This window comes from Benincasa hispida, chromosome 3 (genome assembly GCF_009727055.1).
Source record: "Benincasa hispida cultivar B227 chromosome 3, ASM972705v1, whole genome shotgun sequence".
NCBI lineage: Eukaryota > Viridiplantae > Streptophyta > Magnoliopsida > Cucurbitales > Cucurbitaceae > Benincasa > Benincasa hispida.
In genome coordinates, this window is record NC_052351.1 from 25123203 (window position 1) to 25266965 (window position 143763).

General features: G+C 32.1%; 15 protein-coding genes across 21 annotated transcripts; 4 read left to right on the forward strand and 11 right to left on the reverse strand.

The window, feature by feature from the left end:
- Positions 1–905: 905 nt before the first annotated feature.
- Positions 906–3713, reverse strand: LOC120074561 (inositol-3-phosphate synthase). The gene is made up of 10 exons (XM_039027719.1): positions 3410–3713; positions 3249–3317; positions 2948–3083; positions 2610–2857; positions 2288–2514; positions 2071–2186; positions 1813–1989; positions 1537–1725; positions 1389–1451; positions 906–1296 (listed from the first exon to the last, which is right to left on the reverse strand). The coding sequence occupies exons 1-10, from the start codon at positions 3595–3597 to the stop codon at positions 1177–1179; spliced, it is 1533 nt and encodes a 510-aa protein (XP_038883647.1). The 5' UTR covers positions 3598–3713; the 3' UTR covers positions 906–1176.
- An 8407-nt stretch (positions 3714–12120) lies between these two features.
- Positions 12121–14690, reverse strand: LOC120074063 (protein NEN4). The gene is made up of 5 exons (XM_039027050.1): positions 12965–14690; positions 12824–12870; positions 12681–12744; positions 12420–12602; positions 12121–12339 (listed from the first exon to the last, which is right to left on the reverse strand). Exons 1-5 carry the CDS (start codon positions 13427–13429, stop codon positions 12247–12249), a joined length of 852 nt encoding a protein of 283 aa, XP_038882978.1. The 5' UTR covers positions 13430–14690; the 3' UTR covers positions 12121–12246.
- Positions 14691–14955: 265 nt separating this feature from the next.
- On the reverse strand, positions 14956–16417 carry LOC120074062 (trafficking protein particle complex subunit 12). The gene has a single exon (XM_039027049.1). The coding sequence runs from the start codon at positions 16329–16331 to the stop codon at positions 15174–15176; it is 1158 nt and encodes a 385-aa protein (XP_038882977.1). The 5' UTR covers positions 16332–16417; the 3' UTR covers positions 14956–15173.
- Positions 16418–23984: 7567 nt separating this feature from the next.
- Positions 23985–24759, forward strand: LOC120072723 (uncharacterized protein At1g05835-like). Its single transcript, XM_039025193.1, has 2 exons — positions 23985–24083; positions 24449–24759. The coding sequence occupies exons 1-2, from the start codon at positions 24026–24028 to the stop codon at positions 24757–24759; spliced, it is 369 nt and encodes a 122-aa protein (XP_038881121.1). The 5' UTR covers positions 23985–24025.
- Positions 24760–26568: 1809 nt separating this feature from the next.
- LOC120072722 (L-ascorbate oxidase) lies at positions 26569–28884 on the forward strand. The gene is made up of 4 exons (XM_039025192.1): positions 26569–26925; positions 27019–27111; positions 27201–27602; positions 27686–28884. The coding sequence occupies exons 1-4, from the start codon at positions 26593–26595 to the stop codon at positions 28640–28642; spliced, it is 1785 nt and encodes a 594-aa protein (XP_038881120.1). The 5' UTR covers positions 26569–26592; the 3' UTR covers positions 28643–28884.
- Positions 28885–45343: 16459 nt separating this feature from the next.
- Positions 45344–49016, forward strand: LOC120073819 (photosynthetic NDH subunit of lumenal location 4, chloroplastic). Of its 4 annotated transcripts, none has more exons than XM_039026685.1 (6): positions 45344–45741; positions 46322–46414; positions 47189–47249; positions 47342–47410; positions 47649–47779; positions 48780–49016. In XM_039026685.1, exons 1-5 carry the CDS (start codon positions 45418–45420, stop codon positions 47726–47728), a joined length of 627 nt encoding a protein of 208 aa, XP_038882613.1. In that variant the 5' UTR covers positions 45344–45417; the 3' UTR covers positions 47729–47779; positions 48780–49016. The 4 variants fall into 4 exon arrangements, with proteins under 4 accessions (XP_038882613.1, XP_038882610.1, XP_038882611.1 ...); XM_039026682.1 differs by lacking the exon at positions 48780–49016 and adding an exon at positions 47897–48384; XM_039026683.1 differs by lacking the exon at positions 48780–49016 and adding an exon at positions 47900–48384.
- Positions 48829–49971, reverse strand: LOC120073820 (heavy metal-associated isoprenylated plant protein 23). Its single transcript, XM_039026686.1, has 2 exons — positions 49469–49971; positions 48829–49377 (listed from the first exon to the last, which is right to left on the reverse strand). The coding sequence occupies exons 1-2, from the start codon at positions 49623–49625 to the stop codon at positions 49079–49081; spliced, it is 456 nt and encodes a 151-aa protein (XP_038882614.1). The 5' UTR covers positions 49626–49971; the 3' UTR covers positions 48829–49078.
- A 6330-nt stretch (positions 49972–56301) lies between these two features.
- Positions 56302–60365, reverse strand: LOC120073953 (aspartic proteinase-like protein 1). Of its 2 annotated transcripts, none has more exons than XM_039026879.1 (10): positions 59802–60365; positions 59361–59499; positions 58714–58955; positions 58373–58600; positions 58145–58283; positions 57986–58059; positions 57787–57886; positions 57269–57329; positions 57087–57158; positions 56302–56797 (listed from the first exon to the last, which is right to left on the reverse strand). In XM_039026879.1, exons 1-10 carry the CDS (start codon positions 60101–60103, stop codon positions 56553–56555), a joined length of 1602 nt encoding a protein of 533 aa, XP_038882807.1. In that variant the 5' UTR covers positions 60104–60365; the 3' UTR covers positions 56302–56552. The 2 variants fall into 2 exon arrangements, with proteins under 2 accessions (XP_038882807.1, XP_038882808.1); XM_039026880.1 differs by having other exon boundaries at positions 58714–58998; positions 59802–59952.
- A 2445-nt stretch (positions 60366–62810) lies between these two features.
- On the reverse strand, positions 62811–72236 carry LOC120073044 (protein CELLULOSE SYNTHASE INTERACTIVE 1). Its single transcript, XM_039025625.1, has 8 exons — positions 72038–72236; positions 71294–71454; positions 70888–70961; positions 67261–70315; positions 64594–67138; positions 63891–64345; positions 63376–63492; positions 62811–63288 (listed from the first exon to the last, which is right to left on the reverse strand). Exons 3-8 carry the CDS (start codon positions 70950–70952, stop codon positions 63151–63153), a joined length of 6375 nt encoding a protein of 2124 aa, XP_038881553.1. The 5' UTR covers positions 70953–70961; positions 71294–71454; positions 72038–72236; the 3' UTR covers positions 62811–63150.
- A 2997-nt stretch (positions 72237–75233) lies between these two features.
- LOC120074023 (kinesin-like protein KIF15) lies at positions 75234–82944 on the reverse strand. 3 transcript variants are annotated; one of them, XM_039026996.1, is made up of 12 exons: positions 81971–81993; positions 80919–81657; positions 79502–79639; positions 79246–79398; positions 79064–79141; positions 78832–78924; positions 78632–78751; positions 78120–78197; positions 76736–76915; positions 76088–76189; positions 75742–76007; positions 75234–75629 (listed from the first exon to the last, which is right to left on the reverse strand). In XM_039026996.1, exons 1-11 carry the CDS (start codon positions 81976–81978, stop codon positions 75774–75776), a joined length of 1923 nt encoding a protein of 640 aa, XP_038882924.1. In that variant the 5' UTR covers positions 81979–81993; the 3' UTR covers positions 75234–75629; positions 75742–75773. The 3 variants fall into 3 exon arrangements, with proteins under 3 accessions (XP_038882924.1, XP_038882923.1, XP_038882926.1); XM_039026998.1 differs by lacking the exons at positions 75234–75629; positions 81971–81993 and adding exons at positions 82319–82382; positions 82661–82944 and having other exon boundaries at positions 75774–76007; positions 80919–81644; XM_039026995.1 differs by having other exon boundaries at positions 75351–76007.
- Positions 82945–92871: 9927 nt separating this feature from the next.
- LOC120074723 lies at positions 92872–93851 on the reverse strand. The gene is made up of 3 exons (XM_039027944.1): positions 93371–93851; positions 93148–93251; positions 92872–93056 (listed from the first exon to the last, which is right to left on the reverse strand). Exons 1-3 carry the CDS (start codon positions 93651–93653, stop codon positions 92982–92984), a joined length of 462 nt encoding a protein of 153 aa, XP_038883872.1. The 5' UTR covers positions 93654–93851; the 3' UTR covers positions 92872–92981.
- Positions 93852–94434: 583 nt separating this feature from the next.
- On the reverse strand, positions 94435–97517 carry LOC120072691 (short-chain dehydrogenase RED1-like). Its single transcript, XM_039025142.1, has 3 exons — positions 96994–97517; positions 96413–96572; positions 94435–94953 (listed from the first exon to the last, which is right to left on the reverse strand). The coding sequence occupies exons 1-3, from the start codon at positions 97328–97330 to the stop codon at positions 94599–94601; spliced, it is 852 nt and encodes a 283-aa protein (XP_038881070.1). The 5' UTR covers positions 97331–97517; the 3' UTR covers positions 94435–94598.
- Positions 97518–121115: 23598 nt separating this feature from the next.
- On the forward strand, positions 121116–123745 carry LOC120074510 (E3 ubiquitin-protein ligase RHA2B-like). The gene is made up of 2 exons (XM_039027660.1): positions 121116–121712; positions 123407–123745. The coding sequence occupies exons 1-2, from the start codon at positions 121253–121255 to the stop codon at positions 123442–123444; spliced, it is 498 nt and encodes a 165-aa protein (XP_038883588.1). The 5' UTR covers positions 121116–121252; the 3' UTR covers positions 123445–123745.
- Positions 123746–126113: 2368 nt separating this feature from the next.
- LOC120073972 lies at positions 126114–126775 on the reverse strand. The gene has a single exon (XM_039026908.1). It carries the CDS (start codon positions 126651–126653, stop codon positions 126402–126404), a length of 252 nt encoding a protein of 83 aa, XP_038882836.1. The 5' UTR covers positions 126654–126775; the 3' UTR covers positions 126114–126401.
- Positions 126776–138151: 11376 nt separating this feature from the next.
- On the reverse strand, positions 138152–143726 carry LOC120074641. Its single transcript, XM_039027827.1, has 7 exons — positions 143345–143726; positions 142749–142834; positions 141377–141523; positions 141163–141271; positions 139862–139985; positions 139204–139474; positions 138152–138563 (listed from the first exon to the last, which is right to left on the reverse strand). Exons 1-7 carry the CDS (start codon positions 143469–143471, stop codon positions 138456–138458), a joined length of 972 nt encoding a protein of 323 aa, XP_038883755.1. The 5' UTR covers positions 143472–143726; the 3' UTR covers positions 138152–138455.
- Positions 143727–143763: the final 37 nt, after the last annotated feature.

Genomic DNA, 143763 nt, shown 5'->3' on the forward strand with positions numbered 1-143763 from the left:
TGCTCTAACTCCTATTGTATAAGGGAAATCATTCAAAGAAATAAAAAGTTAAAATACAACAAAGGTGAATATGAATATTTGAACCCGACCTCAAAAAAAGCGTACATGTCAATTACTTTTAAGCAATGCTCAAGTTTAGTCTATTTATGCTATTTATATGCATAATTATTTCCATATATTCTCATTTATATGTGTTATACGCCTTTATATTTGTTAGCTAAAGTTCAATAATCAAACTTTTATTCTATTATTTTCAATACAATTTTTCTATCATCGAATAGTTGCCAACATGAATACAACTCACAAGAATTCATATGTACTTCTTCCCCTTGTATCACACATAAAAAAAGATTATTGAACAGTTATTTAATGTGGTGCAAAATGGCCGATCATGTTGCATAACTTCAATCATTCATTTAGGATTTATCAAATTAAAAGCTAAGGCCCCGTTCGGTAACCGTTTTGTTTTTTTATTATTTTTTTTTAAATTAAGTCTTTAGACACTACTTCCACTTTCAAATTTCTTCCGTTATTATCTACATTTTACCAAGTTTTAAAAAACCAAGCCAAATTTTGAGAACTAAAAAAAAAAATAGCTTTCAAAAAGTTGTTTTCGTTTTTTAAATTTGACTAATAATTCAATCATTGTACTTAAGAAAGATGCAATTCATTGTAAAAAACGTAGATTAAATAGACTTAATTTTCTAAAATAAAAATAAAAAATCAAATGGTTACCAAACAAGCTTTTAATAAGCGCATTTTTTGGTTTTTAGGCTAAATATAACACAGCATACTGGTATATACTGTTTATCAAAGATCATGGTTTATGTCAAAGTATACCAGAAAGCCTTCAACTTACAACTACAATGTGTTCTATGTTGTATTTAAATGTTCAGAAGTTCAGATTGAAAATATATGTACCATTACTTTGCAAACTGAACAGTAGCTTAACCCCACTGATTATCTACTCCCATTAAGGGATGCTGTTGAATCAGCGAACACACAACAGCCTTCACAGAGGCTTCCTTCCCTAGAAAAACACTCAAAAGAAAAGAAAAAATAAATAAACAGAAAAAAAATGCACAAAGCTGAGAGCTTCTTCAAAGAACAATTACATCAAACTCAAACTTGGAAAACAGAAAAAGGCAGAATCTCTCAGGAGTCTTCCTCCTTCAATCACTTGTATTCCAATATCATATTATTCTCAGGAGCAAGCCCAACACAAGCCCTCAGAATGTTCTCTAACATTGCCCTTTGCTTTGATAGTGCATTCACAACTGGTGTGCCTGGAGGAACCTGTTTTTCCACAATCTCTCAAATTTATTATGAGTTTCATTGCAGGTTTAAATCAGAGTTCACAAACTAAAGAAGATCAATTTTTTACTTACAAGAGGTGCCTTGGTGAGGTAGCTCAGTATTGTAGCCACTGGATGGAAAGAATGAAACTTCCCCTGCAAAGGAAACAACCAACTGATCTTCAATCTTTATCTTTTATAAGTTTGAAAAGATGCAACCAATTCTTAAACTTAAACCCACCTCTCCTTCTGCCTTGAGCTGGATGCGAGTACTTAGCTCAGCAAGCAGAACCAAATCAAGGATAATGGGAGCAGCCAAGAGGGAGTCCTCGCATGTGTTGTGCAGTACTATGGTGCTCTTTCCACCCATGAATATCTCTGATGTGTACTCATCCATGGCTCTCTTGCTGTCTCCAACGTATGGCACATACTAAAAGAGCCAAACACTTTTAAATCAAGCAAAAGAATAAACAAAACAGGAAAGACTTCAACACAAAATCAGAGGCAAAAGAAGCACCTTGATCACTACAACATGGTCTGGATGCTCCCCAGCTTCGTACAAAATGCCATTGCTCGAGACCATGTCGTCCACCACATTGCTCTTTGATATTTCCTTGGAGCGGAAGGTTTGTGGGGCAGAGAGATTCATTCCATCATTGTTTCCAAGATGGTTGTAGCTCACAATTGAAGTTGGCTGTAATCAGAGACGATGATTTAACCAGTTTCCTGAGTTTAATTAGATGAATACCAAACAATTCTTTTGCCAAAATTTTACCTTAATACCAGCACCAACTAGAAAATCTACTAGGACAGATTTCATCTTGGTTTGACCACTCTTAAAGTCATCTCCTCCTATCAAACTGTTCCTCCTGATAGCCAAATCAATCAACCCTGAAATTGGAAGATTATAACCCAAAGAACAAGTGATCAGAATGTTTGATGCCTATGATCATACAAGTAAAAGAGCTGAAAAAATTGAGCTTAGATCATACCTGGGACGAAGGTGTTTTGTGGGCTTCCGTTGATAAAAGGGACATTCTCAAGAACACAGGCTATTGCATACAAGGTAGAAGGAGATATTTCAGCCTCATTCTTGTCCAGTGAAGCTAAGAGGCTCTCCATCGTGTCATTCAGCCCCACAACTACATTACTGTATCTCTCTGTATTGGCAGTCCAAAGCACAACAACTTTATCCACTTTATTCTTCTCCTTAAATTCCCTAATCAGCACATTAGGAGGATTTAATTACAAGAAAAGAGACATGGGTTTCTAAACAATTGCAATTACTTTAACAGAACTAGAGTAATAGGTTACTTGATATCATTTATGATTTGTTGTACTTGTTCTCTCTTGGTTCCTTTAATCACATTGTTAGCTCGGGAACCTTGATTAGCAGCAATGAAATCAGGGTCGTAGATTCCAGGGAGTGGAACCATGGATTCCATGTAGGGCCTCAACTGCTTTTGCAGGTCTATATCAAACACCTTGGCCCTTGCCATGGCATCTGCCAAGTTCATGTCACTAATGTCCCACCCTCCAAACACAATGTCATCTGGATTAACCTGTGGATTAAACAATAATTGATGAGAATTAACAAAACAGAGATGTAATTAATAGAACCCTCCTCCCCATTTAAACTAAAAGGTCACTACCATAGGGAGCAGGCTTTTAAATGGGGCATAGATCTCCTCTCCATTGTAAGAACCCACCCGGATGGAAGAAGCCTGAGTCAATGACCCAAAATAATTGGCTTGTTGAACTTTATCCTTAGTTGCCCAAGAGATTCCACTGAAAATATTTTAATAAATCCACGTCCAAAACAAAAAAGTTTTTTAAAAAAAAAAAAAAATTACATTCAGAAGAAACTCAAATACATGCAAACAAAAATAGTGGGTGCCCAGCAACACCCATCTCAAAATTTGACCACAAAATTACATTTCTAAGAAATCTTACTCTCGATTGGCAATAACTCCCCCAGTAAGAGTAGAACCATTATTTCCACCCCATCCAACAAGCATAACCCTGCACAATACAACACAAATACATAAACAAATTTTCTTCTCGTAAAGAAAATGATCAAAGTAACAAATTCTAAAACAATCATAAACACAAACCCTAGTTTTGGGACATGGGTTTGAGTTTTGAATTCGTATTTGATAGTCTTGGGCTTCGCCGTCCATTGATAGCTACCATTCTTATGCTCATGAACAAGTTCTGTTGTTTCATAGTAATACGCAGAATGAATCTCATTCGCTGTGTACTTCACATTGGGACTCTCAACCTTAAAACTCTCAATGAACATTCTTTTTTCTCTCTCAGAAATGCTAGAAAAAAAATGTACTGGAAATTTCCCACTCAACCAAGCAAGGATCTCTCTCTATCTCAGGATGCTTGGTGTAATGTATGTGATTCATAGCCTTGTGCTGATGGTTTCATTTATAGACGAAAATGCACAAATAGAGTTTACACGTGGCATGACATGTATGGGATGTATGGCCCACTAAAGTTTACGCTTCATATAAAAAATGTTGGAATGCAATCAAAATTCACGAATTTATTAATAAAGACAACTAAATTTATTAGTATGAGATGAAATCAAAAGCAATGAATAGATGATGGTGTTATCTATGGTCGAACTCTACGATAAGTTTAAAACTCTACTAGATAAGTGAGATGTTGTGCTGAAGAGGAGAATTGTTTGAGAGAAGACCATGCGGTCATTTATTAAAAAAAAAAAAAAAAAAATGGGCGAAAAATTGATTTGATATGAAAATGTGTGAATTTGATGAAAGAGGAGGGGATAATATTGGGACACGTGGTGAAATTATGGTATATGTCCCAGTAAATTAAAGGTAGATGTGACCTTAAAATAATGAGATATATATGTATGTCCAGTGTCCTCTACCATTATTATTTTTGGTTGTTTTGTTGATGGTGATGGACGTGTTCATGGTTGAGGGCACAAATCACGATAAAGCAAAAACCTTGTGACCTTTCATTAGGTTTGTGGCTCTTAGGCCGCCTTCCCCTTCTTCATTATTAATGCAAATTATATATTAATTTCAAATGCTTATATTCTCATTTTAATGTTTCTAAGTATTGTTTCTAACCCTTGTGACCTTGCATTAGCAAAAGCCTATATACTCATTTTAATGTTTGGTATTGCACATTTTATAATTTGAAATACTTATTTTGATAAACTAGGTGTTCATAAATTGATTTTAGAATTATATATATGCTTTCTAAGTAACCTTAAATTGAGTTTAAATTATTTAAATTAAAGAAAATCTACAATAAATACAATATATCATAAATTACTCTCACGATGTGACAAATCTTCTAATTTTTCATAATGGTATAATATTAACTACTTTGAGTATAATACTTTGTGGTTTTTACTTTTAGATTCATCTAAAACGTCTCTACTTAAGAGATATTTGGGATAAAGAGTTAGTTATTATAGTCCTAAATTATTATAGTTGAGTTATAATAATTTGTGTTTGGGCGTAGATTATTTTAGTTTGGGTCATAATAGTATGTGTTTGAAGTGTAAATTATTTTAGTTTAAGAGGAAAATAGTAAACACCATAATAAAGAATAAAAATGGTGAAGGTAAAATAGTAAAAACTGTAACAAATAATAAACACCGTACCAAATGGGGATTTTAAAATAGCGTTGAGCTAATTGAAAAATACAAAATAGTATTAAAGTAGTCCTTACACCAAACACATTCTTTATGAAAAAATTGTATCTCGTTTATATACTTATATGCTTTTAATATCTTATTCAATAGCCCTTTAATCATATTTTTTTAATAATTACATTAAAAAAAACTTCAGTATGAGAATTGAGAAATAAGAATACAGCAAAATATAAAAGTACTTCGATTCTCCATCCCCTTATTGTAATAGAAAACAAAACACATGACAAAAAACAGAAATATGGTTATAAATTTTAAATTGAAGAGAAAAAAATATATATTAACAAACAAATTGAAACAATTTGATGAAAACCTAGATTAGTGGTTGGATACAAGAATGTTTTAGTAAATGAAATTCTAAAGGGTAATCCAGAATGTTTCTTTTCATCCAATAGTTGGGGATACAGGCCCCATCCGCCCCTTATTCACATGATGTATTCTTTTTATTTTTATTGTTCATCGTTTTCATCGATTAATTTCTAGGTAGGCAATCGTATGAGAACAAACATTTTATTTGCATCTTAAAATGTATCAAAGTAATTGAGACACTAACCTAGGACAAGTAATATAGCATTATCTATAAACTTGAAAAAATATTTTATTTTTATTTATTTAATTTAATATAATAAAATATAGATGAAAAGATTCGAATCTCTAATATTTTGATCAAAGATATGGTAAGGTGGTAAGTAAACTAAAAAAGGGTATGTGGCATAAAGGCCAAAAGGAAAGGAAAAGAAAGGAGCCACATGGGCTTGTTTAACTACAAACAGAAATGGTAAAAAAGAAACAGAGCCATGAAACAGAGGAATTCTATAATATATAGTATAAAATTGGTTGAAAAAACTTGTCAATTCAATTCTTTGTAAATTCCAACTGACCCCAAACCAGTCCCAAACCAATGCATTTCTGAAATTTCATACACTTTTTGTTTGGGCTAAATTGGTGTGGCCCATATATATATTTTTCATTGGTTTGCTTTTGTTCATCTTCTTGCCTTTTTCTTTACCATTTTTTATTTTTATTTTTACCAAAAGGCCTGTTTTCTCTTTTTATCCCACTTTTCCAAAGAGTCTGGTAGTTGTGAATGTGATAAAGAGGAGATCTCGTGAATTTTGATTTACGTTTTTGGCTAAAAAAAGTTGCTCTTTATACACCATTGAAGGCCCTTGTCCATGTCATGGTAATATTTTAGGGTCTGGTAGATTTCTTCTGCAATAAATGATAATATAAATTAAATAAATAAATAAATAAAAAGAAGTTAATAGTTATAAAAGGGTGTTCAATTATTACAATATATGAGAAGAGAGAAAAGAGGCACGAAAATATTGAGGTTGTAAATTAATTGAAGTGGGGCTGCTGTGAAAGATCCCCTCTTCCTTTTGGATTTTTCCTATCAAACTTTAGTTGGAATCGAATTGGAGAGCTTCGGGATTTGATTTGACATATAATTTGGAAAATAATTTAGTGAAACGTAAAAATGTTAGGTCACGTCTTACAAATCTTCATTGAAATAAGACATGTTGGAAAATAGTTGTGTTGAATTTTGGGATAATATTCACTCAAACCAATAGCCTAAGACAATTAAGATGGTGTAGATAGGTTATAGGATGCAAAGTAATATTGAATCCTAAACTCATAAAGTTTCAAAAATTTTAAAAATCAAATAGACACTATTAGACCCTATTTTCATACTTGACCAAAAATCTTTAGAAATGGGGAAAAAAATTGTATAGCATCTAACATTGAAGGATTGATCAAGTATGTTTCTCTGGACGTCACTCAACTCTCCATCCATGTCTAGGGAAAAAGTTAAACCAATTTTAAATTTTTTCTTCCTATATTATCTTTAAAAAAAATATCTAAGTGCATCTAGGCACTTATCTTTGTGTTTCTTCCAGAAATTCTCTAATCATAACGTGGTACGTGACAAATTATCCTTACTTTTTTTCTTTTGATATTTTATTATTATCATCATCATCATGTGGGATGCACAAAGTTAGGTACATCCTATCCAAATATTATTTTATTTTAAAGACATTTTCCATGTTTCAAAATACATAAATAATAATAACAATAATGGGTTGTCAAAAAAAAAAAACCATGCAACCCAATAATTTTTTGAATGGGTTTGTCAAATACACCATTTAAAAATATTCAAATAAGAAAATACATTTTTTTTAATTAAAAATTATATTTTGATGTAAATAATTTATATTTTTATAATTTACATTTTGGGTCATATTTTTTATAATTTATATTTTGAAAAAAATCAGTCTTATTTAAACTTTTTTTTATAACAATGGTTAAAAATAATCAAAAACTATTTTGATTGGTTGCCAAATATTCAAAATTTACTTTTCAAAATTAAACACTTCAAATATTAAACCAAACACACCATAAGGGCTGTTTAGGACGCTGAAATGATATAGAATGTTGGAATTCAGATGTCTTGGGAGTTTTGATGTTTGTGTTTGGGTGTACAGAGTTGTTATGTCTGAATTCATATGATGTGTAAGTTTATAGGTCAATGCTATCTGGTTCAGTTTTTGTACTACTATTCTTTTAAAAAAAAATCTTATAATCCAATTATTGTATCCATCCTATTTGGAATAAAACATTGATTGCATTTTTTTTATTCTTTCTAATCTCAAGATATGGTATACAGTTCAATTTTATATTATTCATTCCAAACTTCTCATTAAAGAAAGTCAAATGATTTTATAAAATTGTGTTAATTTAGACCAGATATGAAATTCATTAAATTCATTCCACTGATAAAAAAAAATTAGACCGGATATGAAGTTCATTAAATTCATTCCCCTCAAAAGATTTTACATAATTTGATAGCCTTATACATACCATTTTATAACTTGCTTAGAAAAATTTGCATCCATATCTAAGGGTCATATGCTACGTGTCATTTGTACATGTCACAAAAAATTAACAAATATATGATACCTATGGAATAAGAGACTAGGGAAGTTACAAAAAATAATAACAAACCAACTTGCAAACACCGATAATGTAATTACTAGTCTTGTCCAACAAACACATGCATTATCTTCTCCTTAATGGTGGTGGAATGGCTAGAAAACCGCCTGTTTGTTGAATATCATTCACCAACAAATCTATGAAGGTCAATTGATCGTTCTCCTCTAAACCATCAACTTGGTAGATCTGTTCGATGACCTCTTGATGCCTCTTAAATTCCAATTCATATTTCTCTTTATGCCATTGGACAAGTTTCTCCATTTTACTTTTTTGCACGTCCATTGTTGTGCGTACAATGTCAAACATTTCATATTGGAAGGGAGTCCTTTTGCGTTTTGTTCCTCTCATAGCGTTACTTGATGTATGTGTTATCCAATGCACCTAGACAATTTTGTATGGGATCATACATTAAAAAATGGATAAACATTTCCTAGTTTTATAAAAATCTAGAACCTAATATTTATCTAGGAGTGGAATCCAAATTGTTGTAATACCTCAAACCACTTCCTCCTACTATCAGTGCATTCGTTCGTGATAGGCTTTGATTTTTTCAGCACTAGCTCATGAAATTGTAGTATTGCATTTAGAACTGACCTAAAATGCCTCAAAACAGTTTCACCAGATCGTGCGAACTGTCATCCAACTACTCGGTTCTTAACACCATGCGCCAAAATGTGGAGGAAAATTACCACCATCTCTTGGACTTAACGTATTGAGTAGGTGTCAACCAACCGATCGTCCTAAGCATGTTACAGAGGATGGAGAAAATCCGTCTATCCATTCACGTGCTCTCGCAACAGTAGAGTCATTCTTATAAATAAACTGAAAGAAGTTTAGTTGTCTAATCCGATCTCTAATGTGGGAGGGTTAGTCCTCTATTCTACGATGGTCATCTAATAATAGGGACAATATTAGGAATAGTTGTCATTGGAACGTGATGATATTGAAAGGATAGTAAAGACTTCTTCATTTTCCATATTTTGGGATAGAAACCTTTAACCTAGGATACAAAAGGGAAAATAGTTTTATTAGGGATTGAACCTCAATTGAAATACATTACTTATAATAGAATTAATGATCAAAAAAGTTTTGTAGTTTTTTTTATTCGAGAGTTTAACTAGTAGATTGGTTTTAAAAAACCTCATTTATCCCATCTGTACTAAAACATTCATTTATCCTAATGGTTTGTGAAAGTTGTTGCATTAGCCAAAGTTGATCAAAAGTCTGTGAAAGTTTCAAAACTTTACTCGGAAGGAAAATTAAACTTTAATGTGTTTAAATCAATAATTTGTATATATAAACTAAAATAAATAGTTACTTAATTAAATGTAAGAGATCAATTAAACTTAACACTAATTAATTTATTTTTATGTTAATTAATTATTTAATTGATAAAATAAATAAATAATTTTTTAAGTAAACATGATTATATTAATTAATAAAAATGATTAAATTAATAAATTAATTAATTAGAATATTGATAATTAACCATTATTAAGAAGCAAATAAATAAATAAATAACCATTATTAACCATCATCTTCCAAAAATAAAAATCTCACACTTTTGCAAGGTCTTCAATATTAAGAAGCATGTAAACATTTAAAAAATAAATAAAAAGAAGTTAGAAAAAAAAGGAAAATATACAGTAACCGGACATTGCAAAAAACATATGTACAATATATCCATTGTAGAATGAGGAAACACAAAAAAAAAATACAACTGAAATAGAATATAGGAAAATACAAAAAAAGTAATACACCAACCTCAAACTAATTGAATATTTCGTATTAATTTGGGCTGCATAACAAAACAATAAAAAGAAGTTAAAAAAAATCTAGAAATAATTAAAATGTAGGAAAAGAACTTGTTCGAAGAGAGAAGTACCTATGTTACTTCTATGAAGCACGATATGGATGGAGAGTCCACGGATTGCCGGATCAAAATACAATGAGGTACCCTACCACCTATCAAACAACCAAAAGTTAGAAATTTCATAATATGAAAATAACATAACCAAAAGTTAGAAATGAGAGAAGGAGAAACCAAAGTTAAACCATTTACCAGATTAACAAAATAATTCTTCAATAATGGGGACTCTCAACAAATGGATAGTAGACCAATATAGGAAAAGTGAAGGGTGAAAGGTGGTTGTTGAACATTAATAACAGCCCAAAAAATCAGAATACATAAAACAGAGTGTAACCAGAATATTAAATTTATATCATGGGTAAATGAACTCAATTCCAATTAATAAATTGATTGAGTCATTAATGAAGTAGTTGAATGGAAAGTGGAAATATACAAATGAAATAAAATCGATAAACAATCAGAACAGTCATTAATAAAGTTGGTGAACAGTCTGATAAATGAAATAATTAATAATGCAAAACATTGAAAACGTGCAAAAAAAAATATTTAATAGGATTAACACAATTGAAATTCATCAAGGCATTAGAATTAGAACAACATAGAACAATAGGTTGAGAATAAGATCGAAAATCAAAACAAGGCATGAAAATGAAAATTTCGTGAGAAAGACACAGAGCAAGACACAGATCGAAAATCAAAACAAGACACAGAACAAAGAATCAATAGGTTGCATGTTTAGAAAAATTAAACATGGATGGAAAATCAAAGCAAGGCATGAAATTGAAATTTTTAAGAGAAAGACACAGAACAAGACACAAATTGAAAATCAAAACAAGACACAGAATAGAGAATCAATAGGTTGCATGTTTAAAAAAATTAATCATAGTATGAAAAATCAAAACAAGACATAAAATTAAAGATTTCAAGAGAAAGACTCATCATTGGTCGATCTAGGGTTTAGAAAACGAATCTGAAGTGGACAATGTTCTCCTTATCAAGCTGCAATTTCTTCAACCAGTCCTTACCATGCATTCAACGATCAACGATCAAAGCAACACCAAGGACCAAAAACAAACCGTACAACGGGGGTGAACGGAGGACCGTCAAAACGATAAGGATATGGTTGAGGACAAGATTGAGGTGACGATGGGAAAGGAAAAACACCATATCTATCTGTGAGAAAACAACAGATTTGTGAAGAAAATAACAAATTTGAAGAACGAAGATGAAAATCCATACTGAGATTCGTTGAGAGAGAAGAGATCTTAGGACCTGAGAGGAATGAGCTAGGGTTCCAGAAGGACAGTTGAAAGAGACGTGAGAGAGAGGACTGTACAATATGCGTGAAGTCAAAGGAAAATGAAACAATGACATACAATACGCATGAACAAAGAAAGAAAATGAAACGATGACTATCGATATGCATGAGGAAAATGAAACGGTGAGATACGAAACGCGTGAAGAAAAATGGTCTCCAAACAGTTTAAGTCGTTGAGATGGGATAATAAACCCCCAAACACTGAGATGATATATCAACCCATGTCATATCATCTCATGTTGGGCCCCCAAATAGCCCCTAAGTATGTTTCTATTCGAAGATTCAAATTTCCCTTTCCTTCAAAACAAATTAATTTTGAAAGTTCATATGGGAGGGCCATAAAATTGAGGTTTTAAGCTGTATGCATATATTTGTATGTATTATGACTGTGACATCCTTCAAGGTGCTTCCTCTTTTTAATGCATTGTTCAAAATTCAAATGGTTGGTGATAAAATGATTTCATCCATGTGTTAGGAATTTCAGTTTGTTTTGAAAGAGTGATTAAAGATCATTTGAAAAGAAAAGACTATTAGAAATGGACATGTTCTTTATAATTTGGATTCTCATTATTTCATTTGTAAGGACATAATTTTACTTGTAAAGTTGATCTATCTCCATGTTGCTTTCCTAGTCAAGAACCCTTCATTACTTGTGATATGGCTGCAATCTCCTCTCCACAGCCTCACTTTTCATTTATTATTATTGTAACTATTCCTATGCATAAAATTAGATAATGTACCCATAACTTAAAAATAAAATAGGATGAAGTAATAAAAGAATGAACTGCTTGATTACTGCTTATATTTTCATATCTGTACATCAAAGAAGCTCTTCCAAGAAGAAACAAGAATCACTCTCCAAAAGACAAGGAACTTCATCAAGAAGATGACATACCACTCTTTTACATCCACAGTTGTTGTCCTTCAGAGAAAATATGTTATCTTTCATTCAAATAATCATTTTCCTACCACAAATGTTTGTTTATGCTCTTCACTGCTATGGATAACTTCCAGCTTCTTATAAAATAATGACAATTTGGAGTGGAAAGGACAACCATTTGGTTTTGAGTCATCGTAATAGCGATCGAGAATGTTTAAGTAAGACGTCGAGATGCTGTTTTTCTTGAGCTATGCAGAGTACATTCTTTACCTTAGCTGTCATCTGTTTCAATTCAGCATATTTTCATAAATGGGTTGGCGAAAACGTTTGATTGAAATATACAGAAAGACCTATAACTAAACCTTTCCAATTCCCAATCTTTCTCTTGCATAAGGAACTGATCTCAGTTGGTATCCCGGCGATGATGGAGGAGATTTTCGACTACTTTCCTCTCTGCAATGCAGCTTTGCGTTGGCTCTGTTTCGGGTTGTTATGGTGGATGAAGTCTTCCACTTCTCTTGCAATATGCTTGGGAGGGTCGATTCCTGGTAGAGAAATTGTTTTAGATAACTCATTTGTGCAAGAATATCAGATGCAAAAATGGTTGAAAATTGTATGCGTACCAGAAATAGAACAGTAGCACAATGTTTGAGGACCTCCAAGTTCATACGAACATCATCAAGGCTCCTGCACAAAAGCACTTTTGTGAACCAAAGTGATGTAAAACACATAGAGGAGGAAGGGAGTTGATCAATTGTATTGATACCTGTGCTTTTGCTGTCCCAGCTGAAAGTAAGAAGCCAATGATGCCATCTAAACAGAAACAGTTCAAACTATGAGAACTATTTTGCCAAATGTTGTATGTTATGTTATGGTTTTCAAGTTTCTGAAGTTTGTTATCTCTCACCTTCATGTTTCTAGCTCTCTTTCCAAACTTGTTAGTTAATACTCCTAAAGAATCAACCATCCCAACTGGGGTAGGAGCAGGCCTATCAATCTCCGCAAATGCCTCCTTAATACGAACACAGTCGAACCTTCGAATGTTATGGCCTGCCCATATCCTTCCATTCAAGATGCTGAATATCTTGTCTGCGACTTCCTCGAACAATGGCGCAGTTGCAACGGTTTCTCTTGTTATTCCGTCGGGTCGGCTAGACCTCAATGCAACAGCTGATAGATCCGTTGGCCTGATGAGGGTAGTAAAGCTCTCGAGCTCCACAAGTTTCAGAGGACAGACGACAATAGCACCAAATTCCAATACTCGAAACCGTTGCCCGACTCTTTTCGGCACCGTAGTTTCCAAGTCGAAGAAGACAATCTCAGCTGCACCTTCTTCCTCGAATGAAGTTGAAGCCTCCATGTCCATTGGCATTGTGGCAAATAGTTGCAAGCTCAAGTTTTGTTTGTTTTCTTAATCTTCAATGAGATGGGATAATGGAGTGGTTGGTTATAAATGGGTGAAGGAAAGAGAGGATTCTTGGTGTTGAGGGTTTGATTGTCTTGAAGTTAAAGTTAAGAGATTGGTCCTTGGATGAAGAAGTGCTTAGCTTCCGGGGGCTGTCCTTTGCAAAACCAGCTCCAATTGAACGGAAAATTGGTCATAAAGAAACGTTAAGAATGACTTTGCTTTTTGCCATCAAATACCGTTCATGCAGCATCGTTTTGGAATATTGATGGAACCTTTGAAGCCAGGTCTTCCTAATCAAAAATTATTCTGTTCCCTCTTGAATTTCCTTTCATATTTTATTACTCTCCTCTTAATTATTCAATCTAAGATAAAATCGAAGTTTTCTATCCAACTGATGAGAATCATTTCCTCAATTTCTGTTTAATAGGGAAACAGAATAACGTGAATAGTTCCCCTGCCCTTTGAGCAAAAACGCATACACTATCAATTTTGAAAATTGAATTAACAGAAACTCATTACTATAATCTTTGATCCAATCGACCCACTATCATAATACTTTAAAAAATAAATAAATAAAGAGATAATAACATACGTAAATTGTAATGAAAAACAAATCATATTTCTACCATCCCCGTTTGAAAATTTCTATTAATCAAACCAATCCGCTATTTCTCCAAAAAAACAAAACAAAACAAAAAAACCCATAAAAAAGGGCTACACGAAAATTTTATTTTTTCAAAAAAACTATGAAAGGAACATTTTTTTTTTTTTTTTTTTGAGAAAGGGAACAAACTCACTTTTATTAAGAAAATACGCATAATTAATATGGGATGAAAGATAGTTTTTGACTTTTTGTGGGTGAGAAATATTGCGGATACAAGTACTATAGTAAATAAATAGTAAAGAACAACAAATAAATAAATAGTAAAAAGAACGACAAATCATATTTCCATAATCTCAATTTGAAATTTTCTATTAATCAAACCAATGGATATTTGCTCAAAAAAAAGTATCAAAAAAGGATTACATAACAAATTTATTTTTAAAAAAATATATCTAAAGGGAACAAACTCACTTTTTATTTGACTTTATGGGAGAGATATTACTGATAACTTTTGTCAGTTTTGATTAATAGTATGAAAAATCTATATGGAATGGTAAATTATACATTGCATTGAATTTTTGTGATTGAATGCGTATTTTAGAGTGATTTTTAATCTGACAAAAAATGTAACAATACATCAGCGGAGTAAATAAATAACCTTCTACGCCCCAACGGATAAAGTTTAAGACTCGCCCGCCCTAGTTGCGAAATAAGAGTTCAAGAATGGCCCATAGAAGCAAATTCTGGAAGGAAATGAGAAACATCAAAGGGGTTGAACCAGTTTTTGTTTTTGATGCACCCCACAATTTACTAAAGAGAATGATGCAAAGTTCTGCGTTATTCCAACAAATCAATATACCATTTTCATGGCACTAAAATTAACAGGTCATTCTAAAAGGCAACTCATAAGCTACAACTTATATAACACAGTACAATAACGAGGCAAGTGAACAAACCACCTGTATAATGATGAATTTTAGGTGACACCCAAAAAAGAGAGGAATAGATTTTCATACAAGGGATAAAACTTAAAACCCACACGGGTTAAAAATGTGGGGGAACAGAAGCATAAGGTATTGTAACACCAAAATCATACACACTACCTTAAATCCGAGTACTCGAAGAATCAAAATCATCAGGAGCAACACGGGCAATCCAGTTATTGAGCGTTCTCTTAATCTCAGAGTGATTAACGTAAGCCAATTCATACATACTACAGAGATTCACGATCACTGTTTCATTGAGAGCCACAGTAGGAACTCTTTCCAGTGCATTTTCAAGCACCTTAATCGAATCTGCTAAATCCCGCAAGTACATCAAGCAAAGCGCCTTATTGTTAATGGCAACCACGTCCGAATCGTCCCTCTCGATACACTCCTCATATTCCCTCACTGCTGAAAGATAGTCCTTACCCACCAAAAACACCAACGCCTTGTTCCTATTCACAAGGTTCTTAATCTCTACCTCGCTCAATGACCCACTACTCTTCCCCTCCTTAACCATCTCCTCAATCTGATTAAACGAACGCTTTGCACCTTCAATATCACCAACATGCATTTGTATATACCCAAGTTTCGAAATCAAAGCAGGGTCTGAGAAATCCTCACTAAGCAAATTATTCATCAGAGTTAAACAAACCCCAAACTCCTTGTTACTTAAATGATGACCAATAATACAATTAATCACAAACACTACCCTTTTCTTCCACAAGTTCACAGAGACATCGAGATTTTTCTCCTCTTTATCCTTGACTTTTGACTGTACAAAATCAAGAAGTTCGTAGAACCGGTCCAACCCATCTTGACGCTCACCCATTTTGATAGGGATTAGGGCGTGCAGCCACCGAAGTGAAAAGGGGACCATCGAACCGGTCCGATTAGGGTAGACGCTTGGATAAGATTCGTACCTGTATTGAGAGCTATCGAGATCTTCGAGAGAATCGAGTTCCGCCAAAGCTTCGGCGAAACGGCGGAGTTTGACGAGGGCAAGAACATTGTAGGAGAGGTAAATGAGGTGGTCATGGGGTTTCTGGAGGAGGGAAAGAGATCGTGCCCTTGCAACCTTATCTAAAATTGAACGCCATGAGCCGCGAGCGGCGAGATCTTGAAGAGAGGAAAGCTCGTGGGCAAGATCGTTGAGGGATCCGAACTGACTGGTTAATGGGTCCGAGGAAATTGTCAATTCCTCGATTCCTGATGTTAGGGTTTCGGAATCGGAAGTTCTGTGAGAATGAGATTCTGGTGACGGTGGCTCAGTTTCCATCTCGAGAGATGGTGAGTCGTTGAACCGAAAGGATCCAATTTCCTATCTTCTTCTTCTTCTTCTTTTTTCTTCTTTCTTTTCGATATCCCCTCGATCAACTGTGGTTTACGTTGGACCAAAAGGATCCAGGCTCACCTAGCCCAAAACCATCTATTGGGCCTCGTCTATACGCCACGGCCCGCTTCAGGAATTTTTTAGGGAAATCAGCCCAAATTAAAGGGCCATTGTGGTAAAAGAGAAAAAAACAAGAAAATAATATTCAAATAAGTTATGAAATTGAGGAACACAATGGAAATATGAATATGAAAAATATAATATAATAATAATAAATAAATAAAAACTAAAATTACAAAATAAGATAACTAAAAACATAAAATAACCAAAATCATGAAATTGGATAATATGAAAATTAGTGCAAGTGAAATTCTCACCAATGCGTGTGTGTTTTTAAGATCCACCAAATTTCACTATTTATAGGCAAAGTGGCAAGTAGGATGTGGACTTATATGGACACCAAGCATGAATAACTACAAGACACATGAACAACATGAATAGTGACACATGACCTTTAGGACACTAAGCAATAACCATCTATTTTCTATTATAATATTCATAATACTCCCCTTAGATGCCCAGACATATATATATATATATGAAATATGTCTCGTTAAAACCTTACTAGGAAAAAATCAATGGGAAAAACCCTATTGAAGGAAAAATAGTACATATTTTATATAGTACATATTTTATATAATACATACTCCTAAAAAAAATACAATATATTTACTCTCCCTCATGAAAACATCACTAAAGATCTTTGAGTCGTCGCATTCCAATGTTGTGCATCAATTTTTTAAAAGTTGAGAGCGGTAATGCCTTTGTAAATAAGTATGTCAGGTTAACATTCGAACTAATTTGTAGTACAGTGATGCCGCGATTTTCTTCAAGATCATGAGTATAGAAAAGCTTCAGTGAAATATGTTTTGTTTTATCTCCTTTAAAATATCCTCTTTTGATTTTGGTTATGTAAGCTGCATTGTCTTCGAATAATATTGTTGGAAGGTTTTTATTAGAAGACAAGCCATGCATTTCGCGAATGTGTTGAGTCATTGATCTTACCTATACATATTCTCGACTAGCCTCATGAATTGCAAGAATTTCAGCATGATTTGAGGAAGTGATTGTTATAGTCGGTTTCACCGATCGCCATGATATAGCAATTCCTCTGTATATGTGTAGATTGTTTATGGTCTAGCTTTGTGTGGATTAGATAAATATTCAGAATCTACATAACTAACTAGATCAAAATTTGATTTATTTGAATAAAACAAACTCATATCGAATGTTCCTTGGAGATAACGAAGTATATGCTTAATTTCGTTTCAATGTCTTTTTGTAGGAGAAGAACTATATCTAGCTAATAAATTTACTGAAAAATGCAATATCAGGTCTTGTATTATTAGCAAGATATATAAATGCACCAATTGCACTAAGATATGGTACTTCAGGACTAAGAAATTCTCCATTATCTTCTCGAGGTCAAGATATAGTGCAATGAATGTTTTCAAATTTTTTAGTGGATGTGCTTTGTCCATATAAAATCTTTAATGGATGTGCTTTGTCCATATAAAATCTTTTCAAATTTTATATGGAGAATTTCATTGGAATATTTAATGGATGTGCTTTGTCCATATAAAATCTTTTCAAATTTTTTCCTATATAAGTTGACTGATAAATAAATATTCCATCTGCTAAATGCTCATTTTGTAAACTAAGGCAAAATTTTATTTCGAGATCTTTCATCTCAAATTTTTTCTTAAGATATTCTATTACCTTTGAAAGCTCTTCAGGAGTTTCAATTATATTCAAGTCATCAACATATACAATTATAATAGCAAATCTTGATCGTGATTTCCTTTTAGAAATACACAAACATATTGGATTATTTTGATATCCTTCTTTCAATAAATATCCACTCAGGCGATTGTACCACATCTTGTTTCAATCCATATAGTGATCTCTGTAACTTTATTGAATACCATTCCCGGGAATTTGATGTATATGTTTCAGGTAACTTAAATCCTTCTAGGATTCTCATATAAATATCATTATCAAGAGATCCATATAAATATACTGTGACTGCATCCATAAGATGCATATTCAGACTTTTATACACAGGCAAACCAATTAAATATCTTAATGTAATTACATCTACCACCAGAGAATACGTCTCCTCAAAATCAATACCAGATATTTGTGAAAAACCTTGTGCAACTAGTCTTGTTTTATATCTTATGATCTCATTATTTTCATTTCTTTTCCTCACAAATACTCATTTGTATCCCATAGGTTTAACTGTTCGGACTACAGGTCCAAAAATCTTAAGTTTTGAAAGTTAGTTTAATTATGCATCAATTACTTCTTTCTACTTAAACCAATCTTTTATATGTCAATATTCTTCAATAGATTTTATTTCAGGATTCTCATTTTCAGATATAATATCAAGAACAACATTATATGCAAAAAAAATTTCAATAATTACATTAGTTTGATTCCATTTTTTTCCTATCATGACATAGTTTATTGAAATCTCATTATTATATTTAGGTATTTTACCTTTCTCACTAGTCATGTCGATGATATCTTTATGAGTATTTACATCCTTAACCAAGTTTTTTTCACAAAATTCTTTTTTTTGTTTTCGAGGATTTTTATCTTTGGAACTCACTGATCTACCACGCTTCTGACGTATTCCAGACTCATTAGTGACAACTTGTTGTGTTGGGATATCAAATTTTAATGGAACATTTGCAGCTGGTATATGTGACTTAGTTACTTTATTTGCATCCATAAATGCATCTAGTAATTAATTTGCTATATTAAGCAAATGAATTATTTTATGAACTTCAAGTTCACATTGATCTGTACGAGAATCCAATTGAGACAATAACGATGCATTCCATGTAATTTCTTTTTCAAACTTCTTAATTCCTCCCCTAATGTTCAAAATTTTGTCTCATTAAAATGACAATCAGCAAATCGTGCAATAGATACATCACCGGTTAAGGGCTCAAGATATTTAATAATTGATGGGAAATCATATCCAACATATATTCCTAAACTCATTTGAGGACCCATCTTAGTGCGTTGTGGTGGAGCAATAGGAACATATACTGCACATCCAAAAATCCTCAGATGGGAAATATTTAGCTCATGACCATAAGCTAATTGTAATATCGAGTACTTATGATAAGCTACTGGCCTAATGCGTACAAGTAACGTTGCATGCAAAATAACATTGTCCCTATACAAATGAAGGAAGCTTAGCTCTCATAAGTAATGATCTTGCAATTAATTGCAAATGTTTTATAAATGATTATGCTAAACCATGTTGTGTATGAACATGAGCTATAGGATGTTCAACACTTATCCCAATTGACATACAATATTATCAAAAGCTTGGGATATAAATTCACTAGCATTATCAAGACGAATGCTCTTAATTGTATAATCAGGAAATCGTGCTCTTAACTTAATTATTTGAGCAAGTAATCTTGCAAATACAAGATTTTGACTTGATAATAAGCACACATGTGACCATCTGCTTGATGCATCTATTAATACCATAAAATATCTAAATAGTCCACTTGGTGCGTTAATGGTCCACATATATCATCATGAATTCGTTATACATATGCAAGTGATTTAGTCCACACTTTAGTTAGTGATGGTCTAATTATCAATTTTTCTTGAGAGCAAACATCACATGATAATTCATTAGATTGAAGAATCTTCTGGTTCCTCAATGGGTGTCCATTTGAATTTTCAATAATTATCCTTACCATTGTAGATCTTGGATGACCCAATCAGTCATGCCAATTTGTAAATATGTTTGGATTCATGAACTTCAGGTTCATTGTTGCATATGTTTCAATTACTCGTATATGAGTATAATACAATCTAGAAGATAAAGCAGACAACTTTTCCAATATACGTTTTTCATTTGAGATAGTGGATATGATATATAGATATTCCATATTATTCTTACTATCAGTCTCAATATGATAATCATTATAACGTATATCTTTAAAACTTAGAAGAGATCTCTTTGATTGACTAGAGAAGAATGCACAAACTTTGTTCCTCTAGGCAAAATAATATTTGCTTTTCCAAAACCTTTGATCAAGTTTGCAGAATTTGATATTGTATTTACTTTTGCTTTCAGCATTGTCAATTTGGAAAAATATTTTTTATGCTTTTCCAAGATCTTTAATCAAGTTTGTAGAACTCGATATTGTATTTACTTTTGCTTTCAACATTGTCAATTTGGAAAAATATTTTTTATGCTTTTCCAAGACCTTTGATCAAGTTTGCAGAACCTGATATTATATTTACTTTTGCTTTCAGCATTGTCAATTTGGAAAAATATTTTTTATTTGTAAGTATTGTATGTGTAGTTGCACTGTCTACCGGACATATATATTCCTTGCTCATTTTTTAATCACCCAACATATGAAAATGATTCATGTTTCTTCATTAAAATAAAATAATTATAATAAGAAAAACAACACTTCAAATATATAAAAGTTACTAAAAAAAACATGAAGATAGATAAAAGAAAACAACAACATTTAGTCTATATATTCTTAAAGTTAAAAGAAACACTTGATGTGCCACCAACTGTGCCAATCTTCTCTTCAGGAGATTCAAAGAAGTCCACCACATCCAAATTTGTCATATGGGATGGGTCAAATATGTTATTATCTTGTTACGCAAAACTTGTTTCCACATTTTTCTCATTTTCCTCCGGGGAGGCTTGATAGAGGTCAACTGAGTATTTTGACCGTACGATAGGTATGTGACCAATGGCCAGTCATTCCGCATCAGAAACATTTATTTTCGACACTTTTTGAACTTTTATCTTGTGAAGCTTTTCCGTTGTGATCATCATTTTGTGTGGTTTTTTTGAAATTTAAATGATTAGAACGACCACCATGAAAACAATAATTATTTCTTCTTCTGTCACGGTCACAACCTCGACCACGATTATTATTACAATTCACAGCATTCACTTCAGGAAATGGTGTTGTTCCAGTTGGTTGAGATTTATGATTTTTCATCAATAACTCGTTATTTTGTTCAGTCACGAAAAGACATGAAATTAATTCAGAATACTGTTTAAAGCCCTTCTCTCGATATTGTTGCTACAGGAGCATATTTGAGACATGAAATATAGAAAATGTATTCTGTAACATAGCAACATCAATAATTTTCTCTCTGCATAACAATAATTTTGAACTGATTTTTAAATAATGTGGAGTTGTAATCACTTACTGATTTGAAATCTTGTAATCTCAAATACATCCACTTATAACGAGCTTTAAGTAGAATAACTGTTTTTTATGATCATACCTCTCTTTCAATTTTTTTATCACAAGATACAGGGATCTTTTATTGTAAGATACTCAATTTTCAATCCCTTGTGGATACGACGACGAAAAAAAATCATATCTTTTACTTTGTTCCGACTGGATGTCATATTTCATTCTTTAATGGTCTCCAAAAGATTCATAACATTCAGGCGGATTTCAGCATTAAGTACCCGTGACAAATAATTATTGTTGTTAATATCAAGGGCGACAAATTCTAATTTTGTGAGATTTGTCATGACAACACTATCATAAAATATTGTACTTACGTTAGAAATTTAATAGATATTGAATATGCAAAATAACATTAAATTTATTAATTATAACGAAGAAGGAAAAATCAACATACATTTAGGACCTACCTTTAGCGGGGAAGACGACAGGAGCTCGTGCTGTTATGAAATTGAGGAGCACAATAGGAATACGGATGAAAATATAATATAATAATATTTTTATATAATAATAATAAATAAATAAAAACTAAAATTATAAAATAACCAAAATCATGAAATTGGATAATATGAAAATTAGTGCAAGTGGAATTCTCACCAATGTATATGTGTTTTTAAGATCCACCAAATGCCACTATTTATAGCAAAATGACAAGTAGGATGTGGATTTACATAGACACCAAATATGAATAACCAATACATAGACACTAAACATGAATAACCAATACATAGACACCAAACATGAATAACCAAACATGACCTTTAGGACACTAAGCAATGGACATCTATTTTATATTATAATATTTATAATATTAATATGATAGGTGTTATAGAAAAAATAGAAATAGAATTTAATAAATTATAGATGAAAATAACGTTTTCATCTCTACATTTTGAAATATTTTAAGTTCGAGTAGTTTTTTTTTTCTTCTTTTTTTTTTTTTTTTACAAAAAAACGTGAGTGTCTTTTATTTATGAAAAATGTGAATTGGTTAGAGCATCAATGATCAATCAACCATGGATTTCTTTTTTCTTCCTTTTTTAGGCTTGTTTTGGTGACTTTTAGGCAATGTTTTTTTTTTTTTCCCCCGAGATTATGGAAGGATCGATATGTCAACAACTTTATATTATTGAAATTAGTGAATTTAAGTAGGTTTTAATGTTGTAGACTATTAAGGGATGTTTAGTTTAACTTTTCAGGTATTTAATTTGGAAAACAAATTATTTTAGAAAAAGTTGATCTGTTTAAAATAATTTTTGTATACACTTTCAAAGTTTATTTTAAGCAATTTTTTTAAAAAAATTTAAATAAAAATATTTTTTTGAAAAACATTTTTTTCTCTAATCAATCCAAACATGTCCTAAAACTAGTTGGGGAATTAGTGAAAATTGAATAGATAGTATAAATTGCAACATCTAACTAAATTTAAAAATCTAGTTTGATAAAATTGAAAGTTTAAGTTAAAAATTATGGATATTAAAAAAACTCAACCTGGATTATCCAACCCAAACTATAGGAGGGATTGAGTTGAGTTAGTTTTATTCTTGGGTTAGATTAGTTGAACATTTTCTATTATTGTTGGGTTAGGTTGGATCTCAAGTCGGCTAAGTAAAAATTTAGATCGACCCAACTCAACTCGAATTACATATATATTCATAAATATATATATATATAAGTCGGACTACCTTGTGAATTTATGAATTTTTAATATTTTTCTTTTAAAATTGTTATGATGTTTGTATTTGTTTAAAATTTGTAATAAATATCATAGATATTTGATTTTTAACCTTGGAATTGTATAGATTTTAATTATTAGTCATATGTTGTAGATAATTTTAAGTAATTTAAATTAATAAGGAAAAAAAAAAAAAGGTTATAATCTGACAATTCAAGGTCAACTATAGGAATTAAACAAAAGGGTAAGGGGTGAAACTGTCCACAGGTCAAGAAAGAAAGAAAAGGCATTTATATTAGTGAGAAAGAAATGGCTTGGGTTGACGTAAATCAAAATTTCATAAAATGGCCTTTAATAAATGCTGAACGTCCGATTGTAAAATGTTTATGATATCTGCCGTTACTTTATTAAAATCTTAATTATTTCGTAAGAATCAAAATGAAAAAAATCCGCTAACATTGAAACGGAAATAAATCAGATTTTCATTTAATGAAATAATGCATTTATTACAATTTTCCATTTTTGCAATTTACAAGAACCCCTTTAAATTGGACAGTCCCCAAATTCATTTTTCTCACCAACACAAAGCCTTTGAACAAAAAAAAAAGGTAGTAATCTCCACAACACAAGCCCCTAATATGGCCATCTTTGTCAAGCTCGTCACTGCTCTTCTCGTCCTCTCTCTCGTTTCCACAGGTATAAATATATAAAATTTTAAGCCCATTTTGTCCCTTTCTTCCTTATCCTAACATTTTTCTTTTCCAAGTCGTTGTTTTGTTTCTATAAAAGTGTTTTTATTGGTAGGTGTGAATGCCCTTATTTGAATAGTCTTCTCTCTTTTTATCTTCATTCCTTTTGGTTTTCATATCTTAAATATAACACTTCCCCTCCCTGCACTTTGCTTAATCTTATTATCATCTTAATTCACCGATTAACCTAAGCTGATGTCTACTATCGGTAAATTTAGTTATATCAATAATTTAATAAATTCTGATGGATTAAACTTTAAAAATAATTGATTTTTGTTGGGCCAAATTGATATTGAAACCTTATTGTTTCAGGAAATTGTCAGTGTATATTGAACAACATAACAATCAGCCAAAGGATGACTGGATTTCAGATCCATGGAATGACAGAATGGAAAGTGACAATAAGCAACAACTGCCCTTGTTCTCAATCAGAAGTGAAAATTGATTGCAAAGGATTTCAAACTACTGAAAGCATCGATCCTTCCATCTTAGCCGTTTTTGATACTGAGTGTTTGGTCAACAATGGCCTTCCTATTTTCAATTCCAACCCCATTACTTTCTCTTATGCACAAGACCCTCAATTCAATTTCAAGCCAATCTCCTCCCAAATTTCCTGTTCTTAAATTCCTTATATTTTCAAACCTTCTCATTTGACCTAGATTAAATTTTGATGTCTAGGCTTTTATTATAAACACTAAATAAAATATATATTTATATTTGATTTTTTTTGTCTTCAAGTGATTCATTACAATTATTTCATATCGCAATTTGCGCATATGACATAGCTTGAATTACGTTATATTAGACTATGACTTGCAAAACACATATGAACACACAAGGAAAAGAATGATCTAAATGCATAAAATTTTCCAACTTGTTTTTGTCAAAATAAAGTAAAATATGATAATTTCAATGATTGGACATTTTCCTAGAAATAGCGGTTGAATAACTCCATGAATTAAACAAAAAAGTATAGAAGACTTGAAAATTTCATTAATTTTGTAAGTTAATTGACTGTTATATTAAACTTTGATATTATCTAATTCATTTACACGGATGCGAGAAAAAAGGGGTTACCTACAAGAAACAGACAAAATCTTTTTTAAAATAAAATACGAAATATATATTGATAAAAAACGGTATTCGCTTTTCATTACTATTTAATTATTAAGTTTGTTAACCTTTAATTAATTTGGTTAATTATACCTAAAGTGAAAATAGATCAGCTTTTGTGTTCTTCGGGAAAATAAAAAAACAAAAAAGAATCAGCTTTCGTGTACTACTTCTCATGACAACACATATATTTATGGTATAAAAAAATGATTTGACTAATTACAATTTTCTTTAATAATAGTTGGGATGTTTTAATAAATGAATATCTTGAGCGATAGACCGTGATAAATATTTTTCATTATTAGTGGTAATGTCTATCACAATATGTCATAGTCGATTATCGATAAATAATGATATTTTATTATATTTAAAAATATTTTTAATAATTTTATCATTTAAAACAATTATTCATAATAGTTTCATATTTTTAAGAATAAAAATTTTCTTTTTCTTATTATTATGAAAAAAGAATTTATTAAGAGCTCCGTGGCCTCGTCAAAGTGAAGATTAAGGAGTATTTAATTATCCTATAATAACCACGTTTTAGTATAGTAAATACTATTTTGTAATCCCCAATTAACTACCATTTTTACTATTTTAGATTCATCACTTTTTATTCTTTACCATAGTGTTTACTATTTCCTTTTCAAACTAAAATAATTTACACCTCAAACACATACTATTATAATCCAAACTAAAATAGCATAGGACTATAATAACCAAATTTTTACTCCAAACGTATTGTAAGTTATTATAGATATCGTCGAGGAAAATCATGTCGTTATTGGAAAAACAAGATTACATGAGAATTTTAAACTATATTTGCAATTAAAACCTCGTAATTTGAAATGACAATAGTCAAATTAAAACCACCTCATGACATGACTAAGGTTAGAAAATTCATACATATTTTATCAATTTTATATGTTCGAACATGTGATTAAAATGTTAATTTATTGTTTAAAGAGCTCTACCTAACATATTTTATTAAGCCATCTTATTTGTTAGATTCAGTAATACCTTTTCTTTCTTTTGAAAAATCAGATACCTATGTTAATTTTATTTTAGTATAATAGAATAAGCAAAGATTTTTTAATCACTATAAGTTTCTATCGGAATACACCATCATTTTATAATTTATATAATATTACAATATATTAATTATTCAACTTGTACTATAAAATATATTCTTTATTGATTCTTCCATCCTAAGCCTAACAAAAAAAAAAAAGGTAAGTAGGAAGAAAATGTTGCAGCCGTTTACTTGGACCAGGATTTGATTGGGTCAAACTCATGTAGGATATTTATATAGACCCAAGTTCTTCTGCAAAACATCAATCTCAATGAGTTTTAGCCTTTTGGGTTTCGGAAGAAGCACCAAAACGATTCAACAAATGGCTTCGTTGTTACAGAGTAGACAATATCTCTTGATTCTCCTCTGCTTCTTGTTGTTCTTAATACAATCTCCAATTGCAGAATCAAGAACTCTGAACTATAAATGGGAAGTGAAGTCCGAATTGAAGTCCCCCGACTGCTTTAAAAAACTTACCATGACCATTAATGGCAGATCTCCAGGTCCCACTATCTACGCCCACCAAGGTGACACCGTCATCGTTGAGCTCAAGAACAGCTTCAGTACCGAAAATGTCGCAATCCACTGGCATGGAATCCGACAGGTACCCCAGATTTCATCTCTCTCCATATACTTATTTGATGATTTTTCTATTTTCTTTCCTAACGTGTTTGTATTTTGTGTAATATAATTGAAGATTGGAACACCTTGGAGCGATGGAACAGAAGGTGTCACCCAATGTCCTATTTTGCCTGGTGAAACCTTCAAATATCAGTTCGTTGTAGACAGAGTAAGAGCTGGACCCACTGGTTTTATCTTGTGCCTCTCAAAAACTCCATTATTTTGGGTTTTGACCTTTGTGAATTTTGAAATATGCAGCCAGGAACTTACCTATACCATGCCCATTACGGTATGCAAAGAGAAGATGGTCTCTATGGATCCATTGTGGTTTGGCTTCCAGAAGGACAAACAGAGCCTTTTTCCTACGATTACGATCGTAATCTCATCCTCACAGATTGGTATCATAAAACCAGCCATGAACACGCCGCCGGATTGGCTACCCCCGGCTCTGGCTTCACTTGGGTGGGGGAGCCTGATTCACTTTTGATACAAGGAAGAGGGAGATTCAATTGCTCTGTTTTGGGATCTTCAACCTCTGCTACCTGCAATTCATCCAACCCAGAATGTATTCTTTATCCAATAACAGTCGTACCAGGAAAAACTTACCGATTGAGAGTCTCTAGTCTTACTTCTCTTTCAGCTCTCAGTTTCCAAATTGAGGTAATTACAAAATCATCTACTTAATTTCATTTCCCTCCTTGAAATTCTTCTGAAATGGCTTAAACTCTCTGTTTTGGAAACAGGGTCACACCATGACTGTGGTTGAAGCAGATGGGCATTACGTCGAGCCATTTCAAGTAAACAACTTGTTCATATACTCGGGAGAAACATATTCTGTGTTGATAAAAGCCGATCAAGACCCTTCTAGAAACTACTGGATCACAACCAATGTGGTGAGCCGATCAAGGACCACCCCCCCTGGTTTGGCCATTTTCAATTATTACCCAAATCACCAGCGTAAACTTCCTCCGACAACTCCTCCGGCACCACCTGCTTGGAACGATGTTGCACCTCGATTGGCTCAAAGCCACGCCATCAAAGCCCGACAAGGTTTTATCCACGCGCCGCCCAAAGCCGCCGACAAAGTGATCGTGCTTCTCAACACCCAAAACACCGTGAATGGACGCCGCCGATGGTCGTTAAATAACGTTTCCTTCAACATGCCTCACACCCCTTACCTTATTGCCCTGAAGCACAATCTTCTCCATGCGTTCAGCCAGGATAAACCACCCACCGGATACGATTTCAAGAACTACGACATTTTCAATCCGGCGCCCAACCCTGAAGCGACGGTGAGCGACGCTATATTCCGGCTGGATTTCAATTCGACGGTGGACATCATTTTGCAGAACGCGAATATGATGAGCCCAAACAACAGTGAAACGCATCCTTGGCATTTGCACGGCCATGATTTCTGGGTGCTGGGGTACGGGGAAGGGAAATTCGATATCTACAAAGATCCAAGCAAGTTCAATTTAGAGAATCCGATCATGAAGAACACGGTGCCGTTGCACCCATATGGATGGACGGCTTTGAGATTTGTGGCGGATAACCCTGGGGTTTGGGCCTTCCACTGCCACATCGACGCCCATTTCTTTATGGGAATGGGAGTTGTTTTTGCAGAAGGGATTGACAGGGTTCAGAAATTGCCTACTTCCATTATGGGATGCGGCGAGAGCAAGAGGTTCTTAAGGCCTTAATTCATTTCCATCCCCATTATTCTTTACAAGCATTAAGTCTATTCTTTATGTTTAGCCATATTCGTTATAATCATAGAGTCATCCTCAAATGTGAATGTATGTCAATATTCTTTTCTTTGTTATAGTAATTGTAATCCTTAATCCCTTATTCCCTACCCAGGAATTTGAAATAATTGAAATAAGAATACAATTGGTATGTTGTTTATTTAAACTACGATTGGTATATATATATGTTCTGTAAATGTCAAGTTGTCAACCACTCATCAAACGGTAGCTCTACATGAATAAAAATGTCTTCCATCATGACATTAGAACTTCAAATCTTTCATCCAATTCAATTCAACAAAAAACGAAAATTAAAAATCACTCTAATCCAAAAGGGGAAAAAAACTCACTGAAAGGCAATAATTGGTTTTTTTTTTTTTTTTTTTTTTTTTAATTTATGTCCACTTTCATCTTAAAGTTCAATTTGCAAAATGTAGTTTAGAAACTTTTTTGCTTTCAAAAGTTGGAAATTGGTGGATTTTGACCATGGTGACAATTACAGGATATCTAACCTTTGTAGAAATATTTATAAACTTGAGATCATTTCACTATTTTTCAAGTATCAATTTAATCATCAGCCATTTTTTCTTTACTTTTCCTTTGGGGGTGAAAAACTTAGCCTAGAATTTAATGGTTGAATGAGAAATTTTGGCTAAACACAAGTTGTTATGTCATAACAATGAAAATCCGAATTTGAAAATTATAAATTGAATCGAGTCGAGCAATTAAAATCAATCCAGCCGAATCCAATTCAAGCCCATGGTAAAATTTTGGGTCAACTTAAGGACTAGACTCAAGTCCAATATTTGGGCCCAAAAGCAAATGGCCCAAACCCATGTAAGACACGAGAACCTCTATAAATAGTGGTCTCTTACTTGTAACATCTCAAATTATTATTATTTTTTTTAATTATCTTGAGTTATTTGGTTATGTTTTGAATTTTAAGAAATTAATTGATTTATTTTAAAAAGATATTAAAATTTTAAATTCCAAATGAGATTTAAAATTTTGAATCTTGATAAGTTACCGTGGAATTGAATTTTAAGTTGGTGGAATTAGTTGTTGGGAGATAATTAAATTAATTTAAGTGATGTGAGAGATTTGAGTTGATGTGACGGAGGAAAAGGTAAAATCTATATATATAAGAAAAGGCAAATGTATTTAAATATATTTATATATTTAGGGGTTTGGAAAGAGGATAAAAACAAAAGAAATATTATTAAAAAGTAGTCTCATTTTGCGTGCATAGTGTCACAAGCGTGTTTGTCCTGGGCGTGTTGTCCATGACTGCATGTCCGTCTCCACCTCTTTTTAGTATGCTTCTATGTATTTCCTTTTGCTTTTATATGTACTTTTCTTAGTGAGTGACCGCTCGCCCATTTCCATATGCAAAGGTGACGGATGGGTTTTTGTTCATAACATACTATATAGGGAAAAGACTAAATATCACTTTCCCATACCCGAGTGGTATGCTATAAAGCCGTTGGTGTTGCTTATTGCTTGCTAGCCTACTATTCTCTATTCATATATCCAAAACGTTTGCGAAAATCTTTTTCTTCAAACCTGTTTTCTAAAACCATTTTCTCTAAAACGAGGGTGGAGGTTAAGAAAGGCACCCGGTGTGCCATCGACATTCCGTATTCGAATTGGTTGACTTGTTCACGAGCGAGAACAACTGCCGCACAATCGCTAAGTGAAGCTTTTGAAAGTGCGATTGTGACACATAGCAAACCCTCACTATTCATCTTCTTCCTCACTATCTTCATCGTCGAATCTTGATCTGAGGTTGCAAATGGATGAACGACAGATTTGGGTGTATTTGTACATTTTGTTTTCAGTTTCAAATATATAGGTTTATTGCGGTGCAATACCATCTATCTGAACGAATCGAATCTCAATGCAGAAGCGTGTGAACGCCGATGTTATTGTAATTTAGTTTGGAAAATACAGAAATACAAAGAAAACAAGAATAAACAACAATTTACATCATGCATTTTACATAGAAATTTCAAGGAGAAGATAGTTACCTTTGAAGATAATTCTTCAAACTTTTCCTAATCTATGATGTGATCACGGTCTCAACAATTTCCTCTTTAATCTCAAACTGAACACTAACATAGGGACTTCCCCATCATTCGCCGGCAAGGATTGGGTTGTGTGATAACCCTTTTTTGGAACAAGTAAGGGAAGAGCAAAAACGGAGAAAACACTTTTCTCTTTTGTTAGTATTAAAAATTGAGAGAGAAATTTTCTTTTTCCTTCTTGATTAGAGATTTGAGAGTGTTTCAGAGAGAAAAATCATCCACATCACGTATAAAATACGTTAATAAGGGGTGTTCGTGGGTTGGGTTGAGTTAGGTTGAAAGACTTTTTAAGCCTAACCCAATTGTTCAATTGTAAATTTCTTCAACCTAAATACCCTTTATTAAAAAATGAACCCAACCCAACCCAACCATGAAATATTTGGATTGGGTTGGTTTGGGTTACTCGGGTCATTTATTTATAATTTTGTAAAAGAAGTAAAATGTAAAAACGTAAAAATATGGTTTAATTATTTTTACATATTGAATTAAGATTAACAACTCAATTTCAATTTATATAATGCAAATTTTCTTTTTAAAGTGTTAATAAATTATTTTTAAGAGTTGGTGGATAATAGATTATTAGGAAGATAATGAAATTAAATAAAACTAAAACAATATATGTATCTATAATTGTATTATAAGTAATAAAAAAAATATATATTAAAGTTAATAATAAGTCCGAGTTGGTTTGTGTTATATTTGGGAAACTTATGAACCAACCTGATAAGCGCCTCGATGCTTGTTGGATGCAAAGCTAAAGGTCCTTCTAGGATCCTTGCAAACACTCACAAAGAAAGCTACTTAGATAGAACTTAGAATCTATGATAGTCACTCTTAGATTCTAAGACAACTCACTCTAGAATTAGCTTGATCAAGACTAATCCAATGAATTGATTTAAATATCAAATCTAAAGCAAGATTTGAAAGAAAAAGACAACAACAAAGGGTTGAATAAGCACAAGCTTTTTACTATCGATAATCTGCGTTTTGAAGAACATTACAAGTCATTTTATAGGGCAAATGGTTGTGGATAGACCAAGAAATTCAAAAGTCATTCAAATACAATTAATTACAAATTATAGAAAATAACACCTAGAAACTTGAAACTTAATTACATACTAAATTATAAGTCAAAATGCAAAACTAGGAATGTAGAAAGTCTTCAAATTGGCTTAAATATCTTCTCTAGAAGGCGGCAAAGTAGTTATGCACGTTTGACAAGGTTTGACAACACATTTCCTCATGCATTGCACACTTGACATCATTTTCTTCACAAAATTTGCACACTTTTTTTGACCACGTGCCATCTTCCAAATTATAGAACTTTTCCCATGCCATCTACATGTCATTCTCTTCTTGACTCATTGAACTAACATTATATAAAACTTTGGTCTCAAAATTATTTGTAGGTTCTTGTGAATTTGCTAGTTTTTGAAGATATAGTGTGAATGCCTCTTGAATCTTCTTTGCCTTGCTTTTTGTAATTGGTCCTTTAGGTACATGCAATGGTTCTATGGTTGAATTCACATCATCCCCCCTTTCTTTAAAAGGATTTGTCCTCAAATCAGGGTCTTCATTCCCTACATCAAAAGGAGTCAAATCAGCCACATTGAAAGTAGAACCTACGTTGTACTCACCTCGAAGATCTAATTTGTAGGCATTATTATTGATCTGCCCTATCACTTGAAATGAACCATCTCCTCTTGGTTGACGTTTAGACATCATTTGATATGGAAACCTTTCCTTTTGTAGATGAACCCAAACCTAATCATCGGGTTTAAAAATTATTTTCTTTCTCCCTTGGCTCTTTCTATTGACAAGCTTTTGATTCTTCTTTTCAATCATTTCTTTGACTTCTTTATGAAAATTTTTGATGTATTCTGCTCTTGAAATAGCTGCATCACTAGTAAACATATTAGGTAGCAAGTTAATGGATTAAAGCCGTACACAACCTCAAAAGGTGAATAATGAGTGGTGCTATGTATTGCTCTATTGTAAGCAAACTCTACAAAAGGTAGAGGATCCTCTCAAGACTTAAGATTTTTAGACATTAATGACCTAAGCAAAGTTTCCAATGTTCTATTAACCACCTCAGTTTGTCCATCGGTTTATGGGTGACAAGTTGTTGAAAACAAAAGCTTAGTTCCTAATTTACCCCACAAAAGTTTCCAAAAATGACTTAAAAATTTTGTATCTCTATCACTAACAATGGTCTTAGGAATTCCATGCAATCTAACCACTTCCCTAAAGAAAAAATTAGCTATGTTAGTAGCATCATCTGTTTTATTACATGGTATGAAATGTGCCATTTTACTAAACCTATCAACTACCACAAAAATGCTATCATAATGTCTCCTAGTCTTTGGTAGTCCTAAAACAAAATCCATGCTAATGTCAACCCAAGGTTCACTAGAAACATCTAAAGGTGTGTAAAGACCATGTGGTTGTGTCTTAGACTTAGCCACCTTATATTTGAAACATTGTTTGCACACTTTATTCACAACCTTTCTCATTTTCAACCAATAAAAATATTCAGCCAACATGTTATATGTTTTAAATTCCCCAAAATGCCCCATTAATCCTCCCCCACGAGCTTCCTTCACAAGCAACTCTCGAATGGAACACTTAGGAATACAAAGTTTTTCTTTCCTAAAATGCATTTCATCAAACACAATATAATCATGCACATTTTTCCTTTCTAAACATTGAATATACACATCATGAAATTCAGATGTCTCTACTTTGTACAAATCAATCATGTGCTTAAAACTAAAGATTTTTGCACTAAGGGAAGAAAACAATGCATACCTTCTTGATAATGCATCAGCCACCACATTATCCTTACCTTTCTCGTAATGAATGACATATGAAAATGTCTCAACGAACTCTATCTATTTAGCATGCCTCTTGTTCAACTTTGTTTAGCTTTTGAGGTGCTTCAAGCTTTCATGATCCGTGTGGATGATAAAATCTTTTGGCCATAAGTAATGTTACCAAACATGCAAAGCCCTTACAAGTGCATGTAATTCCTTATCATATGTGGAGTAGCTAAGTTATGCTCCATTTAGCTTCTCACTAAAGAACATGATTGGCCTTTTTTCTTGCATCAAAACAACTTCAATCCCTATCCCACTTGCATCATATTCAACTTCAAAAGATTGGTCAAAGTTATGTAATGCAAGACAAGGTGCATTAGTCAATTTATCTTTCAATTCATTGAATGCATTTTCTTGCTTTTCTTTCCATTCAAATTTCACATTCTTTTTAATAAGTTCATTCAATGGTGAGACCATGCTACTGAAATTCTTAATAAACCTTCTATAAAAACTAGCCAAACCATGAAAAGATCTCACCTCGGTTGCATTGGTGGGTGTTGGCCACTCTCGAATAGCCTTGACCTTTTCTTCATCAACTTTCACCTCATCATTTCCAACAATGAATCCTAAGAAATTGTCTTGGACTAGACAAAAACTACACTTTTTGAAATTGGTATAAAGCTTTTCTTCTATAAGTTTAAGCAAAATTGTCTTGACATGCAACATATGTTCATTCAAATTTTTAGAGTAAATAAGAATATCATCAAAGTATACCACAACAAATTTTCCAATGTATTCTCTCAAAACATGATTCATTAGCCTTATAAAAGTACTTGGTGCATTGGTAAGGCCAAATGGCATAACAAGCCACTCATAAAGACCAAATTTTGTTTTGAAAGTCGTTTTCCACTCATCTCCCACATGCATTCGAATTTGATGGTAATCACTTTTAAGATCAATTTTTGAAAACAAGTTTGTACTATGTAATTCATCTAGCATGTCATCCAATCTAGGAATAGGATGTCGATACTTTACCGTTATTTTGTTGGTGGCTCGACAATCAATACACATCCTCCATCTTTCTTGGGCACTAAAATGACTGGAACCGAACAAGGACTCGTGCTTTCTCGAACATAACCATTATCCATGAGTTCTTCCACTTGCCTTTGAATTTTCTTGGCCTCGATTGGATTAGTCCTATAGGCCGCCATATTTGGAAGCGTTGCCCCGGGTATGAAGTCAATTTTATGCTCAATTCCTCTTAAAGGATGTAGACCCGTAAGTGCATCTTCATGTGGAAACATGTCATTAAATTCCTACAAAAGAGATTTAAAAGCACTAGGAAAACCATCATTAGATTTAGGTTCAGTTACTAAACACATTTCTTTGCACATAAGTATAAAGTTTGGTGTTTCGAATGAAAACATATTCTTTTCTTCCCCTTTTCTCATAATCAAACTCACACTCTTTCTTTTTTCCTCAAAATCACTATTTTTTCTCTCTTGGTTTTCACTCACCTTTTGCCCCCCACTTTTCTCCTTTAACTTACTTTCTTCTCTCCTCTCTTGATCCTCAAATTCTTTTCTTTTCTTTTCTAATTTCACTTGATCGCATTGTACTTCATATGGAGATAATGGAAGCAAAGTAAACTTCTTCCCATTCAAAGTAAATGTGTACTTATTAAACAAACCATGATATGTGACTTCTCTATCATATTGCCAAGGTCGGCCTAATAACATATCACCCGCATGCATAGGTATTACATCGCAGAAAACCTTATCCTTATATCTTCCCAAAGTAAAAGAAATAAGAACTTGGGAATTTACTTTTAATTCTCCTTTTTTTGTTAACCATTGAAGTTTATATGGTTTTGGATGTGGACGAGTAGTGAGCTGGAGTCTTTTTACAAGAAAACTACTTACTACATTTGTGTAACTTTCACTATTAATCATCAAGCTACATGGGGTTCCTTCAATCAAGCACCTTGTGTGAAATAAGTTCTCCCTTTGATCTTCAACTTTCTCCTCCTTGATTTGCACATTAAGTACTCTTCTTGCAACTAAGGATATGGAGTTACCTTCTTCAATGTACTCATCATCAAAGGTTTCAGATTCTTCCTCAAAGCTGCCCCCTTGTTCATCACATTCATCTTCTGAATCAATAATTCCATTTCTTATGACCATGACTTTTTTATTGACACAATCTTTGCTCATGTGCCCAAATCCTTTGCACTTCCAACATTGAATGGAACTAGATTTCTCTCTTTCTTCCTTTGAAGCTTCATTCTTTTTAGTATAGGTGCTCCCGTCTTCCACTCTTTTAGGAGCCACAAACTTCCCTTTTGCTTCACCCCCATTCACAAAACCATCATTGTTCCACATTAGAATTTGAAAAGGTATTAGCTTTAGAATTATACCTCTTGGAATGTTCCTTTTCTTCTCTCAATTGTTCTTCAATTTTGATTGCATAATGATACATATCTTCCAAGTATAATTATGGATATCTATCAACGATATGAGCAATTTCTCGATTTAAACCTCTAAAGAATCTAGACATGGTGTCTTCTTCTTCTCGAATATTTGCTCTTTCTATTAAAGTTTCCATCTCTTGATAATATTCAGCTACATTTTTTGTTCCCTGCCTCAAAACTTGCAATTTAGTTCTCAAATCTCTTTCATAATATTTGGGAACATACCTCTTTCTCATGGCTTCTTTAAGTTCTTCCCAAGTTTCAATGGGATCATCCTCTTTCCTCATTCTCTCGGATTTTAGATGTTGATACCAATTTTCCGCATGGTTAGTGAATTCGGCAATGGCAAGTCTCATCTTCTTATTCTCACTAAATGTGTTGCAATTAAACACATGTTCTATCTTCCTTTCCCATTCCAAGTATGCCTCCGCATTCGACGTTCCACAAAATGGTGGAATTTTGAGCTTGATTTCACTATCTCTATCTTCATGGATTCTTTCTCCTCGTCTAGGGTACATATTATTTCTTCCTCTTCCTTTCATGTTTTCTCTTCCTCCAATTTGTCTTTCTTGTTGAACTAAATCGATCACTCCTTCATTTTCTTGTAAGACTCTTTGTTGTTGTGCCCTTCTTTCTTGTCTATCTTCCTTCATCATTTCCATCATGCCTTGAATGGCTTGAAGAATAGCCATATTAATATCTTGTACTTATGGCACTCCTTCATCCTATGACATTTTAAAGTTAGTAATAAAAGGACCTTACCACACTTCTCACCAATTTCACTCAAGAACACTCGTGTTTTTCACTCAAGGGTAGGCTTTTGGTACTAGGTCAAAGATGTAAGGGTTGACTTATATTTTTGGTGCAATCTCACTAAAAGATTGATAAAAACCAATTCAAAATGATCAACTCTCACAAACTAAGACTAAAGTAACTAAACTTAGGCTAAAAATAAAACAAATCTGGATTTTTTTTTTCAAATGAATGACAAGAAACTTTCACGTGCTTTGGATCTTTGATTTCTTTTCTTTTTTTTTTTTTTTTTTTGCTAACTTTTTTCTTGCTAACTTTTTTTTTTTTCTTTATGATCCAAGAGCTGATTTGAAGCAGTTTTCAAGACAAGTTGTAGTATGTCTTGTTACAAGATGTAAGCAATTGCTATGGAGAAAATAAATTGAAATAAAATAAATTGAAATAAACTAAAGATAACACCTCTAAGTCGGCTAAGAATGATGAACAAAATGCTCTGATACCAAATGATAAGCGCCTGCGATGCTTGTTGGATGTAAAGCTAGAGGTCCTTCTAGGATCCTTGCAAACACTCACACAGAAAGCCACTTAGATCGAACTTAGAATCTATGATGGTCACTCTTAGATCCTAAGACAACTCACTCCAGAATTAGCTTGATCAAAACTAATCCAATGAATTGATTTAAATATCAAATCTAAAGCAAGATTTGAAAGAAAAAGACAACACCAAAGGGTTGAATAAGCACAAGCTTTTTATTATCGATAATTTGAGTTTTGAAGAACATTACAAGCCATTTTATAGGCCAAATGGTCGTGGATAGACAAAAAACTCAAAATTCATTCAAATACAATTAATTGCAAATTGTAGAAAATAACACCTAGAAACTAGAAACTTAATTGCATACTAAATTATAAGTCAAAATGCAAAACTAGGAATGTAGGAAGTATTCAAATTGCCTTAAATATCTCCTCTAGAAGGCGACAAAGTAGTTATGTACGTTTGACAAGGTTTGACATCACATTTTCCCATGCAGTGACAGCATTTTCTTCACAAAATCTGCACACTTTTTTTTTTTTTACCACCGTGTCATCTTCCAAACTATAAACTTTTTCCGTGCCATCTTCAAGTCATTCTCTTCTTGACTCATTGAACTAACATTATATAAAACGTTGGTCTCAAAATTATTTGTCGGCTCTTGTGAATAGTTTTTGAAGATGTAATGTGAATGCCTCTTGAATCTTCTTTACCTTGCTTCTTGTAATTGGTTCTTTTAGGTACATGCAATGGTTCAATGGTTGAATTCACATCACAACCCAACCCATAAAATTTTCATTCATTTGAACTCAACCCACCCAAATAAGTTCATAACCCAACCTAAACCGCACGAGTTGGATTGAATTGAGTTGATGGGTTTTTTCGGGTCATCGAGTTTTTTTAATACCCCTCTACGTTATTCTTTTCCTCGATTAGAGGGGAAGATATTTTAATAACTTCCCTTAACCAACCTTTGATTCCCTTTAACAATGGGGAGTTAAAATTTAATTTAACTTAATTAAATAAATATAAATTAATTAAATATCATATATTTAATTATTATTACATTTAAATCATATTCAAATTCATTTCCTTCTCATAATCTATAGTTTAAATATGAATCTCATTTATATTAAATCTTAACTTATAGTTTTAATATGAATCCCATTTATATTATTTAATATTTGAATCTTATTCAAATACATTATTCTCTCATCTTATATAGTTTAATTTTGAATCTCATTCAAAATTAACTTTATAAAATAATGTATCTATATTCAATATATTAATTCCCCTCATAATATGAATCTTATTCATATTATTTTAATATTTGAATTTTATTCAAATCTTAATGCTCTTATATTATAAAGTTTAATTTTTGAATCTAATTCAAAATAAAATTTATATTATAATATATCTTCATACATTATATTAATTGTATCTAATACAATTAACGTAGTTTCACTTATTTAATGTGAACCATTTAAAATTTTCAAAACTAATTAATCATTGTTTTACTCTTAATGAGCTAGAAATGGGCCTCATGGACCAACAGATTATAAGCTCCAATGATACAAGATTAATTAATTAAACTATTTAATTAAATTAACCAACATTCATTAACTGTGGGCCACTCCACTAAATACCTATAGTTGCCCTCTTCACACTATATATTTCTATGTCCATGGATATCACCGTTATTAGTAAGTCGATCATTAACAAATTGCTCGTAATTACAACCTGGGTCAAAATTACCATTTTACCCCTGTAATTACCTTTTACTCCTTAAGTACCATCGATCTCTCTAATAAATAATCAGTTTATAGTCCAACTTTAAACTAAATCCCTCTCGGACTAATGAGAGGGTGAGGCCTTGTTTAAGACCTAAAGTCAGCCCTTGAGGGAGCAATTCCTCTACTGATCATAAAGACGGAAATGAGAGGTTCCATCTTGTTTAGCTACGTTCTCAGCTCCCTATTTGTACAAGTCCCCATGATGGTAGGCTTATTTAGTTGATGATGCAAGCCACTCTTACTCAGACAAATCAAAGGACTGTCCTTATAGATAGGAGTCCATAACTCACTCAGGATTGAGATTGAGTTACACAGTTATCCTACGAAATGTTAAATCTCTTCTATCAACGGTGTTATAAAGAGAGATTAATCATTTCGCGGTCCGGTCTTTTTCAGACTCTTTGTATAAAATGTCTCCACATGAACGAATGTAACACTTTGTATAAGATCAAATTGTTTGTAACACTTGCAATTTTGTAAAATTTACAAAGTGGTCCGTATCTACAATGTCACCAAGATAAAGGCACCCAACCTTATTTATATACTACAAACCTTTTAGGTTATTACTTGAACATGATCTACCTGTATGTTTACCACATACTGTTCAAGTCACATGAGTAACTTGAGTCTTAGTTGATTAGATTGAGTTACACAAGACTAAGTTGAATAAAATAACTCCTTATTTTATTGAATAAATGAATATTGTTTATACATTACAAACTACAAGATATAGAACATAAATCCGAACACCACCACTGCTGTTTAAATATATATCGTTGTTTAAATATAGTTAATTTGTGATATTTGATTAAATATATACTATTGTTTAAATTTAATTAGTCTGAGATATTCGATTGTATACTGTATATTCATACGGTTTTCTCCTACAATATATATCAAATATACAATCGAATATTTGTGTTATAAGGGCAAAAAAGATTACTAACACATTTTATAACACTAGCTTAAGAATTTGAACCCTAAAAATTTAGTCTGTTTTTAAAATATTTTGATGATGTCATTTATTTTAGTTTTGGGTCTAATTTATAGCATATAATATGAGGTACATATTTTCGTTTGAAATAACCTCATATATATTTGAAACATCATTGTATATATTTAAAATAGGATGTTTGTAATACATAGTAGAATAAGAGAAAAAATCTAAAAATATATTACATCTTTAAAATATTTGCAAATATGGATGAGTTGAATAGTCAATCTTTGATTTTTTTTTTTTTTTTTTTTTTTTTTAATTTTCAATCTTGCCCTCCCTTGTCTTATCTTGTTGTACACTTTCTTTTTTTAGTCTTTTTATTTTCTTTCTTTTCTTCCATTGCTCCAATTTTTCTATTTAACTTTCTTTTGTTTCTTCAGTTTTTGCTTCTTCTCTTTCTCTTATTTTTAAAACTTTTTCGTTTCTTTATTTGAATTTTTTCTTCTTCCCTTTTCTTCCCCAAAGAATTATGAGGCTAAGTTTCGTATTCAAGACTTGAAAGTACTCAATTCATAAGTGACTTAACACCAACAAACCAATCATCAAGTTTAATTATTATAACAAATAATAAATATAAATAGCAAATGAAAGTCTATCAGTATAGTCATTAATATTTTCTATCATTTATAGTTTAATTTTTTATTATATTTTCATAGTTAATAGTCACTTATAGAAATTTATCATTGATAGCCAATTTAGTGAATTTAATTAATAAAGTTGAATCTCAAACTAAAATGTAAGTGGAATGCTTATAAGTTATCACTAATAGTATGTTTATCAGTGATAGAAGGTATCATCGAAAATAAAAGGGATTTATAAATGTTTGGGAAGGATAAAAAAGGAACAAAAAAGTGTTCAATGACTATGATTGATAGAAGCTACTAATGATGTCATGTTACTAGTGATAAAAGCTAATACTAATAGTATGTTATAGACGATAGAAATTACCCAATAACACGTTATTGGTGATAGAAGCTACCTAATAGCACGTTATCGGTGATAGAAGCTACCACTGTAGCACGCTATCGGTGATAAAGAACTATCACTGATAGCATGATATCAGTGAGCTCGTTGATAGCATCTTGTCAGTGATGTTATCAATGAAAGAAGCTATCACTAATAACCACAATATGAGTGATGTTAGTGATATCAGTGATAGAATTTATGTGATATCTATATATCGAGTTTCTTTCAAAGGTGATAATCAGTTATAAAAGTCTATCTTTGATAGGCTTAAGTATTAATATTTCAAGGTTGATTCTAGTTGATGAAAGTCTATCAGTGATAGCGACAGATAACTGTTATCAGTGATAGCCATGATAAAAGATTATTAGTGATAGCTATTGTGATAATCAAAGTTGTTGGTCTTCTTTTAAAGTTGACCACTCTTTATAAATCTATCATTGATAGCCACTGATAGCCTTAAGTATTGATATTTCAAGGTTGATTCCAATTGATGAAAGTGAATCAATGATAGCTACTGATAATTGATAGCAAATTTAAAGCTAATATTTCAAGGTCGTATAAATTTTTCTCAAATTGAAAGCTATCGCTGATAGCAACTATCATCGATAGCAATTGATAGAAGCTATCAGTGATAACAACTGATAGCTTTTAATATGAGAAAACTGGGAAGAAGCGAGCAAAATGGTAGCTAGGTATGGGTTTTTAGTCTTTTACCATTTTTTGATTTATATATGCAATTATTTTATTCTTGTACTATATATTCTATTATTTTGAACTTGAATTCTATTTATGCAACTAGTCCTTTAAAATAAGCCTCATATATTTATATAAAAAGCGAAAAAACAAATATTTAAAACCATAATTCTAATGAAGATGAACCCATACCCCTACAATTAAGGACAATTAAATCTGGTTAATCAAGGGATGATGAACATGAAACAACACCCCTATAATTAAAATAAAAAAAATAAAAAACAAAATCTCATCGATCACATATTAAATGCATTGAAATGGAAAAGAATATTTATAAACAACAAAAAAGAAAAAGAAAAAAAGCCTCATTGATGATGGAAAGAAAAAGAGGCTCATTAATTACAAAGGAAAAAATGAATATATTAAAAAAAAGAAAAAAATGGTAAAATTATCTCAAATTAACTCTCACGCAAAATTTTAAATTCAAAGACATTTACGAAATATATGATCAAATGTGGATTTCTCATCTAAAAATCTCATTTATTTTTGTAACAATGTTTGGACCGACGAGATAAATAGCAAATTTTAAAGTTTCATTTGAAAAAATAGCAAAAACTTTTCAAAATCGTAAAAATAGCAAAATGATTTTTTAAAATAAAAAATATTAATTAGCAAATATCCAAATTATCTCTACACACTAAACCTGATAAAGTCATATATCACAAATAAAATCAAATCCGAATAAGCTAATTCAACGCAAATACACTGTAATATTATGCAAATATGTAATATTGCATTACATTAAATCAGACGTCTTCAAACACCCTTTGTCAGACAGAAACTAAAATTATCACCAAACTCCAAAACAATCCTTAATTTAATTTGAAGCCAATCATATCATAGAAAAATCAAAACTTTAACAAAAACCTTTAAAAAAGCCCTTGATAATCACTTAAAGATCACCTAAACACTGCTGGCCAATTCCACTCCTGCCCACAACGGTGACAGTAGCGATAGTATCTGGTAAATAGCGGTGGAAAAAAGATTTGAAGAGTGAGAGAGAAAATGAGAAAAATAGAGTAGGATATAGGAAGATACATGCCACTTATCAAAGCTAACTTCCGCAACGGTAATGGTTTTAACAAAAACGACAATATGAGGCGGTCGATGGTGTGTGGTGGACTGCAGTCGAGCGGAATGGTAAGGATGATAGTGTGAAGCAGAGAGTGTTGTTTTTCATACGAAGGAGGGGAAGGGGGAGACAATTTGTTTAACTTTCTTTTATTTTTTTATATGTTATTTTAACTTAAAAAACTTATTTAAATATGTTTATATAATAATAATAATAAGAAGAAGAAGAAGGAGAAGAAGAAGAAGAAGAATGAGAAGAATGATAGGAATGATAGGAATGATAATAATAAGTTTCTTTTTTCCATCTTAAATTCAAAATATATCCATATCTTCTCGTACCTATCATAAGACAATTTTTCCAATAAACTCATTTTTTATTCTAAAAATTTTAAATTAAAATAAAGACATCAAACTTCCAAAATTATGAAGATTACATAAAAAATCTCTGATTCAAAAATTTGAAAACTAAAATATTTTAATTTAATATATTGTAAATTTAATTTATTAGATCTTGGACAACAATTAAAGTCAAATTAAGTCAAATTTTGATTTTATCGAACCTACACTTATTTAAAAAATAAATAAGAAAGACAAAATCCATAATTAAATTTGAATAGATTGAAAATAACTATTTTTGAAAGGTTGGGGTGTTACATAAAACCTCATAACTTACATTATAATTGCACAATATTTATAAAGGTAAATTAGTTAAATCTAATAATTTTATATTACTATTACACTGTGTTTGTAAATATATATTAGCTAATTACCATATTATATTGATATTAGTAGAGTTTTAAGAAGATGCAATATAGTGTTATAATTAGGAATATTGAAAAATGATGGTTAAACTCCTTATAACTTCACACTACAACTACACTATATGTGTAAATATATATAAATTAAATCTCATAACTTCATGTTAGTATAATATTATATAAAATATAATAAGAATTCAAATGAATACATTGGAAAAAAATGAAAACAAATAAATAACAATGTGTATAAATAAAGGAAGAAAGATCTAGATAAACATTGAATCTTTTAACAAAAAATAAAAAAAATAAAAAAAAACTAATTAGATAAAACTAATTCGGCAAAGAAAAGAGAGATAGTTTGGGTTTAAGAAAACTGTGTTTGGAGGAAGCAAGAAAGTAGTATTTGGAGTGCAGGTTAGGAAGTCTGAGAATGAAATGCAGATTTATAAATTAGTTTGTGAAATATTTTGATTTTAGATTAGTTCAAACTTGTCATCTTAATTATTTTAATATAGTCAAGTTTAAAACAATCTAAAAAAAAATAGAAGAATATTTGTTTTTTGAATTTTGAAATGTAGATTTGACTAAAATTATAATTTTATTTAATTTATTGTTTTATAATTTGATATTTTGATTTTATTAGATTTTGAAATAAAATGTTATACAAACATTTATCTCTTTTACTGATTTAAATTGGGGTTTTCTACACATATAATTTAAATAAATATACTCGCAAAAATCTAGTTCAATTTACTTTTTACCCCTCCTTACTATTCAATTTTTATTAAAATTGTGTACATAATAATGAAAAGAAAAGCATATAAGGGATGCTTTTTGTAGTGATCAATTTACAACTAGGAAATAGAAAAAAAAATAAAGAAAATCTCCTGAAATAAAGGAAACATATAAACAAAGGGAAAAGAGTGAATTAAAAAAAGATAATCTAATAAATAATAATAATTAAAAAAAACTCTAAATGAAAAAAAATAGAAGAAAGAGAGTTTATTTAAAAAATATTATTATCATTAAACTAAGGACTAGTTTGGAATGAATTATAAATTTTTTTTATTTAAACACTCTTGATTTAAAATAAAAACACATGTGTTTGACAACTCTTTCTTAGATGTATTTTTATATATAAGTTTGTTTGTTTCTTATATACTAAAAATGTTTTTATTAATGTTTTTCAAAATTGATAGATGGTAGCTGAAGTTTGACTAGAGTCGGTGGTCGGAAGTTCGCCAGCAAAGGTTGTCGAAGTTGGCCGACGGCGACTGGAAGTCTATCGACATGGTCGTCGGACGTGGTGACCAAAGATGACTGACGATGGTCGTCAGAGGTGGTGGTTGGTGTCGGTCTATAGCAGCTACCAGAGATGTGTTTAAAAGTTGACCGACAAACTTTATAAATTAAATTAGAAAAAAAATATAATCCATAAGTTTGAATAGTGTTTACTATTCAAACCCATGAAAGGAGGGTAGGAAACCCTTGTTTCAAACGGAGGTTGAACTTTGGATGCCTAATTCATCCTAAGTCTAACACTTAGAAACAAACAAATGTTATCAATACAACGAGGCTCTTATCCAAATCTAATGGCCCATATTTTGCAATTGTGGGGCCGCTACACTTCACCATATCCAAGTCCTCATTCATTCAAGCCACTGCCTGAAGAGCATCATATAGCTACCATTGCCACCTTCACTTCAACCAGATACAGCACAATCTGATCATACTAAAATGGCACTCTCCTCATTAACCTTCACAACCCCAAGAGCTCAAGCTTCCCAAGTTTTCACCCCCAAATTATCTTCCACTCTTAAACCCACTCCTTCTTCTTCTTCAGTTTCTGCTACCAAAAAGGCAATATCTAACATGGGCATTGGGCTTCTTGCTGCTTCGGTTCTGGCTCTGTCGCCCTTGGATGCCAACGCTACCAGAGTTGAATACTATGCCACTGTTGGAGAACCCCTTTGCGAGTTCAACTATGCGCCTTCCGGGCTTGGCTACTGCGATATCGCCGTCGGATCCGGTGAGGAAGTTCCTTATGGTGAGCTTATCAATGTCAGTTCCAATCTTCAGTTATCAAGTAATTTCTTATTTTACTTTTATTCACATCATCAAATTCAACCATGGTTTTATATGACTGCTTGTTTCCGTCGAACTTCTCTTGCATTGATTCGTTGCAATGTGCAATTCCCTCGTATACGCAGTTTTGTCGAATATATGAATCATTATCCGATTATTAAGGTTTTGGGTTTCGGCATTTGTTTCGTATACTAGTGTGCAGGGAGTAGAAACCGAGTTAGAAAATTACATGTCTGTCTTTTTGCTGAGTTCGCATGCCATGTTGCAATTTGCAAATGAATGTTCTGCAATTGACAATCGTTTCAATCGTTTAATCCCATCCCCATCCCCCCATAAGGAATTTTCTGAATTGTTTTTGGCTTAGGTTAGACATTCGGTCCAAAAATAAAAATTGGGATTCAATCCAAGAATGGTGAATCTAAAGAGTCATCATCTTGAAGATCCCACATTGAAAAAGTTAGGTACCTCACAATCTTCATAAGATACTTCATAAGATAGACTAACTCATCTCATTAACAACTGATTTTAATTTAAAATCTCATGTTATCTAATGTAGGTTCACTACACTGCAAGGTTTGCTGATGGGATAGTGTTTGACAGCAGCTACAAGCGTGCTAGACCTCTCACCATGCGTATTGGTGTTGGCAAGGTATTGATCATGTGTTCCTTAAGGTGCATACGAGTTTGAAAATTTTGGCCAATTTATTTAAGAGCAAGCAGCTACAGGTTTGAGAGCAACGATACTAATTAAGAGAACAGAGTGATAAAAAAATTATTTATTTGAGGTTATTGTAAACTGAATCAATTTATGCACTGTCCACCTTAAGTCATTTCTTTTAGAAGACATAATTGAGTAGAATTCAATTATACTTATATTCTGCCTATCAACAAAAAGAAAATTAGAGTAAGAAAGTCAAAAGAACAGCCTATCTAGGATTGAGGCACGTCTCTCTATGTGCCATCTTAAAAAGTAGGCACCTTGCTGCATCAACTCGGTTGACATTCATCTCCCTAGATGAAACTGTCTTCTAAGAGACCTTGTGTGCAGCTAGTTCTCCCTCTAATCCCAAATTGTTCGCTTGCCAAAGATGTAGAAAGAAAATGGTGGGTGTTTATTTAACAATTTGAGAAGGAAAGGGCTTTATGAGAGTGAAAGAAAGGTCTCTGTTATCAAGATGGGAGGGTCGGGTACTGAAGTTTTTCCTTCTCCCATTCATAGATTAGGAGGAAGATACTATTTGTAAAACTAACTTTTATTTTACTTGCAACCATTTGATAGGCATAATATGGATAAATAAATCATTGACTTAGTCACTAACTACATTCATTTCACCTTGTGAGGAGTGTGGGTAACTGAGTGGGTGTAGTTACTTACCACATCGACTCATTGGAAAAAGACTAAAATTGATTAGTTTGTTACCAGGTAATAAGAGGATTGGATCAGGGAATATTAGGGGGTGAAGGAGTACCTCCTATGCTAGTAGGTATGTCTACTGACAAAATGAGTATGATTTTGTGGTTTTCTTTTCTTGCTGATTTGCTTCTAAGAAATTATTGCCCCTCTGACTTTGCCTAGGTGGCAAACGTAAGCTTCAGATTCCTCCACATTTAGCCTATGGACCAGAACCAGCAGGCTGCTTTTCAGGTTGAATTCTTTAAAGTAAACTGCTTTGTTTTGAGTGTTGGCTATCTAAGTTTTCATGAAATGTTGCAAGCTCTCAGTCATTGATTCTTGCTGGGATGTTTATTGTAGTTCATTTAGTGCAAATGCATTATTTGTTAGTGTAGTTGCTTTGCTCCAGATTTCCTTTTTTGCTGCTAATGAAACCCAAGTCGCAAGTAACTAATGGACGCTGTTAATGCTATTTATGTTGCCTTTACAGGTGACTGCAATATACCTGGAAATGCAACTCTTGTGTATGATATAAATTTCGTTGGAGTCTACTCGGGAAATAGGAAGTGAAGGAAATGATATCCATTTTCCTACAAAATTCTTGTAGATAGACAACACACAGTAAGTGATTTTCTGACTGTTCTAATTGTGCAATCATATAAACCTTCCCTTTTGTTGGTTTCTCTCTGAAGTCGTGGTCACGCCGCCACTATCTTGACACATCCCATTTTGATACAGTAGAATCAGAACAGTTATCTTAAAAGAAGTCTCAGATTGGAAATTACCATTACATGCTCCCTGCTTCATCTTATGTTCATATGCTTCTTTCCCCCCTGGTTACCAGAACTTAAGTTGAAGCTAAACCACGCGCCAAAAGAAGTGCATTTCTCTCTGGATTTTCCAAGGATGTAGAACTCAAGCTGAATCTTAAGGCAGAATACTTGGTTTTCTCCAATTACCCCCCAGCAGGACTGTGATTCTTTTTAGGTGAAAATCCAGCTAGGCATGGTTGAAATTGCTTAATTCCAAACATAATTGACCAAACTATGTATTTGGTTGTTTTACAAGCTTATGACTGTATTTCCATGCAATGCATGGATACTATTATACTTTGTAAAAGTACGTCTTGTTCCTGAGTAGTTCAGTAACTTCCTTCAAATGGAATCTAATGTGCGCATTTTGTTTGAACATATTCTTTCTTTGATATGATTGAATTGTCATTAGTATACACAAATCACCCTTATTTTTTCTCACTGCGATTTCCCTTTATGCTACCTTTGGATGTGAGAAAAAGGTTAACGGGAAAAAAAAGGTTCCGAAAGCCAAAAGCAACGAAAGCAGGATTCTTTCCTCGCGTTTGGTGAAGAGAGAGAACAGGAAAGGAAGGCTTGGTTTGGCCTTTTTCTTCATTTGCTGGGACCAAATGCGGTTTGAAATAATTTGAATTTTGTGTTCAAATTTTTTAGGCTCTTTTCCAAACCGAAAGTAGATGCAAATGTATAGGCATAATGCTCCTTCACAAATTCAATAACTTAATGGTTTCCAGTCCTTTAAAATAAAGCGATTTTCCTTTTTCTTTCCTGTAACAGTTAATAACCAGGTTGGAATCTTGTCTTTTTAGGTGAAAGAACAGCTGTGGAGAAGCCAAAGTCGTCTCACAACACAGGAAATTACAACATCATGCATCCTCTTAAACCAACAGCAGAAATAAAGTAATCTCTTACATCAGCTATTAACAACTAACAACCCCAAATATTCTACTAGGTCATCCCCCAAATTGACCCTTTCTTCTTCACAAATGATTGAAACACACAGTAATATATATCATTACCAGAATTATTGAGCTATTTGACAAAAATTTAGCAGAAGAGAGAGATAGAGAGAGGTACAAAACAGAAGACTTGTTTTAGCAGAAAAGAATTACATGATAGAGCAGGCATTTGGGTTGTCATCACTGAACATGTTGATGTAAGGATCTTCATATTTGGTAACAGAAGCAGTAGTGGCATTTTGCTCCACATTTCTTACATAACCTGGTGGTGCTTTCTTGTCATAAGCCTGAGCAATGTATGGCTGTGACACTAAGCTGTAGGGAACATATGGCCATATCTCAGCCTTTTTTCCTGTGGACTTTGCCTTCTTCAGTACCTTGCTTGCTTCAACATACCCTGTAACTGTCACCTTCTGCTGCTTCCTGTTTATCTCCACAGATTTCACCCCTTCAAAGTTAAAAAACACTGCATTTTGTTAGATAGAGAAAACAGTAACAAGTAAAAACAAAAGGGGTGAGTTTCTTTAGACATAACATACCACTGAGTGAAGAGAGGGCATTCTTGACCTTAAGTTCACAGCCATCACAGTCCATTCTGACCTTCAGCTCCACAGTTTGAAGCTGTTTCTTCTTCTTGTGTTTATGGCTACTACCCACCAAATCTGATAAGTACTCCAAAGTCCCACCAACACCCATTTTCACACTTTAATATATGTAGTTGAAAAAAGGAAAGGTACAACAGAAGCTCACAGAGCAAAACCCAGAGAAACTTTGGAGTCAAATTGGGTTGTAGAAAGAATGGCAATGTAACTTTGGCTAGAAATGATGGATCTTTCCCTTTACCTTCCCTTCAAGCAAACAAGCATAGGAAAGGGCATTAAAAACAAAGGCTGCTTTCTCTGTCTCTCGCTCTGGTTTGAGATGGTTATATCAAAGGAAACAGGCTTCATTATATAGCCATTTGGGTTACATTTAAAAAAACGAAGGAAAAAGGGTTGTGTTTTGGTGTGGCCCCCCAATCACCAAAAATAATTTGGCTTAGGAAGCTTGATTTTTTTATTTTTTATTTTTTTGCCGTGGACGTTGCATTTGCTTTAAAAAGGCAAGATTTTTAAGACGATGAATATATTAAAACAAATTTATATGCTTTTCTTAATGAAGAGGTACTTTTGGCTCTATCCTTTGGATGATTATTGGTCTTTATTCAAGTAATAAAATTAAAACTCTTTGAGCTGTCATTGGTGGAGTTTTAAGTCTTAATTCTTCTTTAACAAGTTCTAAAATCCAACGCTATGTATGTTTGCCAAAAATGTCACCACCACGTTTTACCTTAATACATAAGGAGTCTTCTTATTTTAGTGAATATGAATACACACCATCATTGCATAATTGATATGATCATAATTTATCTCAATTTTCCATAAATTTTTTTTTTTTTTAAAAAAACTATTTCATCTTAAATTCTATAAGAAGTTTGAAAGCGGGTAGGTGATTAAAACATAAAATTGGTGACTAAATCAATTAATAATTCAATTGAAACAATATGAAATTAATTTTATTGAAATGGGTTTGGATGGCTTAAATAGCAAGTAACGACAGACAGATGTTGTTAGGAAGAAAACTATTAATAGTGAAAAGAAAAAGTAGTCGTCATGTCGTTTTCTGAAACATAACACAAAATGAAAAGAAAACATATGTAATTAGATATTAATAAAAGATTAACCATTATTTTATTATAATAATAATAATTATTATTTTGTTTGTTTGAAGATTGTTCTGTTGGGCTGGAGAGGACCCGAAGGAAAGTGGGCAGCCTCCTTCCTTATGAGCATAATCACCTCGCCACTTCTTTAATAAACAAATAATCAAACTTACTTTAATTGTATTTTTTTTTTAAGTCTTATATTAATCTTTCCCTTTTATTTCTGTTTCTATCATGTACATTTTATTAGTTTTTGTTTCAATTTGAATTCAAATGTTTTTGGCCGTTTATATTAACTCTTATTGAATACCCTTTTATGTTTAATTTATGTTTTAGCTGTTATTATTTTAGAAGTTTTAGTTTACTTTATCATGTATCAATATTTTCTAGTTTAGTTTTTGTGAAATTTTCACAAATAGAAAAACGTCAAACTACTTGCAGAAATAACAAAAAAATACGTAGAAACTGATAGAATTCTATCGACCTCTATTATTAATAGACTTGTTTCGTTTTATCAATGATAGACTCGTATCAGTTTCTATCATTGACAGTATCAATTATAGACTTTTATCAATTTCTATCACCGATAAACTTTTATCAGTGTTTATCAATGATAGACTTGTATCAGTTTCTATTACTGATAGACGCTGATAGACTTCAATCAACGTCGATCTGTGATAAACATTGATAACAATGTCTATCACAATCATAATTAAATTTTACTATTTGTGTAAATATTTTCCTTATTTTTCTATTTTTTAAAATCTCCCTAAGTTTTTTGAGTGATGATATGATATATGTACCCAACATGATGATTGGTGAACTAGTTGAAATTTGAGAGTAAAAAAAGTCACTTAAAGAGAAAAACTTGAAACTTTACAATATTTTAGAAATTTGGAGGATGAATTAAGATCCTTTAAATTACATTTTTCATCCCCTTAAAGTTATGTCAGATCACTAACTATTACTTTATGCAAGTTTATCACTGGTTAATTTTAACATTCACAAGTAACTAAATTGAAAAATGGCAAAATACAAGGTACTAAATTAAAAAAAAAAAAAAAAAAAATGAAAACGTTGAGAAAAAACCACATATATTTGGCCAATTACTAATTATGAGTTTAAAAAAATATGCAAATGTAGATGGTGATAAAAATATAATAAACTTTCAGAAGACTTATTTTACTCCTCAAATTTTGAAATTTATTTTATTTTAGTTCTAAAATATTAAAAGAAAAATAGATATATATTAATCTCTACATAATCACATACATTAATTACTTAGATGGAATAAGTGGTCAAATATTATGTGATATAATAATAACAAAGACTAAAATAGTTATTTTCTAAAAGTTCAAAGTTAAATAAATATTTCAAAACTTTCAAGACTAAAATATTCATTTTAAATAAATTTAATATTCATTTTAAATAAATTTAAAGGACTAAGATAGACATTTAAAGATTTAAGGAACCAAAATGATATTTTAATCTAAACACTTAAAAGAATCTAAAGTCTATTTTAATAATTTTGTTTTTCAATATAGACCATTATAATTAAATCAATAGGTAGAGATTCATACATTCAAACTAAAAAAGAATTTACTAATATCTTGATGAATTAAATAAACTTAATGATTCATACTCTATTTTGATGGACAATTTAAGTGTTTTAAGAAAATATTTTGAAGCATTCCTCTAATTAAATCAAAACTTTTAAAGCTGTTTATATAATTGGAGGAAAAAGATTATAATGTTGACTCTTTTTTCTATGAGAGGAAGGAAGTAAATCCGTGTGCCTAATTTCACCTTTTTCTTTCTCCACTTTCTATTTTGTCTTCACATTTTTCTCTAAATAACCACAAATTTAATAAAGTTACTCTATGAGACTATTCATCTTTTTGGCAAGGAATATTTTCATTTCATCATACAACTTTTTTTTTTTTTTTTTAAAGTAATTATGGCTACAATAATAATTTTATTGACTTAACTTTGGATCTCAATAAAATAAAATTTATTGAAAATTCTACAATGAAGAAACCTACACGAATCCTCGTTTTCTTATCAATTGGTTATATCATACTTTTTATAATATGAAATCAAATATTCTAATCTTCAATTTGGTGTGTTGTTAAACTAAAATTAAAAATGATCATTTATTTGTATTATGTTATTTACAATAAGGAAAAAAAGAATGGGTGTGTAATTAATTTAGAATAATATTTTCTCCAAAAAGGTAGACATCAAATGGGATAGGACAAAGGCCTCTGCAAACAAAAAACTCTGCCACTCTTATAGATAGTGGGACCTTCAATGTGAAGATAAGAATATTATTATTATTTATTAAACGAGGAATGTTATTCTTCAAAAAATTTAGATTTATATTGGAATATTAAAGTATTTCAACCAGACAAAAATTGAAACTTAGGATTTTCTTTTTTTTAACTATTATGGTCAAGCGAACAAAATTATGGATAATTATTTTAGATAGTAAGATTGCTGAAAATATTTTCAAGTATAGACTATAATAAACAGTGATACTTTGCTATTTTTTATAAATAAATTGACTTATTTTTTTTATTTAAAAATAACTCCAAAATTATTGTAATTCTAATGGATCTTTCTACAATATTCAATAATTGATTCTAATTTAATGCATATTTAATCAAGAAAAAGTGGATTGAGAAACAATACATCTTCTTGTACCTTTTTTATTTTGGAGGTTTGGTTTTGTTAGACAAAGGGCACTTTCTTTTTTATTTATTCTTTTCAATGGAACAACTTTTAGAAATGGAAAAAGGTGACTTTCTTCACCACCACTACCCCAATACAATTATTGCTTAACATTTTAGCTTTCTTTCCTATCTATAATAGATTATTATTCAATCAAGTTATCACATTTTTATAATAATTTGAATTTTAGATATAAATTTAGATATTTTTCTTTCATATATTCAATGCTAAAAAAATCCGATATCACCAAATAATTCCTCCACCTCTACCTCTCATTTTTCGGTCCTTTAAAATATTAATCAGGTGGCCGTCACATTGTGGTAAATTATCTAAAATAATTACATGCACGTAAAAATTGTAATTCTTAGTATTTCTAATCATTTCTCTTTTAAGATGACAACATAATTTAAATATATCTATATTTTTTAAGCTCGTAGTAGTGAAATCAGAATTTCTATGATTTTTTTTTCAGATTGTTCATTTGTACTTAATAATATGATCACATGAACGAATTTGTATAGTCTAAGTTGATTTGTGAGTTTATGTTACTAAATCTATATCGTTTAGAAGCAAGTTTAATAAATATGAAGGGAGCAACGAACCACAGACTTCTTAGTGCTAAACTTTTTTTGTATGTTAGTTGAACTATGCTTACTTTGACATGCAACATGTATGGTTAATATTTAACTAATATAGAACAACTAAATCTATTTTAAATATGAGAATTATTTTCAACTATAAGAAAATTAATCAAAATATTTACAACTAATACTAAAATATCACAATTTAACTGTGATAGATCGCATTAGACAGCGATAGACTATTATCTGTGATAGATCGCATTAGACAGCGATAGACTATTATCTGTATCTACCATGATACAGATAGACACAAATAGTACCCTATCAATGTATCGTTTTGTATCACATATAAACAGTGATATTTTGCTCATTTTAAATATTTTTAATAATTTACCTAAAATGGCTTTGGGATTTTTTCTGCTCTTGAATTCTTGATTTTATGTTTTACTTTTTCAAAAAAAATAAAAATAAAAAATAAAAAAGAAAAGAAAGTTAGTTATTCTTTTTAGTCTTTTAAGTTTTGCTGGATTGTTTCTAGAAAAAAAAAAGGAAGAATACATATACATAAAGAAAATTTATAAACAAATGTATTTGATTTTGAAAAACAAGATGCTCTATAACACATGGTTTCAATTATTGTATGGTGAACAGGTCCGACTATTCATCTAAAATGCCTAACTTCTATTACTTGATTTGTCCATTAGTGGCAGTAGAAAAGTTTAATTGATACAAAATCATTGTGTATATATATAGAGAAATGTTTACATATGTATGAACATACTTGTCCAGAATAATAATTGGAACTAATTAATTAAAAGCTTAATTATTTGAGTTGAAATACAAATTGTAATTTTGATGTAGGATTCCAATAATATGGTATTTGGTTTGATGAATGGAAGAGAGGAATTTTTGTAAGAATAAAATAATTTGTGGTACTTTGCTGTACGCGGTGGCAGGTATGAAATTGACTCATATTTATATATTATTATTATTGTATGAGTCCCTATTCCTTCAGAGGTTGGATTCTCAATTTCTAACAATAATTGAAATTTGGAAACTGGGTTGCCTTCACGCAGAAAACATATAAAAAATATTAAAATGAAACATTGATTTGTTCTAAAATTAGGTTAAATTACCAGATTTTTATATTCGTAATGGAAGTTGATAGTGCAAATTTATACCAATTGAGCTATGTTCATTTTGATAATATATCTATTTTAAGCTCAGGTAATAGGACTCTAATAATAGGACTCCAATAGTTACACACCTATTTGGTAACTGTTTTTTTTTTAAAATTAAATTTATTTTATCCCAATTTTTTTATCCTGATTTGTATCTTTTTTAAGTACAAGGGATGAATTTTTAACTAAATTTCAAAAAAAAAAAAAAAAAATTCAAAGACTTACTTTTTTTTTATTTTCAAAATACTATTCTTTTGGTTTTTAAAATTTAGCTTGATTTTTGAAAATATTTGTAAAAAGTAAATAACAAATGAAAAAACTTTAAAGGTGGAATGATTGTTTTTAGACTTAATTTTCAAAAAAAAAAAAAAAAAATCAAATTGTTATTGATCAGAGTTTACACAGAAATTTTTTTTGTCCCTTTTTATGACTATTTAAACGGTTTAATAACCATTTTATTATTTTTTTTATTTTTGAAAATTAATTTCATAGACATTACTCCCACTCCCAAATGTCTTCATTTGTCATCTACTTTTAAAACCAAGCCGAATTTTGATAAATAAAAAAAGTTAACTTTCAAGAAGATAGTTTTGTTTTTAAAATTTAACTAAGAATTTAACTATCATACTTAAGAAAGATGCAAATCACTATAAAAAATGTAAATGAAAGACTTAAATTTCAAAAACAAAAACAAAAAACCAAATGGTTACCAATCGAGACCTTAATTTTTTGTTTTTAGTTTTTAAAAATTAATCCTATAAACACTCATTCAATCTTTAAATTTCTTACATTGTTATCTATTTTTGTCAATATTTTAAAAGAATCAAATCAAAATTTAAAAACCAAACAAACTACATAATTAATTATTTTTGCCCTTCTAATTTTTTATTTTTTTTATTTTAATTTTTAAAAATTAAGCCTATAAACATTTTTTTCATCTCTAAATTTCTTGTATTGTTATCTACTTTTTACCTGACATTTTAAAAAATAAAGCCAAATTTTGGGGAAAAAAAGTTTTTAAAATCTTGTTCTTGGTTTGGAATTTGGCTAACTCAACTATGGTAAGATGTAAATAATGGTAAGAAATTTTGGAGGAAATACAATGATTAAATATTGGTTTAGTTTGGAAAGTAAATAGTAAAAGTTAACCAAAGCAGTACAACTAATGGTAATATATATTAGAAAAGAAAAACATATAGATAGAAGAATGTATAGCTACATAACCAAAAATGCAACTACTATCATCAAAACCCCGATTGGATGGCTCATATAATGCCCAAAAAAATACTAAAGAAAAGAAAAGAAAAAGGAAAATGCCATTGATGCAACCTTGCAAGGACACAAAAGATCTACATGTCCTTGCTGGGGGGAAGACGTAAAGAGACGACCTTCATTTACATGTAAAACTTAGATAAGCTCAGAATCTACATCACACACAAGAAGAAACAAGGTAGAATACCAGAAGAAGCAGGTGCGGCAATCTGATCGAATAAAAGCTTGATGTTATGAAGCAAGGGACAGCAGCTGATGGTTTAGAGGGAGCCCTTCCAGCTACGGCAGGGGCTACCGCATGCCCCCCTGGAGCGCTCTGCTGCTCATTGGCTGGCAACGGGTTCGGCGGCGTCTCTTTTGCAGGAGCAAGAGGCATTTTCTTTTCATTACTGAGATCTAGACCTTTGACATGGACATGGTAGAAATAAGAATGGAAGATCGCAATGATAAAGTGAACGGTTCAAGAAACAAGTTTATAATACAATGGAAAAGCAAAAGCATACTTTCATTAGGCAAATGAAAATATATACAATGGACAATACAAATAACCAGCCCATATGAAACGGAGGCAGAACAACAATGGCGGTTAAGACAGTTCAAAAATTTTCTTTAGGTCTATCATTGCACAAGATGTGAGCATCTGCTAAGTGGCTGCAAATTCATGACAATTACTAGGAGTTGGAAATCTTACAATTTGCACGTGACCAACCCAACTTCAAATCATCCCTATCAAATACCATCCTGTATCCAGTCATGTAATTTTCTGCATGAGACGCGTACAAAATTACTATTTTCATTAGATGAACAACTTGCTATGCATATAGCACACATATCATATATTCATATATATTTGAGGAGACATTGTGAGCTTACGTCCCAATATTCCGATATCTCCATCAGCAGGTAGTATAGCAAAACAAAACCCAGCTAACCCCTGTATCCATAGTACTGTTTTAGTATTACAACAGATATTATTTTCTAGTACTAGAAGCAAAATGTGTAACATGTGACTTCTTTAGGATAGTTATAGCAATTACATCATTTATTAGATAGTTAGAACTAGATAGTAACTGCTAACCTGTATCAAAGAAGAGGACGCTACCTCATCTTGATGGTTTAAGCAAACATTCTTTCTTCTTTTATTGTTTTAGTTGTTCTTATTCTTCATTTCCTTGGGGACTCTATTTTCTGGAGTATTCAGAAGCTATCAACTTCACTACCATGGTTCCAAGTTTGATGTTTAAGTACTACTTTTATGCCCACTAAAAGTGGAAGCTATTCCATTAATGGCTAATTATGACAAATTTCAAAGATCAAGTCCACACCTTCATCCACATTCACTAAATCGAATCATGTACACTTGAATATTCTCAGAAAGAAACTTCATCTACCTCATCGCCATAGACAGGGAACACAGGATCGTGAACCACAAAGCTATTGTTTAGTGGGAACAACAATGTCACAGTTGGAACCTTTGGCATTGCATCTGCACTGTTGGAAAAAACCCATAACATTAACATTAGGCATGCACTAGGTATGGAGTTTTAGAGGGAAAAGGATTTTAAAGGTTTTCCATCTCATCAATGTCACCTGATCTTATAGCAATACTTCCACGGATATCCTTTAAAGGAGACGGTGCTTGTAGTGTTTAACCTTTTATCAAACTATCAAAAGAGGAACTGGTTAAAGGAAAAATGAAGTAAACGAACTATAAATTAAGTACAAAGCTCAACTACAAAAAGAATGTACCTCCATTACAATATTTTCATATGCTTCCTCTGGAAGATATGTAAACGACGTTCCACTATCTATCAATGCTTTAAAACTTGTCTGCTTGAGGCATGAATTCTCAATACAACATGCTTCCACCCCCACAACGTAGGTTTCACTGAAAGATTTGGGTATGACAAGGACTTCAGTCAGCATATATAACAAACCATGATCATAAACTTGAAGATAATTCAATATGATAATTACTATTTCCCATCTAACGGCACAAATGAAGTCATTTGTTGACTTGCTGGTCCCTTGTCTCCAAAAAAAATTCTGCCAGACCCATCCTCATTAAAACACAGTGAGAAAGAGTTCTGCACCAATTCTTCTTTTGCAAGAGAACTAAGAACAGAAATTTCTCCTAGCCCCAATCCAAAAAGACCATCTGGAGCAACTCCACTTAGATAACCGCCACTTTGTTTCATACCACACCTGTATTAGAGAGCAAAAAAAGGGTAATATAAATACAGCATCCTTCCTCACTGTTGAGTTGGCATACAAAGGAAACAATTAGAGCTACAAACTGTAGGATCAATGGGTCATACCCTAAAATGACTGGAGCCTGAATCATACAATTAGAAGAATTCCCACAACCGAATGAAAGATGCAACACATCCTGAATTAGTAGTCCTGAACTTGAAGTATTTTCAGTAATGTAGTCAATAACATAAGGACATGACTGCTTCGGACTTTGGCAGCTTTGGCCTGACTCGCACAAATTATGGCTGCAAGATATATGCTTGCTCGTGCTTGAACTGGATGGGCGGTATTCATTGAGATCTTTATCCTGCATTATAAATAATGCCCCAAACATGAGGGAGCAGGAGCACCTGCCAATCAATCATCGGAAATAAGTGCTAAACTTGCTGTCTTATTAAAAAGACTTCATAATCCACTAATACATTTGCGCCAAAAATGAGTTAGCCAATCATTATTCTTTAGATGCAGATGATAGAGTCTTTCATGTCCGTCTCCTGTCGGGCATTTTCTTTTTCCCATTGGAACCAACCATGCCTTTCTTTTCCGCAAAAAAGCTCAACAAAACTTTGAATTCCAGGACACAATTTGTCCAAGTATCACCCTCGCTCTAACGGAAACGAAAAGGCAATATGCTTGACGATAAAGCATAAGTCGTGCACTAGAAGTAATTAACGGCTAAGTAGAAAGAACAGATTCTGAAAAGCAAGCCTACCAGACTGCCATAGTAACTTGCAGACAAGGGAGCACATTGTATGCAATCACAAGGAACCCAAAGTAGATCACTCCCAGCATCCAATGCAACCAGAAATGAAACACTCGGTGTCCCGATATCGATCCAGGTGTAATGCAACCTATAATACGTAAATAACAAGTTTGATTTTCAAGGGCATAGGAAAACATTTTATAACACAAATTTTCTGATAAAGGTGCCACTATGTAAAAGGCTATAACGATTTTTTTTTTTGGGGGGGGGGTGGGGGGGGTGGTGTTGGGGGTTGGGTTGGGGTTTGGGGAGAGAGAGTTACTCAAAGAAGGAAGAAGGAAAGGTTTGCAGAGAATCATGGCGTCAAAAGAAAAACAAACAGAAAAGTAAATGCAAAACGGAAGAACAAAAATAGCAAGAACAAAAAGGAGAAGGTAGAGTGATGGTGACCAGCCAAAGTCATTTCCCAACGCAATGGTTTTGCTGCCTTCAGACGGGAAAAGCAACTGAAACCGAGAGCCAAGTTTCATCTTCTGCCTCTGGAAGTCACCGCTCACAAGCTCCTGATAATACTCCATGCTCCCCTTCTCGGGCCATGATGCTCGAACACTCGTATTCGTACTCCCTGAAACCCTAAGCGCCTTCATCTCCTCAGAGAACCTGTGAAGTATCCTCGATGTGAACGTAATCGACACCGCCTGGTGAACAGCAATCACCATCAGCAGCAACAAAATCAGATTCTGTAGCGACATTGCGACTCAGTCCTTAAAAGGACGAAGGAAGTAGCTCGACGACGAGATCTGGAGCTTCAGAAGAAACCTGCCAACAATTCTGAGCCTCAATTACCCACTGAGGTACCAAAATGAGTAATAGAAACAGAAAGAATCGGAGGCTATGAACCGAAAGCCAAATTATGGAAGAGGGATCGGAGAAATAGGCCAACGAGTTCAGCCGGAAGTTGGAAAGAAGAAGTGAAGTGAACTGTAAAGAAGAAGCAGACAGAGAGAGAGGAGATAAATAGAAGAGGGCAAAAGAAAAAGGAAGGCGACGAGGATGACACGGCGCAATTGTATTGCACGCGATCCCGGGCGCGTGCTTTAATTAATTCCTTTTCACTGTGTGCGCGCGCGTAAGAGAGGTTGTCGTTTTCTTTAGTCACCGTTGGATACATTTCTTCTGCCTCTTTACTTTTTTCGTTTTCGTAATTTATTTTTCAAAAACATATGAATGCTTTTGTAATTATTTTTTTTAAATTTTTAAATAAAATTAAATGCAGACTACTATTTTTAGTTTTAGATATTTGGACTTTTGAAATGAAATAAACTAACGTTCAAAATAAAGGGGAAAAAACGAAACAAATTATGTGGAGAATATTGAAATTTAGTGAATGAAACATTCAAATTTATTTCCTATCGTGTATTGAAATTGTCCAATAAACATAGTTCAACTAATATAATATATGTACAATCAATTTCGAAGTTAGAGATTGATTTCTCACACCCTCTATTGATTGAAAAAAATAGAATTATTTTCAAATATAGAAAAATGAACCTAAACATTTATAAATATAGCAAAATATCACAGTTATCTGCGATAGACTACTGTCTATATCTATCTACGTCATGATAGATACAAACAATAATCTATAGATACAAATAGTGATCTACCGCAGTCTATCATAGATAGATTATGATATTTTGCTAGTATTTGTAAATATTTTCTAACAATTTTGTTATTTAAAATAATTTCACACAATAGTATTGTAATTTCTCTTCCAATAAATTTTCATTAAAAAAAGTGTTTCAAAATGTATTATCGTTTGCATTCAATGATTTATAAAACAAATACATGGTATATAGTTGAGAATTCCTGCAAAGTGAGCTTGACATCGTACCATAATTTTTCTCAAGACTTTGTGAAAATTGACGTAACAAGTTTAAGAGTGAAAATTGACGTAACAAGTTTAAGAGTGAAAATTGTAACCTTTTCCTAATTTTTTTAATAAAAAATGATGGTATGATAGTGCAATGTGCAAACACTAGCCATTTGATTTGATTAAAAAATCTACCTCTAACATAAGCAAACTTTTATATACTGAATCATCTAATCTTAATTGTTCTTCTCTATATATAAGTGTAAATATTCACTCAAGAGCTGACAAGAACATAATCTAGTGATTACAACATATGCTATGCTACTTACTATGAGATCAAAAGTTTAAATTCCCACCTTTATATTTGTTACATGAAAAAGTTCACTAAAAAAATATAACCATCAAGAATGAAAATCATTTCAAATTTTAGTTAATATTAGTAGGATATTTGTTAAAATGTCAAATCATCACAAAGGGAAAAAAACGAAGAAGCAAACATTCACATAGAAAATATGTGCCTCAATTGTTAACAAAATCACGAATATTAGATAGAATCCCTTCCATGATTATTGGTCGTCTTGCATAAGAATTATAGTTGGGAGATGAAGTTCTATTGAAGATAAGACTCTTAGGTAGAGAGACCAAGACTTACTAAGATTAAATATATTTTTCAAAAAATTCATTTTTATTGAAACACTTTTGATAAAAAAAAAAAAAAAAAAAAAAGATTAAAATATACTTGAAAACCTATTTTGAATGGTTGTCAAACATTTCAATTTCTTCTAAAATGACTCATTTTTCTAAATCAAACACTTAAAAATGTATTTCAAATGCACCCAAAAACTCCATCCATGTTAATTCGATTGATCAAATTAAAATGTTTAGCCAAATATACATTGGTGCTACTCCTAACTAGCTAAAATGGTTTGCTGAATCTTATAGAAAATGAAATTATGATCAAAATAAGTAGGGAGTCTTAACTCAATATCTATTTTTATAGCAGTGCTAAACGTTAAAATTAGGTTAGTCTCATACATATGTTCATCTAATACCAATGTTCCAACACTTTAATTCACATATCAATTGATATTTTATGTTCTATTATGATACCCTTCATAAGTCTAAGTTAATTCATATGTGAATGAAAGTGACTAAACACAATTCAAGGAAAAAAAAAAAAAAAATTCAAAGATGAATTTCTCGAGGCACCACCAAGGTGGTCCAAGAATACTTACGTGTCGGTTAAAACTACAGCGCACTCATTCTCATTGACCGACGGCACTTCACTTGTGAATTTGAATGATAAATTCTTTAATTAATTAATTAATAATAAGATTAGTAAAAGATGAATTCAAATTTCAAACCTATCCTCTAAATAGTACAACTGCAACGCATTCATTGTCATTGAACTGCAGCATTTCACTTCTGAATGTAAAATGATAATTCTTTAATTAATTTATCAGATTAATACAGAATTGATTCAATTTTTAGATATATGCTCTAAATAGTAACAAAAATCGTCGAAACCTAATGATTCAAAAACAGAAACAGAGAGAGAGAGAGAGAGTGAGAGAATGTCCAGGACATGTTTATGAGAGTTCCTATGCATACATTTTTATAATAAATTCTCACACAATGAAAGTTACATAATTACATTATACATTACTTTTCCTCAAAATTGACAAGCACTTGAAATCAATGAAATACAAACAAGAGCAAATTTTCTGTCAAATTTTTTAACCCAGAACACTAGTGAAAGGAAATTTCCAGAGAGATATATTTTGACAAATTTCTATTTATAGACTAAAAGAGAAATCTGGAGAGAATATTATATACACTATTGATGATAAATACTCAAAATTGAAAATAAATTGAAAAAATCATTCCGCAGGGGAAGGGATGGTATCCTACTAATGCAATGGTTGCTTACTTGTTAGACCACTGAAATTCTATTTCCAAATTTCGAGGACCACTTTTGCTTTCAGGCAACAGGGTGTACTCGCCGGCAACCGCTCCCAACATTACAACTTTGTCGATTTGAATTGTTACTTTCCCGAAAGAGCTCTGTTTTTATTACACCAAAAGAAAATTAGTTGTAGGACTTTCAAACGGAAACAAAAGAAAAGAAAGGAAAATTTTCAGGAAATTTACCTTCCCCATTTTGCTCTTGTTCTTGCAAGAAATATGAAGCTTTTGGCCTTTTGGTGGACTCTCAAAGGACCATGCAAAACTCTCATCCCACTCTGGATTAGGACCAGTTGATACAACCTGACCAAGTTTTAAAGGGAGGTTACAGTCTGAGACAAATTGGAAAAATGATGAAAGAGTTGGAACAGATGACAATATTGGTGATAGTGCTCCACCACAATTTTTCTCCTAAAACCGTTTTGCTAGCATAATTTTAGAAGTAAAACGCTGGGGCATTTCCTCTATGAACTGTACGAAAGAAATATTCATATATGGTAGATATGTGGATATGGTGGTATAGATGATAAATGACGTGAAAGAAACGACATTACTCCAGCATACGACTGGTTATAGTTCCAATAATTAGTTGAGCATAGCAACTATCATTGGTTACATACAAATTTTGTCTTTATGGAATAATTATAAGAAAAGTGCAAAAGCTATGAATGAAAGGAAGATACAGAGATGGAGTACACTACCTTTGTTTGCCTCGGTGGAGTATTGCCAAGGGTGAGCTTGCAAAATACGCTGGGGTTTCCTACTGACTGCTTCATATTGTTGCCACGTTTGATTATAACTAATAACGTTCCTGGCAAACACTGTAACAAAAACTCGGCCTTCTCCTGGAAACGGGGAGGGCCTGACTGAATTAAGTACTGAAGCAAAGGGATAGCATCTGCAGCAGCAACTGACTGAGCTCTTGAAACCTCAGCTGGACAAGCTGACCACGCTTGCCTCAAAAGAAATAGGGCATCTAACGCAGCTTCTTGAGTTGCCTCAGTACCAGTCTTTAGGGATGTTACTAGATGAGGAATGCTGAGTGTAGCAGGCTCAGTAGCTCTCAATCGTGGGAAGTTGCTAAAAAGAGAATTTAGGGCTTTCAGGTATTCCTCATTCACAGTTCCAGTGGCCCACAAGTCCTTTTCAATAGCAGCTGCAAGACCAAATTGTTATGACACTATATTTTCCAGGGCACGTAAGTAAAGTTTATTAGGCGAGCGTCTAAGAGACTTCAAAAAGCTGATAATTAATTCTAGAATGCAATCTCCTTAGGGAGAAAAAAGGAAAAACATCCAAATATAGAATCATGTAGCAGACATGTGGAGATGATTAACAAGACAAACCCAACTCTATCAATGTCATTATGCATGTACGTGCATGTGGAGGGTTGAGGGAAATTACCAGTGATGGCCCTAACTGTCTCACTGGATGCGTATTCCTGGATAGTATGATTTGCGAAAAGGAGTTTAATAAACATTGCAGCCTGAACAGATGTTTCTGGATCACTGGACCCAATTAGGTCCAATACCACCTGAACACCACCAGCCTCTGCAACTGCTCTTTTATTTGATCGACTATACATAACAAGATTTTGCAAGGCACATATTGCTACCACTTTCATTTCTTCTGTTGGTTGGTCTTCAAGCACATTGACCAGAGCACGGCAAGCTGAAACGGCATCTGTGCTTCTAGCAAGAGCTTCATTTTGGAACAAATCACCAAGTGCCAAAGTTGCCAGCAACCTTGGCTGTTGAGCTTGAGTTTGAGGATCCAAGAGATACTGGGATAATGGTACAATTGCAGATTTAGTAACCTTGGTTTCTCTGATCTTCACGTTATTAAGAAGTACTTCCAGTAGTCTAGCTGCAGTTTCCTCGCATTGATGGCTTCTCAGAAGTTCCAACAGTGCCTCAATTGCACCACTTTCCGCCATTGCTTCAGCACTTGTTGCATCATCACTTTCAAGCACAAGTAAAGCATTCAGTGCACCAACCACTGTGCTTTCTAATCCAGAACGAAGCAACCTGACCAACACCGCAACTGGGACTTCCAGATAAAATTCAGAACTGAACTGTAGAATACTTGCTAAAACAGTGGCAGCAGATTCCCACAATGAATGAGGAAGTGAAGGATCAGCTTGCAAAATGACTTTGGATAACTCACTGACACCACCTTCTTTTGCTATTTCATTAGGCCACGTTAGTGCAATACTAACAAGAGCCTTGACAGCTCTCTGCTGCAATATTTGAATACCAGAACCAAGTACTCGTATTAGAGGACCAATTACTTGCTGCGTGACTGAATCCTTTTGCAAATGTTCTTCCACAAGTAGGTGTGATAGGAGCTCAGCGGCCAATTGTTGCACAGCTGGAGCAGGGGAATCAAGTAACGGAATGAGTGGTTCAATAGCTTGGTGAGAGGTCAATGTATAATCAGCACGACACTGAGGATGCTCTAAGATATTAACAAGAACCTGGAGTGCACTATGCTGTCCATCAGGTCCAAATTCTGGTCTTGTCAACAATAGGAAAAGGGGTTCAACCACTTTCGCAGCAGATGGTCCCTTAGCAATGTTAGCATTATTAGTCAGTATACGGAGGAGTTCTGCAAAGGCTGAACAAAGAAAATCAGGTGCTTCAAGGAGGATATCTAAAATGCTTTCAATTACTCCAGCTTTTACCATTTCCATCTTACAAGCAGGTCTATCTTTACCTAACTTTACAAGTGCTCTAGACACTGCTTCGTGAAGCATGAAATTTCTACCATAGAGGAGCCCTACAAGAGGGACAACAGCTCCATGTGCAGCAACTAGTTCTGCTAGTTGTTCATCATCAACAAGTTTATCCAATGCACGGACAACTGATTGCTGAGCAGGACTAAACTCAGTCACAAGAAGCGATACCAAAGGCTCAACACATCTCGCTGCAGCCATTGTAGATCTAATTCTTGTATTTCCAAAAAGTACACAGCACAACTCAGCGGCATCTCCCTTCAAGTCCATTGTACAATTTGTTGACAGAATTCTGCAAAGGACATCGACTGCATTCATTTCAACATCTGCAACTGCAAGGGCTCTTGATGGGTTTTCACTTAATAAACGGACTAAAGCAGCAATGGCAGCATGTTGCTCCCTCTCCAAGCCAGTACTGAGAATCTCCACTAAGGGTTGCACAGCTTGTCTGGAAGATTCAGCATTCCTAATATGGTCAGCAGAAAAGAGGCTCTCCAATGCTTTAGCAGCACTATACCTTGCACCCCTTCCACCCAAACGCAGAACTGCTACAAGCTGACTGACAGCACCAAAGGCAGACTCATGCCTACGTATCTCAGAACTGCTGAATAGAATTCCTAACAAATCAGTAGCAGCTTCTTCAGTTGCATCTTGTGGTCCAAGTGAAAGATATTTGGTCAATGCTTCCAAAGCCCCTGATTCCACCATTACAATCTTATTTGATGGGCAGTCTTTCGCTAGCTGGGTCAAAATCCCAAGGGCTAGAAAAGGTGCTCCTGGACGATCAGGAATTGGTTTGAGCAAATCAACAAGAGCCGGAATGGCTTTCCGAGAAGTAGCACCAGTCCTTATGTCATCTACCCGAAACAACCTCTCCAACGCAACTTGCTCAGGATAGCGAACCAGCATGAACTCCTCTGACAATTCAAGAAGATCAAATATGTCAGCATCTGCACAACCAAGTAAGGATATTAGTCCCCCTGCTGCACCAGAGTTTGCAACCGACAGCAGGGTACCCCTGCTACCATTACAAACTAGACTTGCTATGGCCTGAGCTGCAAAATATCTATTTGCCGGCTCCTCTGATTTCAGTAAATTTGCAATCACTGGTATAGATTTCATGGTTGCATGTGCTCGTATTATATCCCTGTCTTGAAATAGAATTGCAAGCAGTAGAGACGAAATCCATATGCTGCTGTCTTCTTTAAAGTCAATCTGTGTAAAAATTGAATAAGCAAAAGAAAATTAAATGCAATTAGATATGAAACCATAATGAGTACAATACCAAAAGAAACATAAATCATGGAAAAACTACAGGGACGTAAGAAGTTGATCACCTGAGCATACTGTGAATAATAATTGGATATTCCCTCTGTGAGAACTTCAACTGCTCCAGCCTCCATGATCACAGTCTTACTTCTTCCATCGTGACACGCAAGAAGACAGAGTAGCCAAATTGCCAGGTTGACACCATAAACAACAGCAGTAGCTTTATTGGATTCTGTACCATTGTTATCTTTTTTAGCAAGTCTATATATGCTGATAAATTCCCTATCAGTATCACTTTGATTATCCAGTGCAGAAGTCTGTGAAGAGCTTAACATTGCAACAAGAGATTGAATGAGTAGACTACATGAACTTGATGCGTGGAGATCTTCCAACAGCCTGTGGTGGTTAACTTTAGCTGCACATACAAGAAGGGCAGTTCCTCCAATCTTGACCTTAATGTTTGTGGAATTGATCACCCTCCTAGAAACAGAAGCTATGCATCCAGATGCAGTAACTACTTCTTCTCCTATAACACCAGGTTGATCCCGGCAAAGTCGTGCTACTACCTCAATTGCCTTGTCCTGTAATATAGGAGTTGCATCAGTAATGGATGCAACAATCGGAGAAATGCTTTTGGGGAATTCAGCCAAGACTGCCCATGTAGGCTTCATATTCCCGCTAACCCCTTCAGATCTAGATAAAATGGCAAGAGCGTCTAGTGCTTCTGATGTGGAAACAGTCCTGGTGTCTGCAGAGCCTAGAAATGATACTAATGCGAGGACAGTTCCTGCACTATTCACACAGTCAGTGATGCTATGGTCAATTTTCCGAGAACGAAGCAAGCGAGCAATTCCTGCTGCTGCATGTGTCTTTCCGAACATTGTGCCTTCACGCAAAACCCTAGTGGCAGGTAAAATAATTTCTTCAGTAACAGCCTTCTCTGAAACTTCACTATCAAGTAGAAGATTTGCCAGAGCACAGGTTGACAGTTCTGCAACTTCTAAAACTGCAGACTTTGCAAGCACAACTAAGGGAGATAATACATCTCTAGCAGCAGCAGCCACGTCTTTGTTCTCCTTGATTGAGAGAAATATTGCAGCAAGGCAACGTGATGCCTCTGCTAGAATATTGTCAGATTCAACTTTAAGTAGCTTTATGACTGATAAGAGAGTCTGAATAGCAATGCTACTTTCACGCAAGTCTTTCCGGATTTCAAAAATTCCAGCTAAGGCTGATGCAGATTTGGCTTGCGTCTCTTCTCTAGTAGAACTCAATATTTTGATCATGGTCTCAATGGCATCATTCGCAGCAGTACCTTCACGCACTATATCATTGAGGGGGACCACAGAAAGCATACTTCTAAGAGCATCCAAAACATAGACTTTAGATTCTGGTAAATCACTGGTTAATAATGCCGTAAGCTGACTGATAGTTGCTGTATCAGATTTATGAATCAAATGATTCAAAGTCTTTGCTGCAATTTCTTTCCCATTAGAGCTTCCATTCTTAAGCAACCACAGAAGTGCAGGGACAGCATCAGCACTTTCAACACATGCACGTATATCTTCACTGTGATTGCATAAGTTTCTAAGGATAGTTGCAGAATCTTCTTTTGCCTTCACAGAACCCGACTCTAGAATTTGAACTAGTGGAGGTATGCCACCAGCAGCCGTTATAGCCCATTTACTCTCATCATTTTCGTTTGATAAAAGACAAAGCAATGCAACTGCACATTCCTGTTGCTGCTCTGATGAGAGTCCAAGGAGTGAAATCAACAACTGAACCCCCTCACGGCCTTGAAGGGCACGCCATAGACTACCTTCATTGTTGCAAAGGGTAAGAAGGGCTCTTACAAGCTCTTCCTGAACTTCATTAGTTGCCATTGTGATCAAACCAACTAGTAAACGTTTTGCATCAGAATTTGCAAGTTTGACAGCAAGTATGGCATTCCCATATAAACTAGCTAATGCTTCAATGGTTCGTTCCTGCACAAGAAAGGTTACACGAGATCCGAACTGCTTTACTAAAGTCTGTTCAACAATTATAGGATCTGACGCTCTGGTGGCTTCTTCTTTGCTATCATATATCATGAGAGCTGATGCTAAAGCCCCTAATGTGTCGGCAGTTTGAGCAGCTGATGTGCATGCCTCAAGGCTTTGTCCAAGGCTCGAGATAACATAAGACAAACCCCCTGAAATGTTTGCTAAAGCACACATAGCATTCTCCTGCAATGCCTGAGCATACTCGCCTTGCATGAACTCTTTCGAGGGAGCTATTGTTGCATTGATCAAGGCAGGAATACCATTTGAACTTGCTACCTCACGACGTGCTTCTTTGCATTGAGCAGAAAGAGATTTAAGAGCACCTGCTGCTTCTGCTCTAACAGAAGCTTCATTCCCAGGTCCTATTAATTTAAGAAGCTTTTTTGTAGCCTCTGCAGCCAAAACTTTGGAACAAAAAGATGCATCTTCCATCATCACATGTGCCAGGAGAAAGCACACATTTGCTTGTGTATTTGGCTCTCCTGTTGCCAATAAATTCACAAGTATGTCTACACCGCCAGCATTTATAGTTGCAGACCAAAATCCCTCAGTGCTGCTTGAGAGGTTCCTTAAAGCTCCAGTCAGTAAGCTAACAACATTTCCAGATTTGAGCCCATTGCGTAGCTGCTCCCACAGTACTGGAACAACTCCCTCAGTAGAAAATATTTTGGATCCAACGTGATCCCTAGCACCACCTTGGGAAACAGCATAAATGGTCTTTGCAGCAGCAACTTGACTCTCTGACGAGCTTGATTTGAGGAGACCAAGCAATGGGGGGATGCATCCTCCAAGTAGAACTTTTACCCTTAATTCATTTTCCTTGCACAAGGAACCTAAAACAGTAGCAGCTTGTATTTTCACCCCAAGGGATCCTGAACGAAGAAGAGAAACTAGTACTGGAACTGCTTGAGAGTGAGATCCAACAGCACTGAATGCACTCTCACGTGTATCAATAAGTTCCAGCAATTGCTTCAAAGAAAATTCTTTCTCCTGCACAGAGGAGGAACTCTGCCGCAGCTGCTCAATGCATTGAGCAACACTTGCCAGTGTCCCATCTGGATCTTCCATGCTATTGCGATCTCTGCAAGACATATGATCAAAGTAAGTCATCTGGGTATTATTTTTCAGTGATACACAGATTGAACAATAACACTTGTATTTCACTACTTGGATTGACTCATACAAAACAAGACTGAATTATTAGCTAAAATCCTTTACTCTTACTTATTCATCATGTGCTGTCCTTTTTAGGAGGTTTGCACTTTGGAGAGTTGAGAAAAAAGAAGTTCAAAAGAAAATTGGACCGCTAACCAAAATTTTCTAAGGTCTACTTAGCTCTTTGTTCCTAAAACATGACAACACACATTCATATCTATGTCAACAAATTAAATGAAAAATGTGGACAATGTAAAACTTCTAAAATAAAAGATGCATGCAAGTGCAGTGTACAAATAAAAGCATATTGGTTATCAAACAAAAATGAGTCTTTCAGAAATGCCATGAAATTGCAAAAGTAACAAAAATTATACATACAAGGACAACCAATAAATAAAACCATACTGGTTATCCTCAGAAATCAGAATACGCATCTTCCAAACATACCATGAACTTGTTAAAAGAATGAAATAAATAAACATTCAACTCTGATTTTACCTGGAGCCCATCTTCATAATAGAATGCGGAGTTGGAGGCTCTGAATCTTGAATTTTTCCATCCATATTTTTCTCCTACAACAATTGAACACAGAAATGATTACTAGATAACATAACATGTACCACAAAAGGCAGCATTGACTAAGGTTATCTTTGAAATTCAGTTAACCAGTACATCCATCCGTCGCCTCTTCAACCTCATACGATATTGAGCTCAGTTAAGCAAATAACTAAATAGGCATAATCGTGAGTCCAAAACCCAATTTTTCTTGAAGGCATAAGTATCACACATGCTCACATTTAAAACAGTGAAATTACGTTTTCATCAGTACTCCACGCATGAATTGGTAAAGGGAAAATCAATTTACGAATCTAATGACAACATTTAAATGGAGGCCACAAAATACCAGATCATTAGTAGGATGACTGCTGCCGTTGCTGGCAGCTAGTCTCCAAGTTAGTGTGGCCGCCAGTTTCCCTTCCTTTTAAGATACAATGAAGATGAAACAGAACGTCTCGGAATTCTTCAGATCTATGAAAGAAAGTCGATTAATAGCATAGCAGCCTCCTGCAAAACAATCATGAAATATCCAGATCAAAGACGATCAAAATGTCGTGAATCCAAACATTTGATAACATCTGAAACGTTTCCATACAACTAACATATAGATAACAAAACCAGACAAATAGCGATGCTTGAAGTAGCCGTTCTAAGACTAATTGAGCCAATTAAAGGTATACAGGATTAATGAGCAATTAATTTCACATCACGCCCCGACATATATAAACAAACGCGACACCGCCCTTCTCCAGTAAATAAAATTCCATCAACAATTAAAGACGGAAATGAAATCAAATCCAAGCAACTAAAGCCCATAGGATATAGATTTACATAAACACCGACCAATTCGAATCAAAATGAAGCAGATCCAGCAAGAAAGAATCAAAGTCCAACTGATTTAGTAATCAGTCAAACGAGTGTCTAATGCACAACACAAATGAACTAGATTATAATAGCATTCGCCAATTAATCTGGAAAAAACCGCAAATCGGAAACAGAGATTTGACTGAAATTTTACATAGTCGCCAATGCAAGCAGCTCAAATCCATTTCATGCACCAGGAAGAAAATGAGAGAGAGAAATAACCAACCTAAGAAGAGACTGGAATGGAGAAGCTCTTTGATACATCCACCAGTTTCTTACAAGAGAAGCGAGCATAAAGAGAGAGTGAGAGAGCTTAGCCTGTGATTTCCTTTTTTTCTCTATTCTCTCTCTCTCTCTCTCTCTCTCTCTCTCTTATTTTCTTTTTTTTCGCTAAAAATGAGAATTACGTCTTCGAATATACAGAGATTGGAATGGAACCAAGCAGGAGACAGCGATGAAGCTTTATGAGCTTTTTCCACAGCCACACTCTTACTAATACACCACCGACAAGCTAAGCCGCCGGCTTCCCGGCTCGACTCGGCTCACCTCAAGTCTTCATCATTTTTTCAAAATTATTATTATTATTTTACAAATTGTAAACTTTGTCAACGATTAATCTCTCTCAATATTAAAAATAATAATAATAATAATAGTAATAAATAACTCTCTCTCCTCTCGGAAAAAAAAAAATAATAATAATAACTAAATAAAATAATAATAATAATTGTAATAAATAACCCTCTCTCGTCTAAGTAATAAGAAAAATATCATTTTATACCCTTAACCTATTTAATTTAAAGTGGTATGAATTTAAACTTCAAATTAATAATTATATATATTAAATTTTCATAAATATATTAATTAAAACTCTAAACTTTCGTAAGTGTATACAAATAAAATATAATACAAGATTAAAATTGATACTTGTGAAAATTAATAGTTAAATTGATATAATTATTAATTCTAGATTTGAATTGATATAATCTACCAAGTTTAGAGATATAAATTGATATTTTACATTTAATTGAGTGAGGATTTGAAAAAAAAAATTAAGCGAGAACAAAAAGCTGCCTTGAATTATTAAAAAGTACAAAAAGAAAATCAAAATCAAGAGTTTGGATTGAAAGGATACCTTATCTCTCTCTAGAATGTTTATTTAATCAAATAATAGACAGGTATTGTGGACAGTGAGATACACCTAATAAAGCTAAAATAGATCATATAAAATTTGTCTAAGAGTCCCTCTCGCTTAACCGAAATTGATTTCCATTCCCTAATCAAAATGCATTACTCATGTCAAATTTGAACCCACGAACAATATAAAACTTTCCTTTATAATTAAAGGGTTATATGTGTGAAATATTTTAACTTCGATAAGTCAACTTTTAGTTTTACATATTGGTAATCTAATATTTCTAGATCTAAAACTTATACCATACGACTTTGATAAAATTGTTAATAATGAGAAATTTGAAAGGTAGATAAAAAATAATAATAATAATAAAGGAAAAAAATAAGACCGGGGGGAGAGTTTGTTGGTAATGTCATCAGAATGGAATGATTGGGACTGTGTAGCAGCCGCTATGATGTTATGAACAATATTCTTTGGTAATTTGTAGTGACATTATTTGCAGTTTTGTATTTAGCTGAGCTGTCACCTCCCATGTTCCTTCTATTCATTGGGCTAAAGCCTCCCTCCATCTCCCTAGCCATGCCCATGTTCCGACATCTAAGAACAATAATTAGATACAACATCATTTGTATTTACCACTTCCCCACACACAAAAAGAATTAGGAAAAAAATTTATTTTTTTACAAAATAAAAATGTCACGCGACAAAATTTTATTGGATTATATTTAGAATACACCAACATATGTACATTCAAGGGAACACCCAAGTTTTTTTCATCATATCATATGTGTATTTCTCTCTATATATATTATATATCAGATAGCTGATGATTTAGCACCAATTATAATTAAGACTTCTCTTATATGATAATAGTTGATTAAGACTATAATTTGGAGTCAACTCAAGCATGACTTAGTAGGATCAATAACCGTTATAAATATTGATGGTTTGATTCTTTATTCTTGCGATCGTTGAACTTATACGGTAATTTATGTATTATTGCATCAAAGTTTCCCTCCAATAAAAATAGAAATGAGTACCTTTTTTTTTTTTTTTAACATTCACTTGGGCAAATCCGACCCCTTCGTCAATCTTATTTGAAAAGTAACAGTAATAACAAAACAAAAACAAAGAACACAAGCTGACGTCCGTAATTTCATGATTAATTGCGATCACGATGGGAGGAAAAAAAAAGTATTAATCCTTAATCCATCAAACTTAGTTTTGAAGAATCCGAAAGGACACTTTATTAATTGGTCATCTTCTATTGGTGCAAATATGGATCAATTGTCAGCAAAAGGGACCGGTTTTGGTGGGTATGTTTAAAAATTTTGCAGTACTTTTAAAGCAATATCAAATTTTAGAAAATTAGAACTTCATCTTCACCTTAACCCTTTTCGAAATAAAAGAATTAAAAAAATAAAAATCCTTGACCTTATCCAACCCATCATTTCCAGCATCAAAATTATTCTAAATTGCATCCATCTTTTTACAATCTACCCTGTAATCCAATTAAGTTTGTTGGTAAATTTCTTTCTTTGTTTTTCTTAGATATTTTTTCAGTATTTTTTGTTGTATAATTAGAGTGAACTGCAAAAAGATAGGTACATCCAATATGTAACAAAATATTATTTTTTTTTAGTCCAACAATTGCAAGATGAAGATTGAACCATCGACAGATAAGAGAAAGAGAGCTCATCATACAAAACTGGAGAGAGAATACATCTATTAATATATAATAATATTAATTAGATAATAAAAATTATGCTTAACTAACTTACAAAACTTAAATATCCGACCATAATTTTATTAAATTTCATCCCAAATTTTAACATAATAATATTTTTTAATTTTTTTTTTTTTTTTAAAAAAGTAAAAAGTAGTTTGTAATAGCACTCTGAGAAGGTTATCTTGGATGAAGATTTAGGTAAGGGTGGATTTGACTAAAGATGTTGAACACATGCACCTTGGATTTATGAAGCCCGAATTTATTAGACATACCCATAGGTTTCCTAGTACATCAAACTTACTCCAAAAAGTTTTTTCTGACAACAAATTTCCTTTACAAAGTTTATTATACCAAGGTTTCCTAGATCCGCTATTAAAATTCACATACTAGACTTGATGCCAAACTCATGTCTCAACCGGCCCCTCAAATAGTTCCTATATTAAGGATATTTTCCTCTCTCTATTTTTGAATAAGGGTCAGACAAGAATCATCTATTTCTAAGTAAGACGATTTCTTCAACATTTTTTAATAGCGGATCTCCAACATGCGACATGTATATCCTTTGAGAATTAACTAATCGTAATCATAAGTACCAAAAGCAAAATACTACCACCAACCAAGGTCCCCTTCTAGCCAGATCTGGGATAACCACCAAACATATGCTTATAATCAAACACATTAAGAAAAAGCAATGCCTTTCGAAACTAAGCAATAAAGGAGCTTCTCAAGTGAAAACAAGAACCAGGTATTTGCAACTAACCCACTTTGACAAAAGGTTGCAATATGAGTTTGGCCTTCTCAGAAGTGCCCGGATGGCCGCAGTTGCTTCTCTTGGCGCTGCAGCAGCAGTAAAATCTGTTCTTACAAAATTTTTATTAAGGTCAATACAGAAAGAATGGTGCTATCCAAGAACTGTGCATTCCCGTTGCTTGAAAACTCAAATCCCTTTTTTTTTTCCTGGGTAAACACAGAATTTCAGATGCTCTATAGATAGAACCTTCAACTAAGAGGTTCAACATGAAGCTAACAAATATATAGTACCAAAAAAGCACAACCGGTGCCTGCATACCAGAGACGGAGATGGCAAATTACATTTTGGTCTTAAGTAAGGCTTATTGATGAGGCATACAGTTGAAGCAGGGTAAGGGCTTGCTCCGTGATGGCTCGATTTCTTGCTTGCCTTACCCAATCATGAACTACCTCTTCAGCTTTTGTGCCTTTAACACCTTCTTCTAGAGAATGTGCTGCTTCAGCCAAATTTCCTTCAGCCAGATAGGACTCCACTCGGTTGATGATAGATTCAATCCCATTACCAGATTGGTCGGCCTCCTTCACCTAAAGGAGGTCGAGACAATTTCAGAAACTACAGCAATAGAGAAGAGTAAATAGGAGATTTAAAGTTCTTTCTAATGTACCTTAATCCAGGATGCTACACGGGCTAAAGAATGAGCTAAAATGCCGCCACCACCAGGTGGGATCAAGCTCAAGTGCCGTAACGGTGCTTTTAACGCATCAAACTGCATGCAAGGAGATGAATTAGCCAGATAGTTTCACATGAAAGATGAACTCGATTTTATTATCAAATAGCCAATGTTGTAAATAACAAGTAAACAGCATTGAACAATATTCCACAGCCAGTTGGATTTGATAAAATCATAGAATTACAATGGCTTAATTCAATACATTTTTGGGGGGAAAAAAGAACAAAGGTGAAAAATAATAAATGATTTTCTGTCCATAAAGCAATCCATGCTGACAGATATGGTTGAAAGTAGTAAGAATTTCTTCAAAACCAACAATGTCGCTATTCAAGAACTAATTCTCTTTAGTTGCCTCTTTCTCGTACCTTCAAGTTCCATCTGACCAACACCAAACTTACACAGCTATTCAAGCACATTTTTACTAAATTTTTGTTTTAAAAAACACAAATAATAACTCTTAAATTCAATACCAAACAGCCCCATGGTTTTCCAGTAAAGAAAATGACACTGATTATAATTAGGTAATATTTTGGGAGAGAATTATGCTAAAATTTTCCTTCGGCCAGGAAGAACTTAATGTACCTTTTGTGTCATTTGTAACAACGTATCTGAGCCATGATTCAATATCTCTTTAGGAATGGATGAAAGGATCAGCTCTAAGTTCAAATCTTTGTCAATGCCTTGAAGATTAACACGTAATGCCTCTATTTCAGCCTGGATTGGTAAACCTCTAGAAAGAGCATCTTCAAGTGCCAGTGCCCCCTATAAGATTGATAACTTATAGTTGATTAAACTCTAGATAAATTAGGTTGGCTGTGCACTAGTAGAATATAAATATACACACACACACATATATACACACATATATACACACACAAACACACAGATATATATATACACACACATATATAAAGATTTTCAACCATTAAAGTTCCCAAGACACCTTGCACTTCAGCATAATGCTCGTTGATGGACTTATATATAAATATATATGTAGGAGACAACTTTCTTAACCAATGAAATACAAAAGAGAGGACTTAAAAATCCTCAGAAAATGCCACGAAGTTAATCAAAGATACTCTAGTCTAATAAGAACTGGAATTTATTTATCAATAAAGGTGCTGAGTCGAGGGAAGATTAGATTTAGGGAGTTCCACTCACTCCCAAGTACCACTCCTGCACTTACTTACTTACAGACTATACATTCCTCAAACCCAAGCTTATTCTCACAAAATTCTCATGGGCCCACCCCTCTAACTGACTAATAACAACTTAATATTCCTCACTCCCCTTCCTCACAGGCCTACAATTATACACATGCTTAATGGGAGGTCTATCATAGTCAGCACAAATAACCAAAACAGGATAATTACAGAAATCTCGACAACGAAATCTCCAATTTGAAGCTTACAGGCTAGCACTGAAGCAACAAAAGGAGAGAATGAAATTATTCAAGCATAAACACTAAGACAAGCAATTTTACAGAATCAAAACCTGTCTTCATTTTTAGACAAACTCAGACCTTATTTGCAAAGGGAGCTTCACAAAATGTAATTTTTGCATGCCTTACATATATATATATATAAAGTAAGTTTAGGAAAACAAATACTGTTTCCAAATTTCCTCGTACCCCCTTTTTTATGTCTATGGAAACATAATGGTCTCAAATTTTCTAGAATACATACATATATGTATGTTATTGTGCAGAGACCTAAAACAATTTTAACCTGGAAGTTCTTATACCTAGTTTAATCCCAATGTTTATCAGTTTCCCTCTTCACATGCAAATGGTGTAAATCTGATTAAACAATGATCACCTTCAATAGTACCCAAACTACTAATATAGATGCAGTAATGTGCACCACTAAGGAAACAAAATTTTCTCCAAAAGAAAGTTTTGTCTTCAGATTCTTCTACTACGAGTAAGAAATGAAACCAACATCAATACGTAGGAGTACAACTTTACCAATGCAAGCTTCTGAGCAGAGTGGCTTTGACGAGCTTCTTCAGACCTTGCATAGAATGCCATGCAAAGAGCATTAATCTGCAAAATGAAGTTCCACACATAAACACTCTTGGTGGTAGATTGATTGCCCTGATTCAGGCCAAAATACATGGAGCTATATTGGAACATTCACATTGTTGACAAGAAAATAAACTATTTCAAACACCAACCCCCCCCCCCCAAAAAAAAAAAAAAAAAAAATTCTTACATTAATGTACAGTGTCTTCATTATTTTGCAAAATTGTAATCAAGCAATGCCAATAAAAATCACTACGATCATCTTTCATTTTTTGATGAAAAATTTCCCCCTCAATGGTGAGATCGTACATGTTGAACTAAACATTTTGTTTGTTATGAATGTCATCTTTCGAAGGAGGCACATTAGGTCCTAATAATATCTATAACTTCCACTTCTTGAATATGTGTGGTTTTTTGAGCTCAGATAAATTTATGACTTGTGCAAGATTGCTTACATGAAGATTTGCTTCGGCCATCTTTTCCATCTGGGCAGCCTTCTCACTTGCAATTGCCGCAGCTAACTCTGCTTTTGCCATATCTTGAAGTTTTCTCAACTTCGATTCTACCTCATTTTCCTGCAATGAAATTATTTTTGAAAAGTATTGGTAAAGGATTAGCAACTTGAATTTGTTTGTCATTTAAGAAACATTCCCACCTTCTGTTCAAGTTCCTTCTGAAATTTTTCTTCCAGTTTCTCTTGAAGTGACTTCAGAGCAGCAGCTGCTTTTGTTCTTTCTCGTTTTAACTCCTGAGAATGATTAAAATCACACGAAGCCAATTATAAGAATGAGAGAAACACAATAACAATGTACAGATGTACGTTCACTGTTCACTTGATATCTCTACAAGAGTCTCCACGTGTGTAATTCATAACTTGGGAATTCAACCTTGTCCAATATAGCAGCCTCTTCTGCATGCATAAGTTCCCTAACCCGAGCATCCCTCAATTCTTTTTCCATCTTCTCCTGTATACAGAAAATATCACAGTTAATAGATTTAGATAGTCGCATTCCATAACAATTACAAACATTGAAAAACGTACGATATTAAAAAATCTATTGATCCATACCTTCAGTGCTCTCTTTTCGTCAGCAAAAACACGGTAATCCAGCTCAGCTTGCCTCTTTTCAGCAGCATGAATAGCTTGTAAGAAATCAATAACCAATTTCCCATCCTTGGATATGTAGCCATCATTTAACTCCTCAATTTCAGCAATTAAAGCCTGGCATCTCGGAAACAAAAATTTAGATCTTGACTAAGTAAGACTCCTTTACTCAATTCCAGCAAAACGAACATCCATTAGAAAGAAGGAAAAAGAAAACGACCTCTGTTTCTTTGACAAACTTGTTAGTTTCATCTTTGCTACCACCACCCAAGGAAGTCATGCCAGCCTCATCCTTCAAATGGTATGCCTCGAGAAGAGAACTTGGCTCCTCTATAGCTTCACTTGTATTGTTCAACTCCTGAAGAGAATACCAGCGGAGACAGATTCACTTTATTATTATTATTATTTTTTTGGATAAGAGACAGATTCACTTTAAATTACACATCTTTTACTAGAAATAAAAATATTTAAGAAACAAAAAGGTCAGACATGATATCCTATGAATCTAGAATGTTTAATTCCAATTAATTGATCATCCTCTTCAACCTCTGGCCAAAATACAATTAGGCATGTGATGCTTGCTACCTGGTATTCTTTCTAACTTGCCTCCTGTGATAAACGTTTGTACAGTAATCCTTCTATGACATTGAAGTGGATGAATACTATGTTGCTGCTGTATCATGAGAGGCTAAGCATCTCCTTCAACAACCCATGCAATATTTATAATTTTTACTCTTCTTATTAATCCACAAGGATTATAGACCTATAATCTATTCTCTTTTTCTGCAAAGTCATATTTGAGAAGAGTTTTGAATCATGAGACAATGACTTTGTTTTGCCTAACGCATGGTTCATTTTCACCCACGTATCAAAGATAAGGGGGGTTTGGACATTTGATTATTCCAGTGTCTTTCTCTTGTGAGCTGTTCTCTGGAAGGTTACACTTACAGGTATGAAGAAACTAATTTTTTTGCATGCTCGGTGCCTGGTGGTCTATAGGATGATTAATGCCATACTTTTTATACAGAGGTGCCCCTCTTTTACCATTTACCCTCCGCAGTACATTTTTTAATGAAAGATTAAGAGGATCATCTTTTTTTTTTTTTTTTTTACATTTCCCTTTTTCCATAAGGGTTTGGTTTAGGTTTCGCAATTGCTTGGCATTATTTTGGCCCATCTCATAATTTTCATTTTATGATTGAAGAGGTTTTAGTTGATCCTTCAGTTCAGGAGAGAGAAATAGACTATTGTGGTGGGCAGGTTCTTAATCATCTTAAGATATATTTGGTAAAAAGAAACGTAAGGGTGTTTCAAGACTGGGTCCTCGGATAAAGTGTGGCCAGACTCAAAACTAAGTTCCTCCTTAAAGATTACTTGTTGTAACCTTTTTAGAGATTTTCCTCTCATTTCAACTACCAATTATTATACCCTTTTTCTCTAATTGTTTTTCTTCTCATGGCCCTTTTATCTGGGTGTGGCCTTTTTTCTATATGGCATCTGTTTACTTTCTTCCCTGCCTCTTAATAAAAGCTCGTTAACTGTTAAAAATAGTTTGCATTGAGCACGTACATTGTTAACTTTAACCTTCAAGCTATTATTATATCAACATTCGATCTGAATGGATAAATTTAAGTTACCTTCAGTTTCTCTTCTGCAAACGTATCTTCTTGTGGTGGTATTCTGATATCAATTCCTATGGGTGCTGCATCTGTCTTACTAGATATTGGAGTAGTTTGAACTTCATCATGAAGCCCATCCCTAGTACTAGACTCCGCGCTTTGCATGTTCAAATTTTCATCTGTGGATGTTTTAGATTCTAGATTCTCATTCTCTACTTGACTGACACTTTGTCTAAATTCTGGCAAGTTTTCCTCCTCAGTCTTTTCATGTGGCACAATCCTGGAACTGTCTTGAAACTGAATACCATCTTGCTCTTCGCCTGAAGCTTCAAGATGAGGAAGGTGGGCATCTGTCTCGACTTTATGCTCAGTGGACTCCACAATGGGATTTGAGCTCTCAGTTTCTTTTCCAACACTATCTGGTTTTTCAGTTTCTTCTCCACTGGGTGAATCAAATTTTTGCACCACCAAAGGGTGGACATTGTCTGAATCACTTTTCTGAACTGTCTTAGTTGACTCTACAGAATGATTCTGCTCTGTACCACCAGTTAGTTGGTCTAGATAGCCAGTTTGGTAAGCTGCAAAAACAGCAGCACCAATAACAACACTGCCAAAGACAACTTTTGGGAAGGAATTTCCAGACTTAGGTGGCACATTCGTCAGTTGTGGTTTCAGATTTTGTTTGGGTGCAGATGAGAATTCCCTTCTTGTAGAAATACACGGGACTGTATGCCAACATTGCACCTGCAACAAAAACCTGCCAAAGAATCAGAAAATATTTGAAAAAGTATACCATAATAACAAAAAAAATCAGGATTATATGGTTTGGTCTCATGCCAATATATTTTACGATAGACTAGTTTTGCAACACACTCAGTTCGTAATCTCGTTTGATTTGTCTCACAGCTCTTAGGTAAACTAAAATTTATCATAAGAATAGAAACATATTAATGGCTTTAGCACTTTTTAACACTGTGAATTAATTACAACAGAAGAAAGAATGGTATAAATAGCAAGTTCTCTTATATTATATGAGAAGGCTTCATGTAGTAAGTTAATAAAGACCGCACAACTGCATCACAAGCACGGAGCACGCAGATGAAAAACTATATGCATGTATTTGCTTGCAAGTCGAAAATGAATTTCCAAACATCTGTTTTGCAGATTCTCATAGTCCCAAGAAAGAATAGCATAAATAGCAACTTTGTGTATGTTAAAAGATCTCCCTGTTGTAAGCTTCCACCCAACTGCGTCCACAAGAACATAGACGAAGAAAAATGTGGATGCATATGCTTAAAAGTCAAATACACACTTGTCCAAATATCTGTTTGTAAATTATCATACCGTCTAGATTGTACCAAACGAATTCTGATCGCAAAAATGAATGGAAAAAGTCTTATACGGGAAATTCTACTTGCCTGGGGTGAAATCTTCCTCGACGTCCTTCCAACAGATTGACGAGATGATAATTCCAGAATTGACCTGCAGACAATAATGCGATAAAAATGTCATCTATAAGCATCAGCCGCTGTAACTGAAACCAGGGAGATCCAAATTCAAACACTACATGGTTATCATTTATCAATGGAAAATTCCAATTGCTGAGAATGCCAATTAACCCTCGGGAGATTAAAGAATAAGAAACTGCCAATTTTCAACCAATCAAGAAAACAAAACACTGCACTTAAAGGACAACCAAAATGACTAATTAACATCATAAGCAAATTAATATTCAGTGAAGTTCAGGAGCATTTCCGTACCTCCGCCACATAGCGTATAGATATTCAGTGAAAACAGCGAGCGACGAAAATATTTGAGCGAATAACCAAGTAAGCGATTAAATGTAACTAGGACAATCGGTGGTGGAAAGTCTGGCCGGGTAGGAGTGTGGAGTTCCGGGTTCGAAAAACCAAACTAACGATCGCTTGGCCGGAGAGAGATCGCCGGAGACGAAGGAGAACATCCGATGACACCGGAATTTTACCGCCTAATTAGATGTGTCCGACAATCCGTGCAGCAGCAAGGAATTCTTCCGCGAGTTGTAATGGCTTCTACTAGGCCCATTTATAGACTTGGGCCTTGGGCCCAATATATTTGTAGGATCGTGATGAGCTGGGCTGAGTTTGGTGGGTGAATCTGAAAGGACTGCCCTTATTTCTCTGGCCAACTTGGTGGTGTTGTGCTTTAGATTTGGATTGTAAATATCTTTGATCCAATAAATAAATAAATAAATAAAGGATTAAAGTGTTATGACTCCACTATATAATTGATGTTATGGGTACATAAAAATACCTTGGAAGTGTTAAGGCTAAAAACCTAACAAGACCTAGCAGGGCATGTCGATCAAGATTAAAGACACGATTAATTGAATATTTAGACGTCCCGCCAAATTTGAGTTGAACATGTTACGTCGAGGATATATGGAAACATACTTATTGAAGATCATGCAGCCAACTAGTTTTTGTGTACTGGTTTTTGTGTTTTAACCTACTCTCAGGTCCATTGTAACTCTAATGGTTAAAGCTATATCTTGTGGACATACATGATGGCTCAATTTTCATTAAATTCAATTCAACAATATAGGTGACCTAGTTTTTGTATAACAATAAACACATTTTTTAAGAAAAATTTTCACAAATAAAAAAAATGTCAAACTATTTACAGAAATAACAAAAAAAAAATAATAATAAAATACATTGATAGATATTGATCAGCATCTATCACATAGTATCAATGATAGACTTTTATCCGTGTCTAAACCTTTGTTCAGTCTTTATTAAAGAAGATTAATTTCTTTTTATATTTTGTATAAAAAGTTTCTCTTATTTTTCTATTTTTGAAAATCTACCTTTTTTTTTTTTATCTTGATCGAAATAAATAATTTTTGTATGATACAAAATTTATGTAGATTTGTTTAAGAAAAAACAAGCAAACAGTTCCTAAAAAAACAAACATATCGTCAAACTAAGTACAAATAAGTAAAAATAAAGAATCTAAACTATAAAGCTTCTATTTTTCTAATAATGATGTTGCTAGTTAGTAGTGGTGTAGATGAATTGGGTTGAGGTTGTTTTCTGGACCAATTCAAACATTCGGGTTAGTTTGATTGGCAATTTTAAAATTTGGACTAGGTTGGATTGTCAAGTTATAACTTTTTTCTTATTCATTTTAAATACGTAAATTTATCTACAATACACGGCTAATAACTAAAATCTCATAAGTCATAACATTCAAATATTAAAAAACAAATATCTATGATATTTATTACAAACTTTAAACAAATACAAACATCATAACAACTTTAAAACAAAAATATTAAGAATTCATAAATTCATTAATTCAAAGTAGTCAAACTATATATAAAGAGAAATATATATTTTTTTTTATTAATATATATAATTCAGGTCGGGTTGGGTCAACTCGAATTTTTATTTAACCAACTTGATCCCAACTCAACCCAACAAAAACATAAAAAAGTTTAACTCAACCCAACACAAGAATGAAACTAACTCAACCCAACTCTTATAGTTTCGATCGGGTAGTCCGGGTTGTTGGGGATGATGCTCTAAACTCTCGTTGGGTCCTGTAGTTTGTAAACACCTGTATTGAACAAATGCTTGTGATGTCATAATATGAGTTCTGTTCTTCACTATTATCGATGAAATACGAAATATTTTATTTGTTTTACTACAAACCAATAAACTAAGATCTCTGGTTGTCGTTGTAACTTAAGCATGTATGTGGATACATAAAGGTGGATCATGCCTTAAGTGATAACCAAAATGGTCTGTAGTATATGGATATAAGAGGAAAACCTTATCCTGGTAACACTACGAATGCGACCCGCTTTGTAGATAGTTACAAGTGTTGTGACGTGCTACAGATGGTCTAATCCTGATAATTCATGTGGAGACATGTGAATGGGGTGTCTTATACAAAGGAGTTTGTATAAGATCGGACCACTAAGTGTATAGTCTCGTTATATAACGTCGTTCATGATAGAGACTCACTTCACTAGGATGACCATAGGTGACATGACCTTAATCCTGAGTGAGTTGGGAACTCCTGCCTTTGAGGACGGTCCTTTGATTTGCATGAGTGCGAGTGGCCAGATTGCTAACTCAACTTACCACTTTGGGGGGGAGGGGGGAGCTACGAACTTAGCTACACCAAATGGAATTCACTTCTTTCCCGAAGCAGGGGTAAGTAGATAGATTGCTCCCTTAAGGGCTGATTTTGGGGCTTGAATGATATGGCGCCACACATCTTCTCATGACCCGAGAGGTGTCCACTCATAGTAGGACTATGATGTATTGTTCATTAGAGGGATCAGTAGTATTTAAGGAGTTAGATGTAACTATAGGGGCAAAACGGTAAATTGGCCCAGCTATACTTACAAGCATCTGTGAAGGGTTATCATACTGTTGACTGGTTATATCCAATGGACATAGAAATATATCTGTGGTGAGAAGAGTGCAACTATCGGTCTTTAGTGGAGTGTCTGGTATTTAACGGATGGTGAATCTCGTGGCTAAAGAGTTTAGTCAGTTATTTACGTACCGTTGGAGCTTCAAGTTACTGTTCCATAAGGTCCCATTGATAGCTCAATGGAATCAAGTTGAAAATCAATTTTTGGGTCAGTTTGAAGTGTTCAAATTGACAAGAGGTGTTTAATTATATATGATATGATTAAACTGGTTCAATTATATATGATATAGTTGACATGATGTATGAGATACATTAATTGGAGGAATTTGATGTGAATATGATTTATATCAAGTAAAGGAGAAAAGGACTATGGTTTGGAACGATCTTGCTCCGCTCATAGGTTCTCTTTGATAAGACTTCCTTCACGGGTTATTCGGGTTGTCAAATTTTTTGAACACTCTTACTAGTTAGGTTTCTCCCACTAGAAGAACAAAGAGTGAATTTGAGATAATTATTCTATTATAATGTCGGAATAAATGGTATGTGACTATTTGTGTATAGTTGTATTTTTTCATGTATGAATATGTCCTTTCGAAAATAACTAACTTGAAGAAGAAATATGACTATTTAAACGACCATGAATAGTCAATAAATATGCCTCTTCTTTAAATTGTACGTTAGAGCAACATTTTCATAAACATTTTTCTCTTATCAAACTTTTCTCACTTTTATAAATTTGTGCAAGTTCGGTTTATTTCCACAAAGAACAATTTGTTGGATCTTGTGGACGAAGTACTGCTTCCATAAGAAAAGTGATATGTTCTATTCTAGGAGACAATTACTCATAGAACTCATGCACTAGATTGAGTTAAATTGTCTTAAATAAACAACGTGAAGTCGTTGGGCTTAAATTTTCTCCAGCATATAAGGTTCTGTATTATTTTAGTAAGCCCTGCAAGTTTTTTTACACCCCCTTCCATCTCGGTTTCTGTCATTTCTGATTCACTTCTTTCTCTTGCTTTTGCCTCTGCTTGCAATCCAGTTTCGTTGGTTATATACTCTTATGCGCATTCCTTCTTCAAACCTTTTGGTATGTATTGCCCCCTAACTATAGATCAGATCCACTGGATGAGAAACTCAATTCCGCACCGTCGGACTTATCCACCAAGGGATTCCTTGAATACCTATACTTAAAAAGATAAACTCTAGAATAATAATACGATAACTCCAATTATCTAATTGTTGAATCAGTTGCCTATATTGCTATGCGCTTAGTCAACACTATAAGTAATAATGATAACATCCCCATATACACTGTGCATGATAATTTTATTACGAATTCTTCGTATTGCCTTTCAATTCAAGCCTCATATATCGAAGCCTTTTGTAGTTTAGGGGTCATATCTCCCCATCTCTCCGTACCCTGACGGTCTTTAGCATTTCGTCCAAGAGAAAGAGTTCCTCTAATTCTATAACTTTTTTATAATACTCTTTTCTTGAATATCATTCAAAAAAATTTCGGATAGAGGGGGATCCTGTTGAGTTCTTACGCTTTCATGTCTACAACTCAGTTCATCCGATTATTACAGAGATGAACCTAAGCCGGAATATGAACCATAAAAGAAAATACCGACTAAACCGATTAACACATGCAAGTCGGACGGGAAGTGGTGTTTCCAGTGGCGGACGGGTGAGTAACGCGTAAGAACCTGCCCCCCAATCGAGATGTCCTCTCTTTCGCCCAAGACGGATTGATTTAATTATAAAAAATTTGGAGCGTGAAGTTGAACTCAAGAACAAAACTCAAGTCATTGCTCATTCTTTTTCTGTTTTTTGTGATATTATTCATATTACATAAAGTATTTTAAGTGACAAATTTTTTTAAGAATAAATAGTTATTAAAAATAACATAAAATAAATATTTTCCTTAAAAATATTTGTTAGAGGTTGCCCAAGGTAATATTCAAAGCCCACGAGAAGACCAATGCCCAAAAGTATAGGAAGAGACATAGGAGAATACACATCCCAAAAGAAAAAAAAGTAATTGCCTCGAGATTTGAGTCAATCAATTGTGCTAGTAAATATATACCAATTAGGAAATAATCAAGCTACTCTTGGTCTAACACCTTGAAATCTTGAGCGTCCAAAATAATCCTGACATGATCAGAGATACACGTAACCAAAACACAACTGTCAAATGAAGAGCATTACAAATAATCTCATCAACAACACTAAAGGAGAAGGTAAGTAATCTCCAATGGAGAAGCTAACCTTACTTCTTGTGTAATTAGTTGAACTATATTAAGTTATCCATCGGAGTTTGGGAGTCTTGGTATCATACCGACGTGAGGATCTCTTATGCATGTCAGCTTGAAAAGCAAGACTAGATCAAAAGAAGTGGGTCGAAGGTCAAGCCCACGAAGGTCCGCTACAACAACGAACGTAGACGAGATCTGAGTGTCGACAATATTCAAAATTATTTTAGATCCTTTAGAAAAAAAAAAAAAAGAAAAAAAGCTTGTCAAATGTCCAAACATCTTCATAATGTAATGAAAAACAACAAAATTGAAGAGAAAGAAAGGTGAAAACAAGAGAAAAAAATATTGCATAGAGGATCAAGTATTTCAATTAAGTTATACATTCATTTAAGTTGAAACAATTCAAGTATTTATAGGAAAAATAAGAAACTAGCCACTAATGCGTTATCCTTATATCTCTACCACTTACCTAGAAGCTCCCTTAATCAATCCACTAAACCATTATATCACTATTATCCAATTTATGAGGCACAACCTTAAATAAAAGTCAAGAATTTATCCAAGTTTAGCTTAGAATTCAATGTTAGGGTTAAAAATAACCTTTGAATACCTTCTTGGCTCTTAATTTAGCTTACTAACTCCAATGGATGCAAAATTAGGCTTCTAATAACCAAAAACAGTAGTAGGTGTAAGGACAGTCTTTCTCATATCAGTTGGGTGCGTAGTCTAGTTGGCCACATAGACGGTCCTTTTCAATGCCTCCACAGTAAGTTGGACGCATCCCTGACTTCAGTTGGACGCATAGCTTGTCGACGAATGATGTCAGCAATGGTCAACCTCATTCTTTTCACTTCAACAACCTAAATTCTTCCTTTCACACTTCTCTCTCTACTTTTCTTTGAGAGATTCACGAAATGAATGAATGAAATGAGCTTCTCCTCTTGGTATTTATAGGACTTTTCAAGTCAACCTTGTCATCGTCACCTCACTTCTTTGTTTTATTGAGAATGTCCTTAAACTCACAGTTTGTAATTTTGGAAAGTATTTTATTTATCAATAAATGTATTGTTGAAGAATTTATTCAATAAAAATGTTATTGAAATTGCATTATAAAATCCAATAAACGAATTCATGGGTATCATACGAATATTTTAACTTTATGTAGAGATTGAGTACCTTATCTCGGGGACTATGGATACGGCCTACTTTGTATACTGATACAAACGATGTGATCCCAAAATCGTTCATGTAGAGACATGTGAGTGGGGGCATCATATGCAAAATATGTTTGCATAAGACCAGACCACGAAATAGTCACTTTTCTTTATAACGACCATTTACTGTTAAAACTGACTATTTCAAATTAGATGACTTAAGGTAACTCGATCTTAATCTTGAGCTAACTATGAACTTCTATTTATTCGGGATTATCCTTTGATCTGCATAGGTAAGAGTAGTTCAACAACACTATTCAACAAGCTTTCCATTTTGAGGATAAGACTAAATAGATAGTTAGGGACATAGTCCTGCAAGATAGAATTTACCCCTACCTATTTTAGGGTTAGCAGATAGGTTGTTTCATTAAGTACTGATTCCTGGTCTTAAACAAAGGGGTCTCGCCCTTTCATGGCTGAGAGGTACATGCTTGATTAGTTGGACTATAAACATATTGTTTAATAGAGGATCAGTGGGAGCTTAAGAAGTAGGATGTATTTACAAAGGTAAAACGATAACTTCAACCTAGCTATAAATACGAACTGTTGGGTTTTATGTCCTAAAACTCGTGGTTTGTAAACAGTATAACTTATTCTAAAAATTCAATAAGTTGTTATTGAATATATTGTTTTTTAGAAATCCAATAAACCTAAAAGTCCCTTGACTATTACATGAGTACTTGAACTTTATGTGGAGACATAAAAGTGGATCACGTTCGAGTAAATAGTAAAAAATGATCTATAGTATATGAATAAGGTTGGGTGGCTTATTCTGGTCACACTATTGGATGCGGCCTACTCTGTAGTTGTTACAAAGAGTTGTAAAGTGCTACAAATGAAGTGATCCTAATTCGTACATGTTATGACATGAAGAGTGAGGACGTCCTATGCAAATGAGTTTTGTACAAGATCGAACCACGAAACCAGTCACTCTTACTTTATAACATTGTTTACTATTTAAGACTGATTATTTCAAAGCGATGACCTAGGTAGCTCGACCTTAATCCTAAACTAACTATGAACTCCTGTTTGTTCGGGATTATCCTTTGATTTGTAAACGGTGAGAGTAGACCAACATGTCTGCTCAATAAGCCTCCCATTTTGGGATAAGACTGGAATAATAGCTAGGGACATAGCCCTGCAAGATGGAACTCGCTCCTACCCGATTAGGGTTAGTAAAGAGGTTGTTCCTTTTAAGTGCTGATTCTGGGTATTGAACAAGAGGTCTCATCTTCTCATTGGCCTGAAAGGGATTCGATTTGTTGATTGGATCATAAATCAATTATTCATTAGGGGATCAGTGGAACTTAAGACACGAGAGGTAATTTTGGGGGTAAAACAGAGATTCGACCCAGTCGTTATTATGAACAATCCGTGAAAGGTTAACTTATTAATCATGGTTATATCGAGTGGACATAATATATCTATAGTGAGGGGAGTTCAGCTATGGGTTTTAGTGGAATCACCCATTAGTTAACGAATGGGGGTTAGTTTGGTCTAATAAGTTTAATCGATTAATCTCGGATCGTTGGAGCCCATGATTTGTAGGTCCGCGAGGTCCCTTACTAGTTCGTAAATGGATTAGCTCTAGAATAGCGTGATAATTTAATTTGAAATGTTCAAATTAGAATTAAATGAAATTGGAGAAATAATATTTAAATATGATTTAAATATTCAAAGATGGAATTGTGTAAAATTAATTTAATGTTTAATATTAAATTAATTAGAATTGTTTAAATAATTATTTATTAATTTTATTAAGAACGTTAATTTTATAAAATTAATAATATTTTCAATTTTATAAAATAAAATTGATTTATGAAATCAATTTTTGAAAAATTGAAAAAGAGAGAAAACACAAAATGGAAAAATGACATTTTCCATTATTTCTTCAAGTTACTCACACTAAACCCATATTCTTAAGTCTTCATTAACTACAAGCATGAGCTACATCTTATACAGCTAATCTCTTTGCATGATCGTTTGCAATATATTAAAGAGATTAGAGTGATTTTGAGACAATGCAACCGATAGAATTTCTCTGAAAAATTCATGAGAAAAAGTTGTTCTTCCGTTGGGTTGCTATTGTGAGTTTGTCTCCATATTCCCTTGATTCCAACTTATTTTGAGTCCCACAACTCAATCTAGAGCACCAAGAGGATAGTAGGGAAGATCTTGGGGTAGTCTACAACAAGATTCAGAGGAGATTTGCAGCTGGAATTCAAGCTTAGAGGAAGTTCTACAAAGGTATGTCTTGAACCCATTTATTTATGCAATAACATGCTTTCATTTCTACCAAAATTAATGAATTAGAGTGCTTATGGATCCTTGTCGCTTCCGTTGCACGCTGGTACGTTCCAACAAAAATTGTGAATGATCGACTTACTTATTATGGTTAAATCAAGTGGACAAAAATATATCTACAGTGAGAAGAGTGCAACTATCGAGCTATAGTGATATGTCTCGATAGTTAACGAATATTAATTAATTCGGTTTAAAGATTTTAGCCAATTAATTTCAAATCGTTGGAGTTCATGATCTGTAGGTCCATAAGATCCCTTTACTAGGTCATGAAAGATTAAATTTTGGATTTGAAAATTGAACGAATTTGAAGTGTTCAAATTCGATATTAGAGTTTGGAATTTGAAATATTTAATTTCAATTTTAGGATTTGGATAATTATATTCGATTTATTTAACGTTTAAATTTTCTGAAATTAAATGTAATTAGACCGTTTAAAGATTTAAATGTTGGTTTACATATTGATTACATGAATAGGATTCATGTTTAAATTAGATTTTTTATTTATTTAATATTTGGTATTAAATTATTATTTAATTAATTAAATATGTTTAATCAATTAATTTTTTAAAATAAATTATTTTTAATTTGTGAAAGTCAATTTTAGAATTGAATTTTAGGTTTTTATCTAAATTAATTTTGAAGTAAAATTAATTAGATTTAAAAATCAAATTAAAAATGTTTTTTAATTTGAAAGTGGGTTTACCCCAAATTTCAAATTGATTAGTGGATTATTCCAAGTTTAACACCTTACCAATATCTAAAGTGCTAATTGAAGTGTCACTTGGCTGAATGAGTGAGTGCTTGCATGATTCAACTTGTTAAATACTCCAATTTACAGAATATTGTGATTTTTGAAAAATGTTAAGCAAAAACATTTTTGCTATCAAGCTCTCAAATATCCAACTTTATCCCTTTAAATTATGAGTTTCCACCACTCAATCCAAGGCTGAGAATAGTAGAGAAGAACCTCTAGGTGGTCTACTAAAGAATTGAAGATCAATTTCGTGGATTAAGCAATGAGCAAGTGGAAATCTACAAAGCTATCCACAATGAAACCCTCTTTTTGTTAAAAATTAATTTTCAGCATGCTTTGTTTTCAAATTAAGTGCAATTAGAATGCTTAAGGATTCTCTTAACTTCCGTTTTATGCATCTTTACTCTATCATATTTGATTCCTCTTTCTAAAATTTTGTTTAAGTGTCAACTTTTAAAGCATTCTCACCTTAGAGTTAGTCACCTCAATTGCATGCACCAATTCATGCTCCTAAGTTCCAGCTTATAATATTTATTCACCCCAGAGTTCGCCACCTCCTTCTACACTTAGCCAACTTTTCTTTTCCTTTCGACCACCTCCTACTTCCAACCCCCCTATGTGGCTTCAACTCCCGATTGACCTCCATGCTCTACTTTTTGGATGCATAGTCCAGACCATGCGCCTAACTTACCCTCCTTTGCCTACTTTGGACGCATAGTTTTCACACCATGCACCCAACCTTCCTTCTTTCCTCCTTTCTTTGTTTGTGTCTGCTTCTCAACGTATGATTTCTCCTTTCTTTATCTTCCCTAAGTGTCCTAGCACACTCATCCTCCGTATTCTATAAACATGCTAAAGGACTGTGAGGTTCATAACGGAAGTGGGATCAGTCTCAATTTTAAAAATTTACAAAGAATTAAAATTACAGAAAATAAAATTATGCATTTTCAATAAAATTTACAACATGCAATAATCAATAAGAAGGATTTTGATAAGCATTGTTCCCACTAAATTTGCTCAAATTTGTTACTTTCTTGTACAACATTTACTTCTGCTTCTTTGAGATCCACACGATAATTTGGTCTAATATGACTTGATTTTCCACAACGATGACACACCACCTTCATCCGACAATCAGGTTTGATGTCTCCCAGCTTGCTGCACCTAAAACATCCCTGCAATTTTCCCTTGGACTGCCCTACAACCATGAAATAATTGTTGTCATTTGAAGAACGTTTGGAAGAATAATTTACTATTCCCTTGTCTTTTGCATAAAAAACAACTTCCACCTTGGGATGAGATTTCTTGTTGTTGCCAAGCATTTGTTTCATCAGTGCTTCTAGATTTGACAACAAATTTTCCAACTCAACTATAGAAGGTTGATTTACCCAACCTTGTATCAAATAAATAAATAGAATAAACTCTTTTCGCAGCTCACGAATAAAATAAAGACGCAAATAAGCATCGCTCAAAGTCTTAATTTTCAGAAAATATTCAAAACTAAAAAGTTACCTCGAGTCGTTCTAGCAAGTTTGTTCTCCAAGTATTGCAATCTAGTTGTGTTTTTCTGAGTGAACAACCTTTCGAGTGTGTCCCAACTTTCTTTGGAGAATTCTCTATCATAAACATGCTTTATATACTCCTTTCTTATAGAAGTTCGCAAAGCAAATAAAGTTTTGTCACATTGGACCTTCCACTTCCTTCGTGTCTCAGCATTCTCCAAAGTATATTTTGGAATTGAATCGTCACTGGAAACAAGATCCCACAAATCTTGTCCTTGAAGAAAAGCTTCCATACATAGCCTCTAGTAGCTATAATTATCACCAGCAAGCTTGTCTACATAAATATTGTTTCCACCATTCATCTTCACAAAGCATTTAAACTCAAATACAAAACAAAGAACCTGAACACTCTGATACCATATAACGAAAAATAACAAATTGAAGAGAACGATAGGTGGAAACACGAGAGAAAATATTGCATGAAGGATCAAGTGTTTCAATTAAGTTTTACATTCATTTAAGTGGAAACAATACAAGTATTTATAGGAAAAATAAGAAACTACCCACCAATGCATTATTCTTAAATTTTTACTAGTAACCTAGAAAAACTCCCTTGATCAATTCACTAAACTATTATGCCACTGTCCTCTAGTTTAGAGGTAGAAAAAACTAATTTAATTAATAATTTACAAAATGAGTTTACACTAATTTTTAACACTTAAAACATACTATGAATAAAAAGTATCTTATATTATTCCTCAAGGCATCCAAGTTGACTAGACGCGCCCAACTAGTGAAGTGGTAGGGACCATGTCACATGGCAAAGATAGAGGCATCCCAATTTAAAAGAGTAGGAACGAACCATGTCATGTCATGTAAAGCATTAGCTTTCTATTATTTTTTTTGTTTCTTTTTTAGTAAAGAGATTTTTGGGATAAAATCCCTCAAAAGTGATATCTAATTAGTAATTAATTTCACATCATCTCCAAAAAACACAATATATATGTAAATCTATTCAATGTTTTTATATTTAAGTTAAAAAATAAAGAAGCATTATTAGGGTTGTCTTGTCTCTACTGGGTAAAATTTTCAACATATATATTTCAACAATCCTTCAATCCAGAAACCTATCAAACACATCTTTAAGTTATAATTTTCTAATTCTTTATTATAAATTACTACACCAAATACAAAATCTATCTAAATCAAATTCATATCTCTCACCATAGATAAAAACACTACTTTTTGCTATCCGAAACTCGTTTAGAGAGAGCTTCCACAATAAAGTCCTTGAGTGAGAGGGGCAAATAGTACATAATTGCCATGAAGGTTGAATAGCCTCCGTAAGAGAACCAAGGCGACGGCTTCTTTTTTAGAACCGCAGCCACCGTCTTATCTGCAAACTCGGCAGTAGGGGTAGCCTTGGGGCCTTGTGAGGCATTGGCTCTGGCTAACATTGCAGCTTCAAAGGGCTTGAATAGCTTCAACTCAGGCATTTGATTAAAGCCGGCAATGGCAGAGCTTCCAATGTTTGATTTAATGGCTCCAGGGACAACGTTGATAACGTCGATTCCAAAGGGCTTCAGCTCCATCCTTTAATGTTGGAAATATCAATCAAGTCAACTAACATCGCCGTGTGAAATAAATGTGCAAATTAAATGAAACATGTCAGCGAATTGAATAGGATATTGATTGGGTTTGGCTTATTTATTCAAGTTTCTATTCTGGTCCACTAAAAAGCAAAAGTTATAGATTCCAAACTTTTAATTTCTGTAGAAAAAGTCTACTTAACGCACTTGAAATAACTTCTCAAATGCTTAAAAAAAATATATATATATTTTTGAACACTTAGAAAGCAATTTCAAACAAACTCTCTTACAGAAGTTGTCTTGAATCGACCAATATAAAATTAAAGTCGACCAAAAGAAAATTACTTGCTTACACATCGACTTGTGTAGTTTGTTTCTGTTTCTACAGATCTATTTTAGTGCATTGTAGCTAAATATATTCTGTACGTATCTTAGAGCTGCTAAAAAGATAACTCACACCAGAAAGTCAATAGGAGCCCCGGCATGTATTTTGCTCATATGAGTACTTGAATTAAACTTTATAAGTATAAAAGTCTCAAATCCACTACATAATCAAACAAGCAAAAACATCCGAATGTTCAAATTCAATTAAATATTTATTCAAAGAGAGAAGAAAAAAGTGGAATGGAAATATGCTCATCCACTCGCAAGAATGTATACAAGAATCGGAACTTAAACCCACAAAAATATTATTTAACCCCTTCATTTAAGTTAAGAATTGAACTTGTTAAAACAAATGTTTTAAAGTCAAATTCCACCCAACAATTAAAGTCTATTTGTAAACTATTTGAATTTTAGTTTTTAATTTTTGAAAATTAAGTTTATAAATACTACCTTCACCATTGTTTTGACTAAAAAGTCAAGTCACTTCCACCTCTTTCCTTATTTGGTTATTCACTTCCTATCATCATTTTTAAAAAGTCAAGCCACTTGAACTCTAAAAAAAACGTAGTTTTAAAGCCCGTTTGATAACTATTTTGGTTTTGAACATTGTGTTTGTTTTCTTACAACTTCTTTATCATAATTTTTATCTTACCTAATAAAGACTAGATTTCTTGGCCAATTTCCTAAAACATAAACTACTTTTTACTAGATTTCTTGGCCAATTTCCTAAAACATAAACTACTTTTTTCTACTTTTCAAAACTTAGTCTTTGGTTTTTAAAAACAATGGTAGGGGTGGATAACAAAATAAAGAAACCAATAGATGGTAGTAGAGTTTATAAGCTAAATTTTCAAAAACCAAATAGTTATCCAATGGGGCCTTAGTATAATGAACTTTCCTCCCATAAAAGTTCAGCAACAAATTAATTTAATAAATTATCATTAGCGAGGGTCTAGAAGATCGAGTTGATTAAACAAGAACATCAACCAAGGCAAGGCAAAACATTCTGTGCAAGATCAGGAACACAAATCAATTGTTAATTGTACCATGTGATGAGAATCAGAGAGGTATATACGAACCTCAGACAGTCAGAAACGGAATGAAGGGCAGCTTTAGTTGCAGTATAAGCACCAGCCCATGGAAGAGGTGCCAATACGGTGACACTTCCCAGATTCACAATCTTCCCCTTTCTTCGTGATGCCATGTGAGGAACCACGGCTTGAATCAATCTCATAGTCCCTGCAAATGCAATTCCCCAATTTATAAATATGAGTTTACCATAATACAATAATCCACCCCTTTCAATATATGAAGTGTTCTCATTTTCCCCACCTCTGACTCTATTTTCTATATTTTACAGTAATAAACAAATAGCCTGGTTCTAACGCATACAGTACCAAAAGCTGATGAACACAGTAGAACAGAAGACAAGATGATATAGCCTTCAGCGTTTGTAGTTACAAGGATTGAATCAAATGTTAATCTCAAAACAATATCCAAACTCGAACCAATTGGAAATCTAAATTGGGGGGCTCAGCCAGTTCACAGTTTCAAATCCCTAGTTTTGACATAATTCGATTCTTCTAGGATGAAAATGAAATGACGAATCAAAATTAAAATACAATTAACTTCACTGATCGATAATTTGTTAGAATCTCACCGAAAACATTGGTATTGAAGGCATTCTGCATAGCGGAAAGAGGAACCTCGGCAATTGGGCCAATACATTGAATGCCAGCGTTATTCACCAAAATATCGATTCGACCGAATTTTTCGATGACAAGAGACGTTAATCGCTCAACGCTTTTGTCGGACAGGACATCAAGTTCTTGTAAGAAAAATCTTGGATCGTGCTCCAGGTCCGCCATTGAGGAGCGGGACCTGCTGGTTGCAACTACCAAACAGCCCTGATCGGCGAAGGCTAGGGCGAGGGAGTGGCCTATGCCTCCGTCGGAACAGCCGGAAATGACAACCACTTCCTTTCCGGCGAACTCCATATCGCTTTATCTACTTGGAAAATGAAGTGTCGGCCTCCGCCAGCAATTGATGAACGAAGCTTACGCCGGCCACCACATTAAACCGCTACATAAATCGGAGATTGGAGCGTTGCGTAGCAATTTTGCCAAAACAATTTTTAAGATAAGCACCAAAGTTCGAAATATGGATGTGGATCTGAATATTTTGATCTCCATTTTATTAAAATATCTATATGATGTAAATTTCATAAAATTTTATAAACATTAATCGTAATTCTTATAACCAATTAATGAAACTATAATTGCTATAACCCATTAATGAAACTTTAGTTGTGGTATTTAAAAGGTTGAAACGACTTACTTAGGCTATAATTAATTATTTTTATTCATTATTTTTATGAAATAAGACAACATTTACATGTATATTGTAAATGTCATTGTAGAGCATAAATTTAAAATATAAATAAAAAAAATAATTAAAAATTATATAAAGTTTGGATGGTAAAAAGAAAAAAGCTCACACAATGTGAAATGACATAAACATTTAATGAAAAATGTTTGAATAAGATTAAGAATAAATATAACTTCTTTCTGGTAGTTTTCTCAATTTCATTTTTCTTAGAAATGATAGTTTCAGATTGAAAATATTAGTGAAAATTGACAAAAATTGAAAATTAGAAAAAGTAGCTCATTAAAAAGTTTCATCGTCATCAGAAATGATATTGACATGGAAAACTATACAATTACGTGTGTAATCAAAATCATAAAATTGAAAAACTTAAACTGAATTAACCTAGTTAATTAAAAAAACCAAAATTTTCTTGAAATTTTCTCAAGGAAAACATAATAAAAATGTCTTAAATTTTGTTGAAATTGAGGGAAAAACAAAATTTTCCTTACTGAAATTTTGAGGCCTTTCGAGATTTCGATGAGAATTTTACACCATGGTTAGCACATGGGTGAGGGATTTTTTAGGTAAAGATTTGTTTGTTTTTTTCTAATGGTCACAAATAGCTCTCAATTTTTTATTTTTCACAAATGGTACTTTTTTCACCCATTGTTTTAATGTCGCATACGGAACATCTACAACATTAAGCTAAGATCGATACCAAAATTAAAATTTTAAAAAAAAAATGTGTGAAACTTATAATCATATTAGTATAACCCTAAACTTTGGTTAATAAATCAATTTAGACTCTTTTCTCATAATTTCAAATTATCTATGCAATATTATATTGCTTACAAATAGATGTATCTCTTAAATTTTATCATGTATCTTTTATTATTCATCAAAGCCATATTGAATGGATTTTTTTGTATCAATATTGGACAAAGTTCACATGAAATAAAGGATCTCTTTGGGGACCAATATCCTATGTCGGGAGATGATATAGTCCCTATATGACTACTTGATCCACTGATATACCATCTTCAATTTTCACTTCCTTCAACATGTACATAGTAGTAACCCTCATTTAACAACTCCCTCAGCTTCTCCACCCCCACTTCCTATGTCTCCTCCCCTCTCATACCCGATCGTTACTATCGTCACTCTCTCCTCCCTTTCTATGATCCACTTACCTTTTTATTTCTGTATTCTTTTATTGAATTTATTTCATAATACTTCGGGTGTATTTTTTTCCACTATATCCATTTTATTAAGAAACTATGGTATTTTAATCTAGTTCCATTAGGGGTGGTCATTCAAATCACAAAAATCGAACCGAACCAAACCGAAAACTTAGTGAAACCAAAAAATACGGTTTGATCCGGTTTGAAGAAATTTTGAAACCGAATCGAACAGCTTTTAACAACGATCTGAGATTAACCGGCTAAACTCTTTAACCCAATTAACCAACATTCATTAACTACTAGGTCATTCCACTAAAGCCTAGTAGTTGCATTCCCCTCACTGTATAAATATTTTCGTCCACTCAATATAACCATAATTAATAAGTCAACATTTCACAGGTTGCTTATAATAACGGTTAGGTCAAAAGTTTTTTTTACCCCCGATGAACAATTTGTTTGTGATCCAATCACTAAACCAAGTCCCTCTCGAGCCAATGAGAGGATGTGACCCATTATTCAAGACCCGGAGTCAGTACTTAAGGAAACATCCTCTCTACGATCCCTAAAAGCGGGTAGAAGTAAATTTTATCTTGTACCCTATGTCCCCAGCTATCTCCTTAGTCTTATCCCTGAAATAGGAGCTTATTGAGTCGACATTGTTGGGCCAACCCTCACCCATGCAAATCTAATGATAATTCAAATAAATAGGAGCTCATAGTACGCTCAGGATTAAGGTCAAGTTACCTAAGTCATCACTTTGAAATAGTCAGTATTAAACGGTAAACAACGTTATAAAGTAAGAGTGACTTATTTCATGGTCCGGTCTTATACAAACTATTTGCACAGGACGTCTCCACTCGCATATCTCCACATGAACAGTTTAGGATCACATCGTTTGTACTAAATACAAAGTGGATCGCATCTGATAGTGTCCCCAGAATAAGGTACCCAACCTTATCCGTATACTATAGATCGTTTTAGTTATCCACTCTTATGTCTCCACATAAAGTCCAAGTACCATGAAATAGTCATGGATCTTAGTTTAATAGATTTAGGTTCTTTCTAAAATGAAATGAGCAATTCATACATTCAATGACAACTTTATTGAATATACCTCAATAACATCTTTATTGATAACAGAATAAGTTTATTGTTTACAAACCAAGAGTTTTAGGACATAAAATCCAACAAATATAAACATTGTTGGAGTTGATGCAATAACTTCGCAGCAAAAGGAGGATCACCCTAAGTTGGCGCATGAGCGCATGGCAAGGAACACAGGATGCATTGATGTTTGCCAACATACGCCTCAACGTACTTATAGTCACCATTAGAGTTGATGCATTAACATGACAACAAAAGGAGGACCAATGTGTCACACCCTAAGTTGGCGCGTGAGCCCATGGCAAGGAATGTGGGACTTATTAATGTCGGCCAACATATGTCCTTACATACCTTATTGTCACCATTACAGTTGATGCATTACCTTCATACCAAAGGGAAGACTCGTGTGTCACACCCTAAGTTGGAGCATGGGTGCATGGCAAGGAACGATGAGCGCATTGACGTCTGTCAATATACGTCCCAACGTACCTTATAGCCACCATTAGAGTTGATGTAGTAACTTCACGGCAAAGAAAAGAACAGTGTGTCAAATCCTAAGTTAGCGTACAAATGCATGGCAAGGAACGAATGACGCATTGATGTCTACCAACATACGTCCCAACGTACCTCATAACCACCATTGTTGAAGTTGGTGCACTAACTTCACAACAAAAAGAGGACCGGTGTGTCACACCCTAAGTTGACACATGGGTGTTTGTGAAAGAGCGTGCCAACATGCCCAACATACCTATAAGGAAACGATTTAAAAAAAAAAAAAAAAAATTATAAGTGCACTCTTGGAAGAAGTTTAATTACTTTGAGACTTATCCTTTGGTAGTGATTGAATATTCAACTAAACAAAACTATGAGAAAAAAAAAATATTAAGTTAGCAAAATTAGAAGAAGAAAAGAGTTTTTTTTTTTTTGAGGAAAAAGAAAAGAGCTTGCAGAGAACCAGAAGGAAAAAAATGAAGGAAAAAAAGAGAGAAGAGAGAGAAAAAACGTAAAAGTAAGAAGAAAAAAGAAAGAAGAAAAGGCAAAGGCAAAAAAAAATGAAAAAAGAAAAAGAAAAAGAAAGAGGAGGCTTATGAAGGAAAGAGAAAAAGGGAAAAAAATAAGAAAAAAAAGGAAAAAAAAAGGATAAAATCTCGATATTAATCTCGACCAGATTGATACTGATATTCTATAAATTTGGGCTCTTACTGAATTTTTGGGCAGATTAACATCAATATTTCTTATATATTTCTCTTATCTTACTTAATTTTTTTTTTGGTAAAATATGATATTTCTCCAATTTTCAAAATTACAAGTTCATCATTTGAAAATCATTTGGATAATTTGGAAATTCAATATAATTGTGGAAATAGAAATTAGACTGGACATTTGAAAATTAAGCAAATATTTGATATAATATTCCTAACTAATTTGTAGAAAATTTGAAATTATATAAGATTTGATACGAAATTTGAGGAGTTTAAATAATATTTGAAAATATAATAGAATTTTGGGAGGTTAAATAATATTTAAAAAATAATAATAGATCGATGTATAATGACTGAGATGTATCGAGAAGGTCGAACATTTGATAAGTTAAAAAAAAGTTGATTTTTTAATTAAATCTCAATAACCGATCACGTTCGAGATGGATTGAGAAAAACTATTCTAATAATGAATTTGTAAAAATGATAGTAGTTTTAAAAAAGTGAAATTTTGAAAAGACTATTTCTCATAATTTTCTAATGGTGAATGGACTTCCGGTAGCCATTAACCCATAGAAAAAGGGGGACAGATCCGAATCCAAAACGTAGAGGAGAAAAGAGGAAACATTTGCAGAAAAAAGAAAAAAAAAAAAATCAATTTCATTGTCAAGGTCTATAGTTTTCCCGTGGGTGATTTTCCTCGAAAATTGAAGGAAAAAAGAAGTCGCAAAAAACTAATAAAACAAATAATCTTCAACTCTTTAGGATTTGGGTTTGGGATTCTGAATCCAAATTCTAGTTCGATTTCAAAACAAACAAATTTTGAATCCATTTATCTTATCTTATTTAAAAATTAATTAATATGTGACGTTTAAGATAGCTTCTAGCATGAAATTAGGAATAAGTGGTCCATTATTTTTCATCAAATTCAACAAATCCGAATTGCGGAGTTATTCAAAATTTTCCATGAGTTTGCTGGGAGTTCTAAATCTCTAAGTTTTATCTAAAATTGAGGTTGAAATTTCAAATTTATCTAAAATTCCAATTAAATCTCTAAGTTTCATCCAATTCAACCCAAAATTGAGGTTGAAATTTCAAATTTATCTAAAATTAAAGTGTGATTAATTTGATTAATTTGACACATCAAATAGGATCAAATTCGAGAACAAATCATTTGTATTTTTATTCTAATTTTATCTTTTTCGAGATTCACCCCATATATGTGCATAAAACTCAAAAAAAGATATTTGTTGAATGAGAAATTTTGGATTTGTCACATCATTTACCAAATTAATAAAATCATTTAGTTTTGGACTAATTAAAAGTTGACATGTGTCCTAAATTGAAATTGAAGACATAAATTGGTATGTCTCGATGTGTTTTCATCATGATCGTTGGATTGAATAAAATAATTTAGTCTAATTTGATATTATTATTTGGGCTAAGGGTCCAATTGAGGGGGAAAAAACTTAATTTGACCAAAATGTCAAATATGTTCCAATTAGTAAAGTCCATTTGAGAACTCTATAAATAGAGGGGATCGACAGAAAAATCGACACTCCAAAAGTGTATAAAGAATTCTCTCAATAGTCAGAAGATATAAAGTTTCTTCCACATCCATATCATCAACACTAAAACACGTTTCTCCAAAAATCTTGTATGAATCGTTTTTTATTTTTTTTAAATATTTATTAAATGATTTTCCCTTTTTCCGTGAAGGAAAGGTTGTCTCTTTTCAGCTTTTGTAAGTAAAATGGAGATATTGCAATATCTTTGCATTTACTTTATTGCCTCAAGAAGACCATAAGTTTGCTTAATATAAGCTATAAATTATCCAAACCATTTTTTCCATATGGTCCATCAAAAAGTATGATTGTGTTGTTATTATTATTATTATTTGGAACAGCATATCTAAACTGACAACTAAATTTAATAGTTAGTAGTCAATAATTGAGTAACATATTATTATTGACAACAACAAAGAATGGCCTACGTGTTGAAACAAGAGATCAAAGCTAAATTTTGCCCGACAAAAATAACATAAAAAAAACCCAGATTCAATCTCCATTTTCATAAGTTTGTGAAATGGCAATGCTATCCCCGCATAACTGACCTTTGGACATATCAATCATCTATTTGGGTATTTACATCTAAACCCTCGTTTCTATCTTAAGAAAAACATTAGTACCAACAATAAGATGTTGTCTCCTTATTTCCATAAATTAAATAACAACAAAAAATATCAAATATATTATCTAAAAATCTTCCCTAAACGTGAATAGGAGATAAAAGGGTTTTTCAAAATGTGATTAAACTATAAATTTGGTTCATATAATTTTGAGAATGTAAAATTTAATTATGTAGTTTTACAAAACTTCATAAAGAGACTTTATAGTTTGATAAAATTATCCGACCATTTAGGAAAGTTTTTTCAAATTATAGATTTTTCTTATCAAAAAAACCATTGGATAAACTTTAGGATCGCGTAGCTAATTAATACGCATTAATTAACCCGTTCTTCCATGTTAAGAAATTTCAGAATCATTTTGGATTTTCTTTTACAACGTGCGTTTAATGAAGTAAAACCATTTTTCAACAACGCTCCAAAATTCACGCCAAAATTAGAGATGTAGAGAAAAGATAATAATAATAAGCCATAAATTCTACTTTCCTTAGTTTCATTTCTAGGCAACATCACCAAAGGAAGTTCAAAAATTTACACAGATCGGAGGAGAGAGAGAGAGAGAGAGAAAAAAAGCACTAAAAACTTCGACTCTGACATAAAATTTTCATTCAGAAAGTTAAAAGCCAGAGGAGCCCTGTTTTCAGGAATTAGAGGTCGCCAGAACGCCAAATACGGTACCGGGATGGACTTTTTTACTGGATTTGCCGGCGACGGCGGCGCCGTGATGGGGAGGTTTGACGGAGTCATCTCTCCTGCCAGATCTCTCCTGCTCCATCCTCTGAAGTTTTTCCTCTGCTTTCTTTTTCATTACATAAACCCTAGCGCAGCTAGCTCCCATGGACGACATGGTTGTTTTTACAAAGGGAATTGAGAAATGAATGATTGTTCACAATTCTTTTCTGTGGGCTTTTTTAGTTTTAATCGGTGGGTTTCAGTGGCTTAAACCCTTGTTGTATTTATAGAGGGAAACTCGTTTGGTGGAAGCCTGGTGTTTCGTTGGCCCCTAGCGTAGGGGTCACATAACCATAACCCCCAATTTGTATACCCTATTATTTCGATTCGACAAAATAAAATTTAAATCATTATCAATTTAAACTTTAAATTAATAATTATATCTATTTAAACTCTAAATTTTTAGAATTGTATCCATTTAAATCTCAAATTAATAATGGTGTTAATTTAAACCACAAACTTTCATAATTGTATCAACTTAAACCCTCATGTTTTATTTGGATACACTTATGAATGGTCAAGGCTTAAATAGATATATTTATAAAAGTTCATGGTTTAAATTGATACACTTATGAAAGTTTAAAGGGTTTAAGTTGATACAATTATGAAAGTTTAATATTTAAATTGATATAATTATTAGTTTATAGTTTAAATTAATACGACCTCCAAAGTTTAAAGTTTAAATTGATATAATTTTTAGTTTAAGGTTTAAATTGATATTGGGACTAAAATAAATTTTGTATATTTGGTAATTTATTATATTTAACGTATGATATGATTTGCCTTTACTACAAGTTCATTTTTGTTTTAATTTGGTTTATGTGATCTACTTATAGTGAGTTTTAGTTTCAATATGGTCTATAATTCGATTTGATTTTTTAAGTTTTAAAATTTTGTTGTAATTTTAATAATTCTAATTTGATCTCTATGATTGTAATTATGTGATCTAAATATTTTTGGAAAAAATTGCAAAACTCATTCTAAAATAGGGTGGTAGTTGTAATTACACTATTAAACTTTATAAAAATTGCACACTCGATTTTCTATAAAATATTAAAATTGGAACCTCAAAATTACTATATTTATAGAAATTGGAACCTCAAATGATAAAAAATGAACCTTAAAATTTTGTTACAATTATGGTTAGTTTGAGGGTCAGATATTAACGTTTATATAAATGTGAGGGTTCAATTTTGTTGATCGAAAGTTTAAAGGTATAATTACAACTATCACCATTTTTTAGAAGTAGTTTTTGCAATTTGCTGAACACTTTTTTTTTATCAATTTGAAATCCTTTAAACTTAATTCAATTCATTAATAAGATTGATGCATGTCATATTGTAGTGGTGTGCATAGTTTTTTTTTCTTTAGAAAAGCATGATTTTTTAAGTTTAAACATATATGAATTAATTAATTAAATTTAATCTAAGTTTTCAAACTATACGAATCAAATTTATAATTAAATTAATTTTATTTATTTACTTCAAGAATCACCCAACTTACATAGTTGACATGTGCTTAACTTTTCAACCATAGTTACCCGGCAATCAATTTTCTGCCTTTTCAAAGGAATTTAAATCAAACTTTGCAATGTATAAAATATTTTAGAAATGAAGCAAATGAAAATAGGGACAAAAACAATTAATTTGGTACAACTTCAACAACTTAGGGTTTATTTGATTGGCAATTCAAATTCTGTATGTTATCAAATTCACTGGATTGAGAGGATATGTGTTTGGCAGACAATTCGCCAACTCGAACTCTATTTATGAAAATTATTTTTGAATTCTATGATTCAAACGGTGTAAATTCTAAAAATAACATTTTTATGTTTTTCACTATATCCATAGTTGGAATTTTAAAACTTAAAATGCATAATTATGTTAATTAAAAATAAAAACATTTGGAAATATAGTATCTCATGTCATAAACTCAATTTTTTTTTATTAAAATATGTATTATAAATTAGGTAAAGTTACAAATTTGTTCTCTATGATTTAGATCAATTAGAAATTAGTCTATATGATTTTAAAAGTTAGAATTTAATCTTTATGGTTTGATATAGGTTACAGTTCATATGGTTTAATAAATACTATTAACAGGGACTATTTATGAAACTTTCATCAAACCATAAGAGTAAATTCTAATTATGAACTATAAAACGTAAATTCTAATTCCTTCCAAATCACATGGTCTAAAATTTCAATTTATCCTGTAAATTATATAATATTATAAAATCTTAATTATATAAAATTTGTTTAACATAAAACATGTTCATAAATAGACTAATAATAGTTTATTGTCAACTATTATTTAATAGTAACTACCACTAATTTGTAATTGTTTAAGTTATAATCTAATTTATGAATTATATTACCAAATATATATTTGAAAAATATGAAAGACGATTTTGTTTTCTATTAATCTTTTGTTTTCAAATTTTTATACTCAGATTATTTATTAAACACATCCTTAATAATTACCATATCCATTATAGGTAAGATTTAAATTCTCACCATCACATGATGTGAATTATTTTTTTTAAAAAAATAAACAAAATACATAGTTCAATCATACCAAATTAATCAATTAATTAATCACAATAATACAAATCAATTTATACTAATTTAAAATAATAATAATAAAAAAAGGACAATTAAGTAATAGATGCACAATAATGGAACTTTTTAATTCCAAATTCCAACGCGGAAAAAACGGTTGAGAGACAACAACCACTGTTTACCGTTTACCGGGATGGTTTTTAAAATAAAGTACACAGAAAGTGATAAAACGGTGGGAAACCCCAAGCTCTCAGGAAAAATTAAAAAAGGAAAAAAGAAAAAAACAATGGTTTCTATTCGGTGCGGCACTCACACCACGCCAATTGTGAGGTCGCCCACGTCAGCAAAAGATATTATTATAGTTGGAGGCGGCCATTGTTGTGCTTACGTGTCGGTCGGTTATTGGCCCGTACGTTCACACATACGAAAAAAGTGCTCCCCGTTTTTTTTTTTCCTCCAATACGGAAATTAGATATTGGAGAGATAAGGTCAGAATCTGAATCGTGAACCGTGAAGACACCTTTTTCTTTATTTTCTTTTGAATTATTTGATTTGTCATTATTACATTGCACTTAAAAAGGTTCCAAGTCTATTTCTCATTATGCACCCACTAAACTTGTGCCGACGGATTAATCAATATCACGATTTCTAAAAAATCAAAAGATTTTTCTTATTGTTCAAATAGAAGATAATGGAAGGAGACAGCTTTTTCCTCCTTTCTTTTATGTTAAATCACCCATTTGACATTAGATATTGTTTCAAATGGGTTTTTATTAAAGTTTCGATTTAATTTTCATGCTAACTTGCAAAAGAAATCATCATACTTTAAGAAACATTTCAACAATTTATCTATATAGACCATTCTCACTTCTAAATCATAATACAATCAATTCACATACTTAATATTATGCCAATTTGGGTCAAACTTAACTAATTTAAACACATATAAAACATTATATTGTTGATGTTAAATCATCGATTGTCTCAAAAAAACTTTAGTTGATGGGTGAAGGTAAAATTTAATTTTATATCATCTAGTACTCCTTCTCATTTGTAGACTTAGAATGTGAAAAATCAGTATTAAATGTAAAGGAAGTAACATTACCTGAACTAATCAACTATAATACCATATCAAATGTATAAGAGGATTGTAAAGGAGTTCTAATATGATAATGATTCATAATTGTAAAGGAAAAAGTCAAATTAAAGTTAAGCTTGAATGATAATTAATGACGAAATTGTTGAGTTAATAATTGTGAAATAATTAAAAAAAGAAAATGAAAAAAATTGGCATTATCTGTTTTTTTTTTCTATTGAAGGAAGTGGAGGAGATGAAAGTACGCCAGTTACGGAGTACGGAAATTCCATTAAGGTGAGACAAATCGGAAATGAGATTAGGTTGTCTGCCTCTTTCTTCTGTTTCGTTGCGTTTTTTCCTTCTGTGTTTGTCGGTCACTTTTTGATTTGTTTTTTGAAGAAAAATCCTAAAGGTTAGGTTTAAAGGGATTTTTCTTTTCTCTTACGTACAACCAAAACCGTCTTCGGCCGAAAGGCCCATTGGTCTTGTCTTCTTTACTTGGGCCGGAACCATTGCCACCTTAACACCAATCTCTCACTCTCAACCAATTTTTTTTTTTTTTTTTCCTTTCGTTTCTTTCTCAACAATATATGAGGAGTAGAAGAATTGAATCTCTAATCTCGAAATTGATAGTATGATATCTCGAGTTTTTAAAATTTAAGATAATTATTTCGAATTATTGAATTTCAGTTTTCTTTAATTTTAGAAATTTGGAATCAAATTGAGATAATTGTAAAGCCTCCTTGATTAACTTAATTGATTAAAGAATTTTATTAATTGTCTCCTTTAATTTTGGGGATAATTGAATTATTTTGATTTAATTGATATTTTAGTTTGCGTTTGATTAAAGTTTGTTGTTTACGAAGGAAAAAGAGAGGAATATTGGAATTGGAATTAGAATGTCTCAAGGAAAAGGAAAAAAGGTTATATTTATTTATATATATATATAAACATGTGAGGAATTAGGTTTTAAGTGAATGTATATATATATATATATATATATATATATAACCTCGTTAAGCATGAGAGAGGGAGAAAAAAAGAATAGCCTCGTTGTTCAACTACCCGATTCGTGGGTTTCATCCTTACCGTCGATCACGACTCATTCTCGCCGTTCTAGTCGCGCTATTCATGGGTTCCTTCCAGCGTCGATCATGTGTCGTCCAGTGTCGTTCTTTTTTAGGTTTTTGCTGGAATTTTGGGGTATGGTTGATTGTTTTGGATGGGTTTCTTTGGTTTTCTTGAATATCTTGGTTGTTTATTGTAAATTTTGGCTTGATGGTTGTTTTATTTTTAATTTAGGAGACTGAAGTTAAGGTTTGAGGCATTCAAGCAGGTTGTCCAGCACATGTAAGAGTGTATTTGATAAGATTTGGGTAAGTTATTTGAGATCGTTGGAATGAATTTTCACTTGTTTTGGAATTGGTCCCAAAAGTTGAAATTGAATGTTGTGTTTTGCTTTAGGGACCTTGGTCCAAGATTCCTAAGCCAAGAAGGAAATTATTTCGTCTCTTATTTGAGCTTAAGCCTTGAGATAAGTGACACCATTACCAATGTCTTCGTGCCAAGTGCCCTAATTTAGACTTATCAAGTTATTTGATGGATTTTAGAAGCATGGTTTGGAATTTATGATATTCTTTAGGTTGCATGAATATTGTGAGAAGTTTCAGCATGTTTGAATCTATATGATATGTTATGAATTGTGTTGTGGGTTTACTCATGAATTTTATGTATGTGATGCATGATTTGACCAGTAAAGGAGATTTACCATCTCGCCTCGACGCATGTTTTATTTCAAGGGACCGACGGGTATAGTTTCATGTTTTGACGGCACGCCATCAGGCCACTAAACATGCATGAACCGATAGATTCACATTCATGTTTCTTTTTCCATGTTTGACAGTGTGTCATTAGGCTACTAGACATGAGAGATAAGGTGAGATAGGTTATCCCCCTTAGTTTACCATTAAGAAATTGTTACAGATTGCTTGGCCCATTAGCCCAAGCATTCATTGCATGTGAATGCATAACCTGATCCCCGTAATGGGATCACTTACTGAATATTTTAAACTCATCCTTTATGTTTACATATTTTTTAGGTAAAGGCAAGGACACTCGGGCGACTGATAAGAGGAATCCGTGACTATGCCAATGGGACCAAGAAACACTTCTGAATTTGAGTTCATGTGTCTTTATCATGTTTTACAGTTTTTTTTTTTCATGAACTTGTTTTTGACTGAATTTAAGTGTTAGAGATTTTTATTTTTGGTTAATTTCCCTTATTTTAAAATTTATGTTTTAGGGGTATCTTGAATTAAATGACATGAAATTTTGAGATAGAATTTTGTTTAATTTTTTTAATTTAATAAAACAGTCCAGTTTCTCTTATTTTCGATGTAAATATTTATGTGTGCATGTAGTCATAGCCCTATGAGATGTCTTAGAAAGTTGGGTTAAATAACCCTTATTAACAATGAATTGAATCTAACCGTTGGTTTGAGGTAGTCGAGTCATTTATCTAAATTTGTGTTCTAAAAATAAGTAAAATGTTAATATGTAAAAATTACATTTAATTATTTTTATATATTTAATTAAGATTAATAGCTCAATTTCAATTTATGTTATACAATTTTTCTTTTCAAAGTGAAAATTTTATTGTTAGGAGTTGTTGAAGAAAAAATTAACAGAAAAAAATCATAAAATTAAATAAATATATGTTAAAGTAATTCTATCATAAATGAAAACAACATTCTTGGTAAAATTAATAATAAGTTTGGATTGGTTTTGGTTATTTTATGTGAACACATAAACCAACATAACACATAAATTTTTTATTTATTTGAATTCAATCCAACCTAAAATGTATGAGTTGGTTGGGATGATTGGACTTTCAGGTCATCATGTTTTTTGAATACCACCGATACAAGTTTATGTCAATTGAGTTATGCTTACATTCTCATTTTTTTAGTATAACAAATATAGTAATTATGTTCCAACTTTTATTTTCTTCTTTTTAATTTTATTTCTCTCATTTACTTTTCCTCTTAATATATTTTTTTTTGAGTTTCACTTTTTAAAGCTCAAAATATTACTTCAAACTTTAAAAATTCATTTTACATTAAGTTTTTCTTTAAATACATTTCATATAAATGAGGTTTTTGTCCACATTTCTTCAAAGGCTAAATAAATATATTTTTTTAGCTAAAAAAAAGTTTTATTTTAGCAGAAAGAGAATAGACGTTAATTTAAGTTTGATCCTTGTAAAGTAAAAAAGGAATTATATTGCATCCACACAAACCTCTTGATAACATCAATGAATTACTTTTTCTTAGAAAGAGAGGGACATTTTTATGTGCAGATTTTGGTGCTTGATAAACATTTATACCATTTTTCGTGTGTTCTCATGTATATTATTAATTTGAAAAATTGCAATAATTACCCTTGAACAATATGTATTATTACAATTACATACCTAAACTTTCAATTTAATCCATAACTCTCCTCAACTTAGAAAATATTGCAATTAATCCCCAATATACAACTATACCAACTCCTAGAGTACGTATAAGGATTATTACAATCAAACTCCAAAATTATAAAACTCTTAACAATTTGACCCAACTTTGTTTCAAACTCTATAATATTAAGTATTAACCATTAAAAATAGTTTAGATAAATATTGAGCTGCCATCTCGATTTAAGAAAATGAAAAAAATAGTGTAAAGAATTTGAGTTTGATGTGGTAGCAATCATATAGTTTGAGGTCTTGAAGTTTATTGATGGAATACACATTTTGTAGTATTTAATAATTTAAATGCAACAATTTCGTTACTTTAAGAGTCGTCCATCCAATTAAAAATTTGAAGGTGTGATTAATCACTCTAGTTTTATGAGTTGTTTTACTACTTTTTCTATTATTTTTTTTATGGTTTAAATCCTATTTTTGTACTTGAACTTTGAATCTCGTTATATTTTGTTCCCTAAACCTTAAAATATATTTTTTTTATTCCCTAAACTTGCTTATCTTGGTCTCTGCTATTAAAATTTTATTAACTCTTAAATATAATGGTGAAATGACTTATATTTTTTATGACTAAACTGCCAAATAAAGTTAGTATGCTAGAAAATCTAGGGTTTCAAATTTCAATTAGGTGGTAAAGCGATTTTTTATATGAGATCTCAAGTCATTTTGTGCGATCACTATTTTGGCACATTAGTTGTTGATATTTTACTTCACTTGTATCTTAACAGATTTCATCTTTAAAGAGTTGACATAATCTTAACAGGAACCAAAATAATCACTTTTCAAAAGTTCAGGGACTAAAATGGACGTTTTTAAGAATTTCGAAACTAAAATAGAACAAGATTCAAAATACATGAATTTGTGACTAAGAATTCCAAATTTAAATTTGACCATAATCGAGTGGATGATTTGATAGTGTGTGGCCTCTTGGTCTAGTGTGTATATATGTGTATATATAAAGTGTGCGTCTTTTCCCAATCGTGGTCTATGAAAATTCTTTTTTTCTTTTTCTTTTTTTTTTTTTCCAGTTTAAGCATATTCAGACTGTGGTATTTAAATTTCTGATTATTCTTAGTAGTGTTACATATGAAATTTATATTAGTTGAGCTATTTTACGTTGTTAATCAACCTCAAACCTAGCATTATGCTTTCTTTGAAATCTAATTGTCAAATTAATCTTGCAACATGTAAACCCAATACCCATATGCTTCATGATCATCCTCTCTCCAGTTGGGTTAGTTTGAAGTTTGAAGGCAAAAAATAGTTTTTCATGATAATTTGTTTAGAACAAAAAAGGGCCTTCTACGTGTGCATAATAAAATTAAAAGAAAATATTACGCGTGATGGTTGATTTCATAATAATATAGTTATTAATGATCAATAAATTGGAAGTTAAGAGGTCACAAATTTTGTTTGACAAAAATAATTGTCATTTTCGTTGCCTTTACATAATTCTTCCGTCCTTTATCAACAAATTGCCAACACATGAACCTCATAACAGTCTCCACCAATTACCAATATTATATCAAATTAAATTCCACAAAGTCAAATTTTAACTCAACTTCACTTTTTTCCTATATTGGTTAAATCCATTGTATCCATTTATAATAATTTTGAAATCAATTTTAATATGAAGGAGATTATTGATATAAATTTTCATCCACGTATCAACATCTTCATTAATATGATATCAACGGTCCAACATAAAAGGTGAAATGACATTTCTATTATATCCTATAAAAGCATATGAAATATAAAAGAAATAACTAACAAAATGTTTTTAATGTACATATTAATAAATATTTATTGTTACAATTTTTGTTCTTATAATTGTTTTTAAAATATTCCTCGACTTCGTCATTTCATAACATTTAAAACCATTCAATTTATTGAACTAAATTCCTATATAAAAAAGAACTCTTTATCATGATAGCAACTGAAATTTCCTATTAAGACGTTTTTATTTTCCCCTGGAGGCTTTAAAAGTCTATTATTATTATTATTATTTGAAATGGAGGCTTTGGAATTATTATTATTATTTATTTATTTTTGAAATGGAGGCTTTGGAATTATTTGTGAAATGTAATTTTAGTAAATTTTAAGTTGTGGCCTGTGGGACGGAAAGAGATGGGCTGACGTGTCGTTGTGGACTAACGAATGAGCGATGGATCGAGTTTCATTCAAATTTGTCGGTCCACAATACCGATAACCATGATTAAAAAAATAATAATAATAATTTCGATTATTATTATTATTATTATTCTTTTTACAATAATTTCGATTATTTTAGAACAGCCGTCGAGAATAAAATTACAAGGATTGTTTATTTGATCAAATGCACTGATTATGTTATAATTAGTTATAATATATCTCCAACTGAAAAATAAGAAGTTTGAATATTTCATTCTACATATTAAATGAGTTTATGATTTATTCTCTTACGCTTGCAAATGGTAAATTAAAATAAAAATATATCTTCTGCTTTAAGTAGCATGGTTAAGAAATATAAAAACTTTTTTCTCTCTCTTTAAAAATTTGTAATTTTAGCTCATTTTTAAAAAAGCAGCCCTTCAATGAAATTTATGTATTTTTATAATTTTAGCAAGTTGATAATGCAAATGTAAAAGATATGGTAGAAATATCCAACCGAAGATAATTCAATTGGTATTTCTCTGGAATCTCTGTTGTACTAAGAAATTTTAGTAGAAATAGTTCCTTCATGAAAAGGAGATATTTTTTTGGGTTAAGTTCTTGAATAAGGTAGTTTTCTTTTAAATGACAAAATTAGGATACTTTGATTTGGGTTTTTGTAATTAATGCAAATATTTTTTTTTAAAAAAAAATTTGACTAAAAAGGTAAAATATTGACAAAAATAAGGTAGTTCTCTAAATTAGCGATGTTCGGACGTGGCATTGAAAGATGATAAATTATTGTTTTGGTCTTGGTATCAATACTTGTTGGATGCACTAGATAAGTCATTAAAACAATTGGGCGATAAAAGAAGATATTAACCCTTGAAGACTCTCTTCTCTGTGTTTCCTCTGGATGTTTTTTGTGAAAAATTGATTGAATGCTATTTTTGGCAATCAATCTTAAAAAAATAAAGAAATATAGTGAAAAAAAATACACATTTAGGTTACGTTTGATATTGCATTAGCTGTGTTTAAATGCCATTTGTATAGAATCTTAAATGTGTTTGATAAAACCTATTTAAATTAAACATGTTAAATTCACTTTTAAAAATACGTTAATTTCACGTTTGTTTTAAAAAGAGTATCCTACTAGCTTTTAGATGCCTCTTAAATCAAGTAGAATTTTAAATTCATATTTGGTTTTTAATTTTATACTTTAAAAATAAATTTATTTTATTATTTATCTATTTCTCATCTAATCAAATCAATTTTCTACTTTTCATGAATTAAATGTATCATTTTTTTTTTAAATATACCTTATCGATTTGTTTTAAATAAAAATATTTTCTTTGATAAAATTAATATATAACAAACAAAACTTGTCATATTAAACAATCATTTGAAGTTTTAGAATACAAAATTATTTTTAAAAAAATGATTATAAGACTATTTTAGTTATTATATCTAAAATAAAATACTTTTGCATTTATTTACCAAACACTCTAACCTAATTTTTCAAGGTTAAGCTGAAATATACGAAACATTATTTTACAGCTGATTTTTTTAAAAAGTACAACGGCCAACGATTATTTTAAAAGGTACAACAAATTTAAACGAAACCTTAAATATTTAAAAATTGAAAATAAAAATGAATATCATTTACATAATATTTAAATTTTAAAAAGTGAATAAAAACGATTATCGGATAAGTTATAGCCGTACATTAATGTGTTTTTTAATAGAAAAATTATTTCAAATGGTAAAACTGCTGAAAATATTTACAAAATATAGCAAAATTTTGGAACTACGAATGATAAACGTTGATAGACACTGATAGACTTCTATCCGTGTAAAACAACGTTACTAAACTCTATACGTATCTATCAGTGTCTATAGTTTTAAAATTTGATATGTTTGGTAAATATTTTTATTCATTTTTCTATATTTAGAAACAACTATTTTTAATATCAAGAAGAAAAAAAAAAAGGAAAAATACCTTTTTGATTCCTAGGTTTTGGGTCTAGTTTCTATTTAGTCTCTAGATTTCAAAGTATTACATATTTAATACTTAATGGACAATTTAGCCTCTAGATTTTGAAATATTACAATTTTGCCATTGACATTTGAATTTTGCTTCAATTTGGTCTCTATATCTCGAGGTTTACACTTTTAACCTCAATTTTTCACAAAATACTCACTTTCATCTTTGGGAGTTAATTTATATTAATAAATTAAAAATCGTTAAAAGAATTATAATTAATTAAGTTTTATCGTTTTTATCACTTTTAAAATTGAATTTAAAATTTTACTTTTAATTATTTTTAATTAATTAATAAAAATTGACGTCGATGATTGAAAGTAAGTATTTAATGGAAAATCGAGGTTAAAAATGTAAAATCTTAAAATTTATGGACCAAATTTAAATTTCAAAGATAAAATTGTAACATTTTAAAACTTATAGACTAAATTGAAAAATAACTCAAAACTTCAATTAAATATGTAATATTTAAAGTTGATGTACCAAATAAAAAAAAAAAAAAAAAAAAAAATCTTGACCAATTCATCAAGATAAATAATAAACAAGGAGAGGCAAGGAATTTTCTAGGAGATTGGGTAAGTTCCAAACCCCAACAATTCTTTTGGCCAATAAATTATTTTTTAACATCCCAATTCCCAAGTTGGTCCAAAGTCAAAACATACCATAATGATATTAGAAAAAGAAATGATAATGTATTATAAAAATTAAATTTATGTTATTTACAATTTTGGTATTTGGTTTGAGAACATGTGTAGTATACAGATTCTCGAACTTTATTGGTATCTCTAAAATTGTACTGTAATATTTTCTCTGAGCATTTCTAATCTCTTCCTCTATTTATGGATGTAATTGATACATTATTAGCAGATCACATAAATCTCTATTTATTTTACTATTATTCATACTTTCTTATTTTCTTTAATTTATTGATTTCGTAACATCCTTCTTCACTAACGTGACAATTCTTTAAAAAAAAAAAGAGAGATCCTTAAACTCTGTTTGGTAGAGAATTTAAAAACAAATGATTAAATTAAACAGAGTTATATTTCATGTTTTCAAATATGTGTTTGGTCAGATTCAAAAATTGAATTATAATTTAGATAATTGTTCAAAATGTGATTGATACTATATATTTATAAATCATAAAACTTTTTGTAGTTATCCACTAATACTTAGACGACAATAAACTATTATTGATTTGTTTTTAATATGATTTATGTTTAAACAAATTATATAATTATTATTTTGTATATTATATAATTTATAATACATTACATAATATATATTATAATTTTTAAAACATGAATTGAGTTTATAACTTGATTTATTGTATTTCTAAATATTTTTATTTTTATTTAATATAATTATGCATTTTAAAATTTAAAATTCAAAATTTGGATAAAATGAAAGCATGAAAAAAGTGTTTTCATAATTCACAGTGTCTGGATCACATAATTCAAAAACATTTTTTAGAAACAAAATTTAAATTATATGTCATATTTAGAGATGTCCACAGGGCGGAGCGGGGACGGGAAGCCTATCCCCGTCCCCACCCCGCCCCCCTATTCCATTCCCCGTCCCTATGAATTTCCCCTGCGAACGGGGCGAGGATCCCGCGGGGAAAAATTCTCCGCCTTTATTTTTCTCTAACATTTTTTAAAAATTTCAATTAAATATATACTTTTTACAATTTCTTTAAACATTTCCAATAGAAATTTCATTTAAATGAAATATTATCAATTCTACTATTAAAACAATAATATACGTGCAATTTAAAAAATATAGTTAAAATGCTAAAATCTCATAATTTATAAAAATTAAAATTCAACATTTAAACATCCTATTTTAAATATTAACGACATCTAAAGAATTAAAGTAATAAAATCATGAATTTAAATAATTAAAACATCCCTAATTATCTTATATAAAGTTTACAATATTAATATGAATATATATATTAAAAATTTATAATTTATATACAAAGTCGGGGCGGGACGGGGAAACGAGGTGGGACCGGAGACGGGAATATATTCCCGTTGCCCGCCCCAAATTGTAAACGGTAAAAAAAATTCCTCACTCCCTCCTCCATTCCCCGTCCCGTGCGGGATGGTCCCCGTAGGATCTTGACCTCCGAATTTTTTAGACATCTCTAGTCATATTTACTTAATTCAATGAATCTGAAAATATAAAATAAAATCTTAATTTTCTACCACCTAAACTTCCATTATCTTGGATAAATTACAAAATCAAAACCTCGCAAAAACTAAAATTTTAATTTATCTTCGAAGTACAACAAGAATCAAACGTGGAAGCTCGGAAGATTCAAACTATAAAAATAGCTATTTGGGTTGCCAGCATCATCTCATTGAGTTATAACTTAAACATAATCTAATTAATTAAGGCACTCATCCAAGTCAACTATTGAAAAATTAAAGCGTTTTAAAACTCAATAAAAAATAAATAAAAAGTAAAAATATATCATTAAATAACATTAATGGAGTTTTAACTAATGTGGTTAAAGAACATAAAATATAAATGAATTTTTTTCACCATTAAAAAAAAAAAAAAGAAAAAAACAACCCTTCGAAAATTTCGATGTTTGACATATTTAGGAAGCTAAAATAATCATATTTAGTTCCGTTTGAGATTGCTATAACTTTTAAAATAATTGTCAGTAACTGTGATTTTAGAAAAATCAGCGATAAACAAAAGTAAAATAGTGTTTGATAGATTAACGTAATTTAGTTGTACGAGTCAAAATGACTTACTATTTCAATTATTATCATATTAATATTATCTAAAATTTATTATATTATTTTTATTTAAATTTTTATATGATTTTAATTTAAATTAATTTTATTTAATCTAGATTTTTTTAGAAAAATACTTATTATAAAAGATTGAATCAATTAAATTTCGAAAATAGATGTGGCAAAATATATTAATATAAAATGATATTATTATAATATATTAAAATTTAAATGATTTAAGAAAGTACCAAATTTCTAGAAAACTAAATCTAAAAGCTGCTATTTATAAGATTTTATATGTTAGTTAAAATTTAAAAGTGATTCTGATAAATTGATAAATAAGTTGTTTTACCAAATAGTATAGATAGTTAAGATTAGTTAAGATTTTTCCTTAATCATTTTTTAATATTTCAAAAGCTGCCCCCATAGTTGGTGTCTTATTTTTAAAAATTTTCAATTATACAACATTCAACTTTGGATTTTTTTCCATAAAAAATACAATATCCTAATAACTAACTATTTTAGATCTAAAACTAAATTTCTGACCTTTTGGTTGAGGATATAAGGTTTGACAAAGTCGCACAATCTTCATAGACTTTACTTCTACAAAAACCTTAATAATGTGTGAAATTAAGAGTTGACGTTTGAACTCTAAGTGGAGGTTGGAATTTTAACCGGCCATTGGAGTGAATATGTCAGCTCTTTTGATCCTATAATCAGTTGACCTATGTTCATATATATATATTTGTAGAACATTATATAATGAATAATCAAATCATCGACCTTTAAGATGATATTTAATGGATACACTATAGTCTTTGTAATATTACTTTTGAGATTAGAATAAATATTTTAAAAGTCTCGAGAATAAAATAGAGTAATTTTGATAGTTGAAAAACAAAATTGAACCTTCTTAAAGATAAAATATGAATTTAGTGTGTGCTTGAGTTAAATTTCGAAATAAGCATGATAATTTGGCAACAAAATAAAATAAAAAAATTTAGAAAAGTATGATATAAAGAACCTTTTAAAAAGTAAAAATAACAAGTTGTGGGATAAGTGAGCTTAACTAAGTAGTATTAACATATTTTTCGTCTTTAGAGATCGAAAGTTTAATTCTCACTATAAATAGAGTTGTTATACTAAAAAAAAGAGTGACTTTCTTATGGTAAATTGAAAATCACTCCAAAATGTGTAATAAAAGAAAAGTAAGAATATTTTTTCTAAAAAAAAAAAAAGAATGGATAGAATTAACAACGTTTTGAGAAAATGTACTTAAAAAATGTTATATTCAACTCATCATTAAATTATTAATACGGTAATTTAGATCCCGTTTGATAACCATTTAGTTTTTTGTTTTTGTTTTTTAAAATTAAGTCTATTTCATCCACATTTCTTATCATGATTTGCATATTTCTTAAGTACAATAGTTGAATTCTTAGCCAAATTCTAAAAACAAAATCAACTTCTAGAAAGCTATTTTTTTAGTTCTAAAAATTTGACTTGGTTTTTAAACTATTGGTTTTTTTAAACTATTGGTGAAAAGTATATAACAATGGAAGAAATTTGGGAGTGGTAATAGTGTCCATAGGATTAATTTTCAAAAACAAAAACAAAAAACAAAATGATTATTAAATGAGACCTTACTTATTAAAAAAAAAAAAAATCAGATTTCAATAATATTAAGATATTATTATTATTATTATTTTTACTTATTTACATTCAAAATTTAAATTTGTTTCCAAATAACGCTTTTCAACTTTTTCGTCAAAAAAAAAAAAAAAATTGTTATGATGATGACATTTAAAATAGCAGTACATATGACATATTAGGTAGGTTACTTTATACATACTGTATATAAATCATTTCAAAAGTTTCATATTAATTAACATTTAAAAATTCTTCTAAAACGCCCTTAAAATTATTTCAAAACAACAGTATCTCTAGCTCTTTAGAAAAAAAAAATAATAGTAAATAAGAAAATAGAACATGGTGATTAGTCGAATAGCAAAGGTTCCACTTTAGTGTACTTTGTTTGCGAGTTATAAAAATTTGAGTTTTTTTTTTTTTTTTTTTTTTAATTGATGGTAAATACTTGATGTTGCTCTATTTGACAAACACTGAAGAATTTTAGTCACAATTTATTCGTCCTTATGGCTTATTTTTCATCCATTTATGGTAAATTAGATCCTTTAAACTTTGTCTTTGTTGTCTACTTTATACTCCAAGATATTTTTGTTTTTTTTCAGATATTTTAATTGTAAGAGTAGAAAAACATTATTTTACTCCCATCCTCAAATTATATTTTTTTATTTCAAATTTGACTAAGATTATTCAATATATATATATATATATATACACCTTTATTACAACTCATCACCGTATCATCATATTTTCATGGAGAAACTCAAGAAATAGTTATTTTGAAACAATTTCAATAATTGTTAAAATAAAAATTTTGAAATGCTAAAGGCATAATCGAAACATACAACTTACTTATTTTAACCTAAAAAGAAAGAAAGAAAGAAAGAAAGAAAGAAAATGGAATTATTATTTTATTACAAATACAAAATTGGATAAAAAATAAAACATTTAATAGGGGAGGAGTACAATTTGAAACCAACACATAAAGTAATAAGTTTATAGATTTNTAATTTAATATTTTTTTAAAAAACATCTACAGATATTTAGAAATATAAATCGTCTGATTGATGACCGCGATAGATGATAGTAGTTGTCCATCAATATTTATCAATAATATTTTATTATGTTTATAAATATTTTAATTGATTTTAGACTGATTAAAGTAGCATTAGCGAAAGAAATTATAATTTAATCCTCCGCGGCTTATCCTGAAACACGGTTTTAGCAATTCCACGTGTACCGAAGTGAGGTTGGTTGCACAGAAATTCTATAAATCCAGGACTCTGTATTTGTTATAAAAAAGGAAAAAGAGAGAATAGAAAGAAAAGAGAGAATATAGTGTAGGATGAAATTTTCAGAAAGATTATAAAAAATCAAAACAATTGAATTATTGGAATCTATTCGCCCATCTCTATCCGGAAGCCATGGGAGCTCTCTCCGAGTTCTTCTCCCACCTCCACACAATGACCGCAGTCTTCTTCACCCTTTTACTTCTCGAATTCGTTATTCTCATTCGTACCATCTTCGGCTTGAGACCTAACGCCGACAAGCGCGTAGTCACGACGGCGCAGTTTTTGAAACTCATCGAGGAGAAGAATCCCACGATTCGATTCTCCAATAAGCTCACCTCCAGTATTGCCGATCAGTGTGCCGTTTGCCTCTCTGAATTTGAGGAAGGGGAGAAGGTACGGAAATTGCAATGTAACCACACTTTTCACAAGGATTGCCTCGATAATTGGTTGAAACTCTGTTTCGCTACCTGTCCGCTTTGCCGGAGTAAGGTTTTGCCGGACGATATTGTCGCCGGCTACCACAGGCTGCGAGACCGTGTGGAGTACGACGGCAGTGACGAGGAGCTCATCTTTTTGTTATCGGCATTACATGGTAACAGTATATATAGATTTTTCTAGGGCGAAATGCCAATTTTTATTTTGTTTATCACAGAATAGAATTAAATAACATAGAATGTTGATTCTCTGTAGATTAACTAGGGAAATATTGTTTTCTCCCTTCATTGACGAGCAATAGCATTAGGGAACAGCTCGTTTCTGGTTCGATTGATCTGTAGCTAGATCGAGATAAATCGTGTATGTTTCTCTTTATTTGCAATTACGCAAGCCAACTGTTTGATGCTTTGTTTGCATGATTGCTTCCTACTCTTCCTGGTTATTCGTCAACGAATCATTAATTTTGGGGACAGCCAATTTACTTCTTGATGGGGACCTTTGTTCCCAATAAAAAACTGAAATCCGCTGTAAAATCATCCAAATCACAACAACTTTTCTCCATCAGGAAGTTTACTTGGGCTAATCTAAAGGATCTATTAAAAAATTTTAGATGTTTGTTAGTTAGATAATCTATTAGTCTCTTTTGATGGGGGGGGCTTGTTGTCTCTGTAGGGCCAAGAGTTATGGTGCAAACTTAACTTATAATTATAGTAGATGTGAGTTGGTGATCTAATTTATGGTGCTCTTACAATGTAACTAAAATGGTATGTGATGGCATTTATTAAGAATATAGAGTGAAAGAAGTAGCAATCGAAATTTGATGGATTTTATCTTGTTATTTCCATGGGGGGTTTAGGTGGAGATGGTAGGAGGACTTAATGCTGTGTTTGTGGTCTGTAACTAAACGCAGAACAAACTGATTGAGCTTATCTTCTCTGTAGTTAAACCCTAATAGTGAAAGTGAAAACCTCCCATGTTGGAAACTTGAAAACTAGAGAAATTCCCATTACACCATTATACAAGAGAAACACTCTTACAAGTTTTATGGCACTCACACAACTAGCCTTAGTACTTAGTATACAAGTTTGAACTGTTTCTCATTGGGATGATTTGGAACTAAAGTTGTAGACTCCTTTTTCAATATTTGGATCTCATTATTTCCTTGTACCTTTTAGATGTTGGAGTTTTGTTCTTCTAATATTTTGCAAAAACTGCACAGCTTAGGACATGGTTAATCGGTAGTCTTGTCTGATAAAACAATATTTAAGAGACATGATTAGGTCAGGTGAGTTGTAGCATTAAGTTTATTGCGTGGTTTAAGGAATAACAAGTTTTAGATGGTCAAGCCAAATACCATTTCACTGTTGTTTAGGACTGTTTCTGAGAATAAGTTTGAAACATATCCTAACTGGAATCCTAAATGGTTGTGGAGCTACAGTAGTTCGCATGATGTACTGAATTGTTCTGTATGTCGGACACTCGCAAAAGTTGAAATGGTAACAGGCAAAATCTCGTGGTGGAGCAGCGAAGGGTAATTCAAAAGATTTGACATTAATGTCAGATTCAAAAAAGTAGATGAACGACTTCAATAGTAAAGTGGTCGTACCGAACCGGAATAACGCACAAGGGGGAGATGAAACCTTATCTATTTGGGATAATTGGGGTGGTTGATTATTTTTTTTATTTTATTTTATTTTTTTAAATAAAAAAATAGGGGGGAATTTGTTGCATATTGCAGTTGCCCTTTCTTAACCATGAAATATATTTTTGAAAGTAAAGAAGTATGGCTCCGTTCACGAGTGTGATAAGATGCAACTGATTCTATTGGAAAAGAGTAATATTTGGGTGCAGGTGTTGAACTCATTTTCATGTATCTCCTTCAATCATAAAAGAAAGGGAAAAAAAAAGAGATTGAAATATACTCGGTGCATCCCAGGTTGCACTTGTCTTTGTATAGCTTATCCAAGTGCTCCATGATGGAATATGTTACATATAGTTGTTGCCATTTCTTGACCATGGAGTATATTGTTGAAAGTTAAAAATGAGGCTCCATTGAGATCACGAGTTTGTAAAATGCAATTGATTCCTTTGGGAAAGAGTAATATTTAGATGTAAGTGTTGCACTCATTTTCATGTATATCTTTCAATCACAGAAAAAAAAATAAAAAAAAGATTGAAACATACTTGATGCATTCCAGTCGACACCTATCTCTGTATAGCTTATTCAAATGCTCAATCATGGAATATGCTGCATATTGTCATTGTCCTTTTTTAACCATGGAATATATTATTGAAAGTTAAAAATAAGACTCCATTTAGCTCATGAGCTTGGTAAGATGTAATTGATCCCATTGAGAAAGAGTGATATTTAGGTGCAAATGCTGCACTCATCTTCATATATTCACTTCAATCACAAAAGAAAAAATTTGAAACATGAATTGCAAAATCCAAGTACTCAATCACATTCTTTTTCAGAAAAAATATTTTAAAAATATTTTTTCCTTGATGACTAAAGGAGGAGTGCAATCAGGTTGTACCATTTATGACTGAAAAAAAACTATTATTTTAAAAAGAAAATTTTGTCATAAAACTTATGATTGAGCATTTGGATGTAATACGAAAATAATTATAATCTCAAAAGCATCTAAGCAAGCATTTTATTGAGAAGTTAGCCGAAACGAGGGCTGCTAGAGTTTACCATTATGTTAGTGGTGTTTTGAATTATACTCGTTTATTATGAGATTAAATTGTGTTAGATCTGTCATTGAAGATGGAAACAATTTAATGACTTGATTTAAAGTTGAAAGCTGTTATATACGTTGGTATATTGAAGTCAATAAATATATATTATATAAAGAAGTAATCTTTTAAAACACATGGTTATCAATTCCAAGCTTCCAGCGCCTGCCGGCAAATATTATTATTTGTAATTTGGTTTTGAGTTGAAAATTAGGGACATAATATTAGCTCAATAAGTATGAAATGATTATAAATTGATTAAAAAATTTGTTTAATAATAATTAAAGACTAATCATTATTTTTTTGTACATCAAATCAACCACTATCCCATTAAATAGTTAATAAGTTTTAAGGAAAAAAAAGTCATATTTCTAATCGTCTTTTTCAATGTTAATTTTGTAATTTGCGTGGGAGTACATATTTACAATTATTTACAAATTCGTTGTTAAACATATGAAATTTATCTTCATTTTTTCTTTCTAAATAAAATAACTAGTTGTAAATTACAACATTTTGTCAAAACATTTACTCAACTAAAAGTTGAAATTGAAAATCAATTTTCACCCCCACTATATGTTGTTGATCTCTTCCGATTTTTTTTTATTTTTTTTTTTTATTTTTTTTTTTTTAAAAAAAATTTAATTTTCGTATTGATGCCAATAGATATTGTCTTTTTCTAATTTTATTCCAACATCAGTATCTAAAATTATTTTAAATGAAATTAATAAATAAGTTCTTTTAATCCTTTTTTATCCAATATTTATAGTGGCAATAATTTGAAATTATTTTTTTTCTAATATTTCATGGATTTATGAATTTATATTGGAAACATCAAACATAGATAAAGTTTCCAGGTCATCTTCGAAATTTTGAAAATACCAAAAATTAAAATAACGATTCAATATGTTGTTGGATATTAAGACTTTAACTGAAGCACCAAAATACTGAAAATGATTTATTTAAAAGTGTTGAAAAAAATATGCTCGTTTATTAATTATATTTTTACAATCATCTTTCTGAAATTTCCAACAAGTTCTAGTTTTTCAAAAGTTATTTGTTAAAACTAAATTCAAAAAGTGGAAAATCAAAGTTTGACCGTGTAATAAATTTATTTCTCGAGTTTAACAAATCAGGTTTAGTCACCAATAATTTTTTAAATATCAAATACCTTTTTAAAATCATTTTGAAAATATCAATTAAATCTTGGAACAAACAACTTTTTTCTTAGAAAACTGTAATTATTATGGCGGATTAAATTAAAATTTTCATCTAAGTTCGATAGGAGATTAAATTACAAATTTCACTAAAAACATATCTATGCCACTCGTCAAAGCAAACACAATTCAGTAGTAATTGATATACATATATATTTTTTAATTAGAGGATGAAATTTATATTTTATATTAGATTTAAATAAAAACAGGAAAAAAGAACCAAAATTGACGAAATTTTGGATAAACAAGATACCCTCGCAAATAAGACACAAATGTCACCATAAGAAGCTTTACAACGATTTGATTTAAACTGTTAATTTAAAGCGATCGGAAAATTGAGAAATGTAATTCTTTAGTGTATTCATCAATTCCACTTTTCACAAAATATATTCTCAACACGATTTTATTAGATGATATAATATTATCAATTAAGTTTTTTAATTAACGAGTGATTTAATATGGTATCGAAATATGTGACCTAAAATTTATGAGAACATAGTTTAACGTTTGTGGTTCTAATCTTCCAATTCATATAGCATAAATTTACTTAGAATGTTTGAGCTTAACGGAGTCCGTTTACCCTATTAATACGAAGTTTCATCATGTCTTTGAGTTGATCTCAACATGGACTCATCGATCCACCATATATCAGATTCAAAAGCAAACCCTAATGATGAACTCTCTCGATGATTTCTTGAAATCCAAATCATCCCATCTTTTCCCCAACATTCAAATGGTTAATTCAAGCCCATAATAATCATAATACAACCCACCATTTTTCTCTCGAATTCAAAAGCATTTCGAAAGTAATAGAATTAAAAAAAAATGTACAGATTTGAGAGACAGATGAGAAAACATTTACAGTATATGGCAAATTTAAAAAACAGAGCAACTCAAGCCGAGAAGAATCCGGTGGAAGCAGCTCGCCCAATTTGAGATTTGGGTTCAAAAACCCATTTGAATTCCGAAATCTGTGAATTCTGTTTTGCCATTTCCATCATCTTCTTCATCCTAATCGAAGTAGCAGTTGCAGAGATAGAAACCCCAGAAGCCAAATCTTGAAGCTCTTGCTTCTCCTGAACTTGCGTTGGATTCTTCATCCTTCTCTCGTATTCCTCTGCTACAAGAATTGCAATATCCGCCATGGCTATGATTTTCGAAGCTCGTAGTTGATTTGAAACCCTTTGAGGAGGAGGAGATAAATTTATATTCAGATTGAGGCATGAATATGATTGTGGATAAGGCTGACAAGTCGGTGTATTGTGTATAAAAAAAGGTGAACTGATGACTGAGTCTGGTTTTTTGGGCATTTTGCTTTTCTACTTTTCCTGTGGGTGGACCCTTATGGAGAAACGGATTGTATTGTATCTATAAAATAATGTGCATATTTTATTGAAGGCTCTTATTGATAGTACCAAATAAAGGGATTTCTTGATGAGAAAGTTGGGATAGTTGAGTATCCAAGTTTGACAAAATGGATACTAACTCATTTAGTTTTGAGATGAAACTAAAGTTCAAATAGGTATAGTTAGATATCGTACGATTATCAATATTTGTTTAAGTGTGACAAATGTTATATATGATGTCTCTGTACTGGTGGTTTTCTAGTAAAGGATGTTCTCCGAAAATGCTGATTCTGTAAAATGTTTTCCTTATCAAATTTTTTCTTCTGCAATATTATTTGTAGATCTCTTTCCTTTTTTTTTTCTTCTTCTGTGTTTGGTTAGGGTTGGCTGTTTTTGTTTTAAGAAACAACATTGTGCTTTACTGTTGTGAATGTTCGGTCACGATTGCAGGAAGGAGAAAGAGTTGTATTGCTTGGAAACATACTCCGAGTTGCTTACTGCTTGTGTATCGTGATTCATCGAGAAGGGTTTCTCAAACTTAGAGGGAGCCTAAGAAATTTGAGCAAAAGGGACTTCGCTCTAAGAAAGAAAGATATTGTTCTAGTGAGGAGTCTCACAACTTGAGGGGAGCTTAGGTCTTCCAGAGAGGAAGTCTCGATCTTAGGGGGAGCTTAAGACATTCTTCACTAATACCATAACTAAGGGGGAGTCTGAGTTACCGCGAGAGGGAGTCTCAAACCTAGGAGGAGCCCTAGGTGAATGGTTGATTGATTGAGATGTTTGAGAGTCACTATAATTGTATAACTATTATAGATAAGTACTACGTTGTAATTGCTTACCATTGATATTATTGAAGTTATCTTTCCTGAACATACTGTCCTCCAGACGTAGGTAGTTTACACCAAACTAGGTTACCAATCTCTGGTGTTCTTTTATATGTTTTTTGTTTCTGGTAATTATTCTATGGAATGCTGTAACATTGTTAACGTGCAGTAGATACCTCCTTACATTGTCTAGGATTTAATAACAAAAAAATTGGTGAACCTAAAAAGTCACCATCTAAAGAGTATGTTGAAGATCTCACACAAAAAATATGGTGAAATCTTATCATCCTTAAAGAGGTGTTTGAGATGTCGAGTTGGTTATTATAGTTAGCCTATAGATTATAATTGTCTGTGTTTAGATTGTAGACTATAGGTAAGAAATAGTATTTTTAAGCAAGAGCTAAACTAACTCAAAATAGTATTGTTATTATACCAAGATATTACTATAAAAAGCAAAGAAGTTGAGCGACAAGAAAAATTTCCGTTGCTATCATCATAGCAACAGATAGCAACATGTACAAGAGCCAAAATGGGAGTAGGACCCTCCATAACATTGGGTAACCATACATGAAGAGAAAACTGAGCAGATTTTGCAACTACACCTGCAAATAATAGGAAGACGCACAAAATAACAAATAGTAAATTCACCTTATTGAAACAAACCGTAAACACAATAACAAAGAGGGATTTGGAATAGTAATACTTTAGTTAATTGTAAGTTATAATAGTTGGAAACACCAAACATTGAGTGAGCTATAATAACCTATTTCCACTCACTTGAAGTTGGGGTCAAACATCTCATTCTTTTCAGATTGATTTTGATGTGTAACCTCATATTTATTTAATAGGGATTTGGGAAAAAGACACCGAAGAGCTAAGTAAAGTAATTGGAAAATTTTCTACCTCATACAATTCTTAAATGATGCAACAATAATGGAGAATAATATCTATACTACTATGGCATAGAAAACTTATCCATTATAATGGATGTCTTGTGGCGTTTCAATGGAATTCTAGTGGCAGTCTAGTGGGTTTGGTGGGGAGTGCTAATAGGCTTTAGGACTTATAGATGATAAAACCCACTTCACAATATTAATTTTCTCAAACTCTTTCTACAAGGAAATCTAGTAAATGTCTGTCCTAATTCAACCTCTTCTTTGGGAGAAACAAAAGAGAGCAAATTGTAGGTTGGTTTTCAATTAAAATAAAAAAATCATATCTTTCTTTTTAGGAGGAAAAGAAAAACTAAGTCCTATTTGAAGAACATTTCAATTTGTTTTTTATTCTTTGTTTTATTACTCACATTTTATATTTTGTTAATTTATATATATTATGTTTAGTTTATTTTAGGATATTTATAATACATAGTAGAATAAATGAAAAAATCTAAAAATATATTACATCTTTAAAATATGAGTTGACTAGTCAATCTTTGAATTTTTTTAATTTTTAATTTCGCCCTCTCTTGTCTTATATTGTTGTGCACATTTTTTTAGTCTTTTTATTTTCTTTCTCTTATTTGATTTTTGCTCAGTTTTTGCTTCTTCCTTATTTTTTTTCTTCAGTTTTTACTTTTTCTTTTTCTTTATTTAATTTTTTTTTTTTACAAGAATTATGAGGCTGAGTTTAGTACCGAGGACTTGAAAGTACTCAATTCATAAGTGACTTAACACCAACAAGTCAATCATCAAGTTTGATTATTATAACAAATAATAAATATAAAGAGCAAATGAAAGTCTATCAGTGATAACCATTAATATTTTGTATCATTGATAGCTTAATCTTTGTTTTTATTTTCATAGTTAATAACCACTTATAGAAATCTATCATTGATAGCCAATTTAGTGAATTTAATTAATAAAGTTGAATCTTGAACTAAAATGTAAGTGGAATGCCTAGAAGTTATCACTAATAGCATGTTTATCAATGATAAAAGTTATCATTGAAAAGAAAAGGGACTTATAAGTGTTTGGGAAGTATAAGAAAAGGGTAAAAAGGTGTTCAGTGGCTATGATTGATAGAAGCTACTACTGATGGTATGTTACCAGTGATAGAAGCTAATACTAATAGCATGTTATCGATGATAGAAGCTACTCGATAGCACGTTATCAGTGATAGAAGCTACCACTGATAGCACGTTATCGGTGATAGAGAACTATCACTAATAGCATGATATCAGTAAGATCATTGATAGCATCTTATCAGTGAAAAAAGCTATCATTGATAACCACAATATGAGTGATATTAGTAATCTCGGTGATAAAACTTAGGTGATATCTATATATTGAGTTTCTTTCAAAGGTGATAACCAGTTATAGAAGTCTATCATTGATAGCCAAGTGTTAATATTTCAAAGTTAATTCTAATGACAAAAATCTATCAGTGATAACGACTGATAGCTGCTATCAGTGATAGCAATGATAAAAGATTATTAATGATAACTACTATGGTAATCAAAGTTGTTGGTCTTCTTTCAAAGTTGGTCACTATTTATAAATCTATCATTGATAGCCACTGATAGCCTTAAGTAGTAATATTTCAACGTTGATTCCAATTGATGAAAGTGAATCAATGATAGCTACTGATAATTGATAGCAAATTAAAAGCTAATATTTCAAGATTGTATTAATTTTTCTCAAATTAAAAGTTATCGCTGATAGCAACTATCGTCAATAGCAAATGATACTGATAGCTGCTATCAGTGATAACTTTTAATTTGAGAAAATCGGGAAGAAGGGAATAAAATGGTGGTTAGGCATGAGTTTTTTTAGTCTTTTACCATTTTTTGATCTATATATGCAATTATTTTATCTTTGTACTACATATTCTATTATTTTGGGCTTGAATTCTATTTATGCAACTAGCCCTTTATTTTAATATTTATTTATTTTATTGGTAATATTATATTACATTTATTATAATATTACAATTTATTGATATCCATGTTCTCGTTTTGCTTCTCAAGTTCCCAACACGTTATCTGCACGACGCTCCTATCGTTTTTCTCATTAAAGGTAGGTCATAAAGGTATGTCAATTTTTCCATCTTCGTCATAATTAATAAATTTAACGTTATTTTTTATATTTAATACCTATTAAGTTTCTAACATCAATACAATATTTTATGATAGTGTTGTCATGACAAATCTCACAAAATTAGAATTTTTCGCCCTTGATATTAACGACAACAATTATTTGCCATGGATACTTAAGGCTGAAATCCACTTGGATGCTATGAATCTTGAAGAGACTACTAAAAAAGAAAATACGACATCCAGTTAGGATAAAGCAAAAGTTATGATTTTTCTTCGTCATCATCTCCACAAGGGATTCAAAATGAAGTATCTTAAAAAAAAAATCTCTGTATCTTGTAAAAAAAAAATTGAAAAAGAGATATGATCATAAAAAAATAGTTACTCTTCCTAAAACTCGTTATGAGTGGATGCACTTTAGGCTACAAGATTTCAAATCAGTAAGTGATTACAATTCCACATTACTTAAAATCAGTTCAAAACTGTTGTTATGCGGAGAGAAAATTACTTATGTTGTTATGTTAGAGAAGACATTTTCTACACTTCATATCTCGAATATGCTCCTGCAACATCAATATCGAGATAAAGGTTTTAAAAAATATCCTGAACTAATTTCATGTCTTCTCGTGGCTGAACAAAATAACGAATTATTAATAAAAAATCATGAATCTCGACCAACCGGAACAAAATCATTTCCTAAAGTGAATGCTGTGAATTTTAATAATAATTGTTGTCAAGGTCGTGGTCATGACCGTGACAGAGAAAAAAATAATTATTATTTTCGTGGTGGTTGTTATAATCATTCAAATTTCAAAAGAACCACACAAAATGATGATCACAAAGGAAAATCTCTACAAGATAAGAGTTCAAAAAGTATTGAAAATAAATGCTTTCGGTGTTAAAAGACTGGACATTGGTCACATACCTGTCGTATTTCAAAATATTTTGTTAATCTCTATCAAGCATCCCTGAAGGAAAAAAAGAAAATCGTGGAAGTAAATTTTTATATACTAGGGTAATAAATTTTATATACTAGAATAATGATATATTTGACCAATCCCATATGACAAATTTGGATGTGGCTGACTTCTTTGAATCTTCTAAAGAAAAAATCGACAAAATTAATGGAACAACAGGTGTTTCCTTTGACTTTGAAATATCTAGACTTAATGTGTTTTTTGTTCATCTCCATGTTTTTTTCTTATCTTAGTAGATGTTAATTTTTGTGTATTCTAAGTATTATTTTTCTTATTGTAATTATTTTCTTTGAATAAAGAAACCTGGATCATTTTCATATGTTGGGTGTATGTCCGACAGGCAATGCAACTACACATACAATACTTACAAGTAGAAAATATTTTTCCAAATTGACAATGCTGGAAGCAAAAATCAATACAATATCAGGTTCTGCAAACCTAAAGGGTTTGAAAAAACAAATATTATTTTTTCTAGAGGAACAAAATTTACAATTGACAATTCGTTGTTTTATAGTAAATCAAAGAGAAATCTACTTAGTTTTAAAGTTATATGTTGCAATGGTTATCATATTGAGACTGGTAGAAAGAATGATATGGAGTATCTTTATATCATATCTACTGTCTCATATGAAAAACATATATTGGAAGAGTTGTCGGCTTTATCTTCTGGATTATATTATACTCACATATGAGTAATTGAAACATATACAATAATGAACCTAAAGTTCATGAACCAGACATATTTACACTTTGGCATGACAGATTAGGTTATCCAGGGTCTATAACAAGAGAATAATTATTGAGAATTCAAATGGACATCTATTGAAGAGTTAGAAGATTCTTTAATCTAATGAATTATCATATAATGTTTGTACTCAAGGAAAATTAAACATTAGATCATCACTAGTCAAAGAAGGGACTAAATCACCTGTATTTTTAGAATGAATTAATGGTGATATATATGGACCTAGTAATTCACCAAGTGAACTATTTAGATATTTTATGGTATTAATAGACACATCCAACAGATTGTCACACATGTGCTTATTATCAAGTCGAAATCTTGCATTTGCAAGATTACTTACTCAAATAATTAAGTTAAGAACACAATTATTTGATTATACAATTAAAATCATTCGTCTTGATAATGCTAGTGAATTTACATCCCAAACTTTTGAAATTATTATATGTCAATTGGGATATGCATTTAAAATCATGTAGCTCATGTTCATGTACAAAATGGTTTAGCAGAATCATTCATAAAATGTTTGCAGTTAATTGCTAGACCATTGCTTATGAGAGCTAACCTTCCTACATTTTTATGGGAACATGCTATTTTGTATGCAACGTCACTTGTACGTATTAAGCCAGTATCCTATCATAAGTACTCACCATTACAACTAGCTTATGGCATGAGCGAAATATTTCTTGTCTGAGAATTTTTGGATGTGCAATATATGTTCAAATTGCTCCACCACAACATACTAAGATGGGACCTCAAATGAGGTTATGAATATATATTGGATATGATTTTCTATCAATTATCAAATATCTTAAACCTTTAAGGATGATGTATTTACTGCAAGGCTGGCTGATTGTCATTTTAGTAAGACAAATTTTTCAACATTAGGGGGAGAAATTAAGAAGTTGGAAAAAGAAATTACATCGAATGCATCGTTATTGTCTCATTTAGATCTTTGTACAGATCAAATTGAATTTGAAGTTTAGAAGATAATTCATTTGCAAAATAAGCAAATTAGTTTCTAAATACATTTATAGATGCAAAGAAAGTAACTAAGTCATATATACCAGCTGCAAATGTAACATTGAAAATTGATATCTCAACACAGCAAGTTGTCACTAATGAGTCTAGAACATGTTAGAAATGTGATAGACTAGTGGGTTCCAAAGTTAAAAATCCTCGAAAAAGAAATTAATTAACAGTAAAAAAGACTTGGTTGAGGATGTAAATACCCATGAAGAAAATCATGACATGATTAATGAGGAAAGTGGAATACATAAAAATAATAACGAGATTTCAATAAACCATGTCATGACAGGAAAAAGATGGAACCGAGCTCATGTAGTTATTGACAACATTTTTACGTATAATATTACTCTTGATATTATATCTGAAAATGAGGATTCTGAACTAAAATATATTGAAGAATGTCGACATAGAAAATATTGGCTTCAGTGGAAAGAAACAATCGAGACAGAATTAAACTCACTTTCAAAGCGTCAGGTTTTTGGACTAGTAGTCCGAACACCAGAAGATGTCAAGCTTGTGGGAACAAATGAGTATTTGTGAGGAAAAGAAATGAAAATAATGAGGTCACAAGATATGAAGCAAGATTAGTTGCACAAGATTTTTCACAAAAACCTTGTATTGATTTTGAGGAGACGTATTCTCTGATGGTGGATGCAACTAAGATATTTAATTGGTCTGACTGTATATGAAAATATGGACATGCATTTTATGGATGTAGTCACAACATATTTATATAGATCTCTTGGTAATGATATTTATATGAGAATTCCAGAATGATTCAATGTACCTGAAACATATAAATCATTTCCCATGAATTGTATTCAATAAAGTTATAGAGATCGCTATATGGATTGAAACAATCAGTATGAATATAGTACAATTGCCTGAATGGATATTTGTTCAAAGAATGACATCAAAAAAATCTAATATATCTATGTGTTTTTATAAAAAAAAATTGCAGTCACGATTTGCTATTATAACTGTATATGTTGATGACTTAAATATAATTGGAACTCCTGAAAAGTTTTCAAAGACAATAGAATATCTTAAGAAAGAATTTGAGATGAAAGATATTGGAAAAATAAAATTTTGTCTGGGTTTGCAAATTGAGCATTTAGCAAATGAGATAATTGTTCATCAGTTAACTTATACAGGAGTTTTGAAAAAATTTTATATGAACAAAGCACATCCATTGAACATATTAATGGAAGTTTGTTCACTAGATGTGAAGAAAGATATATTTCGATCTCAAGATGATAATGAAGAACTTCTTGGTCCTAAAGTACCATATCTTAGTGCAATTGGTGTACTTATGTATATTACTAATAATACAAGACCAGATATTATATTTTCAGCAAATTTATTAGCAAGATATAGTTTATCTCTAACAAAAAATAATTATAGGAACAGATTTAAGCATATACTCTGTTTTATTTGAGGAACGATCGACATGGATTTATTTTATTCAAATAAATCAAATTTTGATCTAGTGGGTTATGCAGATTCTAGATTTTTATTTGATCCACTCAAAGCTAGATCTCAAATAGGTTATTTATTCACATGTGGAGAAACTGCTATATCATGGCGATCAGTGAAACAAACCATAACTGTCACTTCCTCAAATCATGCTGAAATTTTTGCAATTCACGATGTTAGTCGAGAATGTGTATGGCTAAGATCAATAGTCAGCACATTAGTGGAACATGTGGGTTGTCTTCTAGTAAAAATCTTCCAACAATATTATACGAAAGTAACACAACATACATATCTTAAATTAAAAGAGGATATATTAAAGGAGATAGAACAAAGCATATTTCACCAAGACTTCTCTATGCTCATGATTTTGAAAAAAATGGCGACATCATTGTACAACACATTTGTTCCAATGATAACCTTGTAGACTTATTTATAAAATCATTACCAACCACAACGTTTGAGAAATCGGTGCACAACATCAGAATGCGGCAACTCAGAGATCTTAAGTGATGTTATCATGAGGGGGAGTAAATATATTGTACTTTTTTAGGAGTATATATTATATGAAATGTGTAAGCTTTTTCCTTCACTAGGGTTTTTTCTATTGTGTTAAGCTTTTTCCTTCACTAGGGTTTTTTCTATTGTGTTTTTCCTAGTAAGGTTTTTAATGACGCATATTTCATATATATAATGGGCATCTAAGGGAGAATATTATAAATATTATGATAATAGATGTCTATTAGATGCTCCTACTTAGTATCCATTGACCATGTGTCATATCTCCATTTCCCAAAGTGTTTGTGCACTATTAGTGTCTATGTAATCCACACAGGTTGGGCAAAATCCAAGAAAATTGGAGAAAGTGGAGAATTTATAGAAATTTCTTATTTTATATTTCGTTAATTTATATATTATGTTTAATTTATTTTAATATTTATTTATTTTATTAATATATTATATTATATTTTATTGATATTCATTNCATCTCCTACTTGTCAAATTGCCTATAAATAGTGGCATTTAATGGATTTTGGAAGACATACATACATAGGGCAAAGTCCAAGAAAATTGGTGTAATTGGTGTAAGTGGAGAATTTAGAGAAATTTCTTATTTTATATTTTGTTTATTTGTATATTATGTTTAATTTATTTTAATATTTATTTATTTTATTAATATATTATATTATATTTTATTGATATTCATTTCGATTGTGTTTTTCAAGTTCACAACAATTTAGAACTAGAAGCATGCAATTTTTCCTTTTTTCTTCCTCCTACTATTTGGGTAATGGGTATAGATTATCTTTTAAGGCAAGAATCAAATTCTTTGTTTGTTTAGTTGCTTGGGGACCCATTTTCTTAATCCTTTTTCTTTTCTTTGGCAAAAAGAAAGTGGTTTTCGATAATCAAAACAGCCAAACTCAGCAAATGGTTTTGATCTCAAAACCAAAACCACATCACCGACAACGCTAACACATCAGATTCATGTCAGTAATACGTGTCTAATTTTTATATGTCCTTCACATTAATTATTAATTTCACCCTACAAATACGATTAATTTCTTATGCAGAATACGTGGCACCGTATTACAGGTTGTCTCCAAGCAGCGGGCGGTGACATTCCACGCATTTTGTTTTGTTTATATATATACTAAATAAATATAATATAAAAAAAAAAACTTCGTATTTTTAGTCTTTTAGATCATTTAAATCAAATACATGTTGTTAGCTTATATATAAAATCATATTTTAACGATAATAATTAGAAGACTGTCATAAATTATACAGACATTCAGTATATTCTTTTAATATGTATTCATTTTCCGTTTATTATTACAAATAAATTTCACTCTTGCAATATGTATATTAAAATTGAATTTGATTGGAGTTTTAATAATTGGAAAAATTGTCACACTTTAAGTTTTCACCTTATAAAATTAACATTTTTTTTTTAAATCACAAGAATAATTTTTCTCAGGGGAGATCGACCACCAAGATTTAGTAAAAAAAATCACTTTTTCTAACTTATTGATTGTTTTGGAACTTCTCGGAACATGTCGCCTGATTACACACCGAGTTTTTACAATTATATGAATTTCCAAAATTCTAAATAAGTTTTCCAATTATCAAAATAGATTTTTCAAATTGATTCACCATTTTTAAATTTGGAGAAAGATCAAATTTTGCAAGGTTGGTTAAGATTTGGGATATATATAGAATAATCTGGCTCGAGATTCGACAAACTCAAATATATGGAATTTGAGTGTTAATTATGCTCAAGACTTCACCGAAAAAGTCCAAATATATACAATCTCGATGTTATTTTGCGCGAAATTAATAGGGAGATTCACATAATTTTTTCAAATCATATGCGATCTCTCCAAATTTTATACCAACTCTTATTTCTTGAATTTTCTCTTACAACAGTTCCCAAATCTTATATAAAATCTTACAAATTTTACTTTCAATCTATATTTACACGAATTTCTAAATTAATTTACTGATTATCTAAATAATTTACCAATTATCTTTTTAAAATTTCACATTTTGTAATATTTGATAGTGTGAAAGATTATATAATATTTCTATTTTTTTACCCAAATTTTGGGTATAATAAAGCGAGATGTATGTAGCAAGTCCAGGCTCAAAACAATCGATAAATTAAGAAAAATGGAATTTTAACTAAATCTCGGTATCAATCCCGTCCGAGATAGATAAAAAAAAACTATTTGAACGAATTTTCAAAAAACGTGCTAATTTAATTTAAACCATCTTTAAAAAAAAATGCTTTATAATGAAAAATAAATCAATGTAGTTATAGTTAATAATTAATGTCTTAACGACTTTCCTTGTAATCTTGTGAGTAATGATCAATCTTCGAAAACATATTTCAGTGAAAATTTTGAAACTAAAAAGAATAATAAAAAGAAGCCCAATTTTATTCCTAAAACGTGCTTAATATTTACTATAGTGTCGTTTTCATCGGCAAGAATATTAATACTCATCATCATTTTGGTTTTTGACAAATGGAAGAGAAGAATACAAAAAAAAAAATTCGCGAGATCTGTCGTTTAAACCCTTTTATCTCTAATTGTACTAAAAAAATACATATATTCCTGCAGACCGAGAAAAGTTTAGTTCTTTTTAAAAAAAGATTAAAAAAAAAAAGTGCCTATTTCTTCTTTTTTCAATCAAAGAGGAAGACGGAAGAGAAAGAGTAGTCAATTCACAAATACACTTTATACTCTGTAAGAGAAATGTTAAAATAATAAAGTTTTAGACTTTTGTCAGTTTTGATTTCTTGGTATTCAAATTCGTTCCCATTTTCTCACACGGATAAGACAAAAGCTAGCCATTCTAACATACAGAAGAAAAGCAGAGGCTGTGACATATTTTGTGAGCATATGTATAAGACTTTCTTTGTCCAGAGTAAAAAAGTGCAACTCAGCAGCAAAAGCATATGGTCAGTTCAAGCTTCAACAGGTGCTCTTCAGGACAAAATGATAACTTACCCATTTCATTTCATAAAAGGCCAAGAGTTTTCAGTTGTTGAACGTGCTCTGCTGGAAGTGGTGGAGGTAACCAGTCAGATCCTGTCATCTCCCCATCAACATCTTCCACAACATATTCCTGAAAGAAATCAAAACGTTTCAAAAGATGGTAATCAATCAAAACCAACATATTCATAAGTGACAATTCAAGCATAGCACAATACCATCCCAAAGATGGAAAATAGCATTTGGTTTTGAACCATTAATGTCCCCCACTCCTGTTATCTTTCTTCCCCCAAAGATGGAGGTCATGTCCAACATTTTCCAACCCACAGACCAATAAGACACCCCTCGTGAATGGATGTGCTTGGCCAGCTTGAAGGGCATCCACCTTCATCCGTGATGTTGACTTTCATATTCATTTTCTAATAGTTTGGCTCTCTTTTAAATCGTAGGGTTGAGTAAATTTTTTGAAAAGTACTATTAACCAATTCAAAACACTTATCACACGTTGTCTGAAAAGTTATAAAAGTAGATTAGAAGCACTTAAAGTGTTTTTAGATGAAACATTTAATTAGTTTTGCTTACATAATAAATGCTTCACTTAAAAATACATTTTTCAAAATGAAATCTCAAACTCACCCAACTTTAGTGGGTTGTGTTTATGTCAACAGCTAGTCTAGTGTACAGAAAAAAAGCCATATTCAAGTATTTACTCTCCTAGCTCAGTGTTCGAAAGTTAAGCACAAGCGCAGCTCAAAAGAGATCAACCAACTCACCTTTGTTAGCATTCTTTTTGCGAGTATGTGATAGTGTCGTTGCCATATTCGTTGTCCAACCATGGTAGCCACCAAGACACTGTAGAATATACCAATCACTGTGAACAAACCAAGAACAACTAAGGCCATTATAAATAATAATGGCAATCCTGCTTCACCAGCACCTCCTAGGCATCCACATTCAGTTGCTATGCTTCCACAACTTTCGAAGCAAGTGGTACAGTCAGTCCACATACAAAGAGTACCAGGTAAATGGCAGTCGGCGCAAAGTCTGGAAAGATAGAAGAAACAAATGAAAACCTGAGGCGGTTAAATAAACTAAAAATACTAACGTTTGCTAAATATTTCCAACGTTTATATTCTATAATTTGATAGAGAAAGATAAAAAGAGCTTTGACAAGGATTTTTGTCATCAATCTAAAATATAATTCCTAGCTTGGCTAAATATTGGATATTCTATATTTCCAGCAATATTCTTTCGATTACAATGGAACGGGAAGCAGAATAGAAAAAAAATCAGTTGAGTTAGAGAATCATCACTGCATGAAAGCAGTTACGCCAAAGAATGAGCCTAAGCTCCTCAACAAACATTGTTAAGATATGAAAATAATAAATTTTGAACATAATTCCAAAAGAAACTGCGAAAATAGATTTATACCCAGGGTGGCAACAACATAGACACAATTCTCTACATGGTTGAGCCAAATCACTTCTAACTCTCCGATCATAACAAGTGATGAAGCATCCAGATAAGCCGAGCAATGCAAAAAATAATAAAGCTCCTGCATAGGAAATAACGCAGACTAAGAAAAACAAAATTGAAAGATTACTGGAAGTGGTAATAAATAAATTGAAATATTTCTTTTTATTTTGTATTACAGAATAGCATCTAACATCAAGAACTAAAATCTAGGTTAAAATGACAATTTAGTCCTTGTACTTGAGAGTTGGTTCAATATTAGACCCTGTACGTTAAATAAATTTAAAATTTAGTCCCTCAAAATTGACTTTTATGGAAATTGGCTAAATAATAATAATAATTTTCATACAGTGCAAGGAAATAATGTGAATATGTTTTTAAATGTATAATAAAAATGCTAATAAATAACATAAAGTTTTTGAAAAAATTAATAATAAACAAGCAGTAGGGAGTTGGGGACTAAATTTAGGATTTCTTGAAAGTAATGGAGACTAAAATTGGACATAAGTACAAAATTAAAATTGAACAAACTTCAAAATATAGAGACCAAAATGGTATTTTAACCTAAAATTTATAGGCATATTTCAAGTTGACTTATTATAGAACTCTTATTATAATTATAGTAAAGGGCCATAATCCATTTATTACTTCCTTCTTATGAGGTTCAACAACGATATGAATCAAATCTCGCCATAACGTAATCAGCACGTTTTTTCAGCTGTTGTTTTTTGGCCTTGCACTTTCATTAGCTTACACTAGTTTCAATGAAAGCACGAAAAATTTCCCTTCTCTCTACACACTTTATCTCACTGGTTTTTTTTCCATAGACAATCTCTCTCCCTAGTCTCTCGACACTCCTCTAGTATACACTTTCTCTCGTCTTTAGCATCTCTCTGAAGACAACCACTCAAAAATTCTTCTCACTTCTACAATAACTTTTGCAATTTTAGATACATCCCTTCTAGTAGCTAATCAATTCTTAAAATACTTGTTAAATAAATTAAAAGCAACTTCTTTCTAACTAGAGCACACTGCAAGAGTACATAAAATGTTAGAATCAATCAAGTAAATGATATATTATTACTTGTCATCAAAGTTCTCTTGATAAGAACGCACAAAAGTCAGAAGCGCCCTAAAAAGACCAGCAAACAAGGTCACTAAGACGAAAGGCTTGTAGCTATGGGCCAAACAAGCTTATGCTCTACTGCTATAACATAAATTGTGCATGCAAAGCTTGAATCAGCTTATTGAGATTTTACCGCATATGTAATAAAAACTAATTTTGCTATCAAAATCCCAAGTAAGACGAAGCCAGTAATGTTGACAACCATCTACAAAATATGTCAAATATCCCAGAGAAGCAATTACCTGCACAAAGATAAACAAAGGAATAGAAATTATTATACACAAAATAACTACTGCTACAACATAAATTGATTTAACAATAAATCAAATAGAAAACATGAAACTTACAAGCTGAACCGCCAAAAATATAAATATAATGTCTCTAGTCACAAAAAATCGAAATTTCAGGGTTCGCCATTTCCTGTCAGCAACGGCATGTACTCTCAAATGGTAAGGGGCCTTACATGTGGTACAGTGAGCAAAAGCAAACCCTTCCTGCAATTTTAACCACAGATGACCAAATGTAACTAAATGATGGCTATGGTAATTTCCTTCTTTCTTTTCCTAAATAAACATAGGACCAGTCTAAGAAGATAAAACTGAGACTGTAAATACTAGGCCAATATGACAGGTGCAGGCAGATACAAATACCACCCAAGAGTAGGGATATTCTTTATTTTGTTGATGACCCTAAATTAGAGTTAACCGTGTGATAGAATTGAAATTTCAATAATGCTGGTGCAAGGAGAACAGAGCTAATGATGCCAAAATACAAGTAAATCTCTTAAGCAATGAAAGATATCTATCACTTGTTAAGGCTAAACTAGGTGTTACGTAATCGGCAATTAAAGAATACAAAAATGTACAAAAATATTAACACACAGATATACGTCGTTCACTAACGGTGTGTTAGCTACGTCCATAGAGTAGAAGGAGAACAATATCATTAGAGAGAATGTTTTCAGAATATAGCAAAAAAACGGCGTCTCTAAGAGTTAGAGAGTTTATATAGCGCACTACTCTAAACCCTAGGGTCATAATCGTAAATAACTACAAATAAGTAAATATGCTAAATACGAATTTTGAATAGGTTTCGAGGGCGTCGCCCCTAGACCCCGACTTGCTGACCGGTCAGCAAGACCCCCGTACTTGGCTGTTCGAAGCGCCAACAAACAAATTCAAAGAATTCCAACACTAGGTATCTTAACAATCACTTGTTAAGGCTAAACTTAGTCATTAAGGTGAGAAATATAATCATGCAAATTCAGGGGTGTATTATGAGCAACTTTATTTGAAAATTCATTCACAACAACTAAACTAACATTGAAACCATCAATATTCAAGTTAACGTTGGAGGGCCTAAAGGAGAAGAGTAACCTATCAACAGCAATCAATATTTTAAAATGAAAGGCATAAGAAAAATGTCTACCAACTTTTGCCTCTTCAACAACATTCAGAGGTATCAAGGCGACGGGCGAGTAGTAGAGAGAGAAGGAGTAACAATTAACAGCAAACGCAATTGCCAATCATCTTGGATGTATGACTCTAATTAATAGATGACCGGTACAAATGATATCTACAACCAGGAACATAATAATTCACTCTGACCATATTTACACAGCATTTATACTACAGTTAAGCATATTGAAAGCGACATTAGAACGCTAACATGCCAGAGTTAAATTTACATAAGTACACAAGGTCCAGATAGCATTCATACCTTCACGGCTCGCCAATGATCCAGACATTCTCTATGAACATACTTTGATGTCCCTTTGCATTTGCAAGGAGCAATAAAATCCCTACCTGATTAGGTAACGAAACAAGCACATTGGTGAATTTAAAATACTCCCATGGTTCCGATGTGATAGCACCCTCTTATACCGTTATACTAGACTTTAAATGAACAGTCAACTCTAAAAAATTCTAAAACACAAATGCCAAGTGGGGGAGAGGGGCGGGGGCTGCAATAGTTAACATAGCTCGTTACCCGGTCAATTTATCAAATTTTTAACATCGAAGAACCTAATCATTAGACTTCAAGCCTCACGGTATTGCAAAAAAAAAATCTTCGATCATAAAGAAACACACCGTAAATTTGGAATATTGTGATTCTAGGTCCAAAAAACTTTGCCTAAAACGCTACATTGAGCCATTGATTAAAAAGAAAGCAGAACAAATTAGCAAAACCTATCGAATATGAATTTCCCAGAAGGAAAATGTAAAACATGCCCAAACGAAAACAACCCCCACCAACCGTCGGAAAATAGTCGAAACCTAGGAAAAAAACTGAAAAACAAAGGAATGTCAAATTACCATCGGTCTCGAGGCAAATTCTACACTGAATTTGTTCCCCTTGGCCGGCTTCGAGGTCGATCTCACTGGGGTCGCTGATCGGCGCCGGAGGAATAAGAGGGGAAGAATCTGACGGTTGACCCGCCATTAGGAATTAAGAAAGGGAAAACACAGAAAATGGGCGAAAAAAGTGGAGGAGAATTAGGAGAACATGAAGAAGAAATAGGACATCTCCATGTATATGCCGTCTCCCCCTTCGTGCGGGTACCCCCAGAGGATTTAGAAACTGTGAGAGAATAATTATGGTGAAGCAAGAAGAAAGCAAGAGATGGTCTAGAAGTGGAGACCAGAAAGTGGTTGAATGTCCTTCTTCCCAAAATGGCCACAGCCTTCTCCATTTTGACTAACTTATCCTCTAATTATACCTTTTCCTTAGAAGT

Bases quoted from the DNA above. Each gene is read 5' to 3' on its own strand.
- LOC120074723 (XM_039027944.1), bottom strand. From the start codon at position 93,653: ATGGAAGCTTTTCTTCAAGGACAAGATTTGTGGGATCTTGTTTCCAGT. The intron at 93,252-93,370 runs GTAACTTTTTAG...ATTTGATACAAG, and splicing joins ACTTGCTAGAACGACTCGAG to GTTGGGTAAATCAACCTTCT. The intron at 93,057-93,147 runs GTGGAAGTTGTT...TCATGGTTGTAG, and splicing joins ACAAGAAATCTCATCCCAAG to GGCAGTCCAAGGGAAAATTG.
- LOC120074023 (XM_039026998.1), bottom strand. The intron at 78,925-79,063 runs GTTGAATTCCCA...AATCATTCTCAG, and splicing joins AGGCTGCTATATTGGACAAG to GAGTTAAAACGAGAAAGAAC. The intron at 78,752-78,831 runs GTGGGAATGTTT...ATTTCATTGCAG, and splicing joins AGAAGGAACTTGAACAGAAG to GAAAATGAGGTAGAATCGAA.
- LOC120072691 (XM_039025142.1), bottom strand. From the start codon at position 97,330: ATGGAGTTCGCCGGAAAGGAAGTGGTTGTCATTTCCGGCTGTTCCGAC. The intron at 96,573-96,993 runs GTGAGATTCTAA...TTGCATTTGCAG, and splicing joins CTTCAATACCAATGTTTTCG to GGACTATGAGATTGATTCAA. The intron at 94,954-96,412 runs GTTCGTATATAC...CCAACATTAAAG, and splicing joins TCCGTTTCTGACTGTCTGAG to GATGGAGCTGAAGCCCTTTG.
- LOC120073819 (XM_039026685.1), top strand. From the start codon at position 45,418: ATGGCACTCTCCTCATTAACCTTCACAACCCCAAGAGCTCAAGCTTCC. The intron at 45,742-46,321 runs GTCAGTTCCAAT...TATCTAATGTAG, and splicing joins CTTATGGTGAGCTTATCAAT to GTTCACTACACTGCAAGGTT. The intron at 46,415-47,188 runs GTATTGATCATG...GTTTGTTACCAG, and splicing joins TGCGTATTGGTGTTGGCAAG to GTAATAAGAGGATTGGATCA.
- LOC120073953 (XM_039026879.1), bottom strand. From the start codon at position 60,103: ATGTCGCTACAGAATCTGATTTTGTTGCTGCTGATGGTGATTGCTGTT. The intron at 58,601-58,713 runs GTATGACCCATT...TCTCTAATACAG, and splicing joins CAGGCTCCAGTCATTTTAGG to GTGTGGTATGAAACAAAGTG. The intron at 57,330-57,786 runs GTAGATGAAGTT...CTATGGATACAG, and splicing joins TCCCTGTCTATGGCGATGAG to GGGTTAGCTGGGTTTTGTTT.
- LOC120072722 (XM_039025192.1), top strand. From the start codon at position 26,593: ATGAGTTTTAGCCTTTTGGGTTTCGGAAGAAGCACCAAAACGATTCAA. The intron at 27,112-27,200 runs GTAAGAGCTGGA...TGAAATATGCAG, and splicing joins ATCAGTTCGTTGTAGACAGA to CCAGGAACTTACCTATACCA. The intron at 27,603-27,685 runs GTAATTACAAAA...TTTTGGAAACAG, and splicing joins CTCTCAGTTTCCAAATTGAG to GGTCACACCATGACTGTGGT.
- LOC120074641 (XM_039027827.1), bottom strand. From the start codon at position 143,471: ATGGCGGGTCAACCGTCAGATTCTTCCCCTCTTATTCCTCCGGCGCCG. The intron at 141,524-142,748 runs GTATGAATGCTA...TTAAAATTGCAG, and splicing joins ATCATTGGCGAGCCGTGAAG to GAAGGGTTTGCTTTTGCTCA. The intron at 141,272-141,376 runs GTAAGTTTCATG...ATCTTTGTGCAG, and splicing joins TATTTTTGGCGGTTCAGCTT to GTAATTGCTTCTCTGGGATA.
- LOC120074561 (XM_039027719.1), bottom strand. From the start codon at position 3,597: ATGTTCATTGAGAGTTTTAAGGTTGAGAGTCCCAATGTGAAGTACACA. The intron at 3,318-3,409 runs GTTTGTGTTTAT...TGTATTGTGCAG, and splicing joins ACCCATGTCCCAAAACTAGG to GGTTATGCTTGTTGGATGGG. The intron at 3,084-3,248 runs GTAAGATTTCTT...AAATATTTTCAG, and splicing joins GGAGTTATTGCCAATCGAGA to TGGAATCTCTTGGGCAACTA.
- LOC120072723 (XM_039025193.1), top strand. From the start codon at position 24,026: ATGGCCATCTTTGTCAAGCTCGTCACTGCTCTTCTCGTCCTCTCTCTC. The intron at 24,084-24,448 runs GTATAAATATAT...TTATTGTTTCAG, and splicing joins CCTCTCTCTCGTTTCCACAG to GAAATTGTCAGTGTATATTG.
- LOC120073972 (XM_039026908.1), bottom strand. From the start codon at position 126,653: ATGGCGGATATTGCAATTCTTGTAGCAGAGGAATACGAGAGAAGGATG.
- LOC120074062 (XM_039027049.1), bottom strand. From the start codon at position 16,331: ATGGAAACTGAGCCACCGTCACCAGAATCTCATTCTCACAGAACTTCC.
- LOC120073820 (XM_039026686.1), bottom strand. From the start codon at position 49,625: ATGGGTGTTGGTGGGACTTTGGAGTACTTATCAGATTTGGTGGGTAGT. The intron at 49,378-49,468 runs GTATGTTATGTC...TTAACTTTGAAG, and splicing joins TGCCCTCTCTTCACTCAGTG to GGGTGAAATCTGTGGAGATA.
- LOC120074063 (XM_039027050.1), bottom strand. From the start codon at position 13,429: ATGCCAATGGACATGGAGGCTTCAACTTCATTCGAGGAAGAAGGTGCA. The intron at 12,871-12,964 runs GTGAGAGATAAC...GTTTCTGTTTAG, and splicing joins AGAGAGCTAGAAACATGAAG to ATGGCATCATTGGCTTCTTA. The intron at 12,340-12,419 runs GTTTAGTTATAG...GAATTGAAACAG, and splicing joins AAAGATTGGGAATTGGAAAG to ATGACAGCTAAGGTAAAGAA.
- LOC120073044 (XM_039025625.1), bottom strand. From the start codon at position 70,952: ATGGATGGAAAAATTCAAGATTCAGAGCCTCCAACTCCGCATTCTATT. The intron at 70,316-70,887 runs GTAAAATCAGAG...TATGTCTTGCAG, and splicing joins ATTATGAAGATGGGCTCCAG to AGATCGCAATAGCATGGAAG. The intron at 67,139-67,260 runs GTGATCAACTTC...ATTTTTACACAG, and splicing joins ATTATTCACAGTATGCTCAG to ATTGACTTTAAAGAAGACAG.
- LOC120074510 (XM_039027660.1), top strand. From the start codon at position 121,253: ATGGGAGCTCTCTCCGAGTTCTTCTCCCACCTCCACACAATGACCGCA. The intron at 121,713-123,406 runs GTAACAGTATAT...ATTTGGGTGCAG, and splicing joins TTTGTTATCGGCATTACATG to GTGTTGAACTCATTTTCATG.